The following is a 144,179-nucleotide window of genomic DNA, read 5'->3' on the forward strand; positions in this document are numbered from 1 at the left end:
GGGACTTTACAGCATCCAGAAAAGTGAATTGGCAGTATAGGCATATGTCTATTGTCTCATTTGCATATGTTGTTACAATATTCCTGGTAATGGTTCATTTTGATATATATAAAGAGGAATAAAATAATGTATTAGGGTGTGGTGCCTGGCCGTGCATACAATTGAGGCTAACTGCATTTATGCAATCCTAAGGTACTATGCTTTCTGCTGTCATTTAAAAAAAAATCTAAATGACAACAAATGTGTAATGGTAGATTTTGATGAAGACATCTTTAAGATATAAATGTTGACTATTTCACACTCACATAATGGTTGTTTTTGCTCTCTAAAGTAATAATGAAAAATACAACAAAAGTATAATTTTTGTGTTCAGCCAAGCCTTTCCATTCAAAATGGCTTATTTTAAAATGGTTTATTTCTCCAACATGCCCATATTTAGAAGTCCGCTTTTTGGGTGTACACTTGCCCCAAGGGGTACTATAGACACACACATCAAAAGTTTCATTTCTATTTGGTTTGTCTGTGAGACATTAAAGTTGTGATTTTGCGTGCAGGTCCATTACGCTGGAATCACCCAGTAGTGATCTGCTTCTGTAAGCAAGGTTGTTTGATGCATCAAAATAGGCATTCATGTTTGTAGCTTAGTTTAACTTCTCTTTAGATGACAGTCTATGCTTTATTGTGCAGTTTACTGCTTGTATGAAGCATTTATGAGGATTGTAATGTGTGGGGATCATCAAACATTTACACAAAAAACACATGAGAATAAAGATGGTCATAAAAGAGAATGCAATGTGTCTATATTCAGATCTGTGGCATAGTGCATTATTAGAATTTATATGAACAGGTCATGTCTCTTTATAACCATCGGCCCACACCGGGTTGATTACCATACTTATTTATGTATGGTGAGACTTTAGTGAATCAACACTGTGCATGGCACATTGTGGTAATGGTGCATATGTACTCCGAGCACGGTCTCTTTGTTTGTTTCATTGACTTATTTATTCTGTCCATCGACTATGTTGCCTGTAGCCCAGGCTTTCTTTTTTCCTTTTAAATCACCAGCTCCTAATTATCTGTCACATTTTCTGCTATCCAATGCCAAAGACACACAATGACCAATAATTACCCCTGTAGGCAGCATCTATCAACTCCCTGACATTAAATCTCTCTCTATCTCTCTCTCTGTCTGTCTTTCTCTCTCTCTGTCATCATCTCTCCATCTATTTCTCCCTCCCTCTCTCTCTCTATATATCTGTTTTTCTGTCTCCCTTTCTCTCTACCCTATTCCCTCCATATCCCTCTCTCTCCTTCGCCTTCCGTATCCCCCTGTCTCTCTCTATCTCAATATCGTGCTGCTGGGGAGTCTTAGGCAGAAATGCATCCCTTGGAAACAGTGCTCAGGCATTTCACTCATTCGTTCTTCCATCTTCCCTTTGTCTTAAACTATTACACACAGAACCGCACTCAGGAGGAGATATTTGATGTGTGTCACGTTGAAAAGCCAAGCGGCCTTGACGTGGGAGAGAACGAGGACCTGTCAGAGAGACTGGTACATGGGGAAAATGGAATGCCAAACTAGAACAAGTGAATATCATATTGCAGCCATTTTATTTGTTTGTTACTAAAATGGCTGCTGAGGATCTGGAAGAGTCACATTCTGTATGGCAACACTGGGAAATCGTGTTTTTCATATAATTGGATGATATTTGGATGAAACCAGTTTAAAGTAGGTTGGCCCAAGAATGAAAAAATACTGTAGCTGGTACATTGATAAAGTTGAATCATAAAGTTACTTGTACCCCTCCCCTGTGCCGAACACTTGGATTCAGGGGGCAGGCATTACCAAGGACTTACTTCCGGCTTTATGCAATATCACATAAAACCAGAAATGTAACACACCAATGGTAGCGTCTTATCATCTTAACTCATTTAAATATGTTCCGCCATAAAACCTTCATCAAGTGTGCCTCAACTTTGCTTTGTCTTTGTTTACAAACCATAAGCTAGCTACATGTAGCTAGCTCAAGCAAAACGAACGACCAAAGATACTGGTAACCTTTCATCTGTGGCGTGACTCTTAGTAAGCAAGCTACTTACCAGCATGCAGGCAAAAGCACACTGTGTTATGACTGGATGCCATAGTGTAAAATTAATCTTACTCTATTTTTAGAAGAATGAAAAAAATCTGACAGCAATGGCTACTTTTCATTTCAGGTGGACAGGCTGCACCAAAAAGTATGATAATGTCACGCGTGTGCAGTGCACATTTCGAGTGAAGTTGCTTTATCAAATGGGGAGAATATTTGATGGGTCTTGCCAGGAAGCTAATGCTGAATACGGACGCTGTACCTTCATTGACAGGGGATCTTGCAAGCGCTGACCATAATGTAAGTATCAGAGTTTGATGAGTCTGACACAGTAGCCAACATCGGGGGCTCACGCAGTAGCGGTGAGTAGGTCAAATCACCGGGGAAGCCAAGCCGTGGAAAAAATGTCATATTACAAAAAGTGTTGTGATCATACCTTTGTTTGCTCTATATTCTGTAATGCCTTGAAACCGTGATATATAGGCCTAAGGCCGAGATCATGAGAAGACAGCGGCGGAATGCGTTCAACCACACCTTTGTTTCATCACAAAACCGGAGAGCAACAGCTGTCAGGTGAAGTCCACAAAGCATATTGCATGTAACAAACAGTGACATAACCTACAGCATGGTCAATTAAGTGAATGTTTCCATCATTTTGGACTACTAAACACCTGTTGATTTAGAGCACCGGAGAGTTACCACAAGACTCAAAGAAAACAGGAGCTGCCTCCACTATTCCAGCACCATTTCAACTTCAATCACCTATGCTTAGTCTAATACAGTGACAACTAAAATATTCCCAAAACAATTTAGTCCAATCAATGTAAGCTAAATATTGTGTGGCTGTCTATGGCACTAATTTCTGTGTGTGTGTGTGTGTGAGTGAGTGAGTGAGTGAGTGAGTGAGTGAGTGAGTGAGAGAGAGAGAGAGAGAGAGAGAGAGAGAGAGAGAGAGAGAGAGAGAGAGAGAGAGAGAGGAGAGAGAGAGAGAGGAGAGAGAGAGAGAGAGAGAGAGAGAGAGAGAGAGAGAGAGAGAGAGAGAGAGAGAGAGAGAGAGAGAGAGAGAGAGAGAGAGAGAGAGAGACTAGTGGTTAGAGCGTTGGACTAGTTACAGTTTGTTGCAAGTTCAAATCCCCAAGCTGACAAGGTACAAATCTGTTGTTCTGCCCCTGAACAGGCAGTTAACCCACTGTTCCTAGGCCATCATTGAAAATAAGGAAACCACCTCAGCAGGAATGCTGTGATACAAAATCAGCTTTCCCAAAGGAAAAGAAGGGGGGATATGCTGTGATACCTGGAAAGACAGACCCTACATACTGTAGTTATTAATTTCAAATCTGCATCAATTGTGCATTTCAGGGCAAACAAAAATTCAAAATACAAACATTGAAAAGTTTCACTAAAATGTGCATGACCAAATTTTGCATATTTCAAATTGAGTACTTCAAAAACACCAGAAAACACATTGTAGAATGAGTAGATCACTACATCAATGAATTTACATCATCATAATTCAGAACAGTAAATTAAAGGAAATTAAATTCACTACCCATTTAACAAACATTTCCCTTTTGAAAAACATTAGTTCCTGAAGCTCCTCTTCAACGAGGTCACCCTTGATCCAGTGCTGTATTATGTGGAAGCTGTGTGAGCTGTCCATCCCAGGACCCCTCTGCCCAGTGTGAGAGGCCTGACAAGGAGGAGGTCATAGCTGCATTTGTCTCCCGCTTCAATCTTGGGGGTGACTGAAGCCAAGTGGGTGACTGAAGCCTGCTTGATTGAAGCGAGATACATGGGTCCCCCTCCTCACCCCCCGTCCCCCTCCTCTCCCCTCCTCATCAATCTCTGTAGTTGGTTGAATTTCCTAAAGCCTAAGTAATTCACTTTTATGTGATATGATATCACATATTTTTTTACTTTGTATTGTTTTTTTCAAGCATTGGGACGGGAGATGAGTGTTACAAATTATACGAATCAATGGGTCCTGACATTGTTGGGTGCTCTGGTGCCTATATTAGGCTTATGTCTCTAATACATTTGTTTTTGTCAAATGATGTCTATGCTGGCCTATTATAAACTCTAAAAATACATGTCTGATTAATAATTACAATTCTGAACATATTGTTATTTATAATGCTAGTGCAGAAACACCAATAAATTGTACAGTACCCTTATTGTATGCTGTTTTCATGTCCATTCCCTTATGTCTAAGCTTCTAAGGTGACTCAGGCTTCACTAATTCTTGTGAAGAAGTGTTTCAATGGACTGTAATTCTTTAATTAGTTACAAAACTAATTGCTGCTGTCTGATATCCAACAGTTCATGATCAGCTCTGTTGACCATGAGAGTATTTTGCAGAGAAAATGGGTTGAGGCATACGGAATGACATGTGGCCCATTGTTTACCTTGTCATCAATGACATGTGGCCCATTGTTTACCTTGTTACCTGGCAACGACCACAACGGCGTTTTAAAGAGCTGTCAGTCAAGGCGATCTCATGTATATTTCTGGCTTGCTGATAGTGAGAGATGAGAGAAAAAGTATCATTTTAATGCGTACAAATATTATGGGTGATGTTTTTGTCATTCAAAGGCTATTTTTACTTGGGAAATAGATTGCAGAATTCAGATATGATGTCATTGTTTGGGTGGCAGGTAGCCTAGTGGTTAGAGTGTTGGACTTGTAAACCGGAAGGTTGCAAGATTGAATCCCTGAGCTGACAAGGTAAAAAAAAAAAAAAAGCTGTCTTTCTGCCCCTGAACAGGCAGTTAACCCACTGTTCCTAGGCTGTCATTGAAAATAAGAATTTGTTCTTAACGGACTTGCCTAGTTAAATAAAGGAAAAATAAAGATGTTTTAGCACCATCCACTGAGTTCCTAAACTACAGCATGCAACGTTCAATGTGCTAATAACTCAACACAGTCTACCTTTTCAGTTTTCAAATGGCTGGAATTTGAAGCTTAAATTGGGATCATGTATACTGTGCTAATGACCATACAAAAAAAACAGCAACGGAGAGCAATGTACAATAGAGCGAACTTAGCAAAACGAGGAATTTGTGGTAAGTGCATGTGGGCTGCCATCTTTATGCACCTCCACTATTAGTTTAAAACTCAGATTTTGTAGTTTAGACCCTAATTTCCATAATCGGAGGTGTTTCGGATGAGACGCAGAATGCTACAGAATGCTACAGGTTGAATGTAATTTCAATCATAGAAACAGAATTTATAGAATGGACCTACTATATACCTTCAGACCACTGCAATTTAGCTGGTATGACATTGAAATTGAATTAACATTTTTACTTCACATTACTACCACAAATATGGCCACCGGTTCACCCACCGTCGAATGTCAACTGAAATGGGACAATCTATTCTATTATCTATATTTATATGATGTCAATAGGTTTCTAATGGAAGATTGACAGTATAATTTTAAACAACTGACATACCCATTCATGTCAACATTCTCTGATGTGTGGATCTCCATCCAACTTTGTGGTACCATTTTGAGTTTAAATTTAAATGTGATTCCCATTTTAGAATATTTATCAGCCAAAACATGACACCCATCCTCTATTCAAGAGCATGCGCTCTCTCAACTGATGGCAGGCACAACACAAAAACATCGTGATCACAACATAACAAGTAGTACATAAAAATAAAACTAGTAAAACAGGTGAAGTGAAACATGTTGAGGTTTCTAAATACTCATGAACGCTACAGTCTGTGTCATTTTAGCCACAAATGGTGGGCAAAATGTTGGTGCTGAAAAAGCTACAACATATGTACCCCCCAAAACATGTTGACGTGATTTTAGATAATTTACTTTAAATGTAAAAAGAAATGACAGTTATGTTTTGTATTTTTTATTATTAGAATAGTTTGACAACCCTATTTTGTAAGCTTTTAAATTATTTCAAACTCAACCATTAATATTTTCCAGTGATGAAGACTTGGATGTCTCATGGTATGGTCAGATATGCAAAATTGGTCAACTTTGAGTACCTCTATCTCCTGAATGTTTTTGCGTTCAGGTCCAAAAAGTATTTTTCTGACAACTTTTACCATGGGCAAGTTTGGAAAGTTTCTTTAAAATCAAAAGGGGTGAGGTCAAAAAGTGATTGAATTCAAATGGAATGACCAAATGGTAATTTCAAAGATTTAATTTCCCACCAACAAATGAATTCAACATACAGGATATATACAGTATTTTGAATGACATAAGGACACCTCTAGTAAATATTTTGTCCTTTTCTGTTGTCCAATCATAATAACCTTATTCGGAAAACTATCTTTACATTTGACTATAAACAGAATAATCATGTTTTTCTCGCCTTGAAATTTTTTGCATTTTTTTGGGGGTGTCTTCCTCCAATAGAGATGGACAAACAACTGCTCCCCACTCTCAGAATAGACTTCAATAGAGTCAGAGTGGATGACAGGGTCCCAGAAGGGACCTATATATCTGACACTAATTTATTTGGAGTGCTAGCTGCCAGAGGGGTAGAGAGCGAGAGACATTCTTACACATCTGCCTCACGGACTCCTCTTCCCCCCTCCCAAAAAAGTGTCACCTCACAGAGCCACATAGCCTGGTGCTCATGGGTCATTAAGGCCAGCTGTCATAGTTACTGTCACACGGCTAGCCTGCCAACGCCATTTCATTCACACACCTCGATGAGGAACACTATGTTCTTGGTCCAAACATAGCACCCCACTCACTATGTTTGATGTGGCAACTATGGAATTCCAAAGAGGACATGTGAATAAACAAGAATATTCCCCAATTTTTTCAAATTCACAAGAAAAAAACATTGTGATCACAACATAACAAGTAGTACATAAAAATAAAACTAATAAAACAGGTGAAGTGAAACATGTTGAGGTTTCTAAATACTCATGAACGCTACAGTCTGTGTCATTTTAGCCACAAATGGTTGGCAAAATGTTGGTGCTGAAAAAGTTGGTGCTGAAGGACAGCTCCACCATTCATCCAGTTATAAAAATTACCTCACTGAAAAGACACATAATGTAACAAGTGCAGTTTGTTTGAATGTGTAATTCATCAGTTTTCCATTGTTTGCCTTTTATTGCTGGAGCTTTGATAAAAAGGCCCATGCCTATACACTAGCACATGCACTCAAACAATTAAGGGTTCAACAAGGGTTCTTCTAAGATCCTCAAAGTACTTGATACTGAAAATTACCCCCAAAAGGTTATTCCAAGATGTGAGGTTCATTGAGGAACCTCCTTAGTTGGTGGGCATAGCAGGTGCAGGCACTTAACTGAAACATGTCAAGATCTCCTCAATTTAAGGTAAGGTTTGTCCCTTGTATGATCTAAAAGTGTATTGTTTTACAATGATACCATCTATCTTTTCAAATTTGTGCAAATCTTTCTAAAACAGAAAATGGACACACTTCAATGGATATCAATCAACAAAGAGCTAAGAATATGTAGGCTATGAGAACATGTTGAAGGTTAGCTGTATTGGGTGCAGATGAATGAACTGCTCACTTTTGTGTCTGTGTCTGCAGGTATACAGATGAGGAGGCATACAAAGGTATGTCTATTGGTTTTGGTATGTTATGCAGATCACATTTACCATCCTCCTCCCTTACCTCTTCAATGAATATCCCATAGGCCTCTACATTATGGACAATGAAAACCAAAACAGTTTTTTTCATTCACATTTACCACAAAAACCAAGGTATGAATACTGTTGTGTGCATATTTTGTTAATCATCTGTATAATTTATGTTTTTTGGATTCATAGACTTCACTCCCCCTACACCTCTGATGAATATAGCAGGAAACCTGTTCGATCACCATGCACTGCAAAATCATTCTGGCTATGGATACGGAGAACATCAACACGCCAGAAGATATACCCATTATACTTGGGGCTCTGCTGGGAGTTTACCTCATATTTAGATATTTTTATGCTGCTTTGCCGCGAGAATCATAATAAGCACTGACTACTAAAATATTGTGTTATTGTTGTTATCGTTATGTGTATTATTATATTATTTGGATTTATTTTTAGAGTGTGGCTACTTACAGTACAACAGATGTGCAGTAATCAAAGGTTTTAGATCTTTGTAGAGTCTTACTGCCTCTGGTGCACTATGACACTGCTGTCAATCTATCATCAATACGTTCACTCTTATTTATAGAGTTTATCTTGTGATCTCGACAAAACAACTTTTGTATTCTCATGATTACGAGATAAATAAGTTGTGATCTCGACATAACGTGGGAAAATCATGTTTTATTCATATGTCCCCTCTGACTTCCGTAGGCAACAGCTCAGTGGAAGGGGAAAGTGCATGGGACCTACCTACCATGGGACCTAGAGAGTGGCCATTAAAAGTCACAGAGCTGTATTCAATTAAACACAGTTATCAGGTTTATCAAGGCATATTGATGTTGTTCTGTGATAAAGAGAACATTTTCATTCATATTAATTTTGAATCTCGTATTGGTTGACACAGCAAACAAGTTTTAGAAGAATGTAAACTCGCAGCACAAGTAAAATGTGTTAATCATAACCTGTAAACCCATAGAGTGATAGGTTATAAATTAAAGATGCGATAAACTAAGAACACTATCTGGGCTGTGACAAGTCGTGTGTGTGTGTGTGTGTGGGGGGGGGGGGTGGTAGTGTGTGTCTGGGTGAGTCTGGGTGTCCATGTATTTCTATTTGCCTTAATGTGTATGTGTGTGTGTGTGTGTGTGCGTGCGGTTGCCCATGCACTGTGTGTGCGGTTGCGTGTGTGTGTGTGTGTGTGTGTGCATGTGTGTGCGTGCGGTTGCCCATGCGCTGTGTGTGCGGTTGCGTCTGTGTGAGTACACGTGTGTGTGCGTGCGGTTGCCCACTGTGTGAGCTGTGGGCAACCGCTGTGTGAGCGGTTGCGTACATGTGTGTGTGTGGTCATTCTTCTGGACCAACCGCACCACCTAGATCCCTTGGGGCCACCCTGTGACTGTGTAATTACGTTGCTTGCCACCCTGGTCCAGATTTGTCCAGATTGTTCACCCCCCCCCCCCCTCCCCTCCCTTCCCCCCTCCCTCAGTAATGTCAGCTGATTGATGGAGTTGGTATATCTTTAATTACACTGCAGGTGAGTTGCCAAGCCTGTGCACTCCACTGAAGCAGAAATCTCAACTTGGTTAGAGATTAATACCAATGGACAGGGAGGAGGTTTTCTGGACAATGTGAGTGTCTTTTTCTAGTTCCACTCCACACATTTTGACAGTAGCTACGACTCAATGGCCAAAATGGGAATAATTATACATTTTATAAATGTTTTAACAATCCACATAATTGCAGTGAATGCTAAACGTACAAAGTCTACACCTTGTCAATAGCTTGAGTCTACAGTAACAAAGGAGAGAAAGGGAGCGAAAAGAGGAATTGTGCTAGACTGGTGTGAAGGGAATATATAGTAGAGAGTAGAGCAACATCTGAATTTGACAGAAATACTCTCCTCTCCCCATGTGCCCCTTATCTCCTCTTCATCCTCTCTCTCTCTCTCTGTCTCATTTACAGTACCTATGTGTCTCCATCCATTTAACCAGCCACCAATTAACTGGGAAAATTTTAATCTCTCTGTCTATAATGTATTGCTACACAGCATTGTACCCAGCCAGCAACAGGTGTGAACTTGCCTTCTGACTATTAGCAGCGTGCTGTTACTGTACATGGTTTTCAAGGTCAGATAAAACCTTAAAAACAACACCAGTGATATATCCTATTCCAATAGGTCACGCTAATCAACATTACCCTAGTCTTCTGTCAAGATCATTCATTGGTTTTGCGTTAGACATGTTCATTGGATTTTATTATAGAGAGATTCCGGTCACTTTCCTGTGAGATGGCGATGGTAAGTTTGTGTGTAGGAGATGTCTATGCCTCTGGTTCAACACAGAGCTTCTCTTCCTGTTGTCGTGTTGCTGTGTCGAGGCAAGAGCCGGCAGCAGTGTGATGCGCTCAGCAGAGAAAAGAGGCAGTTTTCCCCCAGCATGCGGGATTACGGAGACGCTGGGGCGTCGTTGGGTATGGCAGTCTCCTTACCCTAGCTCAAGACCAAAAATTAAAAAGTAGGCTACAAAAAAGTACACTAAAATCATTCCAATCCTGATTAAAAAGCAACAGCTGTTTAGCGTAATGGATAGCTGGTTTTACGACAATTGCCGGCCTTTCTCTCACTTTAAGAAGGCAGAGATTGCCCAGCCAGCACCAGACAGTTTGCTTTGCCAGTCATCCATTTAGGCAGTCCACTGATTGCTTTGAATTTGATGTTGTAATTTGAATTTGGCCTTGTAAGCCTCATGGCGAGCGGTTTAATGCACTGGTTACTTTCACATTGATGTTGGCATAGACGGTGCATCTAACAGGTTAGGGGAAGATAAGCTTCCCTAAAGTAAATTGAATTACATTTACCAAAATTAGCTAAATAATTCAATGTTAAGGTATATAAATAAATTAAATAATCCTAAATAGTACACCAGAGAGCATGATTTGGCCACAGACGATCATTATCTTCTTTTAAAAATGACCTGTGGATTGTTTTAGTGCACAATTTGGGAAGCTCACGTGACAAATAGCCTACCAAATAGCTGATTGTTGCATTGCACTGGTCAGCGAAAAGCAGTTAAGTAGGCCTAGGCCTATTGCAATATTTTAAAATAAAATATTTGGAGAGAAAAATAATTTGAAAGCAAATGGTTATTGCTGAAAAGAGTAGACAAAGAAAATACTCTAATCTCTCTTGTTATCAAACTTCTCAACTCCCAATTGAGCGAACAGTAGCTTATTGGCACAAGCCAAGTATCTGTGAGTGCATACATTATTCACTGTTTTTATCATTGGATCAGACCTGCAATGTTTTTTTGGGGACAATAACATCATAACATCATATTGAACAATGTCTGTCTCCCCTTTTCGTAGGCCTAGATTAGATGGTTGCATTAGATGGTTGGGTTTTAACAGATGTTGTCAAATCAAATCAAATGAACTCAAATTGTATTAGTCACATGCGCCGAATACAACTGGTGTAGACCTTACAGTGAAATGCTTACTTACGAGCCCCTATGCAGTTTAAAAAAACATGTATAAGAAATAAAAGTAACAAGTAATTAAAGAACAGCAGTAAAATAACAATAGCGAGACTATTTACAGGGGGTACCGGTACAGAGTCAATGTGTGGGGGTTGAGGTAATATGTTAATATGTAATATGTACATGTAGGTAGTGTTATTAAAGTGACTATGCATAGATGATAACAACAGAGATTAGTAGCGGTGTAAAATAGGGGGGGTGCAATGCAATAGTCTGTGTAGCCATTTGATTAGATGTTCAGGAGTCTTACGGCTTGGGGGTAGAAGCTGTTTAGAAGCCTCTTCGACCTAGACTTGGCTCTCCGGCACCGCTTGCCGTGCGGCAGCAGCGAGAACAGTCTATGACTAGGGTGGCTAGAGTTTTTGACAATTTTTAGGACCTTCCTCTGACACTGCCTGGTATAGAGGTCCTAGATGGCAGGAAGCTTGGCCCCAATGATGTACTGGGCCGTTCACACAACCCTCTGTAGTGCCTTGCGGTCGGAGGCCGAGCAGTTGCCATGCAAGAATGTGATGCAACCAGTCAGGATGCAGCTGTGGAAACTTTTGAGGTTCAGAGGCCCCATACCAAATATTTTCAGTCTCCTAAGGGGAAATAGGTTTTGTTGTGCCCTCTTCACGACTGTCTTGGTGTGCTTGGACCATGTTAGTTTGTTAGTGATGTGGACACCAAGGAACTTGAAGCTCTCAACCTGTTCCACTGCAGCTCCGCTGATAAGAATGGGGGCGTGCTCTGTCCTCTTTTTCCTGTACTCCACAATCATCTCCTTTGTCTTGATCATGTTGAGGGAGAGGTTGTTGTCCTGGCACCACACGGCCAGGTCTCTTACCTCCTCTCTATAGGCTGTCCCATTGTTGTCGGTGATCAGGCCTACCACTGTTGTGTCATCTGCAAACTTAATGATGGTGTTGGAGACGTTCCTGACCGTGCAGTCATGAGTGAACAGGGAGTACAGGAGGGGACTGAACACGCACCTCTGAGGGGCCCCTGTGTTGACGATCAGTGTGGCGGATGTGTTGTTACCTACCCTTACCACCTGGGCGCAGCCTGTCAGGAAGTACAGGATTCAGTTGCAGAGGGAGGTGTTTAGTCCCAGGGTCCTTAGCTCATTGATGAGCTTTGAGGGCACTATGGTGTTGAACGCTGAGCTATAGACAAAGAATAGCATTCTCACATAGGTGTTCCTTTTGTCCATGTGGGCAAGGTCAGTGTGGAGTGCAATAGAGATTGCATGATCTGTGGATCTATTGGGGAGGTATGCAATTTGGAGTGGGTCTAGAGTTTCTGGGATAATGGTGTTGATGTTAGCCATTACCAGCCTTTCAAAGCGCTTCATGGCTACAGACGTGAGTGCTACGGGTCCGGTTGTCATTTAGGAAGGTTACCTTAGTGTTCTTGGGCACGGGCACTATGGTGGTTTGCTTAAAACATGTTGGTATTACAGACTCTGACAGGGAGAGGTTGAAAATGTCAGTGAAGACACTTGCCAGTTGGTCAGCGCATGCTTGCAGTACACGTCCTGGTAATCCGTCTGGCCCAGCAGCCTTGTGAATGTTTACCTGTTTAAACGTCTTACTCACATCGGCGGTGGAGAGTGTGATCACACAGTCTTCCGGAACAGCTGGTGCTCTCATGCATGTTTCAGTGTTGTTTGCCTCGAAGCGAGCATAGAAGTAGTTTAGCTAGTCTGGTAGGCTTGTGTCACTGGGCAGCTTTCGGCTGTGCTTCCCTTTGTAGTCTGTAATGGTTTGCAAGCCCTGCAAGCTCTGGGTCACCAGAGGAGGCTACTACTTTCTGTTCAATTAAAAAAGAGGCTGCTTACGGCTCCAGTCTTTTAAAGTGTAGTAGAATTCAATTCAATGTGTTAATAAAAGGGAAAAATGTTCCCATGCAAAGAAAGGTGAAGAAATGTTTGATTCTGCCTACTATATGTCACTAAATCAAATAAAATTTATTTATATAGCCCTTCGTACATCAGCTGATATCTCAAAGTGCTGTACAGAAACCCAGCCTAAAACCCCAAACAGCAAGCAATGCAGGTGTAGAAGCAAGGTGGATTGGAAAAACTCCCTAGAAAGGCCAAAACCTAGGAAGAAACCTAGAGAGGAACCAGGCTATGTGGGGTGGCCAATCTTCTTCTGGCTGTGCCGGGTGGAGATTATAACAGAACATGGCCAAGATGTTCAAATGTTCATAAATTACCAGCATGGTCCAATAATAATAAGGCAGAACAGTTGAAACTGGAGCAGCAGCACGGCCAGGTGGACTGGGGACAGCAAGGAGTCATCATGTCAGGTAGTCCTGAGGCATGGTCCTCGGGCTCAGGTCCTCCGAGAGAGAGAAAGAAAGAGAGAAAGAGAGAATTAGAGAGAGCACACTTAAATTCACACAGGACACCGAATAGGACAGGAGAAGTACTCCAGATATAACAAACTGACCCTAGCCCCCCGACACAAACTACTGCAGCATAAATACTGGAGGCTGAGACAGGAGGGGTCATGTGACACTGTGGCCCCATCCCAGGACACCCCCGGACAGGGCCAAACAGGAAGGATATAACCCCACCCACTTTGCCAAAGCACAGCCCCCACACCACTAGAGGGATATCTTCAACCACCAACTTACCATCCTGAGACAAGGCTGAGTATAGCCCACAAAGATCTCCTCCACGGCACAACCCAAGGGGGGGGCGCCAACCCAGACAGGATGATCACATCAGTGACCCAACCCACTCAGGTGACGCACCCCTCCCAGGGATGGTATGAGAGAGCCCCAGTAAGCCAGTGGAAAGAGAATCCCAGTAGAAAGAGGGGAACCGGCCAGGCAGAGACAGCAGGGGCGGTTCGTTGCTCCAGAGCCTTTCCGTTCACCTTCCCACTCCTGGGCCAGACTACACTCAATCATATGACCCACTGAAGAGATGAGTCTTCAGTAAAGACTTAAAGGTTGAGACCGAGTTTGCGTCTCTGACATGGGTAGGCAGACCGTTCCATAAAAATGGAGCTCTATAGGAGAAAGCCCTGCCTCCAGCAGGGCTCCAATTAGGAGGCCTGCGTCTTGTGACCGTAGTGTACGTGTAGGTATGTACGGCAGGACCAAATCAGAGAGATAGGTAGGAGCAAGCCCATGTAATGCTTTGTAGGTTAGCAGTAAAACCTTGAAATCAGCCCTTGCTTTGACAGGAAGCCAGTGTCGGGAGGCTAGCACTGGAGTAATATGATCAAATTTTTTGGTTCTAGTCAAGATTCTAGCAGCCATATTTAGCACTAACTGAAGTTTATTTAGTGCTTTATCCGGGTAGTCAGAAAGTAGAGCATTGCAGTAGTCTAACCTAGAAGTGACAAAGGCATAGATACATTTTTCTGCATCATTTTTGGACAGAAAGTTTCTGATTTTTGCAATGTTACGTAGATGGAAAAAACTGTCCTTGAAATGGTCTTGATATGTTCTTCAAAAGAGAGATCAGGGTCCAGAGTAACGCCAAGGTCCTTCACAGTTTTATTTGAGACGACTGTACAACCATTAATTGTCAGATTCAACAGAAGATCTCTTTGTTTCTTGGGACCTAGAACAAGCATCTCTCTTTTGTCTGAATTTAAAAGTAGAAAGTTTGCAGCCATCCACTTCCTTATGTCTGAAACACATGCTTCTAGCGAGGGCAATTTTGGGGCTTCACCATGTTTCATTGAAATGTACAGCTGTGTGTCATCCGCATAGCAGTGAAAGTTAACATTATGTTTTCGAATGACAACCCCAAGAGGTAAAATATAGAGTGAAAACAATAGTGGTCCTAAAACGGAACCTTGAGGAACACCGACATTTACAGTTGATTTGTCAGAGGACAAACCATTCACAGAGACAAACTGATATCTTTCCGACAGATAAGATCTAAACCAGGCCAGAACTTGTCCGTGTAGACCAATTTGGGTTTCCAATCTCTCCAAAAGAATGTGGTGATCGATGGTATCAAAAGCAGCACTAAGGTCTAGGAGCACGAGGACAGATGCAGAGCCTCGGTCTGATGCCATTAAAAGGTAATTTACCACCTTCACAAGTGCAGTCTCAGTGCTATGATGGGGTCTAAAATCAGACTGAAGCATTTCATATACATTGTTTGTCTTCAGGAAGGCAGTGAGTTGCTGCGCAACAGCCTTTTCTAAAATGTTTGAGAGGAATGGAAGATTCGATATAGGCCGATATCTTTTTATATTTTCTGGGTCAAGGTTTGGCTTTTTCAAGAGAGGCTTTATTACTGCCACTTTTAGTGAGTTTGGTACACATCCGGTGGATAGAGAGCCGTTTATTATGTTCAACATAGGAGGGCCAAGCACAGGAAGCAGCTCTTTCAGTAGTTTAGTTGGAATAGGGTCCAGTATGCAGCTTGAAGGTTTAGAGGTCATGATTATTTTCATCATTGTGTCAAGAGATATAATACTAAAACACTTGAGCGTCTCCCTTGATCCTAGGTCCTGGCAGAGTTGTGCAGACTCAGGACAACTGAGCTTTGAAGGAATACGCAGATTTAAAGAGGAGTACGTAATTTTCTTTCTAATAATCATGATCTTTTCCTCAAAGAAGTTCATGAATTTATCACTGCTAAAGTGAAAGTCATCCTCTATTGGGGAATGCTGCTTTTTAGTTAGCTTTGCGACAGTATCAAAAAGGAATTTCGGATTGTTCTTATTTTCCTCAATTAAGTTTGAAAAATAGGATGATCGAGCAGCAGTAAGGGCTCTTCGATACTGCACGGTACTGTCTTTCCAAGCTAGTCGGAAGACTTCCAGTTTGGTGTGGCGCCATTTCCATTCCAATTTTATGGAAGCTTGCTTCAGAGCGCGGGTATTTTCTGTGTACCAGGGAGCTAGTTTCTTATGAGAAATGTTTTTAGTTTTTAGGGGTGCAACAGCATCTAGGGTATTGCGCAAGGCTCGTGATACTAGCCATCCCGGATCCGGGATCGTGAATACAGCCTCAAGCTCATTACCATAACGCAACATTAACGCAACGTTAACTATTCATGAAAATCGCAAATGAAATGAAATAAATATGCTAGCTCTCAAGCTTAGCCTTTTGTTAACAACACTGTCATCTCAGATTTTCAAAATATGCTTTTCAACCATAGCAAAACAAGCATTTGTGTAACAGTATTGATAGCTAGCGTAGCATTTAGCATAGCATTTAGCGGGTAACATTTTCACAAAAACAAGAAAAGCATTCAAATAAAATCATTTACCTTTGAAGAACTTCGGATGTTTTCAATGAGGAGACTCTCAGTTAGATAGCAAATGTTCAGTTTTTCCAAAAAGAATCTTTGTGTATGAGAAATCGCTCCGTTTTGTACATCACGTTTGGCTACCAAAAAAACCTGAAAATTCAGTCATCAAAACGCCAAACTTTTTTCAAAATTAACTCCATAATATCGACTGAAACATGGCAAACGTTGTTTAGAATCAATCCTCAAGGTGTTTTTCACATATCTTTTCGATGATATATCGTTCGTGGAAGTCTGCTTTCTCCTCTGAATCCCATGGAAGAATGCTTGCAGCTGAAGATTATGCACCAATTTTGACAAAGGACACCGGGCAGACACCTGGTAAATGTAGTCTCTTATGGCCTATCTTCCAATGATGTGCCTACAAATACGTCACAATGCTGCAGACACCTTGGGGAAACGGCAGAAAGTGTAGGCTTGTTCCTGGCACATTCACAGCCATATAAGGAGACAATGGAAAACAGCGCCTCAAAAATGTTGCTCACTTCCTGTTTGAAGTTTCATCTTGGTTTCGCCTGTAGCATCAGTTCTGGGGCACTCACAGACAATATCTTTGCAGATTTGGAAACATCAGAGTGTTTTCTTTCCAAAGCTGTCAATTATGTGCATAGTCGAGCATCTTTTTGTGACAAAATATTGCGCTTAAAACGGGCACGTTTTCTTTATCCAATAATGAAATAGCGCCCCCATAGTTTCAAGAGGTTAAATTGAGTTCCTCAGTTCGGTGGTTAACTGATTTTTGTCCTCTGGCGTCCTTGGGTAGACAGAGGGAATCTGGAAGGACATCAAGGAATCTTTGTGTTGTCTGCGAATTTATAGCATGACTTTTGATGTTCCTTGGTTGGGGTCTGAGCAGATTATTTGTTGCAATTGCAAACGTAATAAAATGGTGGTCCGATAGTCCAGGATTATGAGGAAAAACATTAAGATCCACAACATTTATTCCATGGGACAAAACTAGGTCCAGAGTATGACTGTGATAGTGAGTGGGTCCAGAGACATGTTGGACAAAACCCACTGAGTCGATGATGGCTCCGAAAGCCTTTTGGAGTGGGTCTGTGGACTTTTCCATGTGAATATTAAAGTCACCAAAGATTAGAATATTATCTGCTATGACTACAAGGTCTGATAGGAATTCAGGGAACTCAATGAGGAATGCTGTATATGGCCCAGGAGGCCTGTAAACAGTAGCTATAAAAAGTGATTGAGTAGGCTGCATAGATTTCATGACTAGAAGCTCAAATTTCTTTTTTGTAAATTGAAATTTTCTATCGTAGATGTTAGCAACACCTCCGCCTTTGCGGGATGCACGGGGGATATGGTCACTAGTATAGCCAGGAGGTGAGGCCTCATTTAACACAGTAAATTCATCAGGCTTAAGCCATGTTTCAGTCAGGCAAATCACATCTAGATTATGATCAGTGATAAGTTAATTGACTATAATTGCCTTTGAAGTAAGGGATCTAACATTAAGTAGCCCTATTTTGAGATGTGAGGTATCATGATCTCTTTCAATAATGACAGGAATGGAGGAGGTCTTTATCCTAGTGAGATTGCTAAGGCGAACACCGCCATGTTTAATTTTGCCCAACCTAGGTCGAGGCACAGACACGGTCTCAATGGTGATAGCTGAGCTGACTACACTGACTGTGCTAGTGGCAGACTCCACTATGCTGGCAGGCTGGCTAACAGCCTGCTGCTTGGCCTGCACCCTATTTCATTGTGGAGCTAGAGGAGTTAGAGCCCTGTCTATGTTGGTAGATAAGATGAGAGCACCCCTCCAGCTAGGATGGAGTCCATCACTCCTCAGCAGGTCAGGCTTGGTCCTGTTTGTGGATGAGTCCCAGAAAGAGGGCCAATTATCTACAAATTCTATCTTTTGGGAGGGGCAGAAAACAGTTTTCAACCAGCGATTGAGTTGTGAGACTGCTGTAGAGCTCATCACTCCCCCTAACTGGGAGGGGGCCAGAGACAATTACTCGATGCTGACACAACTTTCTAGCTGATTTACACGCAGAAGCTATGTGATGATCTCTGACTTTTTCATCCTAACATCGTTGGTGCCGAGATAACAATATCTCTATACTCTCTACACTCGCCAGTTTTAGCTTTAGCCAGCATCATCTTCAGATTAGCCTTTTGGGATACTATATGCTCAGGTATATATTGTTCTGTACTTGTCTGTTTTCCTAACAGTGTTTGAGTTATATTTTAAGCCTAAATGATGACTATACAATATACTCATCACATTAGGAATAGTAGCTTATCTTACATTAGTCTGCAAGTGCGATGCTAGATGCATGCAATCCTTTATTATAAAGGTTCAATTTGAAGGTGAATAAATACACTTGAAACTGACGCCCCGCCTATGGATATCGGCATTTGAAGTCGGCATTGTTGTGACTTGATAGCGTGTATTATGCATCTACTTCATGTTGCACTGTATGCTCCGTTCCACAAGTAAATTTGTCCATTTATGATGAGGTTGAAAAGTGTTTCAGATTGTTTGTGCCGATCCACAGACGTTTAAACCTAATATTGCGTTGATAATTAATGGATGGGGTCCTTTTTTTCGTTTTTGATGTTCTCCACATAGCATTTTAGAGTTTGTAAGTTGTGTAGAAATGCAATAAATGAGCTTCAATATCCCAAAAATTCCTTGGAGGTAGGGAGGGAATACCCCCCTATTCCACACACCCCCCACTTTGCCATACCCTAGATTTAGCTGAACTGACACCACTGCGAAGATGTGCCGTTAAATGGCACAGATCAGGAGCCAGCTCTTCCACTATATCCCCCACTTCCCACTTCCCCTCTCATTAACTTCTCCTCCTCTCTTTTCCCTGACAACCCAATCCCCCAGTTGTGCCTATTTTCAATTCCATCTCTCTCTTTTTTCCTCTACCAATCTTTCCAGCGGCTACATCTCCCTGGGTCAGAGGCAGGGGACAGCAATGGGGAATATTTGGCTTGGCCGTAGTATCCACGCTTCAGTGCTCATTCAGGCAAGCCTGAGGTGGTTCATTATAACTTGGCCATGGTATTACAACCCTTGCCCCCCTGATTCAATCTCCCTCTAAACTGGAAGGGGCCACTGACACATCCCCCTGTCTCTTACTACCACAGTCCCCCTCTGTGCATTCACATGAGACCCCTGCCTCCGACGGTAGCTCCACCATCAGGCTGTGAGAAAGTCAAGATAGGTTTCATCAACCTTTAACATGTCTTTCGGAGCTGGTCTCTGTTGCCTGTAGAATATGATTTGGAGTCCAAATAAGTCATGACAGTTTTTTCAATCTCTTTGGTGCTATGTTCACAAGTATCTGGCATCCGTTCCTAACGGGCCCGAGAACTGAAGCGTGGAGATGAGGGGTGTGCAAACCAGGCTGACAGGACCTCAGGCTATCATCTTTTTGAGACGTGTGGCACCATGGCTACGGGGGCAACAGGTGGCCAACACGCTTCAGGGTAAAAGACTCAGCCGGTGGGCACAGGCTCACAAACTTCGCCAAGACAAATCAAGTGTTTGATCTCCACAGGGTGGCTGGGGAGAGTGCTGCGGCTCAGATCAAACACAAAATAGTCCCATCCAAGTTCACCCTCAGAACGTTGAAATGCAAACCCACTATCCTGTCCTGTTCTCCAAGAGCCTTACTAGCCAAAAAGCATCCTGAGTGATCATGAAATTGACTGTAGAAGGGCTCAATTCAATTTAAACCTGCCTTGCTATATTTACGAAGGAGCATGCAAACACAGTTTTTCTGCTTTCTGTCATAGAAAATGACTAAGTGGTTATGAGAACTGTTAAGTTACTAAGTGGACGTCGATTAGATGCTTTCAGTTCTCTGAATAAGAGAAGTGTATTCATGGATATTTACTTTTTAAATATTGGAAGGCAGCTTTGATTGAATCCGCCACTTAATAAGATAAAAATGAATGATACATTTCATGACAAGGAGATGAAAAGTATTTCGTAAGCCAGAATTTGATTACATTTGATATCTGTTTATGTTTCAGTTAACAATTGTGGGTGGCCATGCAGATTTGTATTTGTATCTGCACAAGGGGGGTACAGCTTTAATTCCAATGGTGCTAAGTAATTTTCATTAAATGTCAATTAGTTATTAATTCAGAGCAAAGCTGAAATAAAATTGAGCTTCATTAATCACTCTGCTGTCCAGTGGGCTGCTAATTAAAACATTGTGGGGCTAGCTCGTTAGTCACTGGCAGACCTGATTGTTAATGTCGACTTATTGTCCCATTTCACTACGCCGTCATTTATTTTCTTTGGTGTTCTTGTAAACTCTTGTTAATTATTAAATGGCTTTTTTTGTCCCCAGTGACACTTTTCAGATAACCATCAAAGTGGCTGCCGATGAGAGGAAGCTGTGGATGCTGTGTTCTTTGTCGGGGCGATGAATACGAAACCAAATATCGATAACGACTTCTCAACCAGTGATATTCGTTCTACGTCTTTTGTTCTTTCGTGTTCATGTGTTCGATCATCACAATATGTCTTGGAGAGACCGGCACAATTATTTTTATTATTTCAAAGCCTGAAGAATCAGAGGTTCATGATCATCATCAGAGATTCAAATGGAACATTTAGTAAGCATATATAGAGGGTTTTAGGGGTATCAGGGATTTCTGCAGGACTGTCTAACTTTTAACTTTAAGCCTGTGTGAGCGTTCCATAGCATCTACACTTTCATTTTAATTATGCAATGAACTGTAATGGAAATTCAGTATCCCTTATTGAAATGTATTTGTGTCTAAATGTGTAAAAGACATAAGGCCGGCATTCCTCTATTTGTCCATGAATAATGTCCTTCAGCTTCTGAGGGACAGGTTGTGAGCACAACACTTTATTTGAGTGTCTTTATAACCTGGGAATGGTAGTGGCAGAGGAAGTAATCCCTCTCCTAAGGTGCCATTAACATTCATAATCGGCCATATCAAATAACATACTTTTATGACACAGTGGACTTCATCAAGGCAGTGAGTGTGCAAAGGATTTAATCAAGGCAGTGTTTTATAGTCTACCATAGTCAGCCTGTATACACACTGAAGACCAGAGAGAAGGGGCCTTCTTGAGTTCCTCTCTCTGTCAAAGTGGGCAACCTTGACCTAGAATACCCTTTACCCCACACGCACGCAGCTTAATTTATATATTCATTCCCTCACTTTTATCAAATAGAATCCTAACATGGGAGGATATGGAGGATGGTGATTGAAGGGATATTCCTTTCATCACTTTTTGTAAGTAATCAAGGTGAATCCACCAAGGATTGTTTCAGCTTGAATAGCGATGATGATATCTTGAACGCTAGGGTAATAATTAACGGTCGGGTTCCAACAGAGGTCTCTTATCCCTCAACAATAGAGGTGAGAGAGAGAGAGGTTACCACCACGGCCCTGCTAATGAAATAACCAGTTTCCTAGCCCCTCAATTATGCACGTTATCCACCGCCAGTCATACGTCTCTGTCAATGCCATTTCTCAGAGATCTCGGGGTGTGTGTGTGAGCGGGATTTGTGTGTGTTAAATAATGCAAAGCCGAAAGGTCACGGGGAGACACAGGGAGGGGTCGATGCTCACATTGTGCAGGGCTCACCGGGGACGCCGGCAACCGTTAATTTTCAGGTCAATTCCAATAATGAAATGCATACGGTAAATGTCAAACACAGGCAGTCGAGGAGTAATCCGCCTCTGCTGGGAAATAATGGATGTCTTTCCTTAAGAACCCGACTAACTCCATCTTTCGAGAGAAAACGGACTACCAACAGCAATGAAATGCAGTGCATGGGTGTCCAACATACACTTTATATGCAGCCCTATCTCATTTGAATAAATCATCACTGAACATTTCATATTTATCCAGTACACCGGACAAGGCCCAAATCCCCTTCATTTGTATGAAGAGGAGACAGATACAGTTGAAGTTGGAAGTTTACATACACCTTAGCCAAATACATTTAAACTCAGTATTTCACAATTCCTGACATTTAATCCTACTAAGAATTTCCTCTTAGATCAGTTATGATTACCACTTTATTTTAAGAATGTGAAATGTCAGAATAATAGTAGAGAGAATGATTTATTTCAGCTTTTATTTCTTTCATCACATTCCCAGTGGGTCAGAAGTTTACATACACTCAATTAGTATTTGGTAGCATTGCCTTTAAGCATTGCCTTTAAGCTTTGCCCACAAGCTTCCCACAAAAAGTTGGGTGAATTTTGTCCATTCCTATATTATTGAGGTCAGAGCTGTGTGATGGCCACTCCAATACCTTGACTTTGTTGTCCTTAGCCATTTTGCCACAACTTTGGATGTGTGCTTGGGGTCATTGTCCATTTGGAAGATCCATTTGCGACCAAGCTTACCTGCCTGACTGATGTCTTGAGATGTTGCTTCAATATATCCACATAATTTTCCTGCCTCATAATGTCATCTATTTTGTGAAGTGCACCAGTCCCTCCTGCAGCAAAGCACCCCACAACATGATGCTGCCACCCCGTGCTTCACGGTTGGGATGGAGTTCTTCAGCTTGGAAGCCTCACCCTTTTTCCTCCAAACACAACAATGGTCATTATGGCCAAACAGTTCTATTTTTCTTTCATCAGACCAGAAGAAAGTACGATCTTTGTCCCCATGTGCAGTTGCAAACCATAGTCTGTTTTTTTCAAGGTGGTTTTGGCGCAGTGGCTTCTTCCTTGCTGAACGGCCTTTCAGGTTATGTCGATATAGGACTCGTTTTACTGTGGATATAGATACTTTTGTACCTGTTTCCTCCAGCATCTTCACAAGGTCCTTTGCTGTTGTTCTGGGATTGATTTGCACTTTCGCACCAAAGTACGTTCATCTCTAGGAGACCGAACGTGTCTCCTTCCTGAGCGGTATGATGGCTGCGTGGTCCCATGGTGTTTATACTTGCGTACTATTGTTTGTACAGATAAACGTGGTACCTTCAGGCCATTTGGAAATTGCTCCCAAGAATGAACCAGACTTGTGGAGGTCAACCATTTTCTTCTGAGGTCTTGGCTGATTTCTTTTGAATTTCCCACAATGTCAAGCAAAGAGGTACTGAGTTTGAAGGAAGTCTTTGAAATACATCCACAGGTACACCTCCAATTGACTCAAATTATGTCAATTGGCCTATCAGAAGCTTCTATAGCCATTACATAATTTCCAGGAATTTTCCAAGCTGTTTAAAGGCACAGTCAACTTAGTGTAGGTCGTAGGTTGGGATTCCTAGTTAGAATCCGACGGCGAGTGCAAAAATGCGCCTCTACCATCAGTCCTATTAGCCAACGTGCAATCTTTGGATAATAATCTTGATGAGCTCGGATCAAGACTATCCTACCAATGGGACATTAAAAACTGTAATATCTTATGTTTCACTGGGTCGTGGCTGAACTATGACATGGATAACATACAACTGGCTAGGTTTTCTGTGCATTGGCAAGATAGAACAGCTGCCTCTGGTAAGACTAGGGTTGGCGGTCTGTGTCTATTTGTCAATAACAGCTGGTGCATAAAATGTAACATTAATGAAGTCTCGAGGTTTTTCTCACCTGGGGTAGAGTATCTCATTATAAGCTGTAGACCACACTATATACCAAGATAATTTTCATCTTTATTTTTTGTAGCTGTATATTTAACACCACAAACCGATGCTGGCACTAAGACCGCACTCAATGAGCTGTATACCGCCATAAGCAAACAAGAAAATGCTCATCCAGAGGTGCTGCTTCAAGTGGCCAGGGACTTTAATGCAGGGAAACTTAAATCGTTTTACCTCATTTTTACCAGCATGTTACATGTGTAATCAGAGGGAAAAAACTCTTGACCACCTTTACTCCTCACACAGTCCAAAGCTCTCCTTCGCCCTCCAATTGGCAAATCTGATCATAACTCTATCCTCATGATTCTTGCTTACAAGCAAAAACTAAAGCAGGAAGTACCAGTGACTCACTGAATACAGAAGTGGTCAGATGACGCAGATGCTGAGCTACAGGACTGTTTTGCTAGCACAGACTGGAATATGTTCTGGGATTCTTCCGATGGCATTGAGGAGTACACCACATCAGTCCCTGGCTTCATCAATAAGTGTGTTGATGACGTAGTTCCACAGTGAACGTCCGTACATACTCCAATTAGAGGCCACATCCGCACTGAGCTAAAGGGTAGAGCAAGCTCTTTCAAGGAGTGGGACTCTAACCCGGATGCTTATAAGAAATCCTTATTTGTAGAACAGCATTTGATTTGATTTGATTAGCATCCAAACCCTCAAGTACTAGACCAGCTCTTAACCCTCTAGAGTTGATGTCCATGCTTATTAAAACAATTCCCATTCAAATCTGTCAGTTTAAGCTAGAGACATGTTATTTTATTTGCATTGGATGCTTCAACATTCACCACATCCGCCGATGTCGCACCTCTTCTCACAAAATCATCTGTAGCACCTGAATGGTTGACCCCTCTATGGTAAAATGAGACTTTCACTGACGAGATGGTGTTCTCCGTTTTGCTCACAAGCGTCTTGGGACTCGTCTGAAGTCAGTACAGAGGATCTGCCAACTTATGTCTGTAGCGTCTGACCAGTTTGGTCTACACACCATGACCCCTCTGTTGTTTTGCTCTAGGATGCCCACAGGCCTCACAAGACTCATCTGAAGGTCCCCCTGTACCAGTTGATAACATTTATGGAATTATATATGGAGACTGTTTAGTGCCAAAAATAAGGGGTTAAATATATGATTTTTATTATATCTATAAGATATAGGACATACACTTCAGAACACACTTCCTTTGGATTTTTTAGGGGGGACTATATATTATTCTACGTAGTGAATATGTTATTCAATGTGTTTGAATACACTTCCGGCGCCGACAGAGATGGCCGCCTCGCTTCGCGTTCCTAGGAAACTATGCAGTTTTTTTTTTTTTTTTACGTGTTATTTCTTACATTAGTACCCCAGGTCATCTTAGGTTTCATTACATACAGTCGAGAAGAACTATTGAATATAAGATCAGCGTCAACTCACCATCAGTACGACCAAGAATATGTTTTTCGCGATGCACAAGCATTTCGCTACACTCACATTAACATCTGCTAACCATGTGTATGTGACAAATAAAATTCGATTTGATTTGATTTGATTTGTATGGGCAAATAGCAGTAAGGCCAAATGAAATGTTTAATAAAATATTTTTTTATTATTATTTTTTAAATACTTCAATGGGTCTTAAAATTCTAAATCAAATAGCTAAATGATCTTTGGTATGACCTTCTTAAAACAATTCCATAAAGCTTAGTAGACACCCCCCTCCCCCCTGGCTTAGACAGGGCTTAGACTGTAATGGGCTATAAAACATAAAAAGCATGGCACACCTCTCTGTTTCATTGCCATAAATGATTGAAGTGATTGTCAGGATGATAACAACAACAGCAGGACTCCTCTTAGTGGAGGAGAACACACATAATGACAGGTGAGGGGGACTCAAGGTGAGGTGAGTCACAGACTACATTATCTGCAGTGGTTCGGCACCAAACGTCAGCGCCAAAGACAGATCATCCTTTAATCTCCGGCCTTCTTCATCACAGCACCCAAGGTGTGTGTGTGTCTGTGTATGTGGGAGCGTCTTGAGGAGTGCTGGTTGGTTGGGGGGGCGTTAAGGAGGAAAGATGTGTGTAAATGACTAACAGCCTTTTGTGTAATTAATTAGGACAGTGTTGATTTCCACAGATAATTTAGCATGGTTGCGAGCACTTGACTTCTGATCTCAATTTACCCGCTCTCTGTCTCTATTTAGATCTTGGATATGTGGGAGGGGTGTTTTAACCTTGGAGAACAAACACACATCACAGACAGATACAGAGAAACACACAAAGCCTTACCCCCCCTACCCTCCTAAATCACCCACACATACACATAAACACTTATTCCCCCACCACTCTCTCTCTCTCTTTCACAAACAAACACACACACACACAAACACCTAAGACACTGGAATAAATGCATCTTTAATGATAGCAGATAAGGACTCCCAACTACCCCTGCAGTCATAGCTCAGTGATTTGGCTAGCAGGAAAGGGGATTGCAGGAATGGAAAACAAGTGACTGGAAACTTACAAAGCTCTAGGAGTCACCCTGAGAAAACACATTCAGTCAGTGGTGGAAAAGCAACAACTACCTCACAAACCTTTTGATGCAAAAAATCTTCACTGTCTGAGTTAGTCTGTTCTTAGAGAGTTCTAAGTTTCTCTCGGAAATGAAAGTGAGATATCACTTGAGGAATCTACTGTTCAGACAAAGTAACGGGAAGTATCCGAAATGGCACCCAATTCCCTATATACTGCGCTACATTAAAGTGCACTATATACAGTTGAAGTCGGAAGTTTACATACACGTAGGTTGGAGTCATTAAAACTCATTTTTCAACCACTCCGCAAATTTCTTGCTAACAAACTATAGTTTTGGCAAGTCGGTTACGACATCTACTTTGTGCATGACATAAGTAATTTTTCTAACAAATTTTTACAGACAGATTATTTCACTAATAATTCACTGTATCACAATTCCAGTGGGTCAGAAGTTTACATAGATTAAGTTGACTGTGCCTTTAAACAGCTTGGAAAATTCCAGAAAATTATGTCATGGCTTAAGAAGGGCTAATTTCGAGGCGTTCCTTCAAACTCAGTGCCTCTTTACTTGACATCATGGGCCTCCACAAGACTGGTTCATCCTTGGGAGCAACATCCCAATGCTTGAAGGTACCACGTTCATCTGTACAAACAATAGTATGCAAATATAAACACCATGCAGCCTCATACCGCTCAGGAAGGAGACACGTTCTGTCTCCTAGAGATGAATGTTCTTTGGTGCGAAAGTGCAAATCAATCCCAGAACAACAGCAAAGGACCTTGTGAAGATGCTGAAGGAAACAGAAAAGTATCTATATCCACAGTAAAATTAGTACTATATCGACATAACATGAAAGGCCGCTCAGCAAGGAAGAAGCCACTGCTCCAAAACCGCCATGAAAAAGCCAGACTATGGTTTGCAACTGCACATGGGGACAAAGATTGTACTTTTTTGAGAAATGTCCTCTGGTTTGATGAAACAAAAATAGAACAAATGGTCATAATGACCATCGTTATATTTGGAGGACAAAGGGCTTGCAAGCCGAAGAACACCATCCCAACCATGAAGCATGGAGGTGGCAGCATAATGTTGTGGGGGTGCTTTGCTGCAGGAGGGACTGGTGCACTTCACCAAATAGATGGCATCATGAAGGAACATCTCAAGACATCAGTCACGAAGTTAAAGCTTGCTCACAAATGGGTCTTCCAAATGGACAATGACCCCAAGCATACTTCCAAAATTGCTTTAGGACAACAAAGTCAAGGTATTGGAGTGGCCATCACAAAGCCCTGACCTTAATCCTATAGAAAATTGGTGGGCTGAACTGAAAAAGTGTGTGTGAGCAAGGAGTCCTACAAACCTGACTCAGTTACGCGAGCTCTGTCACGAGGAATGGACAAAATTCACCCAACTTATTGTGGAAAGCTTGTGGAAGGCTACCCGAAACATTTGACCCAAGTTAAACAATTTAAAGGCAATGCTACCAAATACTAATTGAGTGTATGTAAACTTCTGACCCACTGGGAATGTGAAAAAAAGCTGAAATATTCTCTCTACTATTATTCTGACATTTCACATTCTTAAAATAAAGTGGTGATCCTAACTGACCTTAGATAGGGATTTTTTACTAGGATTAAATGTCAGGAATTGTGAAAAACTGAGTTTAAATGTATTTGGCTAAGGTGTATGTAAATGTCTGACTTCAACTATCAGTAATAGTGTGTCATTTGGGACAAAGTCACAGTCAGAGCTAATTCTAAAGCAGCCTAAAGCCCAACAAGACTGGACATAGAAAATATGTGATGATAAGGAATGATGTTAGGGGTTAAATGTTGCAGTACATTGTAATTACAGAGAGGTGTAACATATTATGGTGCATTGTTGTTGAACCTACAGTACTCTATAGTGTTTAGGTGTTGAAGAAGCCCTGATTGACACGCAAGCGCTACACTTCCTCTTTTCATTTACTGCTATTCAAACATCAATGACACAGGGACGTATTGCTAGTAAGAGCTAAACAAATGGCATAGCGGTCCCAAAGGCCTGTCTGCTGACATTTCCTATGTCCATTATGCATGTGGATGTGCATTAGGGAAGGCAGGTGTCTCTACATGATAGGATTATACTCTACGATGCCCTACTTGTGAATTATATTTGTGTGTCTAATAAAAACATGAATGCTCAGATGGCTGTCTGGAATAGCCAGTGTGTTATTCAGTTTTCATAAAAGTAAAACAAAGGAATGTACAGTGCCATTGGAAGGTATTCAGAACACTTTCTTGACATTTTGTTACGTTACAGCCTTATTCTAAAATTGATTCAATAGATGTTTGTCCTCTTAAATCTACACACAATAACCCATAATGACAAAGCAAAATCAGGTTTTTATTCATTTTTGTAAATGTATTTACAAAAACCTTTAATATCACATTTACATAAGTATTCAGACCCTCTACTCAGTACTTTGTTGAAGCACCTTTGGCAGCGATTACAGCATTGAGTCTTCTAGGCTATGACGCTACAAGCTTGGCACACCTGTATTTGGGTAGTTTTTCTCATTGTTCTCTTCAGATCCTCTCAAGCTCTGTCAGGTTGGATGGGGAGCGATGCTACATTTTCAGGTCTCTCCAGAGATGTTAGATCAGGATCAAGTCCGGACTCTTGCTGAGCCACTTAAGGACATTTAGAGACTTGCCCCGAAGCCACTCCTGTGTCGTCTTGGCTGTGTGCTTAAGGTCATTGCCCTGTTGGAAGGTGAATCTTCGCAACAGTCTGAGGACCTGAGTGCTCTGTTGCAGGTTTTCATCAAGGATCTCTCTGTACTTATTTTGGCCTCGATCGTGACAAGTCTCTTCTTCCCTGCGGCTGAAAAACATCCCCACAGCATGATGCTTCCACCACCATACTTCACCGTAGGCATGGTGCCAGGTTTCCTCCAGATGTGACGCTTGGCATTCAGGCCAAAAAGTTAAATCTTAGTTTATCATACCAGAGAATCTTGTCTCTCATGTTCTGAGAGTCTTAAGGTGCCTTTTGGCAAACTCCAAGCGGACTGTCATGTACCTTTTACTGAGGAGTGGCTTCGGTTTGGCCAATCTACCAGAAACAGCCTTATGGGTGGAGGGCTGCAGAGATGGTTGTCCTTCTGGAACTTTCTCCCATCTCCACAGAGGAACTCTAGAGCTCTGTCAGAGTGACCATCAGGTTATTGGCCACCTCTCTGACCATGGCCCATCTCCCCCGATTGCTCAGTTTGGCCGGGCGGCCAGCTCTAGGAAGAGTTGGTGGTTCGAAACTTCTTCCAATTAAGAATTATGGAGTCCACTGTGTTCTTGGGGACTTAAATGCTGCAGAAATGTTTTGGTACCCTTCCCCAGATCTGTGTCTCGACACAATCCTGTCTCGGAGCTCTACGGACAATTCCTTCGACCTAATTGCTTTGTTTTTACTCTAACATGCACTCTCAACTGTGGGACCTTACATAGACAGGTGTGTGCCTTTCCAAATCATGTCCAATCAATTAAATTTAATCAAGTTGTAGAATCATCTCAAGGATGATTAATGGAAACAGGATGAACCTGAGCTCAATTTTCGAGTCTCATAGCGAAGGGTCTGAACACTTATTTAAATAAGGTATTTCTGTTTTGTTATGGGGTATTGTGTGTAGATTGATGAGAATTGTTCTTTATTTAATTAATTTTAGAGTACGGCTGTAATGTAACAAAATGTGGAAAAAGTCAAGGGGTCTGAATACTTTCCGAAGGCACTGTATATATCAATGCTGTTCAATGTCAGTCCTGGAGGGCCGAAACACTTCTGTTTTTCAAAATCTCATTTTCAACAGGGACACCAGGGGAGTGCAATTAACTACCAGGTAGAAACAGTAACAAGAAGTGTTTCGGCCCTCCAGGACCAGATTTGAACAGCCCTGATTTATATTATATACATCATACACAGGCATAGAGTAGGTGGGTTCAACAGGTTAACAGACAAACAGCTGAGTGTATTTGAATGTATTTGAATACTCATTAACAAATGAGTACACTGGGTATTGGAGTTGGAGTTGGGCAATTATCTAGTGATAGTACCCCTGAAATGCAAATGTATCATTCCCTTTCTTTGAAACTTTTACTGCAGGGGGCTAAGTGTTTCTTGGTAGTCTTAAACAAATCTACTTTGAAACAAAAGTATACACCTCACATAGATGGTTATGATTTTTCAAAAAAGAAGACACCTGTACCATGTCAGATATAGAGTAAAAAAGTATAACAGAAGACTGAAATATAACAAAACCATTTGACATAGAAACACTGGATTTTCAGCAGCTTTTAGAAACATAACAATAAGTTGATTAATTATTAAATTATGAAAAATATAAATAACATTCCATCCATGAGGCCACTAGGTACATGTAATTTGACTGCAGGAAAGGGCTACATGGCTCACTCATTTATCAAGGACCATGCACAGTTAGGTGTTGCACCATAGTTGGCTCCATATCTCATTTCCATCAGCTGTCTGTCCAAGTGTATTTAAAAACAGGTCTGCATTTAGAGCAGCTCTAGCCACTAAGCCCACCTGTCTTTGTGGCCATGTCTTAGAGTGACTCGTTCCTGGTAATTAAACAGAACACACTCACAGTACGGCACGAGACCACCCACCGTCATGAATAATGCATGAGAGTAGGTATGTTTTAGGTCTTTTCGTAATGAGCTCAAAGCTAGCTGCAGGGAGCTAAACAAACTGTCCGGCTTGCCTCCTAAGTGGGCATCAACCTTGGCACGGGGGTCAGAGGATTCAAAAGATTTTTGCTCTGTCGAGTGTGTATGCCATGCACAGCCCGCCACACTCTGCCATTCCACACGCCGTTACGGATGATAAACTCGTACGTAAAATAGAGTTTGAGAGGGGAAGCACAAATGGTCCTAGTTGGATTTTTTTAACTAGAATGATTCCAAAACACTGCATGAAACTTGTTAATCAGTAAGCAGCTAATGTTCCCTTTGGTGACTACTGGAATGCATCTCAAATCCTAGCCAAAGGGTAAGATATGCCTTTAATGATTTAAATGTTTCTCCCCATGAATGTAAGATTTGATGATGTTTGCAAGTCCTTAAAATTTCCAAAGCACGTACACATGCACGTATGTACACATGCTTGCATATGTACGCACACAGGCGCACACACACGCACACCCAAACACTCACTATCAGCAATCAACTGCAAATGACTAGAAAACAGCCAGGATATGTCCAAGAAGACATTTCAAGAAAATAAAAGAAACAACCTTTGCTAGGAATAAAAAAGTTTCCTACAAAAGGCACAAAAACAAACAACGCAGAAGACAAACCAGAGACCATTCACATCATCACTTTCTGAACACCCACTCTTTATCAAACCCTGCAATTATAAATCATGCTATCAAATCATATACCATTTTAAGGGGAAGGAAAAAAAGATGGATCATCACAAGAAAACAAAAACAAATCTGTCAAGGCTATTATAGAAGCGTCTCAAAAGGAAGCCTATAGATCAAAGCAGTGGGCAGCCATTTGTTCCAGCAGAATAATAGCTGTGATATGCGTCAGCCCTGCTGACCTGCTTGAACAATAAAGCAGCTTTGTAGCTGCCTAAGAGCAATGACCTTGTGCTGCTGAAACCTGCCCAAAAAGAGAAAAGAGATGGATGAAGAGAGACACATGGGCAGGGAGAAACAATTACAAGCTATATAAAGTCTGATCCTGTCCACCACCACTCACTTGGGAGGGAGAAGATTGTTGTCTGGTACCTTTAGAAAAAAAAATAAGAAAAAGGAAAACCTTTTTGGGGGGGATGAAGAGTGCAGAAGTGCCAATGTCACTGCCATTGTGAAGTGCTACTCTTGTTGGTGCTGCAACTACTACCATCACTACACAGCACATTGGCCAGTGTTACCTAGTGTTGATTTTTCAGTGTAACATTTATAGTGTTGTTTCAGGTGTTAATCGAACTCTGTAAGTGTTAAATTAACACTCATTGGTGTAAGATAACCCGAGTATTGGTGTTAATAATAACCAGTGTTAAACCAAAACCACACCCATCACTATCATGTTTCCCAGCATGCTCTATTGCAGGTAGATTTTTAGAATTGTTTGTTTCAATATCTATGTTTTTGTATGTACATTGATTGATTAATTAAATAGAAATAACATACATTTTTCTAAACTAATCAAATCTGTTACATGGACTTACTACACCGTTGCTGAAATGGTTGCTCCAGTTTAGATGCTTTAGGTAGTCTCATATCCTAGTCTTCCCAAACCTGACAGTCATTCTGAATGCAGGTTGTTGGTGAATAAAAATTCCAAATGTTGAATATCCCCACTCTTGCTGAATTCCAATAGGAATTACACATCACTTTGCAAGCTGGCATAATGTGATGTACACGTCTGATGTTTCCTATAAACCATGAGTTTCAGGCCACCGTATTAGGGTTAACCTAGGCCCTCAAAATAATATCAAATATTAACATTTTAATGATACAATATTCACTTAGGCTTTTACTTGGTGAAGGGCACAGGACAGCAAATGGATGAAAGCAGCAACCATGTCTCTGTCACTAACAAATACAGTTATGGGTGGTAACTCTGGAATATGCAAATATTTCTTTACACTAAGCAGTGTGTTAAAACTTCTTATGGCTTGAATCCCGCTAACGGGATCGATATGACAACAGCCAGTGAAAGTGCAGGGCGCCAAATTCAAAACAACAGAAATCTCATAATAAAAATTCCTCAAACATACAGGTATTTTATACCATTTTAAAGATAAACTTGTTAATCCCACCACAGTGTCCGATTTCAAAACGGCTTTAACGATTATGTTAGGTCTGCACCTAGTCACAGAAAAACACTGACATTTTTCCAGCCAAAGAGAGTCACAAAAAGCAGGAATACTCATAGGACTTCATGTTACAAAATACATGTCTGTTTTGTTCGATAAAGTTCATATTTATATACAAAAATCTGAGTTTACATTGGCGCGTTATGTTTAGTAGTTCCAAAACATCCAGTGATTTTGCAGAGAGCCACATCAATTAACAGAAATACTCATAATAAACATAGATAAAAGATACAACTATTATGCATGGAATTATAGATACACTTCTCATTAACCTCTCTAGGGTAGGGGGCAGCATTCTGAATTTTGGATGAAAAGCATGCCCAAATTAAACGGCCTGCTACTCGGGCCCAGAAGATCTGATATGCATATACAGTGGGGCAAAAAAGTATTTAGTCAGCCACCAATTGTGCAAGTTCTCCCACTTAAAAGGATGAGAGAGGCCTGTAATTTTCATCATTGGTACACTTCAACTATGACAGACAAAATGAGAAAAATAATTCCAGAAAATCACATTGTAGGATTTTTTATGAATTTATTAGCAAATTATGCTGGAAAATAAGTATTTGGTCAATAACAAAAGTTTATCTCAATACTTTGTTATATACCCTTTGTTGGCAATGACAGAGGTCAAACGTTTTCTGTAAGTCTTCACAAGGTTTTCACACACTGTTGATGGTATTTTGGCCCATTCCTCCATGCAGATCTCCTGTAGAGCAGTGATGTTTTGGGGCTGTTGCTGGGCTGAGATCTGGAGACTGGCTAGGCCACTCCAGGACCTTGAAATGCTTCTTACGAAGCCACTCCTTCGTTGCCCGGGCGGTGTGTTTGGGATCATTGTCATGCTGAAAGACCCAGCCACGTTTCATCTTCAATGCCCTTGCTGATGGAAGGAGGTTTTCACTCAAAATCTCACGATACATGGCCCCATTCATTCTTTCCTTTACACGGATCAGTCGTCCTGGTCCCTTTGCAGAAAAACAGCCCCAAAGCATGATGTTTCCACCCCCATGCTTCATAGTAGGTATGTTGTTCTTTGGGTGCAACTCAGCATTCTTTGTCCTCCAAACACAACGAGTTGAGTTTTTACCAAAAAGTTCTATTTTGGTTTCATCTGACCTTATGACATTCCCCCAATCTTCTTCTGGATCATTCTAATGCTCTCTAGCAAACTTCAGATGGGCCTGGACATGTACTGGCTTAAGCAAGGGGACACGTCTGGCACTGCAGGATTTGAGTCCCTGGCAGCGTAGTGGGTTACTGATGGTAGGCTTTGTTACTTTGGTCCCAGCTCTCTGCAGGTCATTCACTATGTCCCCCCGTGTGGTTCTGGGATTTTTGCTCACCGTTCTTGTGATCATTTTGACCCCACGGGTGAGATCTTGCATGGAGCCCCAGATCGAGGGAGATTATCAGTGGTCTTGTATGTCTTCCATTTCCTAATAATTGCTCCCACATTTGATTTCTTCAAACCAAGCTGCTTACCTATTGCAGATTCAGTCTTCCCAGCCTGGTGCAGGTCTACAATTTTGTTTCTGGTGTCCTTTGACAGCTCTTTGGTCTTGGCCATAGTGGAGTTTGGAGTGTGACTGTTTGAGGTTGTGGACAGGTGTCTTTTATACTGATAACAAGTTCAAACAGGTGCCATTAATACAGGTAACGAGTGGAGGACAGAGGAGCCTCTTAAAGAAGAAGTTACAGGTCTGTGAGAGCCAGAAATCTTGCTTGTTTGTAGGTGACCAAATACTTATTTTCCACCATAATTTGCAAATAAATTCATAAAAAATCCTACAATGTGATTTTTTTATGTGGGAGAACTTGCACAATTGGTGGCTGACAAAATCCTTTTTTGCCCCACTGTAACTGGTAGATTTGGATAGAAAACACTCTAAAGTTTACAAAACTGTTAAAATGGTGTCTGAATATAACAGAACTGATTTAGCAGGCGAAACCCTGGGAAAAAATCCATTCAAGGAAGTATTTTTTTTGTTGGTTATGTAGTTTTCAATTCAATGCCATTACAGTATCCATTGACTTAGGATTCCATTTGCAGTTCCTATGCCTTCCACTAGATGGCAACAGTCTTTAGAAATCGTTTCAGGCTTGTATTCTTATAAATGAGGGAGTAAGACCAGTCTGACCAGTCTGAACGAGTTTTTTCAGGCGCATTTGCATTTCTTGTTTACGTTTTATATTGACAATGTTATTGTCCGGTTTAAATATTATAGATCATTTAGGCAAAAAAACTACCTGAGGATTGAATATAAACATCATTTGACATATTTCTATGAACTTTGCGGATACCATTTTTTTTGTCTGATTGTTTTGACTGAGTTTGAGCCTGTGGATTACTGAAGAAGAAGAACGCGCTAACAAAACAGAGGTTTTTGGATATAAAGAGACTTCATCGAACAAAAGGAACATTTATTGAGTAAATGAATGTCTTCTGATTGCCACCATATGAAGATCATCAAATGTAAGGGATGAATTTTATCTCTATTTCTGAGTTTTGTAACGCTTCTGCTTGGCTGGTTACTGTTTGTAATAATTTGTCAACTGGGCTATGTTCTGGGCTAGGTATGCTTTCACCGAAAAGCATTTTATAAATATGACACTGTGGTTGGTTTAACAAGAAGTCAATCTTTAAACCTATGTAAAATATGTTTTGTTTTCAGAATTTTTATAATGAGCATTTCTGTAATTGAATTTGGCGCTCTGCAACCTCACTGGATGTTGGCCAGATGGGACGCTAGCACCCCACATACCCTAGAGAGCTTGATGCAACCGCTGTGTCAGATTTCAAAAAAGCTTTACAGAAAAAGCACACCATGCAATAATCTGAGTACAGCGCTCAGAAAACAAATCAAGCCATACAGATATCTGCCATGTTGTGGAGTCAACAGAAGTCAGAAATAACATCATAAATATTCACTTACCTTTGATGATGTTCATCAGAATGCACTCCCAGGAATCCCAGTTCCACAATAAATGTTTGATTTGTTCGATAAAGTCCATCATTTATGTCCAAAGACTTCCTTTTTGTTTGCGCGTTTAGCCCAATAATCCAAATTCATGACGCGCGAGCAGACGGAATGTCAAAAAGTTCCGTTACAGTCTATAGAAACATGTCAAACGAAGTATAGCATCAATGTTTAGGATGTTTTCATCATAAATCTTCAACAGTGTTCCAACCGGAGAATTCCTTTGTCTTCAGAAATGCAATGGAACTCAAGCTAACTCTCACGTGAACGCGCGTGGTCAGCTCATGCCACTCTGCCAGACCACTGACTCATTCAGCTCCCATTCCCCCCTCCTTCACAGTAGAAGCATCAAACAAGGTTCTAAAGACTGTTGACATCTAGTGGAAGCCTTAAGAAGTGCAACTTGACCCCATAGACACTCTATAGTCGATAGGCAAATAGTTGAAAAACTACAAACCTCAGATTTCCCACTTCCTGTCTGGATTTTTTTCTCACGTTTTTGCCTGCCATATTAGTTATGTTATACTCACAGACATCATTCAAACAGCTTTAGAAACTTCAGAGTGTTTTCTATACAAATCTAATAATATGCATATATTAGCAACTGGACCTGAGTAGCAGGCAGTTTACTCTGGGCACCTTATTCATCCAAGCTACTCAATACTGCCCCCAGCCATAAGAAGTTATTAATTTAACACTAAAAAGTGTGGACTCGTATAGACGCTGGACCAGTGTTAAATTTAACACTGTGACTGCTGTTTTTACTACTACTACTACTTCTTCTAATACTACTAGTAGTGGTAGTAGTAGTAGAAGTAGTTCCAATATCACTACAAATAGTGGTAGTGACAATCATCATCATCCTTTTCAATCTACATACAATAATGACACAATTCTGAAAAGAGAACGTATTGTTTTGATCGTGCATTACTGTATGGGTTATACAGATGGACATGTCAGTTGCAAGCAGTCTTGATGGATATCTGTCCTGACTTATTATTTGATATCAACACCATTGACATTGATAAAGACAGAGCACAAGATGTAGCCTATTCCCATCTAAGTGTCCAAGTGCTGCTCGCCTGGCCAATGCCAACGGCACCTTTTTCTTTCTGAGCTGAAAAGCTATCTGGTGTGAAAGAAAAATGGCGAGGAACAATCAGAGAGCCATTCAGCTGCCTCGGAGAGAGGTAACAAAAGGCGCCCACGAGCCGTGTACTTTTGTGCAACCCAGATAAAGGTCTCGGGGAAACAGGAGAGCGGCCTGGAATTCATGGTGTGACATGGAGGGAGAGAGAGAAAGGAAATATGTGAAAGGAGCCATTCGAGGTTGAATGGGTGAGAAGGGGATCTGCGGAGAAAATGAAAGAAAGATCAGCTCCAACAAGCCATTGGCCACAATAGGATGGAGTGGTGAAATAGTAAGCCTATGCAGGCGAGGTGATCTTTACTTGTGCCACCGCTGCTGATTGTATAGAATGCATTAGTATGGAGTGAGAAGCTAAATGTCTGCATACTGTGTTTTGTCTTTTTTTATATATTGCAGAATCCAATGAGCACAAGAGGTAATGGTGTTTGCTCTCCACATGGAGCTGCAAAAGAAGGAAAGGCTCAAATTAAGTTGAAATTCTAGTATACAGTACAGTATGTATTATAATTTTTCTAAATCTGCTGTCTGTCTGTCTATAGTCGTTGATAAGGCTGGGAAAGTGGCTTGAAATATACTGTGTACCCCAACAGGCTAAGTGGAACATGGCACTGGCTCCAGTTGGGACATAAAATCAATGATGGCTCTACTGCCAACATCAAATGAGATGAAAGTTACATCAAAGTTACTTATGAAAAATACAATCAGACTGCATTTCATGGCTTTGGTCCCTAACATTTACTGCCAGTATCAAGCAATATCAAGTCAATATCAATGGAAACCAGGTTTTAAGTTCACACAAAATATGATACTGGCACAGAATTCTAGAATACATTCAGTCCCAATGACATCGGCTTAGCTTCTTAAATGATTAAATGAGCACAGGAATAGGGCTAAAAAGAAAGGAAACTCAAAGAGAAGAGTGGTTGCAGAGGTACGAGGTATAGTCTGAGATTCAATCAAAAGCCTTGAGCATATTCTCAAGTTTGCAGACGACACAACAGTGGTAGGCTTGATTACCAACAACGACGAGATGGCCTACAGGGAGGAGGTGAGGCCCCTGGGAGTGTGGTGTCAGGAAAATAACTTCACACTCAACGTCAACAAAACTAAGGAGATGATTGTGGACTTCAGGAAACAGCAGAGGGAACACCCCCCTATCCACATCGATGGAACAGTACTGGAGAGGGTAGCAAGTTTTAAGTATCATCGCCTGGTACGGCAACTGCTCCGCCCACAACCGTAAGGCTCTCCAGAGGGTAGTGAGGTCTGCACAACGCATCACCGGGGGCAAACTACCTGCCCTCCAGGACACCTACACCACCCGATGTTACAGGAAGGCCATAAAGATCATCAAGGACAACAACCACCCGAGCCACTGCCTGTTCACCCCGCTATCATCCAGAAGGCGAGGTCAGTACAGGTGCATCAAAGTTGGGACCGAGAGACTGAAAAACAGCTTCTATCTCAAGGCCATCAGACTGTTAAACAGCCACCACTAACATTGAGTGGCTGCTGCCAACACACTGACTCAACTCCAGCCACTTTAATAATGGGAATTGATGGGAAATTATGTAAAATATATCACTAGCCACTTTAAACAATGCTACCTAATTTAATGTTTACATACCCTACATTATTCATCTCATATGTATACGTATATACTGTACTCTATGTCATCTACTGCATCTTTATGTAATACATGTATCACTAGCCACTTTAACTATGCCACTTTGTTTACATACTCATCTCATATGTATATACTGTACTCGATACCATCTACTGTATCTTGCCTATGCCGCTCTGTACCATCACTCATTCATATATCTTTATGTACATATTCTTTATCCCCTTACACTTGTGTGTATAAGACAGTAGTTTTGGAATTGTTAGTTAGATTACTTGTTGGTTATTACTGCATTGTCGGAACTAGAAGCACAAGCATTTCGCTACACTCGCATTAACATCTGCTAACCATGTGTATGTGACAAATAAAATTTGATTTGATTTGATTTGATTTTGGTCTACCACCACAACCATCGTCGTCTATTAGTGCTGAGTTCTTATTACAGAAGTTATGGTTTGTTTATTTTTGCCCCCCCCCACCCCTACCTGTGACGGAATTCATGGTGTCATTTCAAACAGCCCTTAGGCCTTGAAAGTGTTCTCTGATCTCTCTGAAGGCTGTTTATCAAACATCCCCTTTCATTAGACAAGCAACAGGGTTGTCACCACACCAACTGCAGACGTTATCAGCCTTATCGTCATGGCAACTGGAGTTTGTCACATCAGTGGGGGTGGCGGGAGACAGGGGACGTCCATGTTGCTCGAAATGCGTGTTGATGAGTGATGTTGTCTGACGGCTGATGTTGGGTGATGTTGTGCGAAGCATGCGGAAATGGGCATGACAGAGGTCGGTGAAACCATTAGCGAATGGAAGGGGGAGGGATGTGGGACAGTGTCCTTGTGATGGGGAGGGTGGGGCGGCTGTCTTCTTGTGGTGACGGAACGTTATCATGTTAGCTTTGCATTCATTACATGAGGTGTTCGTCTGGGACAGCCTCCATATATACATGTCACAGGTGTCATGGTAGGAAAATATGTGACTTATTGTCATGAAGGCGGAAGTGAAGGGTATCTTGCTGTTTTGTCCCAAGATTCTCTCTGGCTCTTTCGTTGTCCTCAGCCTACTCTGACATCTTTGACCAGCCCATCTGTGGCTCCTAGATTACTTCAGGAACAGAGGAGACGTCTCTACAGATTGAGTCCTTCAGTTTAAGGAGAAGACACACCAACATACGAGCACACACACACAAACGCATGCATGCACGCACACACGCACACACGAACACACAAGTCTTACTGAGTTAAATAATTGTTGAATTTGGAAAATGAGCACAAGGCCTATGCAATGTAACATTTGCCATAATTTATCTGCCATTGTACTTGACATACAGTAATTATGACGTATGACATGTCTATGGTATCACAACAGCTATTATAGACATAGCATGACAACTGTCGCATGAATGCCTGAATTGATCAAAGCCAGTTGTTGAACTGAGCCAGGTTGTGTTGTTACATACAATTGCAATGTAATGTCATGTTGCAGTTGATTAATGAAGGTTGAATGAGAGATTGAAATAAATGTTTTAGGCCCTAATCTATGGTTTTCAAATGACTGGGAATGCAGTTATGCATCTGTTGGTCACAGATACCTTTTCTTTTAAAGGTAGGGGCGTGGATCAGAAAACCAGTCAGTAGCTGGTGTGACCACCATTTACTTCATGCAACGCGACACATCTCCTTCTTGAACAGGCTGTTGATTGTGGCCTGTGGAACGTTGTTCCGCTCCTCTACAATGGCTGTGCGAGGTTGCTGGATATTGGCGGGAAGTGGAACATGCTGTTGTACAGTTCGATCCAGAGGATCCCAAACATGCTCAATTCCACTAATTCTCTAAAACAATGTTGGAGGTGGCTTATGGTATGGAAATTAACTTTAAATTATCTGGTAACAGCTCTGGTGGACATTCCTGCAGTCAGTATGCCAATTGCATGCTCCCTCAAAACTTGAGACATCTGTGGCATTGTGTTGTGACAAAACTGCACATTTTAGAATGGCCTTTTATTGTTCTCAGCACAAGTTGCACCTGTGTAATGATCATGCTGTTTAATCAGCTTCTTGATAGGCCACACCTATCAGGTGGATGGATTATCTTGGCAAAGGGGAAATGCTCACTTACAGGGATGTAAACACAATTTGAGAGAAATAAGCTTTTTGTGCATATGGAACACTTCTGGGATCTTTTATTTCAGCTCATGAAACATGGGACCAACACTTTACATGTTGCGTATATTTGTTCAGTATATTTCAGAACAGTTTAATGCTGCTTTGAGACAAGCGTGGGGACTGGTCTTGATAAATCAATTAATGTCAGATTTTTTTCCCACTGAATCTCCTTTGGATATTGGTTTGGTCAGAATTAGGCTGTAGAAATGTTAGCTAAATTGAGGTGAGTGCTGCTCATGATCATCTTGTCTAATTGGCTCATTTATTATCACTGATCAGAATATTTTGAAAGCATGTTATGTAGTTTAAGTGGATTATTTTGCACTTCACTCGCAATCGTTTAGTAGCCAAGGCCTACTCTCAACCAAAAGCCTGTGACTTATCTTAATCAATTAATGTGATTTTGTTTCACTGAATCAAGTATATTTGGTTAATGCTCTGGCTGGGCAAATACATGGACTTGGTATAACTCATATATTTGTTTGCTAATCTATCACTATCAGAAACACTTAGAATGCAATAATGTAGCCTAAATACAGTTTAGGCCTATTACTTTTGCTTGATCGTGTATAGGTAACTCCAAAAGCGGGCTCCACAAGGGCTCCCTAGTGGTATAGTGATCTAAGACATTGCATTTCAGTGCGAAGAGTTATCACTGCAGTACCTGGTTCAAATACAGGCTGTATCACATCCGCTGCACAGTTTGCACATTGTCATATTGGTTTGGCTGGTGTAGACTGTCAGCATAAATAATATCTTGTATTTAACTGACTTGTCTAGTTAAATAAAGGTTAAATAAAAAAATTACACATTTAAAAAAAAGTTGAGGTTGTGAAAGACTCACATGCTTTTGACCTTAGTTTGCTACCTGTCAACTTTACTGTTTTTAATTTTTAATTACCGTTTACCGTTTCACTCCGGGCGCTTTATCTGGACATGGTTCGTCAGGACCTCCAACAGCCGAAGATAAGTAGTAACATTAACATGATGCCTTCTAATTGCAGTCGCTGTACTCATAATATACAGGAGAACAATCGCCTTATGGCGAGGATAGCTGTGCTGCAAGCCCAGCTTCAGACACAATCGTTAGGCAAGGGTAATTTCAGTGTAGGAAAGGATGAAACAGCGTCTGTGCCACCAGTAAGTACAGATAGTAACTTTAGTATAAATCCCCTCGCACGGTCCTCGCAGCCGGACAACTTTCTCATGGCTTCTGGAGGGAAATGCTGTAGGAATGCTCAACCGGTGTCGCTCATTCAGCCGACAGAAACTTTCAACCGGGTTTTCCCCATTAAGCAGCGAGTTGGAGTCTGTGGCCGAGCCTTCTCTTGTCTCTACTCCTCCCGTTATGTGGTCTGAGACACCGAAGCTTCCCACCATTAGCTCTGACAAATTGAAAACCCTAGTCATTGGCGACTCCATTACCCACAGTATTAGACTTAAAATGAATCATCCAGCGATCATACACTGTTAACCAGGGGGCAGATCATGATCATTAGAAAGCAAATTACGGACTCCTCTTTAAATCTGCGTATTCCTCCAAAGCTCAGTTGTCCTGAGTCTGCACAACTCTGCCAGGACTTAGGATCAACAGAGACACTCAAGTGTTTTAGTACTATATCTCTTGACACAATGATGAAAATAATCATGGCCTCTAAACATTCAAGCTGCATACTGGACCCTATTCCAACTAAACTACTGAAGGAGCTGCTTCCTGTGCTTGGCCCTCCTATTTTGAACATAATAAACGGCTCTCTATCCACCGGATGTGTACCAAACTCACTAAAAGTGGCAGTAATAAAGCCCCTCTTGAAAAAGCCAAACCTTGACCCAGAAAAGATTTAAAAAACTATCGGCCTATATCGAATCTTCCATTCCTCTCAATTTTTGGGGGAAATAGCTGTTGCACAGCAACTCACTGCCTTCCTGAAGACAAACAATGTATACAAAATGCTTCAGTCTGGTTTTAGACCCCATCATAGCACTGAGACTGCACTTGTGAAGGTGGTAAATGACATTTCAATGGCGTCAGACCGAGGCTCTGCATCTGTCCTTGTGCTCCTAGACCTTAGTGCTACTTTTGATACCATCAATCACCACATTCTTTTGGAGAGATTGGAAACCCAAATTGGTCTACACGGACAAGTTCTGGCCTGGTTTAGATCTTATCTGTCGGAAAGATATCAGTTTGTCTCTGTGAATGGTTTGTCCTCTGACAAATCAACTGTACATTTCGGTGTTCCTCAAGGTTCCGTTTTAGGACCACTATTTTCACTATATATTTTACCTCTTGGGGATGTCTTTCGAAAACATAATGTTAACTTTCACTGCTATGCGGATGACACACAGCTGTACATTTCAATGAAACACGGTGAAGCCCCAAAATTGCCCTCGCTAGAAGCATGTGTTTCAGACATAAGGAAGTGGATGGCTGCAAACGTTCTACTTTTATACTCGGACAAAACAGAGATGCTTGTTCTAGGTCCCAAGAAACAAAGAGATCTTCTGTTGAATCTGACAATTAAAGTTGATGGTTGAACAGTTGTCTCAAATAAAACTGTGAAGGACCTCGGCGTTTCTCTGGACCCTGATCTCTCTTTTGACGAACATATCAAGACTGTTTCAAGGACAGCTTTTTTTACGTAACATTGCAAAAATCAGATACTTTCTGTCCAAAAATGATGCAGAAAAATTAACCGATGCTTTTGTTATTTCTGTAATGCTCTACTTTCTGGCTACCCGGATAAAGCACTAAATAAAATTCAGTTAGTGGTAAATACGGCTGCTAGAATCCTGATTTGAACCAAAAAATGTGATCATATTACTCAAGTGCTAGCCTCCCTACACTGGCTTCCTGTTAAGGCAAGGGCTGATTTCAAGGTTTTACTGCTAACCTACAAAGCATTACATGGGCTTGCTCCTACCGATCTTTCCGATTTGGTCCTGCAGTACATACCTACACGTACACTACGGTCACAAGACGCAGGCCTCCTAATTGTCCCTACAATTTCTAAGCAAACAGCTGGAGGCAGGGCTTTCTCCTATAGAGCTCCATTTTTATGGAATGGTCTTCCTACCCATGTGAGAGACGCAGACTCGGTCTCAACCGTTAAGTCTTTACTGAAGACTCATCTCTTCAGTGGGTCATATGATTGAGTGTAGTCAAATCAAATCAAATGTATTTATATAGCCCTTCGTACATCAGGAGTGTGAAGTGTGGTCCAGGAGTGTGAAGGTGAACGGAAAGGCTCTGGAGCAACGAACTGCCCTTGCTGTCTCTGCCTGGCCGGTTCCCCTCTCACCACTGGGATTCTCTGCCTCTAACCCTATTTCAGGTGCTGAGTCACTGGCTTTCTAGTGCTCTTCCATGCCGTCCCTAGGAGGGGTGCGTCACTTGAGTGGGTTGAGTCACTGACGTGATCTTGGCGCCCCCCCCCCCCTTGGGTTGTGCCGTTGAAAAAGATCTTTGTGGGCTATACTCGGCCTTGTCTCAGGATGGTGGTTGAAGATATCCCTCTAGTGGTGTGGGGGCTGTGCTCTGGCAAATTGTTTGGGGTTATAGCCTTCCTGTTTGGCCCTGTCCAGGGGTATCATTGGATGGGGCCACAGTGTCTCCTGACCCCTCCTGTCTCAGCCTCCAGTATTTATGATGCAGTGGTTTATGTGTCGGGGGGCTCGGGTCATTTGTTATATCTGGAGTACTTCTCCTGTCTTATCCGGTGTCCTGTGTGAATTTAAGTATGCTCTCTCTAATTCTCCCTTTCTCTTTCTTTCTCTCTCTCGGAGGACCTGAGCCCTAGGACCATGCCTCAGGACTACCTGGCATGATGACTCCTTTCTGTCCCCAGTCCACCTGGCCGTGCTGCTGCTCCAGTTTCAACTGTTCTACCTGCGGCTATGGAACCCTGACCTGTTCACCGGACGTGCTACCTGTCCCAGACCTGCTGTTTTCAACTCTCTGCACCCTCTACAACTACTGTGATTATTAATATTTGACCATGCTGGTTATGAACATTTTAACATATTGGCCATGTTCTGTTATAATCTCCACCCATTACAGCCAGAAGAGGACTGGTCACCCCTCATAGCCTGGTTCCTCTCTAGGTTTCTTCCTAGGTTTTGGCCTTTCTAGGGAATTTTTCCTAGCCACCCTGCTTCTACACCTGCATTGCTTGCTGTTTGGGGTTTTAGGCTGGGTTTCTGTACAGCACTTTGAGATACCAGCTGATCTAAGAAGGGCTATATAAATACATTTGATTTTGAAAATATCGTTTGCTATTATTTCCTATCGGTATCATGATGAAAATACTCAATGTAAGACCTTACGCCTGCTCTCTAACAAAGCGGGGTGAGGGTAGAAAAGAGATGAAACGTGAATCAAAAAACCATTGGCTTGCCTTGGACTCTGATTTAAAATATCACCATTTTTTATTTATCCCTTTTTCTACCCAATTTCCTGATCTCCAATTGCGATCCAATTACTATCTTGTCTCATTGCTACAATTTCCAAACTGGCTCGGGAGAGGCGAAGATCGAGTCATGCATCGTCCGAAACATGACCTGCCAAACTACGCTTCTAAGTAACTGCCCGCTTAACACTGAAGCCAGCTGCACCAATGTGTCGGAGGAAACACCATTCAACTGGCGACCGAAGTCAGCCTGCATGCGCCCGGCCTGCCAAAAGGAGTCACTAGAGCATGATGAGCCAAGTAAAAAAAAAAAAAATTGCCAAACCCGGACGACGTTGGGTCAATTCAAATCAAATCAAATTGTATTTGTCACATACACATGGTTAGCAGATGTTAATGCGAGTGTAGCGAAATGCTTGTGCATCTAGTTCCGACCATGCAGTAATATCTAACAAGTAATCTAACAGTTTCACAACAACTACCTTATACTAGCTTATACACACAAGTATAAAGGAATGGATAAAGGAATGAATATATTCATATATCTAGAGATGAGTCAGTATGTTGGCAGCAGCCACTCAATGTTAGTGATGGCTGTTTAACAGTCTGATGGCCTTGAGATAGAAGCTGTTTGTCAGTCTCTCGGTCCCCGCTTTGATGCATGGCCGGTTGTTACACAGAAATGGATCGAAGCCAGGTCTGTAGTGAAGCCTGAAGCACTGTGATGCAGTGCCTTAGACCGCTTGCGACAGACACCCTCCAAAATAGACCATCAAGCACAAGTCTGGTAAAGATTCTCTCCAGTTTAGTCCTGAAGTATGGCTGCCAGCTGAAATTGACATAGGTCCTGTACCACAGTGCACAGCAGACGCATGAGCAAGAAACGGTTGAGATGAAGGGACAGTTGGAGAGAACAAGGAAACTAATGACAAAAGCAGAAAAGGAAAAGATACTGCTAGCCTAGGAACTTTGTTTGAGACAGGAACAATTAAAAGAAATGGCAAAAACTTAAGACGAACGAGCACAATCTCTTGAACAAAATTGTCTTCTACAGAAACAAAATCGCCTTCTACAGGAACAACTCGATTTAGCCAACAAAAAAAAATACAACGAAGTCCACGCCAAACTCGATAAATCTTACACGTTACCTACAAACAGGGGTGCGCAACTTGATAACATGGATGCAATTTTGATGAACAACACTCAAAGTAATAATGTTCTAGTCCAAATGCTGCAGACCAAAGACGATAAGTTAATGAACACAATGGCCAAGATGGATGACAAAACAGCAGAACTCATTGAAGTTGCTGACCAAATGAATGATGAGAGAAGCCAAGTGAAGAAGATGTAAAAATATCTCTAAGCATGTGGAGGAAATCTCATCACTGAATCTCTCGCTATGCACTCAAGACCTCTACCTGCAAACCATGACAGATAAGTACGAGGCCGGACGGAGGAAGTGCGACACTCACGTATCTAAAATAAGTCTCTAACCGCCCAAATGGAATCTGCTATGCAACAGAATACCACCCTTAGGTACCACCTGGAGGAACTCCAGAACAGTCAAGCACTACAGTGTGACTACCCAACAAAGCAACCAAGCTCGCAACCGGAGCTCGGTACACAAAGGAGTGAATACAGCGGAAGGTTTCAGTCTACAGTCACTCAGTCTTTTCCTCTTGGCCGTTCGGCACAGAGTAATATGGCGCCTCCTCGCCAACAAAGCTTGGCTTCTCCTCTTGGCCTTCTGGCCTTTCGGCCCACAATTCAACACAGGATGAAGCAAACCCTCTCTGCACTCTTAGCGCGGAACGCCTTTACAATACCCTTTGACCCCGTTCCAGTGAAGTCAAACAAAACTGAGATGTTCTTAGCAGACATAGAGGACTCTTTGGATGGCTTCCCGAATGTAAGGAATGCTATGGGTACTGACAGGCTTTACCGGTTGAAGAGAATGTCGTATACACACGTGACGAGGTTCATCCGTCCTCAACAGCAACATGTGCCAAACGACTATGCGAAACTTGCCACGGCTTTGAAAATAGAATTCAATGGTTCTGCGACTCACAAACACGATAGCTCGCTGGCTTACACTGTCACAAAAGCTCGGAATGAACACCCACAAGCAGTAGCGGATTTAGGTATAGGCAACATAGGCAGCCGCCCAGGGCAGCATCGTGCCGTGGGCGGCACAGGGCAACTGCACACAAAAATTTGGAATGGTGACATTTGCGTGATCGGTTTTCCATCGCTCATTTTCACGTCACGTCAATGATATCATGTCCCCGTGTGGGACTGTTGGTGAATTAAACTTGACAGAGTGGGCGCCCTGATTCTAGTATGTGAGCTAGGCATGCTACTGCCCGAGAAGGTCTCCACTCAGAAGTACGAGATGGGGAGAGGGGCAGGGGTAGGTTGACCTCAGGTCTTCCGACTGGAAGCCCGATGTAGGTGGCGTGGGGGAATCTATCAAATAGCGCACCTCTAACTTTGTACTGTACTAAAATAATTTGTAAATTCAGTCACAGAATGCAATTCATATGGCTTCCAAAGGGTGTCAGCACTATGTTCAAGGTTTCAGGCTTGTAACCTCAAAAACAAATAAGAAATATCAGTTTTAGCATAAGGACACATTCTTGAAAATTCGGTATCACCTATTGCTGCTCATTGGACCCTATGATCACTCGGCTACACATGCCTCTCTCTAATGTCAACATGCCTTAAGAAATATCAGTTTTAGCATAAGGACACATTCTTGAAAATTCGTTATCACCTATTGCTGCTCATTGGACCCTATGATCACTCGGCTACACATGCCTCTCTCTAATGTCAACATGCCTTGTCTCCTGATGTTTCGGTTAGTTATTGTTTTATTTCACTATAGAGACCCTAGCCCAGCTCCACATGCTTTAGATAGCTCTTTTGTCACACATCCCACACATGGGGAGACCTCACCTGGCTTAGCTGGTGTCTCCAAAGATGCAAGTTTTCTCATCGTCACTCAATGACTAGGTTTACCCCCACTGTACTCACATCCTACAATACCCTTACTTGTACATTATGCCCTGAAACTATTCAACCACGCCCAGAAATCTGCCCATTTTATTCTGTGTTCCCAACGCACTAGACGACCAGTTCTTAACCTGTAGTGACACCCCATCCCGTGAACGGGACCGTTTTCATCATCTGACACTAATTAGCATAACGCAACAGACATAAATCTTCCTAGAAAATATTCATGAAAATCACAAGTGAAATATATTGGAACACAGCTTAGCCTTTTGTTAATCACCCTGTCATCTCAGATTTTCAAAATATGCTTTACTGCCAACGCTAGACACACATTTGTGTAAGTTTATCATAGCCTAGCATGGCATTATGCCTTTCTAGCAGCAGGCAACCTTGTCACGGAAATCAGAAAAGCAATCAAATTAAATTGTTTACCTTTGATGAATTTTGGATGTTTTCACTCACGAGACTCCCAGGTAGACAGCCAAAGTAAAAAAAAATCCAAAAGATTATTTTTGTAGGCGAAATAGCTCCATTTGTTCTTCACGTTTGGCTGAGAAATCGCCCGGAAATTGTGGTCACCACAACGCCAAAAAATATTCCAAATTAGCTCCATAATATCGGCAGAAACATGGCAAACGTTGTTTAGAATCCATCCTCAAGGTGTTTTTCTAATATCTATTCGATAATATATCCGTCGGGACAATTAGTTTTTCACTAGGACCGATTGGAATAATGGCTACCTCTGTATTTTACGCGAGAATCTCTCTCGGTGCCACCATGTGACCACTTACGCAATGTGGCCTCCTACGGCTATTCTTCAACAGAAATGCATAACACCACGTCACAATGCTGTAGGCACCTTTAGGAATACGTAGAAAGTGTAAGCTCGTTGATGGTACATTCACAGCTGAATAGGGAGTCATTGAAACGCAGCGCTTTCAAAACCTGGGGCACTTCCGGATTGTATTTTTCTCAGGCTTTCGCCTGCAACATCAGTTCTGTTATACTCACAGACAATATCTTTACAGTTTTGGAAACGTTAGAGTGTTTTCTATCCAAAGCTGGCAATTATTTGCATATTCTAGCATCTTTTCCTGACAAAATATCCTGTTTAAAACGGGAACGTTTTTTTTTCTAAAAATGAAAATACTGCCCCCTAACACCAATTAAAGCCTTTAGCTGTACCCTTATCCTAATCCTCTTCTGTTCCTCTGGCGATGTAGAGGTTAACCCAGGCCCTGTAGACCCCAGTTCCACTGCTAGTCCCCAGGCGATCTCATTTGTTGACTTCTGTAACCGTAAAAGCCTTGATCGTACTGTTAGGTGACCTAAACTGGCATATGTTTGGCACCCCGGCCATCCTACAATCTAAGCTAGATGCCCTCAATCTCACACAAATGATCAAGGAACCTACCAGGTGCAACCATAAATTTGTAAACATGGGCACCCTCATAGATATAATCCTGACCAACTCTCCCTCTAAATACACCTCTGCTGTCTTCAACCAGGATCTCAGCGATCACTGCCTCATTGCCTGCGTCAGGGGCCCGCGGTCAAACGACCACTGTCAAACGCTTCCTAAAACACTTCAGCGAGCAGGCCTTTCTAATCGACCTGGCCCGGGTATCCTGGAAGGATATTGACCTCATTCCGTCAGTAAAGGATGCCTGGTTGTTCTTAAAAGTGCCTTCCTCACCATCTTAAATAAGCATGCCCCATTCAAAAAATGTAGAACTGAGAAAAGACATAGCCCTTGATTCACTCCAGACTTGACTGCCCTTGACCAGCACAAAAACATCTTGTGGCATACTGCATTAGCATCGAAAAGCCCCCGCGATATGCAACTTTTCAGGGAAGTCAGGAACCAATATACACAGTCAATTAGGAAAGCTAAGGATAGCTTATTCAAACAGAAATTTCCATCCTGTAGCACTAATTCCAAAAAGTTTTGGGACACTTTAAAGTCCATGGAGAATAAGAGCACCTCCTCCCAGCTGCCCACTGCACTGAGGCTAGGAAATACTGTCACCACCGATAAATCTACGATAATCGAGAATTTCAATAAGCAATTTTCTACTGCCGGCCATGCTTTCCACCTGGCTACCCCTTCATATCGTCTGAGATCCCTAAAAATTGGAAAGCTGCCGCGGTCATCCCCCTCTTCAAAAGGGGGAGACACTCTAGACCCTAACTGTTACAGATCTATATCCATCCTGTCCTGCCTTTCTAAAGTCTTCGAAAGCCAAGTTAACAAACAGATCACCGACCATTTAGAATCCTACCGTACCTTCTCCACTATGCAATCTGGGTTCCGAGCTCGTCATGGGTGCACCTCAGCCATGCTCAAGGTCCTAAACGATATCAGAACCGCCATAGATAAAAGACAGTACTGTGCAGCCATTTTCATCGACCTGGCCAAGGCTTTCAACTCTGGCAATCACCGCATTCTTATCGGCAGACTCATCCTGTTATGGCTACATCCCTTTGTTCTCAATTTCCGCCTGAAGACATACCCAAATCTAACTGCCTGTAGCTCAGCCCCAGAGGCAAGGATATGCATATTCTTGGTATCATTTGAATGGAAACATTCTGAAGTTTGTGGAAATGTTAATTGAATGTAGGAGAATATAACACAGTAGATCTGGTGGAAGAAAAGAGAAAGAGCATATGTTTTCTGTTTTTTATTGTTGTCTTCTTTCACATGTACTAGAATAGCTACACAGTCAGATAGGATGCTGGAGATAATTTTGATGGATAACACAAGAGGGCAACTGTAGGTGTGCAAAGTTTCGGATATATATACACACACACCCAAACAAACCAACACACACACACACACAAAAACAAACTACACATTTCAGTGCAAAAAAAAATATATATATATATTTTTATATATAATATATATATATATTTTTATATTTCATAAAACGGCATTAGCACTTAACCGTCCAGAAGTACGTCCTGTCCTTGCAGAAACAGCTCCTCAGTTCGTTTGAATCATAACACTCCAAGATTCCTCAAACAAAAAATCTGTCTCACTTTCACTTTTACTTTAGAGTTTGACTTCGCTTTACATAATGTATTCGCCAGGATATCTTCAATGAAATCGTTGAAACTACAACTTTCCGAAATACAGCTGCGCGTAAAAAGCCTTACAGCAACTGCTCTGATCCTCAAAGCGAAAATGGAGTCCCCTGCACGTGCGATTACAACCCCAAACCATTACATACTGGCGTTTACCTCAGCTCATTGGCTATCTACCCAGCTAGATTTCAAGAAGATCAGTGGTCATTGGGCAGAAATATAGTCAATCAATGAAGCTTCGCTAAAATTATTGGTGCGTCAGGTAGTCATTTATCGTTGTCTTCAAATCAGCTCACTTCGGTCAATTCTCCCCGCAAAAAAACCAATGAAGTTTGACTGTGTTGCAAACATCCAGTGGAATGCACTGAAACCCACCATGACTATGTAAACGATTGTTTACAGGGGCGAATCACGCCGAATGCTCAGTAAAAAATTGATAGAGATGGAATTCACGGCACAAATAGTTTACAAAATGTTTAGATTTAGGCTATAAAAATGGATTTTATCAAAGAAAACGGCACTTCATTTGATCAATGGGATACTCAGGAAGAGAAATAAGAGCAAGATATCAGAATGTAAGTCATAATTTTACCTTCAGATGTGAATGTGTAAAAACTGTCATGGCAGAAAATGTTTCTGTTCTTGATTGCTCTTCTCAAACAAAAGCATGGGATTTGTTCTCTGTAATAGCTATTTTAAATTGGAAAACGTAGTTTGATTACCAAGATTCTAATCTTTTGAAGGGTGTAAGACACTTGCATTTTCAAGAATGTTTAATGTTACGAAATTGTATTTTTAGTTGTCACTCTGAAATTTGCCCTTATGTTGGTCCCTGTACGGGGATCGCAGCCAAAACAGGTCAATAACCTTAGTTTCTCAAATGACTGCCTCGCCTGGTTCACCAACTACTTCTCAGATCAGTGTGTCAAATCGGAGGGCCTGTTGTCCGGACCTCTGACAGTCTCTATGGGGGTGCCACAGGGTTAAATTCTCGGGCCAAGTCTTTTCTCTGTATATATCAATGATGTCGCTCTTACTGCTGGTGATTCTCTGATCCACCTTTATGCAGACGACACCATTCTGTATACATCTGGCCCTTCCTTGGGCACTGCATTAAAACCTCTTTGAGATAGGGGGCATCATTTTCACTTTTGGATAAATAGCGTGCCCAATTTCAACTTCCTGCTACTCATGCCAAGAATATAAGATATGCATATTATTAGTAGATTTGGATAGAAAACAAAGTTTCTAAAACTGTTTGAATCATGTCTGTGAGTATAACAGAACTTATATAGCAGGCAAAACCCAGAGGATTAACCATTCAGATTATTTTTTTTTTTAGGTCAATGAGTTTTCATTGGGAAACGAGGAGTCTATTGCACTTGTTTGCAGTTCCTACCGCTTCCACTGGATGTCACCAGTCTTTGGAAATTGGTTGAGGTTATTCCTTTGTGTAATGAAGAAGTACGGCCATCTTGGATCAGGGTAACGTTATGTGTACTGTTTGAGAATTGCGCAAGACTAGAAAACTAGCTTTAGTTTGTGATCCTCCTGTATTGTAAACAGATAGACCCGTCTTCAATTTGATCGATTATTAACGTTAAAAAATACCTAAAGTTGTATTACAAAAGTAGTTACAGGTAACTTTTAAGATATTTGGTAGTGACGTTGCGCAAATAGGAAGCTTTTTTCAGGATCAAATGCGCCAAATAAATGGACATTTTGGATATATATCGACAGAATTAATCGAAACAAAAGGACCATTTGTGATGTTTCTGGGACATATTGGAGTGCCAACAAAAGAAGCTCGTCATGATTTATATTTTATTTCTGCGTTTTATGTGGTGCCTGCAGGGTTGAAATATGCTATTCTCTCTTTGTTTACTGTTGTGCTATCATCAGATAATAGCTTCTTATGCTTTAGCCGAAAAGCCTTTTTGAAATCTGACATGTTGGCTGGATTCACAACGAGTGTAGCTTTAATTTGGTATCTTACATGTGTGATTTAATGAAAGTTAGATTTTTATAGTATTTTACTTGAATTTGGCGCTCTGCATTTTCCCTGGCAATTGGCCAGGTGGGATATTTGCGTCCCGCCTATCCCAGAGATGTTTTAACAAACCTCCAAACGAGCTTCAATGCCATACAACACTCCTTCTGTGGCCTCCAACTGCTCTTAAATGCTAGTAAAACTAAATGCTTGCTCTTCAACCAATTGCTGCCCACACCTGCCCGCCCACCTAATATCACTACTCTGGATGGTTCTGACTTAGAATATGTGGACAACTACAAATAACTAGGTGTCTGGTTAGACTGTAAACTCTCCTTCCAGACTCACGTTAAGCATCTCCAATCCAAAATTAAATCTAGAATAGGATTCATATTTCGCTACAAAGCCTCCTTCACTCACGCTGCCAAACATACCCTTGTAAAACTGACCATCCTACCGATCATTGACTTCGGGCGATGTCATTTACAAAATAGCCTCCAACACCAGCAAATTGGATGCAGTCTATCACAGTGCCATCCGTTTTGTCACCAAACCCCATATACTACCCACCACTGCGACCTGTATGCTCTCGTTGGCTGGCTGTCGCTTCATATTCGTCGCCAAATCCACTGGCTTCAGGTCATCTATAAGTCTTTGTTAGGTAAAGCCCCACCTTATCTCAGCTCACTGGTCTCCATATCAACACCCACCTGTAGCACGCGCTCCTGCAGGTATATTTTACTGGTCATCCCCAAAGCCAACACATACTTTGGCTGCCTTCCTTCCTTCTAGTTCTATGCTGAAAATGACTGGAACGAACTGCAAATATCACTGAAGCTGGAGACATATCTCCCTCACTAAATTTAAGCATCAGCTGTCACAGCAGCTTACCGATCACTGTGCCGGTACACAGCCCACCTGTAAATAGCCCACCCAACTACCTCATCCCCATATTGTTATTTTTGTTGTTGTTGCTCTTTTGCAACCCAATATCTCTACTTGCACATCATCATCTGCACATCCATCACTCGTGTTAATGCTAAATTGTAATTATTTCGACACTACAGCTTATTTATTTCCTTACCTCCCTAACCTTTCTACATTTGCACGCACTGTACTGTCCCATGTGTAACTCTGTGTTGTTGTTTTTGTCACACTGCTTTGCTTTGTCTTGGCCAGGTTGCAGTTGTAAATGAGAACTTGTTCTCAATTGGCCTACCTGGTTAAATAAAAGTGAAAAAAAAAAAAAAAAAAAATACCTCGACAAACCCCACACATTGGCTCTGTACCAGTACCCCCTGTATATAGCCTTGCTATTGTTATTTTACTGCTGCTGTTGAATATTTGTTTCTCTTATTTATTTATTCATTTATTTTTACTTACTTATCTATGTTTTACTTAACACGTTTTTCTCCTTAACTTCTTAAAGCATTGTTGGTTAAGGGCTTGTAAGTAAGCATTACACTTTAAGGTCTACTCTTGTTGTATTTTGCGCATGTGACAAATACAATTTGATTTGATGTGATTTGAGAAACTATAAGAGATTATAGTTTTACGTAACTTTTTCACCCCAGAGTGAGGTTAGAGAGCCTTTCAGCCTGACGTAACCACCCATCTCTAACAAACTGTATTAAATGATGGGTTAAGAATGAAAACATCAGACTAGAGAGATGTAGCACTGCAGCTCATAACTAAAGTGGTTAAACCTCTGAATCTCAACATGAGGTAGAGACGATAAACTCACCTTCCGACTAATCCCTGGTACAGCTGATTAGCTGTCCTAAGTAAAATATCTAGAAAAGCTCATTTAAGTGGGACCATTTTGAACAATCAGAGCCTTTACAACCCCCGGTTCTGAGAGAGACACGGCGAACCGAGGAATTTCACTGAGGAATTTCAGGTAAATACATTCCTGATTTCTTACTCCAAGTGGGCGGCAGTTCGTGGGAAAAGTATAGGAGTACTATCAGTGAGAGTAGTTTTTAAATGTACCAATGTTAAGTGTTTCTGTCCCTCTCTCTCTCTCTCTTGCCATCTCCTTGTCTTTTGTAACAAGTAGCCATATTGTTGTCCGTCCGCTAGGGACCTGTTTTGAATGTATTAAGTGTGTATGTTTATCCTGTGTTACCATTTAGTTAGCTAGTAAATAAATAATTAAACCAATTTGTGTAGTACTGAATCATAAGTAAGGCTCTGGTTTTTGCAGATGCAAGGAGGTTACGACTGTTCAGAATGATGATGTGATACGAGGTTCTGATTAATAAGTTCCCTGTTTATAGATGTGATTGGTAAAAAACCCTTGGAGTTTAATTCGGGAGATGGTAACTCTTTAAAGAACCACTGTGGTGTCCCAGATCATAATGAGTTAATTGTTAAATTATTAATTTAATTGGGTAACAATTAAACATATTTAGGTAATTAGATAAATGACAGTCTTCAGATTGATGTTAAAGTCAAGTCACGACAACTGTCAACTGTGGGACCTTATATAGACATGTGTGTGCCTTTCCAAATCATGTAAAAAAATTAATTCAATTGAATTTACCACAGGTGGACTCGAGTCTCATTGCAAAGGGTCTGAATACTTATTTAAATAAGGTATTTCTGTCTATTTTTTTTATGGGGTATTTTGTGTAGATTGATGAGAATTGTTCTTTTCATTGAAGAATAAGGCTGTAAAGTAACAAAATGTGGAAAAAGTCCAGTGGTCTGAATACTTTCCGAATGCACTGTATACAGCTTGCAATGAGGTTCGGAGAATTTGGGATTTTAAAGCTAATTTCCTGCTATTCCACACATTTTGCCTTGATGCTGCGAGAAAAATGTGTAGTGCATTTGAGGTTTCAAAAGTATTCTGAAGTTTGTAATTTACTGAAGTTTGACATTTCAGACTTGATTTCCCTTCATGAAAATGTATCAAACCCTACAAAAATGTGAATGAATTATAATCCATATAATTCACATTTCCTGTTGCTGCAAGATTATTTTCATGCTGTATCAAACTGTCTCAGATTAAGATCCTACATCCGTAGGCAGTTCATTGAAGGTGTTTTTGCTCAGTCTAACAAATCAAGTTATGTGCAGCAGTGAGAGACTCCTAAACCTCTGATACAAATCTGTGTGTGGCCCACAATGAAGAAGAAGTAAAGAAAAACTTTGAACCTGTTCTTCTCTCCTTAATCAATATTACTTTCCTTCCGGCCGAGCTTAAGAAAAAGGTTCGTGAAAGTCTTACAAATTCAATTTTAAATTGAATTGTTGTTCTCCCAGGCAGGTGCTTTTTGTCATATGTTAACATTTTATCACTGATGCCATCTTGACAGTTTCCTTTGGCATTTCTCCGATTGCGGTTATTAACACCCACAAGGAAGAAAATCCATATTCCACGACTTGTTGTTTGTCAGTTGTCAGCATTAATAACATCGTCAGCCTGCAGGATACGTGGCAATTACTCCCAGACTCAATTAATGAGCTTTCTGAAAATGGTATTATTACTGTTACAGAGCTTTAGCAAACATTGCCAGACTTCACCTCTCTTTCTGCTTTTCAAACAGACACCAGTAGACTAGTTCGGGCCAAGGATGCAATAGCTATAGCTTTGAAAGCAAAGAAAATTATTTAAGCATTAAAATGGTCTTCTTTGAGTTGGAAACCAATTTGTAACGTATTAATTACAATCATCCTACCAAAGCGGTGTCAAGGAAACAGAATGCCGTCTAAGGACAATATGCTGAAGAGATGAAAATGTGGTTGAAAAGAGCACATTGTGAGGAATAAAGCAGGGTCCTTATAAATGTGTGGTTGTGGTAGGCCACAATTGCTTTCCGACGAGTCCCGTGACACTTGTGGGAGTCGTAGTGACACTCCCAACCCCCAGACCAAACCCCAGATGGAAATGGTCTAAGAGTGTAAAAGAATCATGTTGATAGAATTCAGTACACGGTTAAAAGGTTTAATTTGTCAAGAGGATTCCTCGCCTCAGGCTCTCTCTCTCTCTTCTGCCTCCCTTCCTCCCTCACTTGCTCTCTCTGTCTCTCTCTCGCTCATTTATTTATCAATTCATTATGATTCCCCTTCCCTCCCATCTCAACTTCTCTGAGGGTCCCCCCCCACCACCACTACTCAACGTTGGAGGAAGAGATACCCCAAATACCCTTTAACTCTCAAGAAGTCTCTTTTATTAAAACTTCTTAGGAACATTTAACATAATTATTCCAAAGGCAACTCCGGCCATTATACATTCAGAAAATGCAACCTCAATCCCATTTTTGTCTTCTCAGTCAAGTATAATGAAAACAAGTTTGATGATATTTCGAATGTAATATTAAGAAAGAAGACAATGGATACAGCATATTCATGGTCCTGGCACAATGGCCACTCCATGGTAAGAGACGTCATGGTTTCGGGAACAAAAACCCTGTGCTACCCCTGGGCTCAAGTACAGGATAGTACTAGGCTTCTCCCAATAGTTCTATGTCAGCACACAAAGTTTGATGCTGTTGTAGTCCATGTAGGATTTAATTACATTAGGAACGGTAGCTCGGAATGGCTGAAACAGGATTTTGAAAAATTGATTGGGTCTCTGCTGGACACCAAAAAACGTCCTATCATTTCTGGCCCTGTGCCCTCACTTGGTTGAGGTAGTGAACGTTTTAGCAGGCTACTAGCACTTCACAACCGGCTATGTGACTACCGCAGCTCCTTGGGTGTAACTTTTGAAGACAACTTTGACACCTTTGGGAGCAGAGGATTTGAGACCACCCAAATCATTTCAGTGCCTGGATCCTGTCCAAACACTACAAGGCAGCGCTGAGGCATTGACTGATCAAATCAAGCTCCTCAAAGGTATTTGCTCCCATTAAATCGCAGCAATATTATTCCGCCACAGCTTCCCATGTTGATTTGGGTATTGTAAATAGTAATTCCGTACCTGTTCATTTAATTTCCTTTCATAACTCTGTTAGCTCACATAAGGAACCCACTGTTGTTAGCTCCACCTATGCCATTAACAGTTTTATATCAAGCTATCGTTTTTCTACATGTGCTCATAAGCAAAGGGGTATTGTCAATAGTAATCTTGTGCACATTTACCTGAATTCTACTATTAGCTCTCAAACTTTGAATCCAATCCAATCTCATCCAGTTCTATTGACTCTTGTGTCACCATGGATACTGCTGCTTTCAAATCTCGCAGAGGGCTTTGACTGTTACATATACATGTTTGAAGCTTGATGTCTAAACATTTTCTGGATGTCTAGGTGCATGACTCTAGAGACCTGACTGAATAATTTGATTATGGATAAGGAAGTTGCCATTGCGTACTACAACAATTTCAGATGTGATAGACAAACACAGGGGGGAGGGCTGGCTATTTATGTAAGATCTTCTCTTATGGCATCATGCTCTCTTAGCAACTCTGTCCCCAAAATGTGTGAGTTGGTTAAAAAAGTGTCCATAAGCAAAAATATGCATTTAGTTTTTGCTGTTGTCTACCACCCCGAGCCGCTTCTGCAGAGGCTGTTTGGTATTATTTCTGATTATTTAAAACTGTTTCTGTTATCTGAACTGGTTGTGTTAGGAGATCTAAATCTTGATTGGCTTACACATGCCTCAGATCAGTTTAAGAATATCTGTCTTTAGTTCAACTTGACTCAGCTGATAGCAAAACCCACTCGGATGAATGTAAATAACCTAGCAAACTCCTCATTGATCCTGGCTAACCATCCTCATAAGTATTTGGCTAGTGGTGTTTTTGCAAATATATATCAGGGACCACTGCCCTATAGTTTGCATTAGAGATACCAAATTGAAAACTCTCGTATAATTGTGAAGAGAAATTGTAAAAATTATAGCCCGAGGTGTTCATTTTTTCTACTAGCTGCATACCAGACCCAGTTTTGGCACTTTCATTTTTCTCTTCCATTTTACCTCTCTGGCTGATAAACACACCCCTTTCAAGAGTCAAAAACCGAACTAACCCATGGTACTCTCCGGTACTCTCAGACCTCCTCTTGATAAGAAATCCAGCCTGGGCCAAGGGCTCATTAGCTGATTGGCAGCTATTTCGGCAATTTAGAAATAGATGCAGTGCCTCGGTTAAACAGGCAAAATCAAACTACTTCCTTAGCGCTATGGATTCTGTTACTGATCCCACTATTCTGGAGGAAAAAACATATTCACCGAAGCTGGCTAATTCCTCTACTTCCCTGCCTTATTAAGTCAGACTCCTGCATCATTACTGAAAAGAGATTTGTGATGCTTTTAATCAGCCTTTTACCTCAGCTGGTTTCCTATTTGAAAAAAAGGTGGTCATACTGGTCTTAGCCAGTCAGTTGACTGTTCTTCCCAGATACAGCCTCCAGTTGCCTCAATGGATGATCAGTCAACCACATTTGACTTGGGTAGTCATGGTAGTCAGGGTTTTTCTTTTTGGCAACTCACAGAAACAGACAGACATTCTTGCTGCCTTATTAGCTATTGACACCAAGAAGTCATTTGAGGCTGACAATTTGGACCCGTCTTTGCTTAAGTATTATTAAGTATGCAGTGCCCCTCATTGTGCTACCACTCCATAAGGGCAGAGATGGTGATCGCGACAATTATCGACTCATTTCCAGGATCCCTTGTCTTGTGAAAATACTAGAAACATTGGTAAACAAACAGCTATGTTATTTTTCTATCATAAATGGTATTCTTAATGTTAATCAATACAGATTCAGACCTAAACATAGCACCACTACGGCTGCTATGCTTGTTGTATGATATTGCAAATGCATTAGATTAGAAAGGATTGTGCTGCCATGTTTGTAGACTTTTCAAAGGTTTTTGATACTATAGACCATATTATTCTGTTGAATAAGTTGTCCTCTATAGTGTTGGAAACTGATGCTTGTCGATGGTTTTATAATTATCTCAGTGACTGAACTCAGGCAATCAAGTTAGATGGGGTCAAATCTGAGTTCCTTGAGTTACATAAAGGGGTGACCCAAGGTTCGATACTCAAACCACCACTGTTTACAATCTATATAAATAACATTGATAATGCTGTAAAAATAATAATAATAATTTGTATGCAGATGATACAGTGTTGTATTCCATTGCTCCATTGGTTGGCCAATCCTTTTCACATGTGAAGTCTAATTTTCAAGCATTTCCTATAAATATTTTGGCATCTGACTTGATGTCAAACTGTCATTTGAAAAACATGTCACTGAGCTGGTGAAGAAGTTGAAGTTCAAGCTTGGTTTCTTTTACAAAAACAAAGCATGTCTGACTTTTGTGTACAGGAAGGAAATTGTCCAAGACCACTTTTAGGTCTCTTTTAGAGGATGGGGATATTATCTATATGCATGCAGCAGCATCAAGACTTAAACCACTAGATGTTGTGATGTTAATAGAACTCATCATTGTGTTTTGTACAAAAAAAAGTGGGTTGGGCCATTTTGTGACAGTTTTTCTTAATACGTTTTGTAATTTTGTATGTGTTTGATGTATTTATGCAGGGCATATCTGTAAAATAGACCCTAGTCTCAATGACTTCCCTGTCAAAACAAAGGTTCAATAAAAAATAAAATAATAATTTTAATAAAATATTGATGTCACGTTCATAACTGCCTGTGCAAAATCATATAATTTTTCTATAGTGATTAATATGCAGGATTACTTTACACCAATGCTACAGTTTGTCCAAGCCAATTTGGCACATTTTCCTGCAGTAGCCCTACACACCCATGAAAAACTCCTAGAACAGTTAAATGGGCCAGTGTCCTTAGGGTTTTCAACAATCAAATGAAGTGAATGACACACTGAAAGTACAAATAAATGCTGAAAAAACCATTTTTACCTAAATTAGCAGGATTTTGTTGCCCAACGATGCACACCTAATTGCAACTAAATTTACTGGAACTTAATTTGTTCTGGTAGAAAATGTAATTTAATGTATTACAGATAATATCCCTGTAAGCCTTCGAATTGAAGCTTAATTAACTTAACTGATTGATGCACCGGTTGCTTTCAGCTGAATTGATAACGAGAGGAACGTGATCGTGTGAAATAAACTGAAATTACATGTGAAAACATGTCAGTTAGGACCTTTTGGAAAGCCATGTTGATTTGTGAAGGGATGACCGCAGTAATGAACAGAAACGTTCTTGGTTGAAAGCAGATTCACCCTATGTCAATGGTTTCCAACAGGTCAATTGCAAGCTCCCAGTACCTCACAGCCCACCTATGAGTCAAACAATTCTGAAAGTACATGCAAGTGTTACATCGTAAAATGTCATAAACAAATATTACAAGTATCAGACACCACAAGCTCCCATCTACTATCGAATCACAATTGACATTATACCACCCCTGGTTAGCCACTATTGGTACTAGAGTTGATGTCCGCAGCCCTAAGGGAATCTAATTAGCATAAAACAACAATTCCATCAAAATCTGTCAGTTTAAGAGATATTCGTTTTTTTGCATGGGCAGTGTCTCAATCCACTGCATCCGCCGATGTTGCCCTTTCATATCTGCAGTGAAAGGTGGCAGAGCTAGAGCAGTGTTTGTCAGACCATGAGACATCCCGAAAATCAGTCTTCTCACAAATACGTCTGTAGCATCCGAATGGTTTGGCCTTCAAACTTTTACGACTCTCATGAACATGATGGTGTTCTCTGTTTTGCAAGCATCACGAGACTCATCTGAAGTTAACACATCCGATCAGCCAACTTCTGTTTGTAGCTTCTGAACAGTTTTGGGCTACACACCTCTACGGAATGGTGAGTCTCTCACGAACATGTACAGGTTGGCTATTTTGCACAAGCCTAGTCTGAATGTAGCCAGGTACCAGTTAAAATGTTTTATGGAAGTATAGTTCCTAAAATAAGGGATTAAATACATCAATAATAGATCAATAATAGTTTCCTGAAGGCCAAGTTCAACGATTCATTTCCCCAAAAATGTTACACCTTAAGGGGTCCTAAAACTCAACATCAAATAGCTAAATGATCCGTGGTATGACCATCATAAAACAATTCCATATGTAAACTTAGTAGAATCCTCCCCCCGGCTTAGATTCTAGAGGGTTGGCTTAAAAAGCCACACCTAACACAATATCTGCCGATTAATTTCCAGCAATATTGCCCCTGTGTAACGGTTTTCTTCCGTTGAAGGAGAGGAGGATCAAAATGCAGCGTGGTTAGTGTTCAACATCTAAACGAGAACGACGATAAACGAGAACACTACAAAATACAAAACAATAAATGTGAAAACCGAAACAGTCCTATCTGGTACAAAGACAGAAGACAACCACCCACAGAATATAGCTGCCTAAATATGGTTCCCAATCAGAGACAACGATAGACAGCTGCCTCTAATTGAGAACCAATCTAGGCAACCATAGACCTACAAACTACCTAGAAAGGAAACAGCCCCATAAACATACAAAAACCCCTAGACAAAACACTTAAACCCCATGTCACACCCTGACCTAAACAAAATAGTAAAGAAAACAAAGATAACTAAGGCCAGGGCGTGACACCCTGTCTGTCTGTGTGGTTTGCATATTTGTCTATCACTCCATGTGTAGCCAGTTGATGTTGGGTTGACAGAAATACTTTCCCCAAAACCTTCTCAATTCAATGTTAAGTAACATAAAACATGTACAATAGGCCAATATCTAAAGATACATACAGCCAAATTATTTAATATATATATATATATATATATATATATATATATATATATATATATATACACACACACACACACACACACACACACACACACACACACACACACACACACACACACACACACACACACACACACACACACACACACACACACATATATATATACAGACACACACATATACATATAAATATATTAGTTATGACAAGTCAAACGTTTGGACGCACCTACTCATTCAAGGGTTTTTCTTTATCGTGTATCGCTGCAGAATGCTGTGGTTGACATGCTGGTTACGTGTGTCTTGAATTATAAATAAATCAGTGTCACCAGCAAAGCACCCCCACATCATCACAGCTCCTCCTCCACGCTTCATGGTGGGAACCACACATGCAGAGTTGGGAGCCACACATCCACACATACAAAAACACGGCGGTTGGAACCAAAAAATCTCAAATTTGGACACATCAGACCAAAGGACAGATTTCCACCTGTCTAATGTCCATTGCTCGTGTTTCTTGGCCCAAGCAAGTCTCTTATTATTATTGGTGTCCTTTAGTAGTGGTTTCTTTGCAGCAATTCGACCATGAAGGCAGAATTCACACAGTCTCCTCTGAACAGTTGATGTTGAGATGTTATTTGAACTCTGTGAAGCATTTATTTGGGCAGCAATTTCTGAGGCCGGTAACTCTAATGAACTTATCCTCTGCAGCAGAGGTATACCTGGGTCTTCCTTTCCTCTGACGGTACTCATGAGAGCCAGTTTCATCATAGCGCTACATGGTTTTTGCGACTGCACAAAGTTCTTGAAATTTTCCGGATTGACTGGCCTTCATGTTTTAAAGTAATGATGGACTGTTGTATTTGCTCATTTGAACTGTTCTTGCCATAATATGGATTTGGTATTTTAACAAATAGGGTAATCGTCTGTATAGCACCCCTACCTTGTCACAACACAACTTATTGGCTCAAATGCAATAAGAAAGAAAGAAATTCCATAAATAAACTTTTATCACGGCACACTTGTTAATTGAAATGCATTCCAGGTGACTACCTCCTTTTGAAACTTAATTTCACCTTTATAATTTCACCTTTTCACCTTCACCAGGTAGGCCAGATGAGAACAACTTCTCATTTACAACTGCGACCTGACCAAGATAAAGCAAAGCGGTGCGACCAAAACAATAACACAGAGTTACACATGGGATAAACAAACGTACAGTCCATAACACAATAGAAAAATCTATATAGAGTGTGTGCAAATGTAGTAAGATTAGGGAGGTAAAGGCAATAAATAGGCCACAGTAGCAAAATAATTACAATTTAGCATTAACTCTGGAGAAATAGATGTGCAGATGATGATGTGCAAGTAGAGATACTGGGGTGCAAAAGAGCGAAAAAAAAGTATGGGATGGCCACGGCAGCATTCCAAACTTTAGGGATCTCAGATCTCAGATACGAAAGAGAAGTTGAACAGGCTAGTAATAGGGGTTGCAACTATTGCGGCGGATCATTTTAGAATCAGAGGGTTGAGATTGTCAATCCAAGCTGATTCGTAAGGGTCCAGATTTTGAAGCTCTTTCAGAACATCAGCTATCTGGATTTTGGTGAAGGAGAAGTGCTTATTGAACTTCTCGATTATCGTAGATTTATCGGTGGTGACTGTGTTTCCTAGCCTCAGTGCAGTGGACAGCTGGGAGGAGGTGCTCTTATTCTCCTTGGATGTTATAGTGTCCCAAAGCTTTTTGGAATTAGTGCTACAGGAGGCAAATTTCCTTTAGGAAAGCAAAAGCTACCTTTTTCAAACGGACTGTATAATGGTTCCTGACTTCCCTGAAAAGTTGCATATCGCGGGGGCTATTCGATGCTAATGCAGAATGCCACAGGATGTTTTTGTGCTGGTCAAAGGCAGTCAAGTCAGGAGTGAACCAGGGGCTGTATCTGTTCTTAGTTCTACATTTTTTGAATGGGGCATGCTTATTTAAGATGGTGAGGAAAGCACTTTTAAAGAACAACCAGGCATCCTCTACTGATGGGATTAGGTCAAAATCCTTCCAGGATATCCTGGCCATGTCAATTACAAAGTCTTGCTCGCTGAAGTGTTTTAGGGAGAGTTTGCCAGTGATGAGGGGTGGTCGTTTGACCGTGAACCCATTACAGACGCAGGCAATGAGGCAGTGATCGCTGAAATCCTGGTTGAAGACAGCAGAGGTGTATTTGGAGGGCAAGTTGGTCAGGATTATATCTATGAGGGTGCCCATGTTTACGGATTTGGGGTTGTACCTGGTAGGTTCCTTGATCATTTGTGTGAGATTGAGGGCATCTAGCTTACATTGTAGGACGGCCGGGGTGTTGAGCATATCACAGTTGAGGTCACCTAACAGTACGAACTCTGAAGATAAATAGGGGGCAATCAATTCACATATGGTGTCCAGGGCACAGCTGGGGGCTGAGGGGGGTCTATAACAAGTGTCAACAGTGAGAGACTTATTTCTGGAAAGGTGGGTTTTTAAAAGCAAAAACTCAAACTGTTTGGGTACAGACCTGGATAGTAAGACCGAACTCTGCAGGCTATCTATGCAGTAGATTGCAACTCCGCCCCTTTGGTAGTTCTATCTTAATGGAAAATGTTGTAGTTGGGGATGGAAATTTCCGGATGTTAACGTGCATGAAACCAAGGCTTTTACGGTTACAGAAGACATCAAATGAGAGCGCCTGGGGAATAGGTGTAGTACTGGGGGTTACAGGGCGTGGGTTAACCTCTACATCACCAGAGGAACAGAGGAGGAGTAGGATAAGGGTACGGCTAAAGGCTATAAAAACTGGTCATCTAGTGCATTGGGAACAGAGAATAAAAGGAGCAGATTTCTGGGAGCGGACGAATAGATTCATGGTTGTAATGTACAGACAAGGGCATGGTAGGATGTGAGTACAGTAGAGGTAAACCTAGTTATTGAGTGACGATGAGAGAGGTTTCATCTCTGGAGGCACCAGTTAAGTCAGGTGAGGTCTCCGCATGTGTGGGGGATGGGACAAAAGAGTTATCTAAGGCATGTTGAGTGGGACTGGGGGCTATACAGTGAAAAAAAACAATAAGAACTCACCGAAACAGCAGTAGACATGGCATATTGACATTAGAGAGAGGCATAAAGCAATCACCGGTGTTGGTCGGGAGAGCTAAGACTACAATGGGTAAATGCCAATGAATGGGCAGAGAGGGTCAGTTAGGTACACATTGGACCTGAGTTTGAGGCTGGGACCAACAGATAAACAAAATGAGGTACAGTATTATTAGTGAACACTCCAACAGGTGAGTTACGGAGACGTTCGGTAGTCGCTACTACGCTAGGCGAGCGAGAGACATGACGTTTGATAACTGGGCTCAGGGACGGTCCTCTGATTTAGTTCAAATCAAAAGGGAATTGTATTTTTCTCCATTAAACAGTCCACAATCATATTACACCATTATACAAATGGTATCATCCTCACTCATTCATCTTATACAACAATTAGATGTAAACCTCATATCTGAGGCTATTATATAAACAGCGTTATGGTAATGTGGCCACACCGTCTCTCTTGAGCTTCCCAAGTTGTGACAAACGCACCAGTTCGTAGCTGGATTCTTCACCGATCTTTTACACTTTCTCTGGAACATGAAATTTGTTCGTACCTCAAGTTCTGTGAGGTGGAAGGATTTCCTTTGTCCTCTGTGAAAGTTTACCCTTTCTCTAATACCCTTTCTCTAATACTGCTATACAGAAACACAGCCTAAAAACCCAAACAGCAACATTAACAGGCTATCATAGTAGCCAGGGACGTCCGCTATCTTATTGTGCTCTGATTACACACAAGTGTTTAGGTCAGCAGTTTACACATGATGAATAAAATGAATAAAAACTTTATTTGGCAAAATATAGCTAGCTTTCCTGGCTTGTTGGTTAGCTACCTAGCCAACGTTAGCTCTCATCTGACTTCAATAATGTTACGACTTGCTAGCTACCTAGCTAATCAAAACAAAATCACAGTAATTGGCTAGCTACCTTTTTTTGCATGTTTGTCAGCTAGCTAGATTTCATCTGACTGGTGTTAGCAAGCTACAGAGGCTAGCTGCTGGACTTGAACATCCCAGCTAGCAATGAGGAATCGGCCCAGAAGTGGGTGTTGGACTCAGCCCGCAATCAAAATGAATGACTGCCCAGATTCCGCCCAAGTACATCGGGCTGTTTCCGTCTACCGGAATTCAGTCGACTTTGCCTGCTTCTTACCAGAATCCCCCCAAAGCGGCCCAATGCAAATTTAAATAAATGTATACAAAATTACCCGATATAGTAATTTTAAATATTACTATTTCATACATACAAATTATACCCATCCACAACAAAAAAACATTTTGTGTTGGAGGAAGCACCGTACACCTGGTGACCGTGTCAGCGTGCATGTATCTGGCCCGCCACAGGAGTTGCTACAGGGCGATGGGACAACAACAACATTTTCTGATCACAGAAACAATGAAAAAATATGGAAAAATAAATAATGAACTGTTAATTATATAAAGTGTAATCATTTGCCAGAGAGTAGCCTCAATCGGCCCGTGCCCCAAGTAAAACATTTTGGCCAGATAACTCACACAGGAATTGGCCCGAGCTCAATCCCCGCATCCTAGCCATAAGTAATACTGCCGACGGCGGCCCAGACTCGGGCCACATGACGTCAGCAAGTATGACTCTCAGGCAGAATCGGCCCAGATCCACTGTGCTAGCTGGGAAGCAACATAACTTTAGCTAGCTACCTAGCTAATCAAAGTATCATATAGCTAGCTATACACAGTAGCCTAGGTTTGTTCCTATGACAGGCAGCATGGTGCAAGCAGCTGTGTTGTTCCCGAGCAACTAACCTGGTGTTAGAACTCTGATCTTCAGATAAAAATAATGTTTGCATTGTCAGAAATGCTACAAAAAGGTAGCACATCGTTGGTTCTTAATGGACAGAAGTTAGAATGTGAGAGCGATAAATTATATATTTAATCAAAACTGTTGCCCCTACAAATGTTTTCAGTCTGAAAGGTGACAAGTCTAATTGTCACTTTATGGATGCTGTAATCTCTTTTTATCCGACGCCTAGACAATGAGCTAGTTCTGGGCCCAAAAAATTCTGACGACTAATGCTAACGACCCTATTAAATATTTGCTTGTGGTTCTTGATAACGGATAGAGGGCTCATGACAAGAGGCGTATAGTGTGTTGTGTACCTTCAATTAAGATGATTTGCAAATTTTCAAGATTGGTGTCATATTAGCTTAGATATGAAGGTAAGTTGATTTGAATTTAACATTGAGCCTCAATCAATGCCTATACATAAAACATTATTTGAAACAATCATTGCATTTTTTATTTATAGCAGAGAAAGAACATAACTTTATCTTGTCCTAAAAAAAATATCTGAATTTGTTTTTTGATAGAATAGGGCTCCAGGACACTGTCAAACAACATTATTAAAATAAACCACATAAATTATTAACATACGGATGATTCACAAATCGTATTTAATAAAGGAGCAGTGCAGTTCAAACTTGATTTTACTTTTTTTTATCGCTTTTGCAGTCAAATTAACAATGAAATTGTGAAAATGGTGATGCCCTTTTTGTGTAAGAGCTGTTTGAAAAAAATGCCTGGAATTTCAGCCTGTTCAGGAGGGATGGAACTTTTGGCCCACATCATGATGTCACAATGTGATCGGATTATGATAAACCAATGACTGTTCATCCTGGTAAGGGGGTGGGCTCAATAACATCCTATTAGCCAATCAGGGCTATGTATGTAAATATCATCACATTTGTTTCCTAACGCCCAAACGATGAGACTGAGCATATCAAGGGCCATAGGAGGCTCAGGGAAATAAATGATAAAAACTATATATTTTTTATTATTTTCATTAAATAAACACAGTGATTTATTACACATACAGTGATGAGTGGAAAATGCAATGGTATAGCAGAGTTAACATGCAGCTAGATCAACTAGGGCCCTGACCCTATACACTTCCCAACCTCAAGGTCTCGACTGTACTCAACCATACTGAGACTTTGTGACCTCACAATCATATAATGGAGCAACCACATTACACTATCTGTTATTTCCTGCAACCACATTATACTATCTGTTATTTCCTGGGTGTTGACAAGCGTTTTCATCTCTGTGGCCTCTTATTGATGAGTTAATGTGTTCTTTTAGCTTTTCATCTGAGCTCATTCACTGGCAAGGTGAACCTCCCCCGGGCCATAATTGGCGTACAGAGCCCGACGGTGTAGAAGGGAGAGTGTAAATCCTCCTCCTCAACACTGCTAGATAAATCAGAGGAGAGGTGAAGGGAGAGGTGAAGTAGGTAGCTGGGATATGCAGAGGAGAGGAGGTGACTGAGTAGCAGTTGGAATAGAGAGTGTTTAGGAGGTTTAGGAGTCCTTGGTTTCTCTATTTGCTCTTCTGTCAATGAATTTCCTGGAAAATTCAACAATGTAAAAGTTCATAAGCAATACAAACATATTTATGAATTCTGATGTTAGCCATTTAATGATGATTTAGAGTTAATTTTTTCTTCACTTGGCACTTATTTTTTAAAGGCACCGTGCTTATTATGGTGTTGTTATTATGGCCTTATAAAAGTACAGTGTTGGGTTCATCTCTGGATGGACCAAATATTTATTTAACAAACCAGAAATCAGCTTGACTCTCTATTTCAACATAAGAGATTGTTATCAGACTCAGAGAAGAGGACAGACAGCAGTACAATGAGTGAGCGGAGAGCAGAAACGTGAACTGAGAGCTATTTTATCAGGTTGACAAATAGGCCTTGACATCCTCATTTCCCTCTCCAATGACATCAAGACCCCATCATATCTTTGACAAAATAATGAATCTACCTTCTCCAAACTGTCAGTCAACAATGAGATCTAAACAATGCCGCGTTTTAGAAAGTGTCATTTTCAGTGGAATAATTTGACTGACGTATAAATTAAATAAGAACATCTAGATAGACGATAGATGATTCCTTCCATTGAATTGTGTTTTTTAATGTGTCTGCAATCATCTTTTTATGTATTCGAACAGGCGGCACATTGATGCACTGAAATTTCACTTTTGCTAACAGAAAATTCTCCAGTCCAACTAAATGGTGATATAACTTAAGAAAATAACTCGCACATCTTTTGCTTGTTGCAGATGACTTACAGAATTGTGATGATATGTTAGAGGAAAATAAAAACCTGCACACTGTTCTTGCCAGTATCACTTTAGTTTATTAAGCTTACATACAGTATCAGAAAATGTGACATAACCGACTGTAAATTAACAAAAGCACTTCTTTATTAAGGGTGAAATGTAACTGTATAGATTTCAATCTATTGCAATGTGTTTTGTTCCAGACAATATTACTGTAGGTTTCTTTACATTTCCTAATTTTCTTGAAAACAATGGATTTAGAAAATCTAAGGCCTCAGTGTTATCTCAAGCTGCACTAATAACAACTCCAAGCCTTTGTAACACAATTAAATGAAGACAAAAGTCAAACCGTTTTGAAAGAAATGTAATTATTTTGAAACAGTGTCTACAACACTGCTGTCACCATTGTCATTTACATCCCAGTTTAGTGAGGGCGATGACATACAGGTTCATCAGCATGCTATTAGGATGATAGGGCAGAACACATTAAACATTAAAGGAAATGTCATTATTTGATATCACGTTTTTGATTCCCTGCATACAAAATATGTGTTTTCTAACAGATGAAAGGGAAATGAAACGAGAGTGCACACACGCCGAGAGAAGCCTTTCACTGTCAATGTGTCTGTGCCGGGCTGTTAGTGGGAGCTGATCTCCCTCAAGAGATCAAACGTTATATCGGACGGGGGAGCATTTGATTTGTTCGACGAGCCGTTCAATATGTCGATCCCTCGCCATGGGAGAGCCATGGGAGAGCTAAATCATAAAGTACTCTGATGACAAGCCTGACATTCACACAATTACGAAGGAAATGAGTGGGAATGAGGAGAAGTAGAATAGAGGAGAAATCACCTCCACTTTAATCAGGGTTTTCAGTAACAATACAATCAAAATAATAGAAATGGTAATATGGGAGGTGTTTTGTAATACTGTAATTTATTTTCTTTTGTACAAGGTTTATGTTGAAATAGGAGGTGCAAGATTGGTTACATAAGGTCATCAAAACACTGAGAAAGGGACACAATAATTGCTTGGTGTACTCATATCTTGAGACTGCTTCCACCCTGAAATGGTGTTCCTTCTTAGTCCATGTGTGCTTGGGTAACTGCACAGGATTGGCTTATGGAGACAATTCTTCCCAGTATGAACTCATTCATTTCTCAGTGAAGGGTCCCCATCCAATGTCCCCCCTTTTGTTGTGCTGTGACTTGTGTCATCTTGCAATGTATCGCACTGTGAGCGGGCAGTTCTTATCATTAAAGGTTTACTCTCTCTCCTTTCTGTCTCTCTCATTTATTTGTCTCTCTTGGTCTTCTCTTTATTCACCCTCTCTCTATTTCTCTATCTCCATTCTGCTCTGTTTGCTGCCTCTGTGAAGTCTTTTTTAGAGATCTCAGCATTGACACAATGTGGTCACAACACACAAGATTGATTATCTTCCCTTATTTGATGATCTACTGGGGCCCGTCTCCCAAAACATTTAAGTTCTCCAAAGATATTGCTTACATCTGTGTGTGTGTGTAACGGTTTTCCTCCTGGGAAGGAGAAGCGGACCAAAACGCAGCGTGGTTAGGGTTAAACATCTTTAATCAAGACGAATACCGGGAAAAACACTACAAATATACAAAACAAAACATGTGAAAACCGAAACAGTCCTGTCTGGTGAAACAAACACAGACACGGAAACAACCACCCACAAAGCCCAACACAAAACAGGCTACCTAAACACGGTTCCCAATCAGAGACAATGACTAACACCTGCCTCTGATTGAGAACCATATCAGGCCAAACATAGAAATAGACAAACTAGACAAACTAGAATGCTCACCCAGCTCACTGACCAACACTAAAACAAGGAAAACACACAAGAACTATGGTCAGAACGTGACAGTGTGTGTGTTTTCTTTTTACAGTGTGAACTAATAAAAGTCTCAGGTTTTTAATAAAAGTTATATCTATAATGGTGCAAGACAAAGTGACCTCTCCAAGACAGAATTACTTTCTCAGGTGTGATGTTCTGTAGAGCTTCTTAGTCATCTTTAATATAAGCATTCTCTTGATGAAAATAACCTGAACTGACAAATTCGCTCTCACAAGTTTGCATTGACAGAGGATGTCATGATGACAAGACAGTGTCAACCAACTAGATTGTCAATAATAAAAACAGACATCCAAGGCAAACACAAAATGGCTCAGATACAAACAAATAGATTACAGAGTGTAGATCGCTACTACAAAGAAGCAGCAACAATGTGTTGATTAGTGGAAAAATCACTTTACTTTGAAGTTGATATTGGGACTTAATTTTCCCCAAATCCCCCAAAAATATGCAACCCCCCCCTAAAGAAGACAATGACTACCATGTTAAGACCATTCGTAATTTGTGAATATTCATGGTCGCCCTCGTAATGGCCTGTTATGTAATCAACAGAGACGCAGTTTGGGGATAATTGTTGAGAGATTTAATTGTATTCTTCTCCACTACAATGGTCTCAACGAATTAGCGAGAGAGTGGGAGAGGAGGGAAATGGGGGGGAAAGAGGAGGAGGAGACTGAGGAGGTGAGGTATCGACGGAGCCTATGCTGTCTGATTTGGAACTGGCGAGGGAGAAAGTCCTCATGTTAATCGTTGGTCCATACAAAACTTGAGTAGAGTGGATTGATTGGAAGCCAAGCTGACTTGGGTCTGGTGCGTGGCCTGGTGGATGTCTGGGGAGATGCCTGCTGAAGTGGAGATAGTGGAGAACAAGATCTTAATCCCCCCCGTGTGCCTGGCACTCTTAACCCCGCCATTGTTTATGAGGCTTCAGTTTCCTTTTTCCTCGGCAGCGCAACACAGACCGGAGCTGGCATGCCAAGTCGATTTTGAGCTGCTCTGTTGGTGTTAGGTTCTATGTTTTTATGCCCAACATTTTTAAGCTTATTTTTCCTTACTTATGCACTTGAGAGTCAACTACTGTATCATGGGCTTGATTCAGGTGTGGCTCTTTGACCAACACTGTCAAACATTGATGAAGTAGGTCTGTGTGTGATGGAAATGTACCCTTGGGATGGGGAGGGGAAGGTAGGGATTGGCTAATCCAACTGGGGGATCAGCTGGTGAAGAGGATAAGGAAAGGAAGAATCGGGACCTGGAGTCGATTCACCAAATTATTGCATTCATGACAGAGGTGGCCTTCCCTTTTCTTTTTTCCCTTACCCAATCCCTTGCACTTCAATAAATCAGTGACTCCCCTCGTCGTCGTTGTCTGTTGCCACTAACCAAAAGAATGGTCTGTCATTTCTATGGTTAAATTAAATCCCTTCCACTTGAACATGCATCAACAGGGACCCATCAGGATGGGAGCATCATTCATCACGTTTGAGCTGGCGTTGGCGTGCGCACAGCGGCCTAGATTTGTCTTTGAGTCGTGGGGGAAAGATGATGGGAGCCGCGACGTGATCGGCAAAGCAAACGAGCATTTAAGCCCACATCAGACAGCGTGATATATATTTTTCTCTCTATGAGGGCAGAGGAGGAGAGAATACAAGCTCTGGCTATCTAGTCTTCACCCCCCCCCCCCCCCCCCGTCCTGTTCACCCCACTGAGCATCAATATTGGCAATTTTAGATTCACAATGGAGCCCAGTGGTAGGTAAAATGGATGGGGGGGGGGGTCAAGCCATACACCTATAAATCCCTCCTGTATGTTCTCATTTTTCTCTAATCATTTAAGACAGCCAACAAGGCCCAGGATGTAAAGGGGAGCATCACACGGTCTATTTTGTGCAATGTTATTTTCTTTCTATCCCCTCTCCTTTTCTTTTTTGCTTTGTCGGTGTGAAATGTGGGAGCGGGGATAGAAAGAGGGACTTCTACTGGTGTATCTTGTTCCAGAGTAGTATATTAAACTATGCTATACTATACTTAAGTAATAAGGCCTGAGGAGGTGTGGTATTTGGCAAACATACCCAGGCTAAGGGCTGTTCTTATGAATGACACAACGCAGAGTGCCTAGATACAGCCATTAGCTGTGGTATATTGGCTATACTGTATACACAAACCCCTGAGGTGCCTTATTGCTATTATAAAGTGGTTAACAACGCAATTAGAAAAAAATTGGTTTTTGTCATACCCATGGTATAAGGTCTGATATACCACGGCTTTCAGCCAATCAGCATTTAGGGCTCGAACCACCCAGTTTATAACATACTTTATACAACGGGTGGGTCTACTCCTGGATGCTGATTGGTTAAAACCGCATTCCAGCCGATGTCTATTCCACAAGTTACCACTGGCTAAATCTTTACTCTGTTCCATCTGACAGTGCAATCCACTGTCTCATCAGCTCAGCCAGGCAATTTATATACTAGATCCACACTTTGAAAAGCATCTAGAAATTATCTCCCATGTCTTTTAGACTAGCATTTGGTTTTCAACAGCAGAGATTTGTAATAACCTCTCTCCGACATTTGCAACATTGTTTCAATATTGAAATTCGATCTCCAGCTGTCCTATGGTAATGAACGTGTTGGAAGTCAGGACTAGACAGGCTGGCAGCTTTTTTCAGCCAGTCGAAATCATGAATCAGCATCTTTATGGATATACAAAGAAATGTCTATAGAAAAACACAAAATGCAGCTAGTTTGCTGTCTTTCCAGCTTCTGTTTAAAGTGATTGTGTTAGCTGTGGAGTTGGCTATCTCTTCTGAACTGTGGCCTTGCAAAAGAGCAAATGTTCTATGCCAGGCAAAATCGCACATCATTAGCTTATTGTTATGGATGTACCCCAAAAAATATCCCTAGAATACAGCTTCAACAAACACAAGTGCAGCTACTTGGGTTTTATTATGGCTGCACTGTTTGATGTGACTGTGTTAGCCAAAGGTGGCTAGCTAGCAAGCAAGGGATTAGAACATTGCAAGCAATCATGGTAACGGAACATTTAGAATGATGTAAAGTGTAAAGCTAGCCGCCATTGACCTCTGAAGCAGCGGAAACGCGTTCACTGGAAAATATGTATAACGCTTCACCATCTGGCAGTCCGACAGACAATTCTGGGTTTGGCGGATGCCAGTTAATCGCTGCCTGTCCGAATGCATAGTGCCTACTCTAAAGTTTGTTGAAGGAGGAATAATGTCTGGTTCTGTTTTTCATGGTTCGGGCTAGGCCTCTAAGTTCCAGTGAAGGGAATCTTAATGCTACAGCATACAATTACATTCTAGATGATTCTACGCTTCCATCTTTGGGGCAACAGTTTGGGCAAGGCCTTTTCCTGTTTCAGCATGACAATGCCCACATGCACAAAGCGAGGTACATACAGAAATAGTTTGTCGGTGTGGAAGAACTTAACAGGCCTGAACAGAGCCCTGACCTTAAACCCTTCTAACACCTTTGGGATGAATTGACTTGCCTACTGCGAGCCAGGCCTAATCGTCCAACATCAGTGCCTAACCTCACTAAAGCTCTTGTTGAGCTGAATGGAAGTCCCCCCTTAAATTTTCCGACATCTAGTGGAAAGCATTTCCAGAAGAGTTGGGGCTGTTTTATATTTGAGATTCTTCAAAGTAGCCACCCTTTGCCTTGATGACAGCTTTGCACACTCTTGGCATTCTCTCAACCAGCTTCATGAGTTAGTCACCTGGAATGCATTTCAATTTACTAGTGTGCCTTGATAAAAGTTAATTTGTGGAATTTCTATCCTTCTTAATGTGTTTAAGAAAATCAGTTGTGTTGTGATATAAGGTAGGGGTGGTATACAGAAGATAGTCCTATTTGGTAAAAAACGAAGTCCATATTATGGCAAGAACAGCTCAATCAAGCAAAGACAAATGACAGTCGATCATTACTTTAAGACATAGTCAGTCAATACGGAACATTTCAAGAATTTTGAAAGTTTTTTCAAGTGCAGTCACAAAAACTATCAAGCGCTATGATCAAACTGGTTCTCCTGAAGACCGCCAGAGGAAAGGAAGACCCAGGTATACCTCTGCTGCAGAGGATAAGTTCGTTAGAGTTACCGGCCTCAGAAATTGCAGCCCAAATAAATGCTTCACAGAGTTCAAGTAACAGACACATCTCAACATCAACTGTTCAGAGGAGACTGTGTGAATCCGGCCTTCATGGTTGAATTGCTGCAAAGAAACCACAACTAAAGGACATCAATAAGAAGAAGAGACTTGCTTGGGCCAAGGAACATGAGCAATAGACATTAGATGGGTGGAAATCTGTCATTTGGTCTGATGATTTTTGGTTCCGAGAGCAGTGTCTTTGTGAGATACAGAGTAGGTGAACTGATGATCTCCGCATGTGTGGTTCCCACCATGATGCATGGAGGAGGAGGTGTGATCTTGTGGGGGTGCTTTGCTGGTGACAGTGTCAGTGATTAATTTATAATTCAAGGCACACTTAACCAGCTTGGCTACCACAGCATTCTGCAGCTATACGCCATCGAATCTGGTTTCCGCTTAATCACAATATAATTTATTTTTCAGCAGGACAATGACCTAACACACCTCCAGGGTGTGTAAGGGCTATTTGACCAAGAAGGAGAGTGATGGAGGGCTGCATCAGATGACCTGGCCTCCACAATCACCCGACCTCAACCCAATTGAGATGGTTTGGGATGAGTTGGACCGCAGAGTGAAGGAAAAACAGCCAACAAGTGCTCAGCATATGTGGGAACTCTTTCAAGACTCTTGGAAAAGCATTCCAGGTGAAGCTGTTTGAGTGAATGCCAAGAGTGTGCTGTCATCAAGGCAAAGGGTGGCTACTTTGAAGAATCTCAAATCTAAAATATATTTTGATTTGTTTTACACATTTTTTGTTCACGACATGATTCCATATGTTTTATTTCATAGTTTTGATGTCTTCACTATTGTTCTACAATGTAGAAAATAGTAAAAATAAAGAAAAACCCTTGAATGAGTAATGTAGGTCTGTCTAAAATTGTGCGTGGTACTATATACACTACCGTTCAAAGTTTGGGGTCACTTCGAAATGTCCATGTTTTTGAAAGAAAATCACAATTTTGGTCCATTAAAATAACATCAAATTGATCCGAAATACAGTGCAGACATTGTTAATGTTGTACATCACTATTGCAGCTGGAAACGGCAGATTTTTATATATCTACCTATCTACATAGGCGTACAGAGGCCCATTATCAGCAACCATCACTCCTGTGTTCTAATGGCACGTTGTGTTAGCTAATCCAAGTTTAGCATCTTAAGAGGCTAAGTGATCATTAGAAAACACATCTACAATTGTGTTAGCATAGCTGAAAACTGTTGTGAAGTTTAAAGAAGAAATAGAACTGGCCTTCTTTAGACTAGTTGTGTATCTGGAGCATCAGCATTTGTGGGTTTCGATTACAGGCTCATAATCGGCAGAAACTCGTCAGTCTATTCTTGTTCTGAGAAATGAAGGCTATTCCATGTGAGAAATTGCCAAGGAACTGAAGATCTCATACAGCGCTGTGTACTACTCCCTTCACAGAACAACGCAAACTGGCCCTAACCAGAATAGAAAGAGGAGTGGGAGCCCCCGGTGCACAACTGAGCAAGAGGACAAGACTCCTGAACAGGTATTCAAATGACTACCTGGACTATTTGCATTGGGTGCCACCCCCAACCCCTCTTTTATGCTGCTGCTACTCTCCGTTTATCATATATACATAGTCACTTTAACTATACATTCATGTACACATTACCTCAATTAGCCCAACCAACTAGTTCCCCCGCACATTAGATACCCAGGAAATCTGCATTGTGTCCCGCCACCCACAACCCGCAAACCCCTCTTTTACGCTACTGGTTCTCTCTATCATACAGTTGAAGTCTGAAGTTAACATACACCTTAGCCAAATAGATTTAAACTCAGTTTTTCACTATTAATAACATTTAATCCTAGTAAAAATTCCCTTTTTTTTAGGTCAGTTAGGACCACCACTTTATTTTAAGAATGTGAAATGTCAGAATAATAGTAGAGAGAATGATTATTTCAGCTTTAATTTCTTTCATCACATTCTCAGTGGGTCACAAGTTTACATAAACTCAATTAGTATTTGGTAGCATTGCCTTTAAATGTTTAACGTGGGTCAAACGTTTCGGGTAGCTTTCCACAAACTTCACACAATAAGTTGGGTGAATTTTGGCCCATTTTCACCTGACAGAGCTGCTGTAACTGAGTCAAGTTTGAAGGCCTCCAGGCTCGCACATGCTTTTTCAATTCTGCCCACATATCTTCTATGGAATTGAGGTCAGGGCTTTGAGATGGCCACTCCAATACCTTGACTTTGTTGTCCTTAAGCCATTTTACCACAACTTTGGAAGTATGCTTGTTTTGCTCTCAGAGTGCACACTGGATGTTTGGGCCAAGGAGTAGGATTGATTTGAGTGATCTGGCTTTACAACGGCAGTCCAGCACCCAAGCTAATGTTGGCTAGCTTGCTAGCTACTTCCAGACATAAATGAGACCACTCTGACCATTTTAATGTTAACCAGAGTGTTGGTGACTGTAACTGTGCTGCTGGAAACAATTTAATTATGTTTTTTTGCCGATGTTTACTGACACCGGCTATATTCAACGGGTGGTGAGCACTCATAAATGTATTATTCTGCGCTCTGGTACACTCAGACGAGAGTGCTCTGAAATCGGTGTAGATAGCCAGAGCAAATTTACGAAAGCACCCGAATGTCCATTGAGAACGCACTATGACTATACCATTTAGCTAAGCTAAGAATGACGGGAATAATCAAGCCAATAAACGATGGGTAGTTAGATAGCCTATAGTCCATATACTGGCAAGTTTGATGTATAACTACTAACTTTAGGTAGCTAGCTAACATAGCATATACAGGAGTATGTGCCGGTATGTGGTTCGTAAGGACAGCGTAGCTAACAAATTGTCAGCGAACATAACGTGTAAGGTAACTTATTTGAAAGGTCACTACTTTATTGCGTTGAGCAGCAAGCTACCCCTTGGTCGTTAGGGAAAATCTGGTGTGTGATAGGAGGGGGGGGGGGGGGGTTCACACCTAGCTCGGCTATTAGACTATTCTTTAGTAAAGGTTGAATAGTCTATTATTCAACTATTAGCCCCCCTCCCCAACTTGCAACAAATTGTTGCTGTTCCCATCTCGTTCTTTTCCCTCTTCCATGCATCATTATTCTGCGCCTGAGTGGCTCACTTGTGGGCGTGCTGGCAGGATATGGCAGCATCTTCAGTTGTAACAGTAGCATGTTTGTATTAAGGTGTAGTTATTCACGGGCAAATTGTTATATGCTGTGGAGGTACATGTGTCTTTTTGTCGAGAGCAAAACTTTTTTTATTTTCAATCAAACGAAATTGTTCTGAAAGCAACTTTTTTCCGACACAAAGGAAGTCTACGAAAAAGGACTGTGTGATGATGGCATCTCAGGTAAGCAGCACTGGGCGTTCTTCCGTCCAACTTTTGAATAGCTCCTACAATTCAGTGTCGGTTCATAATATACGTACCGTAGAATGATAAATCCTGCAATTATTATTCTCAAGCTAACCAAAAACATTTAGCACGAATGCCTGTTCTCGCCATTTTCAGTTGAATTAGTCAAACTTTCCTTCATGGCAACTCATAAGCAGGCCATGTCATATTTGTTTCATAGTCGATATATTTCATGACAATGGTTAGCTTTTTTTACAGAAGAATGAAAGAACACAATATGTCTGTCAGGGAAAGCTATTCTGATATGTCAGATGAAGAGTTAGACCAGAAAGTCAGCGTCATTAAGGCAAGGATGGCCCATGCGGGCTTCAGAATGGTCAAAGGAAGTCTCAGAGGAATGGGCCATCGTGTACAATGGCGAAGAGTTAGGGAGTCTTTGCAGCGTGTAGATGGCAAATATGCAAAGATACCTGCACCATCACCTAATGAACAACCACAATACCAGTCTGGTGTTAAGCTTTCTGTGCTGTATTGATATATCCTGAAAATGACATCTGCTGCTTTAGATTGAATGGACATATCTCAATTATTGTTTCTATATCTACAAAAAATAAGCTATTTTCTTTACTTTCAGAGAGCGAGCTGATCAAGGGTTCGAAAATGTAGATATTGCCAGATGTTCACTGTCCGAGGAACAGGTCTTGGAAGCTTTATTGCTGACAAAAGTGTCCATAACCAGAGGTAATTAAACTGTTCTGTGTTCTTTTTCTTTCTTCCTCTCTGCCTGTCTTGTTGTACATGGAACCTGTCTCACATGCATAAATAAATAAAAATTAAGATGTCAGCTGCTAATATTCAGATTTACACCACATAAACACAGCCATTTAAACTGGACTATCTGTTGCTGCCAAGTCATGATTTCCCTGGGGGTTAGCCTTGCAATAACCAAGTGGTGAGACACGTAGCCCTCCACATTTAAATGTTTCAGGTACACTCCGATAGGTGTCTGTGTCAGCTACAGTATCTTCTATTGACATTGACATCTATAGTTTGTCCTCGTGTCTGTTTTTCAGCATAAAGTTCTCTGTAGCCACTTAATGTGGACACCAGGTGAGACCACACACACACAATAATAGTCTATATCCTTCACTACATCCCTCTCCCCTTCTCCCTAAATCCTCTTGGTTATATCAGCTGTGTTGGTGAACACCTCCCGCATCTGAATTGGCTGACACAGAGGGCACAGCATAACCATAGGTGAGCGGTCACTTGGTCGGGTCAACAGGAAGTATTATTGAAGAGATGCTTTACATTGAGATGTAGTAGTCCCAGAGTTAATGATCCAAGATCAGTTTTGCATTTCACCTCCTGATGATTATGATGTCTGACCGTGTTAGAATAAAAAAACAAGGCTTAATCATAATCTCTCTATCCATCTGTCTCTCGTCTGCAGGTATGTTTCGATATGAGAGAGAAAGCCAGTCCCGTCATCGCCACCTCACCCGCTCTTAAGATAACCTTCGGGCCAAGTGGGGGCCCAAGGCTGGTTAGGAGACACCGCTAGAGTCACTGTAATTGTGATGAACTGAGAGAATATTAGGGTAGCACTGTAATTCATTAATCATATGCCTCTGTTCTTACCTCTTTCCCTTTCTGTCTTCTACACCTCTCACCCCACCTCATCTTTCTTCCATCCTTGTTTTATAATGCACACCATATGTGCATTAAAGTATAAATTGAACTTGTATTTATAATATAATATTACAATTATCTTAATTATAATGCATGTATTAATAACACCAAGATAATTAACTACTTTCAATAAAGCGTTTTACATTCTTCACTGGAAATTAAGTATCTCGTTGAAATAATATCCTGTGTCCTCAGATCAATGCAGATGAAGGGAGTTAGATATACTGTATATATGAGTTACAAATCAGCATTTTTTTACATCAATTTCCATCCATTTCCATTATTAAAGTGAGCTGGAGTTGAGTCAGTATGTTGGCAGCAGCCACTCAATGTTAGTGGTGGCTGTTTAACAGTCTGATGGCCTTGAGATATAAGCTGTTTTTCAGTCTCTCGGTCCCTGCTTTGATGTACCAATTTGCAGTAAATGCTTTAGCTAGCTAGATTCTTTACGTCCACTGTTTCACAAGATGACAGCCTGGTTTGATGGTTCTCTCAGGAGTCCCTAAAACATTAAACAACACGAATTACAAATTCATTGTCATGTCATAACACTAGCCAACTAGCTGGCTAATGTTAGCTAGTAAGTTAACTTGCTAAATAGCGATTTTTGTCAATACATTTTGTGACAAAAAAATATGCACAAATGTTTGTCTCTACATTAACTAACATATTCCTCTCAATTGTAAATGTTTTGCTTGACTCGTTATGACATTATAACTACTTACATTTGATTCCACCGTAATGTTTTGTCAGCCATCTTCACCCAGGGACAGGGGGCTCGCGTCAAATTCGTCATTGGAACCACTCGATGTGATTGGTCATATAAAAACCAAATTAATAGAGCCAAATTTCTTAAAGTCAATCCCGTATACTATGTTATTATAAAAAAGGGTTGAAATTCTCTGCTAATGCCAATACGGAAGACTATCAAATGCTTCTCAAAGATGTCCTCTGGTGGTCAGACTAGCAATAACTTGCATTAACTGAAAAAATGCCTGACAAAATGATAACATGCCAAAGAATGCTGCAACAGCCCGCAAGGTGTGCCGCAGTATGATGCAACTTTTAAAAGGAGGAACCACTGTAGATTGATGAGGGGGAAAATGTAAACAATTTTATTTTCAATTTTAGAATAAGGCTGTAACGTAACAAAATGCAGAAAAAGTCAAGGGGTTCCTTTCTGAATGCACTGTATATGGAGGCATATTGAGCTGGCTGGATCCCAATGGCACCCTCATGTGAACCGTGTGCTACTTTTATAAGGGCCCCTAAGGGATTTGGTGAAAAGTAGTGCACTACAGTTTTTTTGTATTTATTTTTTATTTCACCTTTATTAAGGCCAGTTGAGAACAAGTTCTCATTTACTACTGCGACCTGGCCAAGATAAAGCAAAGCAGAGCAACAAAAAACAACACCGTTACACATAGGATAAACAAAAGTACAGTCAATAGCACAATAGAAAAATCTATATAGTATATAGGGAATAGGGTGTCATTTGGGATGCAGAGGCTGCTGTGCTTGTATGGTTCTGACCTAATGAGTGGCCCATGCTGGAACAGCTGACTCCAGAGCAGCTTGGCCAGTCAGGCCTACATATGTCTCCTCAGAAAAACTAGGCCAGACATGGTAACATCTGTTCTGTTCTGCTCAGGAAGGCTTGCCCAGACTGGCTCTGTGTCTGGGTCTTTCTGTCTGACCAGACCTTATACGCTGCAAGGGTGGCGGAGCGGAGGGAGGTAACTTGACACACAGGCAGTCAGGCAGGGGCGTACATACAGACATACACATACGGTACACACACACACACACACACACACAAATTCAGTGGTATTTTTCTGTTTCTTGTGAAATCATGTTCTACTGTTATCATGAACTATAAGAAAACATTTCGATGTGTGAGCAAATCAAGAATCAATGTAATGATATGGCTCATTAAGTTATGAACTTCTTCACAAATTGTTCTTCACAAATTGTTTTGCTTCTAGAAGATTTCACAAAACAGATTATGTGGTAATGCACTGGAAAAATAAACACTGAAATAAACAAATCAACTTCAGGCTCAATATCACTGTTTCCTTTTTTTGTTGGTTGTATAATGTCCGTAATGAATCAAATGTCAAATGAGTAGGGGTTAAAGGATCGCTCATTCAATGAGCCCTTTTTGTTAACTTGGCCTATTCATGTGACAATTCCCCTCAAAAGTAACAGGTGCGAAGGCTTCCATGTGCAAAAGCTATTACCATCATCATCATTTTATTTAACCTTTATTATTTTCATCAATATCATGATCATCATCAATATCATCATCCTCATAAATGTAACTATAGTCGTAATTCTCATCACACATTGATGAAACTTCTAAATGTTTTGTGTACATGTGAAACTGTGTGATGAGAATGTTCAGAAAATCATTCTGAATGCCAAAAATCCAAAATAAAATTCCTGGTTAAATTTAAATGTCATATCCTTCAGTATTCAATCCCCACTTAACATCTCTATTTTTATTTCAAGACGGGAACTGGGTTCTACTTCATACTATGAAAAACGCATTTACTTGGTAGGCTATTTGTTAAAAGCGAAGAGCCTTAGTGTCACGCCCTGAACTGAGGTATCTCTGTTTTCTTTATATTTTGGTTAGGTCAGGGTGTGACTAGGGTGGATACGCTAGTTTTTGTATTGTCTAGGTTTTTTTTGTATGTCTAGGGTTTTTGTAGGTCTAGGTGATTTGTATGTCTATGGTGGCCTGATATGGTTCCCAATCAGAGGCAGCGGTTTATCGTTGTCTCTGATTGGAGATCATATTTAGGTAGCCATTTCCCTTTGGTGTTTGTGGGATCTTGTCTATGTGTAGTTGCCTGTCAGCACTTGTTTGTATAGCTTCACGTTTCGTTTTGTTATTTTGTTCAGTATCTCATTCTTTAAATAAATAAGAATTTATGTATACCACGCTGCGCTTTGGTCCGATCCTTATAATGAACGTGACACTTAGACATTAGATATGGATAAAATACATGAAATGTTCACATCTGTTGACTAATGAAAAGGACTCTCTAATAGCTAAAACGTTGGTATATCTTTTTACATTTTTGAAATCCTAAACGCTATTTGTGCAAAAGCTTATTTATATTCCACCTGAAAGGGAGACAGTCACAGATTGTGTAATTCAAATAAAAATGTTTTGTATTTTGTAACATTTCTTGTAATTTGGAGATAGGCGCTAAATGGCACCCTATTCGCTATAAAGTGCACTATTTTTTTTACCCGATCCCTATGTCCTGGTCAAAAGTAGTGCACTAAATAACAAATAGGGTGCCATTTGAAATAGAGACAAAGAAGCTAAGAAGGCCAATGTGAGAGAAGATACAGTATGACCCTCAAATCAGTTGAATTAAAGCTAAAGCATCCTCTTAATGCTGCCCTTCATTCATGTGTAGATCTCATGTGATCAGCACCTGTATAGCATTTTAGAGTATCTGGAAAACCTGATAATCACATGCTGTGTGACATGAACTACTCATAACATCTCAAGGTTAAGGACAATCATAACACTGATATGAATTACAGAATAACATTCTCAGTATTGTTGATGAATAGATATATGAGAAACGAGACCAAGTTGCGATTCTGGACAATGCGGATACGGTATAGTATAGGCCGTTTATTCAATAATGATATCTGGCAATTCGTGCGGCACGGCACCGTTTCGTCAAGTTCTTATGTGAACTATTGGAAAAAAGAGACCGGACACATGTCGGACAGTTCATTTTATACATTGAAATGACGTAGGTAGATTCTGGTAGTCCTGGCTTCTGGTAGGTTGCTTGTAGATGATAGACAGTCTCCTCCAGCCTGGTGTCAGTATCCCATTGGTTCTCGACAGAGTTCTTTGTCTTTGGAGCCCATCCAGAAGGGGAGGGGCTGCGTGTGTGTATGTGTGTGCGTTCCTGTCTTGGCAAGTCTGTGTGTCCTTGCAGTGAGTGTGTGTGTGAGAGATATCCTGTATGAGCCCTACCATGTTTTACTGTGAAAATACGTTGCTATGTGTTGTCTCAGTTATAGCAATGCAATAGCAGTAAGCTGGTCATTTGCATAGGAAATAGCACTTCATTACAGTATCTTGCTTCATGCCATAATATTCCTAAAGACATTGTCGAAATGCCCTTACAGTCCCTCTCCGGAACAGTAACTAACAGCCTTATCTAACTCTTGGAACAAGTAGCCTAACTTCCCCCAACTCTGCCTGATTCCCTCACCCTGCAGATAGCAGAGGCGGGTGATGGGTACTCACTGTTTGTGGGAGGTAGCCTAGCGGTTAGTGTTGGGCCAGTAGCTGAAAGGTTACTGTCACTTGTGCTACCTCTCCGGTGGCTGGGTCACCAGGCTGCTCGATATGGCGCACACCTGTCACCATTGTTACGCACATCTGCGGGTCATCAGACTGACCTGGACTCCATCACTTCCCTGATTACCTTCCCTATCTATGTCACTCCCTTTGGTTTCTTCCCCAGGCGCTATTGTTTCTGTTCCAGTGTTAAGTCTGTGCGTTGCTCGTGTTTTGTTGTATGTTGCGTTTATTTAGTAAAACACTCACTCCCTGAACTTGCTTCCCGACTCTCAGCACACATTAATACAGTTACTGGTTTGAATCCCTGAGCCGACAAGGTGAAAAAATGTATAAACAATCTGTCAATATGCCCTTGAGCAAGGCATGTAACCCTAATTGCTCCAGGAGCGCTGTTCATAATGGCTGACCCTGGTTGTGACCCCACTCTCCGAGGTTTCGGACATACATTTCCAATTCACACATGCTTTACACACTTGTACATGGGTGAAATAGGACAAGTATAGGCACCCATATAAATTGTAGTTTTTTTATTACAGGCAACTCTGTTTGAACCTCTGGAACTCTCCAGTTACATTCCACTCCCAATGACCTCTGATTGTGACACTTGACCGCTCATCACCACCTTTGACCCTCCCTACCTGCATCTCCTCAGGGCATCCGTCCAATACGTAAGTGGGACCGGGGCAAATACAAGAGCACAGTCCAGTCCATCTGGGTTCAGTTCTCAGCAAGCAGTTGCAGAGTGAGGAGTGCTCATAAACCTCTGCCCTGCACACCAACAGCTGGGCCACAATCCATTGACCTTCCTCCTGCAGCCCTGAGGGGAATCCTACAAGGCAAGCTAGATCTTACTCAAGGTTTTTCTAAAGGTAAACAGCTTCAGATATCTTCACATTCCATCTCAGGCTTCATCCATACTACGATGGTGGATATTGCGAGTCCGCCTGCTGCTAACTCTAGCAGGCTTGTAATTGCGCCTATGTCACACATGGCTAGGCAAACCCCGAACTCTTCATTGAGACAATGCTGAAACATCAATCCATGGGCAAATCAGTGACACATTTTAATTTGTGACAAAATCAAGTCTGGCTTTTTTATGTCAGTTTTGGAGCAGTGGCTTCCTTTCAGGTTATGTCAGTATAGGACTAATTTTACTGTGATATCGATACTTTGTACCTGTTTCCTCCAGCATCTTCACAGGGTCCTTTGCTGTTGTTCCGGGATTGATTTGCACTTTTCGCATCGTACGTTCATCTCTAGGAGACAGAACGTGTCTCCTTCCTGAGCGGTATGAGGCTACATGGTCCCATGGTCTTTATACTTGCGTACTATTGTTTGATGGTATAGTTTGTATGTGGTACTTTCAGGCATTTGGAAATTGCTCCCAAGGATGAACCAGACTTGTGGGTGTCTGATTTATTTAGATTTTTCCATGTTGTCAAGCGAAGAGGCATTGAGTTTGAAGGTAGGCCTTGAAATACAGTGGGGAGAACAATTTTGCAGGTTTTCCTACTTACAAAGCATGTAGAGGTCTGTAATTTTTATCATAGGTACACTTCAACTGTGAGAGACAGAATCTAAAACAAAAATCCAGAAAATCACATTGTATGATTTTAAAGTAATTAATTTGCATTTTATTGCATGACATACAGTGCCTTGCGAAAGTATTCGGCCCCCTTGAACTTTGCGACCTTTTTCCACATTTCAGGCTTCAAACATAAAGATATAAAACTGTATTTTTTTGTGAAGAATCAACAACAAGTGGGACACAATCATGAAGTGGAACGACATTTATTGGATATTTCAAACTTTTTAACAAATCAAAAACTGAAAAATTGGGCGTGCAAAATTATTCAGCCCCCTTAAGTTAATACTTTGTTGCAGCACCTTTTGCTGCGATTACAGCTGTAAGTCGCTTGGGGTATGTCTCTATCAGTTTTGCACATCGAGAGACATAATTTTTTTCCCATTCCTCGAGCTCGAGCTTAGTGAGGTTGGATGGAGAGCATTTGTGAACAGCTGTTTTCAGTTCTTTCCACAGATTCTCGATTGGATTCAGGTCTGGACATTGACTTGGCCATTCTAACACCTGGATATGTTTATTTTTGAACCATTCCATTGTAGATTTTGCTTTATGTTTTGGATCATTGTCTTGTTGGAAGACAAATCTCCGTCCCAGTCTCAGGTCTTTTGCAGACTCCATCAGGTTTTCTTCCAGAATGGTCCTGTAATTGGCTCCATCCATCTTCCCATCAATTCTAACCATCTTCCCTGTCCCTGCTGAAGAAAAGCAGGCCCAAACCATGATGCTGCCACCACCATGTTTGACAGTGGGGATGGTGTGTTCAGGGTGATGAGCTGTGTTGCTTTTACGCCAAACATAACGTTTTGCATTGTTGCCAAAAAGTTCAATTTTGGTTTCATCTGACCAGAGCACCTTCTTCCACATGTTTGGTGTGTCTCCCAGGTGGCTTGTGGCAAACTTTAAATGACACTTTTTATGGATATCTTTAAGAAATGGCTTTCTTCTTGCCACTCTTCCATAAAGGCCAGATTTGTGCAATATACGACTGATTGTTGTCCTATGGACAGAGTCTCCCACCTCAGCTGTAGATCTCTGCAGTTCATCCAGAGTGATCATGGGCCTCTTGGCTGCATCTCTGATCAGTCTTCTCCTTGTATGAGCTGAAAGTTTAGAGGGACGGCCAGGTCTTGGTAGATTTGCAGTGGTCTGATACTCCTTCCATTTCAATATTATCGCTTGCACAGTGCTCCTTGGGATGTTTAAAGCTTGGGAAATCTTTTTGTATCCAAATCCGGCTTTAAACTTCTTCACAACAGTATCTCGGACCTGCCTGGTGTGTTCCTTGTTCTTCATGATGCTCTCTGCGCTTTTAACGGACCTCTGAGACTATCACAGTGCAGGTGCATTTATACGGAGACTTGATTACACACAGGTGGATTGTATTTATCATCATTAGTCATTTAGGTCAACATTGGATCATTCAGAGATCCTCACTGAACTTCTGGAGAGAGTTTGCTGCACTGAAAGTAAAGGGGCTGAATAATTTTGCACACCCAATTTTTCAGTTTTTGATTTGTTAAAAATGTTTGAAATATCCAATAAATGTCGTTCCACTTCATGATTGTGTCCCACTTGTTGTTGATTCTTCACAAAAAAATACAGTTTTATATCTTTATGTTTGAAGCCTGAAATGTGGAAAAAGGTCGCAAAGTTCAAGGGGGCCGAATACTTTCGCAAGGCACTGTAAGTATTTGATCACCTACCAACCAGTAACAATTCCGGCTCTCACAGAGCTGTTCGTTTTTCTTTAAGAAGCCCTCCTGTTCTCCACTCATTACCTATATTAACTGCAACTGTTTGAACTCGTTACCTGTATAAAAGACACCTGTCCACACACTCAATCAAACAGACTCCAACCGCTCCACAATGGCCAAGACCAAAGAGCTGTGTAAGGACATCAGGGATAAAATTGTAGACCTGCACAAGACTGGGATGGGCTACAGGACAATAGGCAAGCAGCTTGGTGAGAAGGCAACAACTGTTGGTGGAATTATTAGAAAATGGAAGAAGTTCAAGATGACGGTCAATCACCCTCGGTCTGGGGCTCCATGCAAGATCTCACCTCGTGGGGCATCAATAATCATGAGGAAGGTGAGGGATCAGGCCAAAACTACACGGCAGGACCTGGTCAATGACCTGAAGAGAGCTGGGACCACAGTCTCAAATAAAACCATTAGTAACACACTACACCGTCATGGATTAAAATCCTGCAGCGCACGTAAGGTCCCCCTGCTCAAGCCAGCACATGTCCAGGCCCATCTGAAGTTTGCCAATGACCATCTGGATGATCCAGAGGAGGAATGGCAGAAGGTCATATGGTCTGATGAGACAAAAATATAGCTTTTTGGTCTAAACTCCACTCACCATGTTTGGAGGAAGAAGAAGGATGAGTACAACCCCAAGAGCACCATCCCAACCGTGAAGCATGGAGGTGGAAACATCATTCTTTGGGGATGCTTTTCTGCAAAGGGGACAGGAAGACTGCACCGTATTGAGGGGAGGATGGATGGAGCCATGTATCGTGAGATCTTGGCCAACAACCTTCTTCTCTCAGTAAGAGCATTGAAGATGGGCTGTGGCTGGGTCTTCCAGCATGACAATGACCCGAAACACACAGCCAGGGCAACTAAGGAGTGGCTCCGTAAGAAGCATCTCAAGGTCCTGGAGTGGCCTAGCCAGTTTCCAGACCTGAACCCAATAGAAAATCTTTGGAGGGAGCTGAAAGTCTGTATTGCCCAGCGACAGCACCGAAACCTGAAGAATCTGGAGAAGGTCTGTATGGAGGAGTGGGCCAAAATCCCTGCTGCAGTGTGTGCAAACCTGGTCAAGAACTACAGGAAACGTATGATCTCTGTAATTGCAAACAAAGGTTTCTGTACCAAATATTAAGTTCTGCATTTCTGATGCATCAAATATTTATGTCATGCAATAAAATATGGCTGCAGGGGCAGTATTGAGTAGCTTGGATGAAAAGGTGCCCATTGTAAACGGCCAGCTCCTCAGTCTCAGTTGCTAATATATGCATATTATTATTAGTATTGGATAGGAAACACTCTAAAGTTTCCAAAACTGTCAAAATATTGTCTGTGAGTATAACAGAACTGATATTGCAGGCGAAACCCTGAGGAAAATCAAAACAGGAAGTGGCTTCTATTTTGAAAACTCCATGTTCCATAGCCTCCCTTTGCTGGATTTAAAGGGATATGAATCAGATTCCTTTTCCTATGGCTTCCTCAAGGGGTCAACTGTCTTCAGACATAGTTTCAGGCTTTTATTTTGAAAAATTAGCAAGAACGATAACATTGCGTCAAGTGGTCACATAAGTTTTGCTTGCGCAACAGAATTTGGACAGCCATTGTTTTCCCCTCTCCTACTGTGAAAGATATTTGCGGTTGATATATTATCGATTATATATTTTAAAAACAACCTGAGGATTGATTATAAAAAACGTTTGACATGTTTCTGTGGACATTATGGATATTATTTGGAATTTTCGTCTGCGTTGTCGTGACCGCTCTTTCCTGTGGATTTCTGAACATAACGCGACAAACAAACAGAGGTATTTTGGATATAAAAATAATCTTTATGGAACAAATGGAACATTTGTTGTGTAACTGGGAGTCTCGTGAGTGAAAACATTCAAAGATCATCAAAGGTAAACGATTAATTTGATTGATTTTCTGATTTTCGTGACTGAGCTACCTGATGCTAAGTGTACTTAATGTTTTATTGTGCGATCGATACACTTACACAAACGCTTGGATTGCTTTCGCTGTAAAGCATCATTTCAAAATCCCAATAGGGGGTTTGCAGCCATAACAAGTAAAAAATCATACAATGTGATTTTCTGGATTTATGTTTTAGATTTCGTCTTTCACAGTTGAAGTGTACCTATGATAAAAACAGACCTCTACATGCTCTACATTACAGACCTCTACATGCTTTGTAAGTAGGAAAACCTGCAAAATTGGCAGTGTATCAAATACTCCCCACTATACGTCCACAAGAACACCTCCCATTGACTCAAATTATGTCAATCAGCCTATCTGAAGCTTCTAAAGCCATGACAAAATTTGGGGGAATTTTACTAGCTGTTTATAAAGAAACAGTCAACTTAGTGTATGTAAACCTCTGACCCACTGGAATTGTGATACGGTGAATTATAAGTGAAATAATATGTCTGTAAACAATTGTTGAAAAATTACTTGTGTCATGCACAAAGTAGATGTCCTAACCGACTTGCCAAAACTATAGTTTTTTTAACAAGAAATTTGTGTAGTGGTTGAAAAGCGAGTTTTAATGACTCCAACCTACGTGTATGTAAACTTCTGACTTCAACTGTATATTTTTTTATTAAGTCATACGAAAGTGTTACGTTGTGTGAAGTTTAAAATGCATTCTGCCATTACTAAATGTGCAATGTGCAATTTAACATGACAATTATTTTTACAAAACAAATATTGATTAATCAAATATTGAATAAGTCATCCTCAAATTAATGAACTGTGATCCGCCAGGCTAAATTACGACAAGTGCTAACTTTCTTATGAGTTAGCTTAAAGTGGCTTAAAGTGTTCCTGAATGGACCTGTTTTTTACTCCTTGTAATAGGGATTTATGGGGACGTATGGCCTGGGTGGTTTGGCATTAATTATCAGTCAATTCCATGGGAAGCGTGATTAGGATAGATGCATGGAGGATTTCTCTGGGACTGGACTTGTGGTGGCTGGCAATGGTTCTGTTTGAAGATGTGTTGCGGGAACACCTTCATAGTGCAATAATGTGTCATGAAGAATAACATATCTGAAAAGAAGCGCCATCAACTGGTGGTGGTCTCCGGAAGAGATACCTGTTAAATATAGGGACAATCATCCCGGGGCCTCTGTTAGAAGGCGTGGTAATGATCAGTAGGAGACAGCTGTACAGAACACACTTTATTGCACACACAGCAAACAGGAAGTAGGAGGAAACTAGTGTTAGTGGTTTCTGTAATAGAAACAGTAATAACAGTGATGGCTAGTAGCTACTGTATTCAGCATTGGCTAGCATTAATAGCATAGCTATGTAGCATCAATGAACATGGCATAGCCTACAGCAGGTTACAGATGTTAACATAGGTTTAACATTGAAAACCGTATAAGGAGACTACTGTTAGTGTCACGCCTTGGCCTTAGTATTCTGTGTTTTCATTAGTATTTTGGTGAGGCCAGGGTGTGACATGGGGATTTATGTGGTTTGTTTTATCTGGGGTTGTTTGTAGTTATGGGATTGTGGTTAGAGTAGTACTCTAGGTAAGTCTATGATTGCCTAGAGTGGTTCTCAATCAGAGGCAGGTGTTTATCGTTGTCTCTGATTGGGAACCATATTTAGGCAGCCATATTCTTTAGGTCTCTTGTGGGTGATTGTTCCTGTCTTTGTGTTTGTGGCACCAGAGGACTGTTTTGGTTTTTTCACGGTTCTTGTTTTGTAGATTGTTGTACTTGCATCTTTATTAAAGATGCACAAAACTAACCACGCTGCATTTTGGTCCGCCTCTCTTTCCCCAGAAAACCATTACAGTTAGTGTGGCTAGGCTAACAGTATTGGCTATTATAGCTGACATAGCACACAGTATTGCAATATATACAATAGCAGCTATTTATTGTTAGCAATGGTCAAGTCTCACATTACCATACCTCCAAAATAAAATAGAGGGGTACCGGTACAGAGTCAATGTGCGGGGGTACCTGTTAGTCGAGGTAATTGTAGGTAGGGTAAAAGGGACTATGCATAGATAATAAACAGAGAGTAGCAGCAGCATAATAGAGGGGTCTGGGTAGCCTTTTGATTAGCTGTTCATTAGTCTTATGGCTTGGGTGTAGAAGCTGTTAACTTCTTGGATATAGGGGGCGCTCTTTTAATTTATGGATTAAAAAACATGCCCGTTTTAAGTGCAATATTTTGTCACGAAAAGATGCTCGACTATGCATATAATTGGCAGCTTTGGAAAGAAAACACTCTAAGGTTTCCAAAACTGCAAAGATACTATCTGTGAGTGCCACAGAACTCATGCTACAGGCGAGATGATGAAACTTCAACCAGGAAATGGGCAGAATTTTTGAAGCTCTGTTTTCCATTGTCTCCTTATATGGCTGTGAATGCGCCGGGAATGAGCCTGCCGTTTCTATCGTTTCTCCAAGGTGTCTGCAGCATTGTGACATATTTGTAGGCATATCATTGGAAGATTGGCCATAAGAGACTACATTTACCAGGGGTCCGCCCGGTGTCCTTTGTCTAAATTGGTGCGTAATCTACAAGCTGCACGCAGTCATCCAGTGATTGAGAGGAGAGAGGAGGCTTTCAACGAACGATATATCATGAAGAGATATGTGAAAAACACCTTGAGGATTGATTCTAAACAACGTTTACCATGTTTCAGTCGATATTATGGAGTTAATTTGGAAAAAAGTTCTGCGTTTTGAAGACTGAATTTTCAGGTTTTTTTTGGTAGCCAAACGTGACGCACCAAACGGAGCAATATCTCCTAAACAAATCATCTTTCAGGAAAAACTGAGCATTTGCTATCTAACTGAGAGTCTCCTCATTGAAAACATCTGAAGTTCTTCAAAGGCAATGATTTTATTTGAATGATTTTCTGGTTTTTGTGAAAATGTTGCCTGCTAATGCTAACGCTAAATGCTACGCTAGCTGGGCTAGCTGTTACACAAATGCTTGTTTTGCTATGGTTGAGAAGCATATTTTGAAAATCTAAGATGACAGTGTTGTTAACAAAAGGCTAAGCTTGAGAGCTAGCATATTAATTTCATTTCATTTGCGATTTTCATGAATAGTTAACGTTGTGTTATGCTAATGAGCTGCGGGGATAATTACACTCCTGGATACAGGTTTTTTTCGTAGCTAAACGTGACGCACCAAACGGAGCGATTTCTCCTAAACAAATAATCTTTCAGGAAAAACTGAGCATTTGCTATCTAACTGAGAGTCTCGTCATTGAAAACATCTGAAGTTCTTCAAAGGTAATGATATTATTTGAATGATTTTCTGTTTTTTGTGAAAATGTTGCCTGCTAATGCTAACACTAAATGCTACGCTAGCTGGGCTAGCTGTTACACAAATGCTTGTTTTGCTATGGTTGAGAAGCATATTTTGAAAATCTGAGATGACAGTGTTGTTAACAAAAGGCTAAGCTTGAGAGCTAGTATATTAATTTCATTTCATTTGCGATTTTCATGAATAGTTAACGTTGCGTTATGGTAATGAGCTTGAGGCTCGACGGAAGAAGTTAACCTCTCTGCGCACGGAACCTGGTAGCGGGCTGAAATTCCACAACATACGGTGATCGCTACATAAATAGTCATATTAAACATTCATGAAAATACAAGTGTCTCACATGTATCGAAAGCCTAGAATCTTGCTAATCCAACTGCGTTGTCAGATTTAAAAAATGATTTACTGCGAAAGACTACGATGCGAGTATCTGATAGAGCCCCATTAAAAAAAACTGCATTAAAATGAATTGTTTACCTTTGACGATCTTCGTCTGTTTGCAATCCCAAAGCTCATTGTTACACAATGAATTATCTTTTGTTTGATCAAATCCTTTTTTATAGCCTAACACGAAACATTTTGTGAACCGCTTGTGTCGTCAATTCCGTCTCATTCCATTTTCGACGACACATTCGAGGGTAAATACCCACACAAAATGTGACTTTTCCAGTCATGTTTGGTTTCATTGCAATCAACTGGTTTGTTTGTAACACAACCATACACAACCATTGTTTGTAACACAACCAAACCTGATGGGCCATTTCGCAGGACGTATTGACTGAAAGAAACCGATTTGAAGACAACAAGTAATGACATCACTGTGCACCAATGATATGACCACTGTTTCGTTGATTGACTGTATTTTAACCCAATGACCACTGATCGTCTTGAAATCTAGCTGGGTAGATAGCCAATGAGCTGAGGTAAACGGCAATATGCAATGGTTATGTGTTGGAAGACCAACCCATGTAGTAAACTCCAGCGTAAAGAGAGTCATTCGCAATTTAAGTTTTATACCGGAAGGAGCTACGCATATTACGCACAGCATTGTTTGGTAAACGCGCAGATTCAGCTCTTTATATATCAAATCAGTATGGCGACTAAGTCAGGGATAGCTAAATCTAAGTCTAGATATACAGGTGTACACACAATTTTTGAAGAAATTGATTGGAAAAGTGAGACAGAGATTGTTGTATGACGATTAATTTTGAGATTCCCAAGTGGAGGAATATTTTTTGAACGGAGAGGACATGTTTTGGACTGGTAAATTATTCTCATGCTTATGCCCTTGTTTGAAATTAATAATCTAAAATATTATTTGTCATTTTTTATTTATTTTGGAAGCAATATATAAAAATGTAATGTAGATTAAATGTGAGATGCGTGTGTCTGCCGCCCCACCCCAACCCACATGAAATAGCCTATTTGAGGCTGTTGAGGGGAGAGCAGGCCCACAACAATGGCCAAAGTGAATTGGAGACAGTAGATACAGCTGGTCTGTTGTAATATAATAAAGACAGTAGATCTAGCTGGTCTGTCATAATATAATAGAGACAGTAGATCTAGCTGAAATGTCATAATATAAAAGAGACAGTAGATCTAGCAGGTCTATAATAATATATTCAACCTTATGTTCCCTGTACTCTCTCTCTGTGTATATATATATATATATATATATATATATATGTTTATTATACCTGTTGATACTCACTTTACAGCAGAAAGAGACTGCTATGGCACCTGGCATCAGCAGCACAATTTTGTGTGGAGCTTTGGCAAAGTGAGTGGGGTTATATCCTTCCTGTTTGGCCCTGTCCGGGGGTCTCATCGGATGGGGCCACAGTGTCTCCTGACCCCTCCTGTCTCAGCCTCCAGTATTTATGCTGCAGTAGTTTGTGTCGGGCGGCTAGGGTCAGTTTGTTATATCTGGAGTACTTCTTCTGTCTTATCCAGTGTCCTGTGTGAATTTAAGTATGCTCTCTCCAATTCTCTCTTTCTCTCTCTTTCAATTCTCTCTTTCTCTCTCTGAGCCCTAGGACCATGCGTCAGGACTACCTGGCATAATGACTCCTTGCTGTTCCCAGTCCACCTGGCCTTGCTGCTGTTCCAGTTTCAACTTTTCTGCCTGCGGCTATGGAACCCTAAACTGTTCATATTTACTCTAGAGGTGCTGTCCTGTTGCATCCTCTACAACTACTGTGATTATTATTATTTGACCCTGCTGGTCATCTATGAACGTTTGAAAATCTCGGCCATGTTCTGTTATAATCTCCACCCGGCACAGCCAGAAGAGGACTGGCCACCCCTCATAGCCTGGTTCCTCTCTAGGTTTCTTCCTAGGTTTTGGCCTTTCTAGGGAGTTTTTCCTAGCCACCGTGCTTCTACACCTGCATTGCTGGCTGTTTGGGGTTTTAGGCTGGGTTTCTGTACAGCACTTTGAGATATTAGCTGATGTACGAAGGGCTATATAAATACATTTGATTTGATAGAGGACTGAGGGTGTCCCAAATATTGAAAGTGTGTAAATAGTTACCCATGTAACTATTTTGTAAATGTATATATTTTTTTCTTCATATTTTGTTTTCCATATTTTTTTCTCTATTTTTTGGTGGTGTGAGTTAGAATACCATTTTGGCATTTTGTATATACAGTGGGGCAAAAAAGTAGTTAGTCAGCCACCAATTGTGCAAGTTCTCCCACTTAAAAATATGAGAGAGGCCTGTCATTTTCATCAAGGGTACACTTCCACTATGACAGACAAATGAGAAAGAAAATCCTGAAAATCACATTGTAGGATTTTTTATGAATTTATTTGCAAATGATGGTGGATAATAAGTATTTGGTCAATAACAAAAGTTTCTCTCAATACTTTGTTATATACCATTTGTTGGCAATGACAGAGGTCAAACGTTTTCTGTAAGGTTTCACAAGGTTTTCACACACTGATGCTGGTATTTTCGCCCATTCCTCAATGCAGATCTCCTCTGGAGCAGTGATGTTTTGGGGCTGTTGCTGGGCAACACGGACTTTCAACTCCCTCCAAAGATTTTCTATGGGGTTGAGATCTGGAGACTGGCTAGGACACTCCAGGACCTTGAAATGCTTCTTACGAAGCCACTCCTTCATTGCCCGGGCAGAGTGTTTGGGATCATTGTCATGCTGAAAGACCCAGCCACGTTTCATCTTCAATGCCCTTGCTGATGGAAGGAGGTTTTCACTCAAAATCTCACGATAAATGGCCCCATTCATTCTTTCCTTTACACGGATCAGTCGTCCTGGTCCCTTTGCAGAAAAACAGCCCCAAAGCATGATGTTTCCACCCCCATGCTTCACAGTAGGTATGGTGTTCTTTGGATGCAACTCAGCATTCTTTGTCCTCCAAACATGACGAATTGAGTTTTTACCAAAAAGTTCTATTTGGGTTTCATCTGACCATATGACATTCTCCCAATCTTCTTCTGGATCGTCCTAATGCTCTCTAGCAAACTTCAGACGGGCCTGGACATGTACTGGCTTAAGCAGGAACATCTGGAACTGCAGGATTTGAGTCCCTGGCGGAGTAGTGTGTTACTGATGGTAGGCTTTGTTACTTTGGTCCCAGCTCTCTGCAGGCCATTCACTAGGTCCCCCGTGTGGTTCTGGGATTTTTGCTCACCGTTCTTGTGATAACTTTGACCCCACGGGGTGAGATCTTACGTGGAGCCCCTGATCGAGGGAGATTATCAGTGGTCTTGAATGTCTTCCATTTCCTAATATTTGCTCCCACAGTTGATTTCTTCAAACCAAGCTGCTTACCTATTGCAGATTCAGTCTTCCCAGCCTGGTGCAGGTCAACAATTTTGTTTCTGGTGTCCTTTGACAGCTCTTTGGTCTTGGCCATAGTGGAGTTTGGAGTGTGACTGTTTAAGGTTGTGGACAGGTGTCTTTTATACTGATAACAAGTTCAAACAGGTGCCATTAATACAGGTAACGAGTGAAGGACAGAGGAGCCTCTTAAAGAAGAAGTTACAGGTCTGTGAGAGCCCGAAATCTTGCTTGTTTGTAGGTGACCAAATACTTATTTTCCACCATAATATGCAAATAAATTCATTAAAAATCCTACAATATAATTTTCTGGATTTTTTTTTCTCATTTTGTCTGTCATAGTTGAAGTGTACCTATGATGAAAATTACAAGCCTCTCTCATCTTTTTAAGTGGGAGAACTTGCACAATTGGTGGCTGAGTAAATACTTTTTTGCCCCACTGTAGTTATTTGTTTCAAAATGTATACCTTCACCAATTTGGCCACTTGGGTACATTTGGGCTACTTGTGTGGGACACCTGGGTGACTTCATGATAAATGTCGTGTAGCACACTCATTTTGGAAGTTGTCATTCTGAAACTTTACACAAGTACTGTTGCCCTCATATTTGTCACTGAAATTGTCCCCATCATCCTATCTGAATGTTTGTTTTATCTTGTTCATTTTAAAGATGATGATACAACAATAAAATAAAAAAACATATGTTTTTTTCATTGTATTATCTAAACCAGATCTATTGTGTTATATTCTCCTACATTCAATTCACATTTACAAAAACTTCAGAGTGTTTTCTTTCAAATGGTAACAAGAATATGCATATCCTTGCTTCTGGGCCAGAGCTACAGGCAGTTAGATTTGGGTATGTCTTCAGGCCGAAATTGAAAAAAGTAGGGGGATAGCTCTAAGAGGTTTTAAGAGGCCTCTTGGACCTAGACTTGGCACTCCGGTACCGCTTGCCGTGCGGTAGCAGAGAGAACAGTCTATGTGGCTCGAGTCTTTGACAATTTTTAGGGCCTTCCTCTGACATCACCTGGTATAGATGTCCTGGATGGCAAGAAGCTTGACCCCAGTGATGTACTAGGCCGTACGTATTACGCTCTGTAGTGCCTTGCAGTTGGAGGCCGAGCAGTTGCCATACCATGGAGTGATGAAACCAGTCAGGACGCTATTGATGGTGCAGCTATAGAACCTTTTGAGGATCTGAGGACCCATGACAAATCAGTCTTCTGAGGGGGAATAGGCTTTGTTGTGCCCTTTTCACAAGTGTCTTAGTGTGTTTGGACCATGATAGATTGTTGGTGATGAGAACACTAAGGAATTTGAAGCTCTCAACCTTGTCCACTACAGCCCCGTCGATGAGAATGGGGTCATGCTCAGACCTCCTTTTCCTGTAGTCCACAATCATCTCCTTTGTCTTGATCACGTTGAGGAAGAGGTTGTTGTCCTGGCAGCACACGGCCAGGTCTCTGACCTCCTCCCTATATACTGTCTCATCATTGTCGGTGATCAGGTCTACTACCACTGTTGTGTCATCGGCAAACTTGATGATGGTGTTGGAGTCGTGACTGGCCAAGCAGTCATGATGTACAGGAGGGAACTGAGTACAGGAGGTGGTCTGCTTGAAACCTGTTGGTATTACAGACTTGAAAATGTAATTGAAGACACTTGCCTGTTGGTCAGCGCATGCTCAGAGTACACGTAATCCATCTGGCCCTGCGGCCTTGTGAATGTTGACCTGTTTAACTGCCAACATGTGGACTCCCTTTCTTGTCACCATCTAAGAGCCAGGTTGTGACAATTAACTCTTTAGTCATATCCCAGTTTACCTATTTGCTTCTGGCCTTGCATACACCTAGCGACCTGTTTAAATTTGATTTGGAACGGCATGCCAGCCAAAATTAAACGGGACAATTTATATAATGAATTGGGAGGGTAGAAATGATTAAATATCAAAGCATTCAACCTTTCACTAAAGGCTTCAGTCATAAAGTTATACTTAAATCCAAAGTTTTTTTCCCAGTTAGTATATTTGATTTTAACTCCTTGTTTTTTTTATCTGTTCTGTCTTTTCTGTTGGATTAAACTGAAAGTGCAACCAATTTATCTTTTTTTTTGTAAATAGTGATATCTTTTTTAATATTATCAAACACCTACCTGAAAGTGAGGCTGTAATCTGAAATAAAGGGGAAAAAATCTATTCTTGAACATCTGATGAGATATTTTAACTAATCTGCTAGAGAACCAGAATATAGGTTTGTGACACAGCACAGTTGGCATATATAATTCAAACTGGATGGTCTTCAGAGAGGGGTTGAGGATATCTGAAGGATAGGATTAAAACATAACTATTGTAAAATGTTTTGACATCTACTCATTCCAGGGTTTTTCGTTATTTTTACTATTTTCAACATTGCAGAATAATAGTGAGATAAACTATGTTCTATTACATATACAATCATGTAGTAACCAAAATATATTTTATATTTGTAATTCTTCAAAGTAGCCTTGACATCGTTTTACACTCTTGACATTCTATCATCTGGCTTCATTAGGAAGTCACCTGGAATGCATTTCAATTAACAGGTGTGCCTTAAGGTAATTTGTGGAATTTCTTTAATGCATTTGAGCCAGAAGATAACAGAAGATAGCCCTATTTGGTAAAAGACCAAGTCGATATTATGGCAAGAACTGTTCAAATAAGCAAAGAGAAACAACAGTCCATTACTTTATGGCATGGTTAGTCAATACGGAACATTTCAAGAACTTTGAAAGTTACTTCAAGTACAGTCCCAAAACCATGAAGCGCTATCATAAAACCAAACTCTCATTAGGACCGCCACAGGACAGGAAGACCCAGAGTTACCTCTGCTGCAGAGGATAAGTTTATTAGAATTACCAGCATCAGAAATTGCAGCCCAAATAAATGCTTCAGAGTTCAAGTAACAGACACATCTCAACATCAACTGGTCAGAGGAGACTGCGTGAATCCGGCCTTGATGGTCAAATTGCTGCAAAGAAATCACTACTAAATTACACCAATAAGAAGTGACTTGCTTGGGCCAAGAAACACGAGCAATGGACATTAGACCGGTGGAAATCTGTCCTTTGGTCTGATGAGTCCAAATATTAGATTTTTGGTTCCAACTGCTGTGTCTTTGTGAGATACAGAGTAGGTGAATGGATGATCTCCACGTGTGGTTCCAACCGTGAAGCAGGAAGCAGGAAGGAGGAGGTGTGATGCCGTGGGGGTGCTTTGCTGGTGACAGTGTCAATGATTTATATATTTATTTAAATTCAAGGTACACTGAACCAGCATGACTACCCCATAATTCTGCAGCAATACGCCATCCCATCTGGTTTGCGCTGAGTGGGACTATCATTTGTTTTTCAACAGGACTATGACCCAACACACCTCCAGGCTGTGTAAGGGCTATTTGACCAAGAAGGATAGTGTTGGAGTGCTGCATCAGATGACTTGGCCTCCACAATCACCTGACCTCAACCCATTTGAGATGGTTTGGGCTGAGTTGGACTGCAGAGTGAAGGAAGAGCAGCCAACAAGTGCTCAGCATATTTGGGAACTCCTTCAAAACTGTTGGAAAAGCATTCCTGGTGAAGCTGTTTGAGAGAATGACGTTGATTAATGTGCACTGTCCCTGTAAAAATTAAATAAACTCAGAATGTCAAGAGTGTGGAAAGCTGTCAAGGCGAAGGATGGCTACTTTGAAGAATCTCAAATATAAAATATATTTTGACTTGTTTATTAAAACTTGTTAAGGATAGGGGGCGGTATTTCCCATTTGGATGAATTGCGTGCCCATTGTGAATTGCATAATAATCTGTCCTAAATTGCTAATATATGCATATTAATATTATTATTGGATAGAAAACACCCCGAAGCCTTTAAAACCGTTTGAATTATGTCTGTGAGTATAACAGAACTCACAGGGCAGGCAATCTTCCAAACTAGTTTTGGAATCCTGAAAGTTGGGGCAACTTTGACGTCATCACCCCCTCCCTTCCCAACAAGTTATGGATCTGGAAACACTTCCTATGTCTTCCACTAGATGTCCTCATTCAGTAGAACGTTGAAGTAGTAGTTGTCGCAAAGATTATCATGTGCGTGAAGGCGCGCTTGGGAAAGAGAGCTTCCTTTGTTCCAATCAGCCTCAGACGAACATGGATGTCCCAGTTGGAATGCCATTCGTTTTGTACGTTTATAACATCCTGAAGATTGATTCTGCACTTAGTTTGACCAGTTTCGTCGACCTGTAATATGTAATTTGGAAGTTTTGATGCGCAATTATTCTGGACCAGAAGTCATTTTTTGGGCATTTGAGCTGAAAGCGTTAGCAGATGCTACTACATGGACACTAGAATTGAACATTATGAAACAAAACGATGTATTGTGTAAGTATGACTCCTTCCACTACATTCAGATCAAAGACCATCAAAGGTAAGGGAATATTTATGTTGTAGAAATATTGTTACGTCTGAGCGCCGTCCCAGATTATTGCATAGTAAACTAATTCCGTAACGTTAAAAAAAAATGTGACACAGTGGTTGCATTAAGAACCAGTGTATCTTTCTAACTATATGTAGAACATGTATCTTTAGTCAAAGTTTATGATGAGTATTTCTGTTATCTGGCCTAGCTTTCTATAATTTCTCCAGACATTTTGGAGGATTTTCTGAACATGGCGTCAATGTAAACCGAGATTTATGGATATAAAATGCATATTATCGAACAAAACATGAATGTACTGTGTAACATGTCATATTACTGTCATCTGATGAAGATTTTCAAAAGGTTAGTGAATGATTTTTCTTTTAATGAGACGGCGCTCATAGATTAGCAATATGGCTCCGCTATTTCGGAGACCACAGAAACACATAATAACCACAGAAATATTCCCTTACCTTTGCCGTTGTTCGATCAGAAGTCGTGGAAGAAGTCATACTTACCAAAACCAGCGTTTGCCTTTCAAATGTGTGTCTTTGGGTTATCAAACGCGACTAATTTCGGCTGAAATGCAGCCAAAATTCTATGGGTTGCGCATCAAAACTTCAAAATTACATATTATATGTCGACTAAACTGGTCAAACTAAGTTCAGAATCGAGCTAAAACATGTTATAAACATACATAAAAATCCTTAGCCCGAAAGGACAAGCCTATATCGTTTGGTGGATCTTGGAACGGAGAGAGAAAAACAAGGAGGCGCGCACGTATTATTGCGTGACCCGAGGGTTTCCTCCCGCCAAAGGGTGAGGGAGCGCGCGATCTTCACAATGAAGCGCCCATTGAAAGAGGACATCGCGCTGAAGAGATAGGAACTGTTCCCAGATCCGTAGCTGGTTGGGAAGGGTGGGGGCGATGACGTCAAAGTTGGGCCAACTTTTCTGCTGACAGAAAGAGTTTGGAAGAATGGCTGCCCTGTGAGTTCAGCTTTACATAGAGACATAATTTGAACGGTTTTAGAAGCTTTAGAGTGTTTTCTATTCAATAATATTTATTATATGCATATATTAGCAATTTTTGACAGATTTTTTGTCAGTTTACTATGGGCACGCATTCCTCCAAAGGGGGCAGTATTCTGCCATAGCCTTAACAGGTTTGTGTGGAGGTTAAATATTTCTAAGAATATTTTTGCATTCCCTGCGCCACCGTTTGAACTGAACGGGGGGGTGTAGTTCCGGCTTGGGAACCTATAGGCACAACAGTGTTATTAACACTTTTTTGTTTACTACATGATTCCATATGTGTTATTTAATCATTTGGAAGTCTTCACTATTATTCTACAATGTAGAAAATAGCAAAAATTAAGAAAACCCTTGAATTAGTAGGCGTGTCCAAACGTTTGACTGGTACTGTTATTTATTTACGAAAATATATGTTGGGGATTGGAAATGATGCAGACAATTACATTGATGGAATCTACAATCTATCTACAATATTAAAGTTGATCTACCCCTTGAAAATTGTTTTAAAAAATGATGACCTACTTAAAAGGAAAATAAGGTTTTAATATCTGACACTGTCGTCATGCATCATGGGCTTCATCAATTACAATGCTTCATTGTTAAGGAAAAAACTATGTACAGTGCATTCTGATTGTATTCAGACCCCTTTTTCCACATTTTGTTATATTACAGCGTTATTCTTAAATTGATCAAATTAGTTTTTTCCCTCATCAATCTACTCACAATACCCTGTAATGGCAAAGCAAAAACTGTTTTTTTTAAATGTCTTTGTTTGAAGCCATGTTGGATAAGGCCTTAGACTACAAACAGACAGAAGGTGCCCTATCCCAGTACAGTGCACTTAAGTAGGTCAGTGACACACTAACACTAGTATGTGTTTGGACAGTCCAGAGGGGTATCCTACGAAGCAGGTTTGAGGAGGTAGCGAGGTAACTTTGGTCAACTCTGAGTACCTTTTAGCCAGGTACATTTCTATGGCAATGAGTCCTTCCAAACTAACCTGTAGGCTCACTGCTAACTACACTTACCCTAAATTAAATTACTGAGCTACGAGTTGAGGGCCAATTAAAATCAGATTCCAACCCTTGCAACGATTGCTTCATCATCCCCTTAACCTCCAGCATGGAGGTTAAGGGGATGCCTGGGGTGGTGGGGGAAGGCATGTTATTAATTGGGAGTTGCTCAGTCCCCCACCCTACCAACACCACCCCACCAACACCAACACCCCTCTTCACCCTCCCCCACCATTCTCTTGACGACCCCACCTTTACCTACCCCGCTCCACCCCAACTCGCTCTGTTCCATCCCGCTCCTCCTACACTCCCTGCCCTGCATGGTCTCTGTCAAGCCTGTTTGCTGCGGCCTCCTGATGACTCAGCCGATATGCTATAGTGGGCCTTAATAATAGGGCTGTGGAGGAACAGAGGAGATCTACAGTATTTAGCACTTGAGCTGGCACCCAGCTCACCAACAAGAGAGAGTCAGTGTGTGAGAGCAAGAGGGGTGGAGGGAGGGGGGGGGGTGGAGAGGAGAGGGGAAGGGAGTCTGACATGGTGATGTCATATGCTGCTTGGAGTGATGTATAACCTTACATGCAGAGACGGTCACCCACACACGGACCACAATAACACAAACACACATACAGCTATCCACCCACACTCAAGCTCAGAGTTCTCATCTGGCATTAAAGAACTTCTTTGGCTCTGATGTCTTGTCACTTATCTTAGTCACTGGAAAGATGTGGGCTGGGGATGGAGGGATGAGGAGGAGGATGGGATGAGGGGGCTGGATGACAGAGATCCAAGCTCCATTTTGCTGACTGCTCAACTTTAGGCATCGGTGAGGGTAGATTAACAATGACGGCATGTGCTAACATCAATTCCATGTGAGGAATGAATTATTTTCACCACGTTATGAGTATATTTATAATCATCTAAAGTTAGGAGTATCTCAAAAACGAACACAGTAAATGAGCCCTTATAACCCCAGAGTATTTAGGTGATTAGTCTTAATCTTATTTTATTGGCTGTCTGCATCCTTTAAAAAAATATTAGTATACTAAGCTGGTTCCAAGACACACTTGAAAATGGAACAGCTTGTTTCGGATACTATTTCAAAATCTCTGTTCCAAGAACAAAACATTCCTTCACTCCAACATCCCAGCTGTCTTGTACCATTGTCTTATACCATTGTCATTCACACTGAGTTCTATTGCGGCATCCATATTAGGAAGTGTCTCAGTTGTCAGATGAAACTCGCTCAGTTGTCAGTTGACAACTTCTGTCTTACAGCTAAGGGACTTCCTACAATGGATGCCATATTCCAGGCTTCCTGTCGGCTCCTTGTCCTTGTTCATTTCCTCTGAACTACCTCATTCCCAGGCCTTAAAATATTTACTCCCACCCACATCTCAATTTCAAATCACTCTTGTTGTTTTTTTCCTTTGAACCCGGTTCAGTGTGAGATGTTTTCTTCACCCTTTTATTTCTTTCTTTCCCTCTCTGTCTGTTCTCACCATTGTCTATGTTTTCCTAGAGGGAAAAGAGGTCTATTTTAATAAGCAATGCTCTGCCATGCATCATCCACCCACACAGTGCAGGGAGAAATTGGCACATCTCATGCATTTCAGGGGGAGGGTTTCAACCCCCTCCACCCCCCTTATCTTCGTCCATCCTTACTACCACCTTCAGTAGCACAGTCCATCAAAAGCAAAGGTTCAGGTAGCCTAGCGGTTAAGAACGTTGGGCCAGTAAACAAAAGTTTGCTGATTGGAATCCATGAGCAAACTAGGTGAAAAATCTGTTGATGTGCCCTTGACAAGGCACTTAACCCTAATTGCTCCTGTAAGTCGCTCTGGATAAGAGCGTCTGCTTAATGACTCAAATTTAAAAATGTGCAGTGTCTGCAAAAGTTTATCGAATGCGCTGTATCTGAAAGCAGAATTTGTATCTCGCTGCTGGAGTCTGTAATGTTGTGAGATTGGGGTCTGGCGGCGTCTCCTTGAAAAGCCATCGAGCACAGAGACATTGAGGAAGAAATTAAGCAACTCTGATTATGCATAGCCAAATTATTCTTCATCTGTTTTCTCGACTATTAGCAAATGGTGAATATCTAGGTGCCTGAAACGTGATACGATAAGCTATAGTGCATGTGGAAAAGCTAATTATACCTTGCTGGTAGAATTCATCTCAGAAAATGTGTTGTGAAGCTAAACTTAGTCTGAAGCATTGTAGTATTGCACAGTGTGTGCTGTGCAAAGTAAAGTTATTGATTCAGCATGGATTGCACATGAAGTCAAGTAGTCTTTGAAAAACACAATACAAATATTGACGTTTTACACACAGTGGAACCAGGATTTTTATCGACATGTTTGTCAACATACAGTATCTGTGCAATATGTAGTGTTCCAGTCAAATGTTTGGACACACCTACTCATTCAAGAGTTTTTCTTTATTTTTTAAAATATTTTCCACATTATACAATAATAGTGAAGACATCCAAACTATGAAATAACACATATGGAATCATGTAGTAACCAAAAAAGTGTTTAAAAAAATCTAAATATATTTTATATTTGAGACTCTTCAAAGTAGTCATCCTTTGCCTTGATGACAGCTTTGCACACACTTGGCATTCTCTCAACCAACTTCATGAGGCAGTCACCTGGAAGGCATTTCAATTAACAGGTGTGCCTTGATAAAAGTTAATTTGTGGAATTTCTTTCTTTGTTAATGTGTTTAAGCCAATCAGTTGTATTGTGACTAGGTAGTGGTGGTATACAGGCCATAGCCCTATTTGGTAGAAAACCAAGTCCATATTATGGCAAGAACAGCTCAAATAAGCAATGACAAATGACAGTCAAATTACTTTAAGAGATGAAGGTCAGTCAATCAGGAAAATGTCAATAACTTTGAACGTTTTTTCAAGTGCAGTCTCGAAAACCAACAAGCGCTTTGAAGAAACTGGCTCTCATAAGGACCGTCAGAGGAAAGGAAGACCCAGAGTTACCTCTGCTGCAGAGGATAAGTTCATTAGAATTACCAGCCTCAGAAATGGCAGCCCAAATAAATGCTTCACAGAGTTCAAGTAACAGACATCTCAACATCAACTGTTCAGAGGAGACTGCATGAATCAGGCCTTCATGGTCAAATTGCTGCAAAGAAACCAATACTAAAGGACCAATAATAATAAGATACTTGCTTGGGCCAAGAAACATGAGCAATGGACATTAGACGGGTGGAAATCTGTCCTTTGGTCTGATGAGTGCAAATTTGAGGTTTTTGGTTTCAACCATCGTGTCTTTGGGAGATACAGAGTAGGTGAACGAATGATCTCTGCATGTATGGTTCCCACCATGAAGCATGGAGGAGGAGGTGTGATGATGTGGGATGCTTTGCTGGTGACACTGTCTGTGATTTATTTAGAATTCAAGCCACACTTAACCAGCATGGCTACCACAGCATTCTGCAGTGATACGCCATCCCATCTGGTTTGTGCTTTGTCCCACTATCCTTTATTTTTCAACAGAACAATGACCCAATACACCTCTAGGCTTTGTAAGGGCTATTTGACCAAGAATGAGATTGATGGAGTGCTGCATCAGATGACCTGGCCTCCACTCTCGCCTGACCTCAACCCAATTTAATATTTTGTATTTGTATTTTTTATGGATCCCCACTAGCTGCTGCAGCTACATTCGCATATTTCACAACACACTGTGTGCCTTCAGGCCCCTACTTCACCACTACCACATATCTACAGTACTAAATCAATGTGTATGAGTGTGTATAGTGCGTATGTTATCGTGTGTGTGTGTGTGTGTGTGTGTGTGTGTGTGTGTGTGTGTGTGTGTGTGTGTGTGTCTGTGCGCATGTGTCTGTGCCAATGTTTGTGTTGCTTCACAGTCCCCACTGTTCCATAAGGTGTATTTTCATCAGTTTTTTTATCTAATTTTTTTGCATGGATCAGTTACTTGATGTGGAATAGAGTACCATGATGTCATGGCTCTATGTGTGCCTCCCATAGCCTGTTCTGACATGTCTTGTGGCATGTCTTGTGGGGTTTGCATGGGTGTCTGAGCTGTGTACCAGTAGTTTAGACAGCTCGGTGCAATTGAGATAGGTTGGAATGAGTTGGACTGCAGAGTGAAGGAAAAGCAGCCAACAAGTGCTCAGCATATGTGGGAACTCCTTCAAGACTGTTTGTAAAGCATTCCAGGTGATGCTGGTTGAGAGAATGCCAAGAGTGTGCAAAGCTGTCATCAAGCAAAGGCATTTGTTCAACCTGTAGTGACACCCCATCCCGTGAGCGGGACCGTTGTCATCATCTGACACTAATTAGCATAACGCAACGGACATAAATCTTCCTAGAAAATCTTCCTATTCATGAAAATCACATTTTACTGTATTCTGTATTTTACGCGAGAATCTCTCTCGGAGCCACCATGTGACCACTTACGCAATGTGGCCGCCTACGGCTATTCTTCAACAGAAATGCGTAAAACTACGTCACAATGCTATAGACACATTGGGGAATACGTAGAAAGCGTAAGCTCGTTGATGATACATTCACAGCTGAATAGGGAGTCATTGGAACACAGCACTTTCAAAACCTGGGGCACCTCCGGATTGGATTTTTCTCAGGCTTTCGCCTGCAACATCAGTTCTGTTATACTCACAGACAATATCTTTACAGTTTTGGAAACGTTACAGTGTTTTCTATCCAAAGCTGTCAATTATATGCATATTCTAGCATCTTTTCCTGACAAAATATCCTGTTTAAAACGGGAAAGTTTTTTTTTCTCCAAAAATGAAAATACTGCCCCCCACCAAGAGGTTAACACTTTTTTGGTTACTACATGATTCCATATGTGTTATTTCATAGTGTTGACGTTTTCACTATTATTCTACAATGTAGAGAAACATTTAAATGAAGAAAAACCTTTAATGAGTAGGTGTGTCCTAACTATTGACTGGTACTGTACGTATATATGAGTACACCCTTGTATGTGTGAACAATGTGTGTGTGTGTGTGTGTGTGTGTGTGTGTGTGTGTGTGTGTGTGTGTGTGTGTGTGTGTGTGTGTGTGTGTGTGTGTGTGTGTGTGTGTGCGCGCGCGCGATAATGTGTATTTGGCTGTTCATCACCTTTTTTTTCTCCCCTCCTCTCAGAGAGACGAGTGTGAGATGACTCGTGGGATGAGCAGGCACTGGGCACACGCTGAGCTCAGGTAATGAGAAATGATGTTCATGTCAGTGGCAGAATTGTCTAAATCATTCCAAAGCTGAGTTACATAATGCGAATATCATTCCACCACTCTGCCTGCCCTTTATCCCTTATCTCCACCTTATCCTCTGGCTCCTTCCCTCTTTCCTCACTCCCATTTCAAATATATATTTTTTCCCATATTCTCCTCCTAGGGGGGAGTGCAGAGATTTGAACAGGGCTTAAGTAACCCATCGGAGCAGAGCATGCTGGGTAAAAAGGCCCTTCGGTAAAAAGAAGGGAAGAGAAAAATAAGGAATTCATATACGTGTCATTGTACCCAATCTGAGACCTGTTCACAATGATCATCTTCTTGAAGGTGGGTTTGATATTAAATGCTTCTGAACACAGTGATAGACAGCATAACTATATTGTTACTGACAGGATGGAGTTCATATAGGAAATCTTTGAAAAGGTCTTGTTTATTTTCACAGTGCTAAGTCTTTCACAGACAATGCATTGATGTGGTGTCTGCACGTTTGATCTAGTCTGACCTAGAGAGCTATTGGTGGTCAGCTGTTTCAAACGGAAATGGAGTTCACAATTGGTTTTTGGAATTTGAATGGAACTTTCTCGGCGGTCCGAGTCGGAATTGGAACCAGATTGAACCGAGATGCAGTTGGAATATGAACAGAGAGATGAAGTTGACCTCAACCTTTTCTTTTTTGTCCCTCCCCTTCCCACCACACCCTTCCCCTCCCCACCACCCCCTCCCAATCTAACAGCCACTTCTATGGCAGAGAAGAAAATGTACTTAACTGTGGAAAACTTTTACTCCCATCTTTCTTTTTATTCACACCCACTCATCTTTCCTGCAACTTTCTCTCTCTCTATCTCTCAATGTCCAATTCTCTGATGTCTTGGCAGGCCTTAAACTGTCTCTACTGACATTTGGAGGCTGGAGATAGAAAGGAGTGTGTGGACTGGAGATATAGAGGAGTGTGTGGACTGGAGATAGAAAGGAGTGTGTGGACTGGAGATATAGAGGAGTGTGTGGACTGGAGATATAGAGGAGTGTGTGGACTGGAGATAGAAAGGAGTGTGTGGACTGGAGATATAGAGGAGTGTGTGGACTGGAGATATAGAGGAGTGTGTGGACTGGAGATATGGAGAAGTATGTGGACTGGAGATATAGAGGAGTGTGTGAACTGGAGATATTGAGGAGTGTGTGACCGGAGATATAGAGGAGTGTGTGGACATGATATATACAGGAGTGTGTAGACTGGAAATATAGAGGAGTTTGTGGACTGGAGATACAGATGAGTATAAGGAGGGGTAGGTATGAGTGTGTGTTGAGGTGTAAAGGACCCTCTGCGCCCCTGGACAGGCCCCGTCCGTCCAACGGTAGTCCAGACGGTGTGATTCAGCTCTTCTGAAGCCCAGCCAACTCTCGCTCACTCTCTCTGCCCCTCGCACACACACTCTCCCTTTTTCTCTAGCTCTCTTTCCCCTATCACTCATTAATTCACTCACTCTGCCCTTCTATCCATCTCTCTCGCTCTCTCTCTCTCTCTCTCGTCACCCCAGTGAGACCACACAGGAGGAGGGCAGGGTGGTCTGTAGTGGTGGAGATGGTGTATGTGTGTTGGGGGGGGCTCTCTGGTGCTCAAACCCAGGGCAAGGTGACCTTAGCCTGGCATGTACCATCCAGGAGGGCCATCGGAAGGGGTGTGAAGGGTGAAGGGGTGGTGAGCGTAGAGGGTGAGGATTAAGGGTTATTCGTTCTCCTGTCAAACTTCACAGGAAAAGGGTTTGTTCCTTCAGGGTCAAGTTCTATATTGAGATACGTGTACGTAACTCCAACCTTTTTAAGCATATGCATGCATGATTTATGCAAGAGACGTGGTCATGTATAAGTACAGAATTACAACCTTGGTGTTGTATGTGATGGAGGCAAATCTGCGTATTGCAGTAATATAGCAAACAGGTATAAGTCGTAATTCCGATGTAACAATGTGTCCCAAGACTACAATTTCAGTGTGATTACATACCAATGTTATTGCTGTCTGTGGCATAACATCAATACTAAGTTGGTAACCTTCTGTGTACAGGATTCTATTTAGATTGAGCTGACATCTGCAGCATTTTACTGTGAATGTATTAGCTGCGAATGCGGTAATAGTGCCTTTAAAAGCTGCATTGCTGACAACCCGCAATAAGATTGAATCCTGGCCTAAATCTTGCAACAGGAAACATAATTGAACAATACTTTGATGAATTACTGTAAGTATTAGCTACTTTGACAACATGATGTTGATAAGTTAGATAATGCCTGTTATGCTTAATATTATAACGGGCATTGTAGCATGATTTCACCTGGAATACAAAAACAGTTAAGAAAAGTCAAACATTATGTTACGGCTTTCTTCCGTTGAAGGAGAGTCGGACCAAAATGCAGCGTGGTTAGTTCGATACATCTTTAATGAAGACAAAAACACGAACAATACAAAACAACAAACGGAAAATGTGAAAACCTATACAGCCTATCTGGTGAATACAAACACACTGAGACAGGAACAATCACTCACCAACACACAGTAAAACCCAGGCTACCTAAATATGGTTCCCAATCAGAGACAACGAGAATCACCTGACTCTGATTGAGAACCTCAGGCAGCCATAGACTATGCTAGACACCCCTACTCAGCCACAATCCCAATACCTACTAAAACCCCCAATACCACAACACAACACAAAATAACCCCATGTCACACCCTGGCCTGACCAAATAAATAACCCCCCCAAGGTGCGGACTCCCGGCCGCACACTAAAACCCATAGTGGCGGCTCCGGCTCGGGACGTGGACCCCACTCCAACCAAGTCTTAGTCCCCCTGTAACGCGTCCTTTGATTGGCGACCCTCGCCGCCGACCTAGGCCTAATAACCCTCACCAAGGACCCCACTGGATTGAGGGGCAGCTCGGGACTGAGGTAGAAGCTCGGGACTGAGGGGAAGCTCGGGTAGAAGCTCGGGACTGAGGGGAAGCTCGGGACTGAGGGGCAGCTCGGGACTGAGGGGCAGCTCGGGACTGAGGGGCAGCTCAGGACTGAGGGGCAGCTCGGGACTGAGGGGCAGCTCGGGACTGAAGGGAAGCTCAGCACTGAGGGGAAGCCCAGCACTGAGAGGAAGCTCAGCACTGAGAGGAAGCTCAGGCAGGTAGTTTTCTCCGGCAGATCCTGGCTGGCTGGCGGATCTGGAAGAGTCTGGTTGACTGGCAGATCTGGAAGAGTCTGGTTGACTGGCAGATCTGGAAGAGTCTGGTTGACTGGCAGATCTGGAAGAGTCTGGCTGACTGGCAGATCTGGCTGCTCCATACAGACTGGCAGCTCTGGCTGCTCCATGCAGACGGACATCTCTGGCTGCTCCATGCAGACGGACAGCTCTGGCTGCTCCATGCAGACTGACAGCTCTGGCTGCTCCATGCAGACTGGCAGCTCTGGCTGCTCCATGCAGACTGGCAGCTCTGGCTGCTCCATGCAGACTGGCAGCTCTGGCTGCTCCATGCAGACTGGCAGCTCTGGCTGCGTTGAACAGGCAGGAGACTCCGGCAGCGCTGGAGAGAAGGAAGGCTCTGGCAGCGCTAAACAGGCGGGAGACTCCGGCAGCGCTGTAGAGGAGGAAGGCTCTGGCTGCGCTGAACAGGCGAGGCGCACTGAAGGCCTGGTGCGTGGTGCTGGCACTGGGTAGAGGACATGCACAGGAAGCCTGGTGCGGGGAGCTGCCACCGGAGAACTGGTGTGTGAAGGTGGCACAGGATGGACCGGACCGTGAAGGTGTACTGGAGAGCCTGAGAGCAGGACTGACACAGGACGTGCAAGGCTAGGTAGGTACACAGGAGGCCTAGTGCGTGAGGCTGGCACACTCTTCACCAGCCGACTAACACGCACCTCAGGACGAGTATGGAGCGCTGACCCAGGTGCCATCAAATCCCCGACACGCTCCATCGGACGAATATCATACCTAAAGCACCAAACTAGCAACTCCCTCATAACTCTCTCTTCTCCAATTTCCCCATTAACTCCTTCACAGTCTCTGCTTCACTCACCTCCAACACCGGCTCTGGTTCTGGTCTCCTCCTTGGCTCCTCACGATAAACAGGGGGAGTTGGCTCAGGTCTGAACCCTGACTCTGCCACACTCTCCCTGAGCCCCCCCCCCCCCCAATACATTTTTGGGGCGGACTCTTGGGCTTCCATCCGCGTCGCCGTGCTGCCTCTTCATACCAACGCCTTTCCGGTTTTGCCGCCTCCAGTTCTTCTTTGGGGCGGCGATATTCTCCAGGCTGTGTCCAGGGTACTTTTCCGTCCAATATCTCCTCCCACGTCCAGAAGTCCTGTGATCGCTGCTCCTCACGATAAACAGGAGGAGTTGGCTCAGGTTTGAACCCTGACTCTGCCGCACTCTCCCTGAGCCCCCCCCCCCCAAGACATTTCTGGGGCTGACTCTCGGGCTTCCTTCTGCGCCGCCGTGCTTTTCTCTTCGACTCCATTCTCCTATAGCCCTCTTCGCACTGCTCCAGCGTATCCCAGGCGGGCTCCGGCACTCTCTCTGGGTCGACCGCCCACCTGTCTATTTCCTCCCAAGTCGTATACTCTATACTCTTGCTGTCCATAACGTCCTCCCATGTCCATTCCTCTTTTCGCTGCTGTTGCTGTCGCTGCCTGTCACCACGCTGCTTAGTCCGTGTGTGGTGGGTGATTCTGTTACGGCTTTCTTCCGTTGAAGGAGAGTCAGACCAAAATGCAGCGTGGTTAGTTCGATACATCTTTAATGAAGACAAAAACACAAACAATACAAAGCAACAAACGGAAAATGTGAAAACCTATACAGCATATCTGGTGAATACAAACACTGAGACAGGAACAATCACCCACCAACACACAGTGAAACCCAGGCTACCTAAATATGGTTCCCAATCAGAGACAACGAGAATCACCTGACTCTGATTGAGAACCTCAGGCAGCCATAGACTATGCTAGACACCCCTACTCAGCCACAATCCCAATACCTACTAAAACCCCCAATACCACAACACAACACAAAATAACCCCATGTCACACCCTGGCCTGACCAAATAAATATATAAACACAAAATACTAAGACCAGGGCGTGACACATTAAGAGGATCTACTTAGCCAACAATTCCATCATCTCAATTCATAAAGATCTGGCAGTAGGTCATATCCATCTTATGTCCTCACAAGGCATGACATCATGGTATGTGAACTACATAACCTTCTACAGTTGGCCCCATTGTGTCCAGGTAAGTTAGCGTCTCCATGATGTATCAGTTGTGACAGACACCTGGGGTGACCTCCAGACATACTCTGTGCTCATGTCCCTCTACGCTGGCGTGTCCCTCTAAGGCACCTGCATTGAGCAGACCATGTGAATCCTTACCTGTCATTTGCTCTTCAGTGGCATGTGAGGACACATGCAAACAGGTCAACTGTTCTGAACTTTAACTGTGTGTGCGTGTGTGTCAGTGAAAGCTTCTCAGAGGGGGAAGGGGAGGACCATCCTACTCAGTGAATTTCAGAAAAATACAAAATAATGAAACGTAAAAAAATTATCCCTTTTAGATAAAACTATACTAATTACAGTATATTCACATATCACCAAATGCCTGTTTAAACCCACTGTTTTGAAATGGACTACAGTAGTCTCAACAGTGGGAGAATCTCAATTGCATACTCCTCGCGTCCTCTCTCCTCGCCTCTTTCTCAGAACCAATTGGAGGAGATAGTCAGAGGGAAGGGAGGTGAGGGAGGGGACGAGAGGAGTATGGAATTTACATTCTCTTATTGACTACAATACAAAACCTAGGAGGCTTGTGCTCCTCACCCCTTCCATAGGCCTACATTATAATTATGACGACTTCCAGAGGAACCAATTAAATCTTTTGCAGTATGAACTGACGTTGTCCATCTAATCAAAGGATCAGAGAATTAACCTAGTACTACGCATGTGTGATTTAGAAGCTTGGTGAGTTGGTGACATTGTTGGATAGATTGAGATTGAGATAGTGAATAGTGATCGCATTTTAGGCATATTGTTCAATTCTTCAAACTCATTTCTTCAAAGTACAGAAGATGGAGGAGGTAGATGCTATGTTTTCTTGCTTTTAGAACTTTATGTTTGTATCGAGTTAGTGTAATTTATTTTTATTTGCCTTGCTAACTTTACAAGCAAGTAACTAACCAGAGAGCAGTTTTTCCGCCAGAATGGATAGCTAACGCTAACGACAATGTAGTGCATTTTTGCTGAAGAACCCCTTTCACTACTCATATCAGATTCAAGCTTCTGGAAAGAAGCTGCATTGATCATGTAATGGATGAAGGTCTACGTATTCAAAATGCGCAACACAAAGGTCATGAAAAACAGAGATGTTCTTAAGCAGCTTATCTACAGTGTTGCATTTTTGGGCATGTAAATTGGCTTTGTTGGCTTTTAGGAGGCACGATGAGAGGGAACGTTTCACTAACAAGGGCTTCCAGAGGAAATTACACGTTACAATGCTTTACTTTCTATGCATATGGAAGTTTCTACTGCCTTCTCTGTGATCATCATTTCAGAGTGATTTGAGGGCTTCCATCGCATCATCAATTAATATTAGATTAAAATAGACGTTGACGCAGCACATTCTTTCGCATGGCAAATGGATGAAACCACAGACATCAACTGTCGCTCACAGTTGTCAGTTAACGTCAGGTATGTGGATGATCAGGGCTTTATTCAGGAATGTTTCTTGGGCTACTTTGACGTATCAAGTGGGTGAGATGTGTAGTCTGTGTTTGACTTTGTGAATTCTGAGATGTCTGAGTTTAACTTCAGGGATATTGCCCAAACCTCTGATGGAGCTGCTGTAATAGAATGCATCTACTATTTGTACTTACATCTAAATCCCCTCCTGTGCCCTGATTAAGAGGGGATGACCGCTCCACACCACTACCAGTGTCAACTCTCAACCTGATGTGAACTGAAGCCATGTCTAATGTAACCTCTTATCCACTGGCACATTGAATATCTCCATTTCAAGCACTGTAAGTAGCCCTGTCAATGTTCTCTCATTACTGTCTGTAGAGTCAAGTACAAATCAAATAACATTTTATTTGTCACATGCGCCGAATACAATAATGCAGACGTTACTGTGAAATGCTTGCTTACGAGCCCTTTCCAATGATGCAAAACTTAAAAATATTAACACAACTAAAATAGTAACACAAGGAATCAAATAGAATATGCAATAGGGACCATTACCATTATATATAGGGAGAACCATTACCAGATGAATGTACAGAGGTAAGAGGTATTTAAGGGTAGATACTGTACGTATATGAAGGCAGGGTAAAGTGACTATATACTGTACCAGTCAAAAGCTTGGACAAACCCTTTTATTTATGTGTACTATGTTCTACATTGTAGAATAATGGTGAAGACATCAAAACTTTGAAATAACACATTTGAAATCATGTAGTAACCAAAAAAGTGTAAAACAAATAAAAATGTATTTGAGATTTGAGATTCTTCAAAGTAACTGTCCTTTGCCTTGATGACAGCTTTGCACACTCTTGGAATTCTCTCAACCAGCTTCATGAGGTAGCCACCTGCAATGCATTTCAATTAACAGGTGTGCCTTAAAGTTAAAACTTAATTTCTTAATGCGTTTTAGCCAATCAATTGTGTTGTGACAAGGTAGGGGTGGTATACAGAATATAGCCCTATTTGGTAAAAGACAAAGTCCATAGTGTGGCAAGAACAGCTCAAATAAGCAATGACAAACGACAGTCCATCAATATTTTAAAGACACGAAGGTCAGTCAATCCGGAAAATTTCAAGAAGTTTCTTCAAGTGCAATCGCAAAAACCATCAATCTCTATGATGAAACTGGCTCTCATGAGGACCGCCACAGGAAAGGAAGACCCAGAGTTACCTCTGCTGCAGAGGAAAAGTTAATAACTGCACCTCAACTTGCAGCCCAAATAAATGCTTCACAGTTCAAGTAACAGACACATCTCAACATCAACTGTTCAGAGGAGACTGTGTGAATCAGGCCTTCATGGTCGAATTGTTGCCAAGAAACCAATACTAAAGGACACCAATAATAAGAAGAGACTTGCTTGGGTCAAGAAATATGCGCAATGGACATTAGACCAATGGAAAACTGTCCTTTGGTCTGATGAGTCCAAATTTGAGATTTTGGGGAGATGCAGAGTAGGTGAACAGATTCCAGGTTCCCTCCGTGAGGCATGGAGGAGGTGGTGTGATGGTGTGGGGGTGCTTTGCTGGTGACACTCAGTGGATGTTGCTGGTGACACTCAGTTGAATTCAAGGCACACTTAACCAGCATGGCTACCACAGCATTCTTCAGAGATATGCATTCCTATGTTGTTTGCACTTAGTGGTACTATCATTTGCTTTTCAACAGGACAATGACCTAACACACCTCCAGGATGTGCAAGGGCTATTTGATTAAAAAGGAGAGTGATGGAGTGCTGCATCAGATGACCTGGCCTCCAGAATGCCCCAACCTCAACCCAATTGAGATGGTTTGGGATGAATTGGACCAAAGAGTGAAGGGAAAGCAAGCCAGCAAATGCTCAGCATATGTGGGAACTCTTTCAAGACTGTTGGAAAAGCATTCTGGGTGAAGCTGGTTGAGAGAATGCCAAGAGTGTGCAAAGCTGTCATCAAGGCAAAAGGTGTCTACTTTGAAGAATCTCAAATAGTTAATATATTTTGATTTATTTAATGCTTTTTTGGTTACTACATGATTCCATATGTGTTACTTCATAGATTTGATGTTTTTGCAATGTAGAAAATAGTCAAATAAAGATAAACCCTTGAATGAGTAGGTATGTCCAAACTTTTGACTGGTATTGTATATTGTCTAGTGAGTGTGGCTAGGGTCAGTGCAAGATATAGTCAGGGCAGATAGTTTGGATACCATTTTATTGACGATTTAGCTGTCTGGCTATTTAGCAGTCTAATGGCTTGGGGTAGAAGCTGTCTCGGAGCCTGTTGGTCCGAGAGCCGATGTTCCAGTAACTCTTTCTGGACGGAAGCAGAGTGAGCAGTCTATGGCTTGGGTGGCTGGAGTCTTTGGCAATTTATGGGGCATTTCTCTGACACCACTTGATATAGAGGTCCTGGATCGCAGGGAGCTCGGCCTCAGTAATGTACTGGGCTGTCCGCACCACCCTCTGTTGCGCTTTGAGGTCAAGGGCGGTGCATTTGACATACCAAGCGGTGATCCAGCCAGTCAAGATGCTCTCGATGATACTGTTGTATAACTTTTTGAGGAGACACAAACACAATCACATTACCTTCATTTTTCAAATTATTACACATCAATGTGATTGTAATCCTTGCTTGGACTAACTCATTCTGTCTAACTGTGTTGTGGTATTGTTTTCCCAGTCCGATCCTGTCCTGCCCTCAGTAGAAGAGTTGAGCTCTTCTCCAACACCATCCATCTATGATGAGCCTGACAGGCTGACTACATGTTTGCACCGCGGTAATGCACCTAATTTATGAAAGTTGCCAATCGCAATATAAAGTCAAGAGAAGAAAGAGCCTAGAAGGAGGAGAGATGACTAGAAACGATTCGGTTGACTGTTTTATGTGTGGATTAACTGTCGGAGTAGAGGACCTTATACATTTCAGGGAAAATAAAAACTCAATGTTTATATCCCAGGACAAATTAGCTAGCAACAACAAGCTAGCGAAATAGGACAAATTAGCTAGCAAGTGCAAGCTATCTAGCTAAATTGCCATAAATGTTTCATGTTTTTCCACCTGTCCCCAAATTAATGTAATTGGTTCAGAGTTTGTTTTGTCATTTTAAAATGTGTCGTATCGTGATCGGGATTGGTGTGGGGGGACAAAATAAATTAATACACGATGGCGCACACGCGCAGCCAGTTTGGGTTCTGTGTGACCTGCAGTGAAGCCTCTGAACACCTCAATCACTGTTTTGCACGCCTCTGAACACCTCAACTCATGCCTTACACCCTCATTCCATCACTGCTGTGATCCCTTCCCTACACTGTGTAAGTATCCCCCTCATTCCCATTACCCATAAGACTTTATTAAATGTTTTAGGTAAAAATTATTTGTCTTGATGATTTTTGAAACACGCTTTGTAGACTCCATGCCGTCCATGTCTGTACCGTGGGTCTCCCATCCTCCTAACTTCTGGTGTGTGTGTGTTTATTCCATGGCATTGTGCTTGTTTGTGCCATAGCATGAGAAACCCTGAGAGCAATGCATGCAAGCTCAGAGAGAGAGAGAGAGCACGAGAGAGAGCAAGAGAGAGAGAGTGAAAAATAAAATAAAACAAGAGCGGGACAAGACAGGAAGGAGGAGGAGCGTGACAAGCACCATAACGTCCTCTGAGATGCATTTGGACAGAGAGAGCATCTGTCAAAACACGCCAGCCTCAACGGCCGCCTCGCTAATGGCCACAGACGTGAAGGAAGGAGGAGGAGAGGAGAGGAGAGAGAGAGAGAGTAGGGCTCCACACATGCTCATACACCTGCTACTCCCTCCCTTCCTTATTTTGCTTCTGCACAACCACTCTTGAACAAATCATTCCCCTCAGAATTTCTATAAAGGTACAATGTAACGTTAATGGCTATTGAATTATTATTTTTTTCCACTTTGCTGCTTTTGTGATTGTTTGTGTCTGTGTGCGAGTGTGTGAATGTCTGTCTATTTTCCAATGTTTTCTCAGTGTCATATATCTGAGACTCTCATTGTGATGAATTGGCCCCACTGTCAATCACTCATCTGAATAGTTTTTTGAGGCAATTTGGATCAAGTCGTTTTATTTCCTCTTGGGGAGCAACAACCATCAGCAATCATCCCTAGCTTTAAATCATGTCATCGCAGGGAAGGCAGGCTCACTGATAAAAGTGCTAAGTTGAATAATTACAGAGCAAAGCGATATTTTAAAACATTGCAAGATATTTTTTGTTTAAACATTTTCCACTCATAAAACAGCACTGAACGGTGAAAAAAAATACATTCACTTTTTTTGTGGGGAGCTGGGTAGATCTGCTTAAATACTGCAGATATCAATGTAATCTCCATTTCCCCATATATTTTTTTGGTATATACAGTAAATATTGTAGATAGAATGTGGTTTCTAACAATATAATTTCCAATTCCCCATATATTATTTGGTATATACAGTACCAGTCAAAATTCTGGACACTGATTCAATTTTTAATATTCGTTTGACTTTTTCTACATTGTGGATTGATAGTGAAGACATCAAAACTATTAAATGAAACATATGGCATCATGTAGTAACTCAAATATTGTTAAACAAATACAAAATATATTTTTGATTCTTCAGAGTATCTCAATTGGGTTGAGTTTGGGTGATTGTGGAGGCCAAGTCATCTGATGCAGCACTTCATCACTGTACTTCTTGGTCAAATAGCCCTTACACAGCCTGGAGGTGTGTTTGGTCATTGTCCTGTTGAAAAACAAATGATAGTCCCACAAAGCGCAAACCAGATGGGATGGCGTATCGATGTGGTAGCCATGCTGGTTAAGTGTGCCTTGAATTCTATATAAATCACTGACAGTGTCACCAGCAAAGCACCCACAATCACATCTCCTCCTCCATGCTTCATGGTGGGAACCACACATGCGGAGATCATCCGTTCACCTACTCTGCGTCTTACAAAGACACAGTGGTTGGAACCAAAAATCTCACATTTCCACTCATTAGTCCAAAGGACAGATTTCTACCCATCTAATGTCTATTGCTTGTGTTTCTTGGCCCAAGCAAGTCTCTTCTTATTATTGGTGACTTTTAGTAGTGGTTCCTTCGACCATGAAGGCCTGATTCACGAAGTCTCCTCTGAACAGTTGACGTTGAAACATGTCTGTTACTTGAACTCTGTGAAGCTCTTTATTTTTTATTTTTTATTTAACCTTTATTTAACTGGGCAAGTCAGTTAAGAACAAATTCTTATTGAGAGCTAGTTTCATCATAGTTTCTGCGACTTCACTTGAAGAAACCTTAAAGGTTCTTGACATTTTCTGGCTAGACTAACCTTCAGGTCTTAACACTTTTTTGGATACTACATGATTCCATATATGTTATTTCATCGTTTTGATGTCATCACTACTATTCTACAAAACCGTTGAATGAGTAGGTGTGTCCAAACCTTTGACTAGTGCTGTGTGTACAGTAGTGGCCAAAAGGTTTGAGAATGACACAAATATACATTTTCACAGCTGCCTCAGTTTGTATGATGGCAATTTGCATATACTCCAGAATGTTATGAAGAATGATCAGATGAATTGCAATTAATTGCACCGTCCCTCTTTGCCATGAAAATAAACTGAATCCCAAAAAACATTTCCAAAAACATTTCAGCCCTGCCACAAAAGGACCAGCTGACATCATGTCAGTGATTCTCTCGTTAACACAGGTGTGAATGTTAACGAGGACAAGGCTGGAGATCACTCTGTCATACTGATTGAGTTCAAATAACAGACTGGAAGCTTCAAAAGGAGGGTGGTGCTTGGAATCATTGTTATTCCGCTGTCAACCATGGTTACCTGCAAGGAAACACGTGCTGTCATCATTGCTTTGCACAAAAAGGGCTTCACAGGCAAGGATATTGCTGCCAGTAAGATTGTACCTCAATCAACCATTTATCGGATCATCAAGAACTTCAAGGGGAGCGGTTCAATTGTTGTGAAGAAGGATTCAGGGCGCCAAAGAAAGTCCAGCAAGCGCCAGGACCGTCTCCTAAAGTTGATGCAGCTGTGGGATCGGGGCACCAACAGTACAGAGCTTGCCCAGGAGAGACAGCAGGCAGGTGTAAGTGCATCTGCACACACAGTGAGGCGAATACTTTTGGAGGATGGCCTGGTTTCAAGAAGGGCAGCAAAGAAGCCACTTCACTCCAGGAAAAACATCAGGGACAGACTGATGTTCTGCAAAAGGTACAGGGATTGGACTGCTGAGGACTGGGGAAAAGTCATTTTCTCTGATGAATCCCCTTTCCGATTGTTTGGGGCATCCGGAAAAAAGCTTATCCGGAGAAGACAAGGTGAGCACTACAATCAGTCCTGTGTCATGCCAACAGTAAAGCATCCTGAGACCATTCATGTGTGGGCTTTCTTCTCAGCCAAGGGAGTGGGCTCACTCACACTTTTGCCTAAGAACACAGCCATGAATAAAGAATGGTACCAACACATCCTCCAGGAGCACCTTCTCCCAACCATCCAGGAACAGTTTGGTGATGAACAATACCTTTTACAGCATGATGGATCACCTTGCCATAAGGCAAAAGTGATAATTAAGTGGCTCGGGGAAGAAAACATTGATATTTTGGGTCCATGGCCAGGAAACTCCCCAGACTTTAATCCCAATGAGAACTTGTGGTCAATCCTCAAGAGGCGGGTGGACAAACAAAAACCCACAAATCAGCCAAGACCTTAGACCTCCACAAGTCTGGTTCAATCTTGGGAGCAATTTCTAAATGTCTGAAGGTACCACGTGCATCTGTACAAACAATAGTATGCAAGTATAAACACCATGGGACCACGCAGCCATCATACCCCGTTCTGTCTCCTAGAGATGAATGTACTTTGGTGCGAAAAGTGCAAATCAAAGGTGTGTGAAGAAGAACCAGGTAAAAAGTATCTATATCCACAGTACAACGAGTCCTATATCAACATAACCTGAAAGGCCGCTCACCAAGGAAAAAGCCACTGCTCCAAAACCGCCATAAAAAAGCCAGACTACAGTGTGAAACTACACACGGGGACAAAGATCGTACTTTTTGGAGAAAGGTGCTCTGATCTGATGAAACAAAAATAGAACTGTTTGGCCATAATAACCATCGTTATGTTTGGAGGAAAATGGGGGAGACTTGCAAGCCGAAGAACACCATCCCAACCGTGAAACAAGGGGATGGCAGCATCATGTTGGATGGGTGCTTTGCTGCAGGAGGGACTGGTGCACTTCACAAAATAGATGGCATCATGAGGAAAGAAAATTATGTGGATATATTGAAGCAACATCTCAAGACATCAGTCAAGAAGTTAAAGCTTGGTCGCAAATGGGTGTTCCAACTGGACAATGTTCCCAAGCGTATTTCCAAAGCTGTGGCAAAATGGCTTAAGGACAACAAAGTCAAGGTATTGGAGTGGCCGTCACAAAGCCCTGACCTCAATCCCATAGACAATTTGTGGGTAGAACTAAAAAAGTGTGTGCGAGCATGGAGGCCTAGAGACCTGACTCATTTACACCAGCTCTGTCAGGAGGAATGGACCAAAAATTCACCCAAATTATTGTGGGAAGCTTGTGGAAGGCTACCCGAAAAGTTTGACCCAGGTTAATCAATTTAAAGGCAATGCTACCAAATACTAATTGAGTGTATGTAAACTTTTGACCTACTGGGAATGTGATGAAAGAAATAAAAGCTGAAAGAAATAATTATCTCTATTATTCTGACATTTCACATTCTTAAAATGAAGTGGTGATCCTACCTGACCTAAGAGAAGGATTTTTTTACTAGGATTAAATGTCAGTAGTTGTGAAAAACTGAGTTTAAATGTATTTGGCTAAGGTGTATGTACAGTGGGGGAAAAAAGTATTTAGTCAACCACCAATTGTGCAAGTTCTCCCACTTAAAAAGATGAGAGAGGCCTGTAATTTCCATCATAGGTACACTTCAACTATGACAGGCAAAATTAGAAAAAAAATCCAGAAAATCACATTGTAGGATTTTTAATGAATTTATTTGCAGATACATGCACATTTGTGGCCTGCTGAAGGTCATTTTGCAGGGCTCTGGCAGTGCTCCTCCTGCTCCTCCTTGCACAAAGGCGGAGGTAGCGGTCCTACTGCTGGGTTGTAGCCTTCCTACGGCCTCCTCCACGTCTCCTGATGTACTGGCCTGTCTCCTGGTAGTGCCTCCATGCTCTGGACACTACGCTGACAGACACAGCAAACCTTCTTGCCACAGCTCGCATTGATGTGCCATCCTAGATGAGCTGCAATACCTGAGCCACTTGTGTGGGTTTTAGACTCCGTCTCATGCTACCACTAGCATGAAAGCACCGCCAGCATTCAAAAGTGACCAAAACATCAGCCAGGAAGCATAGGAACTGAGAAGTGGTCTGTGGTTACCACCTGCAGAACCACCCCTTTATTGGGGGTGTCTTGCTAATTGCCTATAATTTCCACCTGTTGTCTATTCCATTTGCACAACAGCATGTGAAATTTATTGTCAATCAGTGTTGCTTCCTAAGTGGATAGTTTGATTTCACAGAAGTGTGATAGAGTTGGAGTTACATTGTGTTGTTTAAGTGTTCCCTTTATTTTTTTGAGCAGTATATATATATATACACACACACACACACATATATACACATATAGTTTTTTGTTATTAAAAAATACTTCTTAGCTCAATACTCTGCAGCTTGTTTTATGTTGTAACTTTACACTTACAATGTCTTGTGATGAGGCGATTAACAGAGTTGAGAAAAGAGAAACGCAAAAATGCTTTTCAATGTTAAACAATTGCAACATGATGCAATTGCTACCTCTAGAATTCGTAACTCACCTTGGATAATGTACTATTTCTTCTAGCCGTTAAACGTTATTTTGTGTAACACTTTTTCACTTCATCGGTTGTTATGCACAAGGAAAATGTCCCCTTTTGTCACCATCTGCTATTGCTGGTTAGAATGTAAAGTGTTTGGACAGGTGTTGGTGTAACAGATTGAGATTGGACTGGATAAACTCTCTCACAGCTTGAAATGTCGCCACTGATGCCATTGAATCGGATCCTTTTCAGTGGTGACACTGGTTGGTACATTGTAAAGCATGTGGTCATGTGTGCTTGCGATCAGAGGACCTCTGGCTTGAATCCAGTAAAGGGATAGGGACAGTAGAGAAAGTGATAATGTTAACAGCTTAGTGACACCAGTTACATTGTTCCCCTTTCCCTTTACATTGAAAAACCTGTATTCTAAACAATTCAATATAATATTTGTTTGATCATATGAGTCTAATGCATTTAATGGGAAATACATTTAAAAACAAAATAGCTTTACAATTTACAATATTCCTTCTGACCCCCCCCCCCCCCCACCCCCCCCCCCCCCCAAATAAAAATCTGTTATGTTCCTACAAAAGTTTGTCTGCTTCCAATAGCCCAAGGAAAATCCAACTGTGTTCACAGCTGGCTTACAACCAAAAGACCAAGTACCATCATACATGCAAAGTAAATTACCCTACACTGTATAAATCCTCCAAACTGTTGTTGTTTATCTTCAAACAGCTAGCTCTATCTTCTCTATATTTGTCTGTGTGTTGTAGCTTTCCTCCTGACCCTAAACTGCTCCTGTCTGAGTTCAAGGTTCTTAGAACCATGCATACGTCTCGAGAATTATGTTGGTCTTTATTGTGAATGCCATAGAGGAGAAACACAAAAGGTCTGGCATAAGGCACTCTTAAGGTTTTCATGATAATGACATACATGAAACTTGTCATAGAATGAAGTCAGCTTATGATTGAAGATATGACACTGTCGGAACACTGAAGGGTAATTGTGTCGAGAGAGAGATCAGAGCAACAAGCAAGGCTAATATATTGTATGTCTCCCAAATGGCACCCTATTTCCTTTATAAAAAACACTATACAGTGCATTTGGAAAGTATTCAGAACCCCCTTACAGCCTTATTCCAAAATGTAAAAAATATAACAAATTCCTCATCAAGCAACACACAATACCCCATATTGACAAAGCGAAAATAGGTTTTTAGACATTTTAGCAAATATATTACAAATAAAAAACATAAATATCTTACTTACATTCAGACCCTTTGCTATAAAACTCGAAATTCGAAATTGAGCTCAGGTGCATCCTGTTTCGATTTATCATCTTTGAGATGCTTCTACAACTTGATTGGAGTGGTAAATTAAACTGATTGGACATGATTTGGAAAGGCACACACCTGTCTAGACAAGGTCCCACAGTTTACAGTGCTTATCTGAGCATAAGCCAAGCCATGAGGTTGAAGGAATTGTCCATAGAGCTCTGAGACAGGATTGTGTTGAGGCACAGATCTAGGGAAGGGTAACAATTAACAAAGGGTAACAAACAACAATTATGCAGCATTGAAGGTCCCCAAGAACACAGTGGCCTCCATCATTCTTAAATGGAAGAAGTTTGGAACCACCAAGACTCTTCCTAGAGCTGGCCGCCCGGCCAAGCTGAGCAATCGGAGGAGAAGGGCCTTGGTAAAGGAGGTGACCAAGAACCCGATGGTCACTCTGACAGAGCTCCAGAGTTCCTCTGTGGAGATGGGAGAAACTTCCAGAAGGACATACATCTCTGCAGCACTCTACCAATCTGGCCTTTATGATAGAGTGGCCAGACGGAAGCCACTCCTCAGAAAAAGGCACAAGACAGCCCAGTTGGAGTTTGCCAAAAGGCACCTAATGGTCTCCCAGACCATGAGAAAGAAGATTTTCCCAGTCTGATGAAAGATTGAACTCTTTGGCCTGAATGCCAAACGTCTGGAGGAAACCTGGCACCATCCCTATGGTCAAGCATTGTGGTGGCAGCATCATGCTGTGGGGATGTTTTTCAGCAGCAGGTACTCAGAGACTAGTCAATAAAGTACTGAGTAAAGGTTCTGAAAACTTACGGAAATGAGATTTCTGTTTAAATTGTTTTATAATTTTGCAAAAAAAGTAGTGCACTATAAAGGCAATAGGGTGCCATTTGGGCCACAAACAATATATTATCTCTCTCTCTCTCATTTTTGCATGATTTTTTTCATTAAAAGTGAAGCTGTTTGCCTGTATCATGCCTGTAAGCTGAACTTGGCTGAGAGAGTCTGTATATTCCCAAATGACACCCCATACCCTATGTAGTGTACTATGTAGGGAATAGGACACCATTTGGGACACAGAGAGACTCAAAGGGAGGGACGGAGCTAACAATGGGCTGTCACACTCAATTTTGGTTCCACCGCCAAATACAAATACTCAGAACGGATTGCTTAGCGCCTCTCAAAAGCATTCTAGCAACAGGAGGCTGGCTATATGTGTGGACACACACATGCATTTGAATATTTGTAAGTACACATACACACACCTAGATAACAAAAAAGGGTGATTGGTTCAAGAATGAACCATTCAATGTAACAGAGACTGTCTATGTTCACCATTCACTGCCTGTGAAACACACACATACACACACACACACACACACACAAAATACATGCACATTGTATAAAAACACACAGTCACAAAGGTAGATATGTTGTGATGCACACACACACACACATCATGGTATGGGGTATTTTTTGTTCCGATTTTGACAAACAACAACTGTGACCTTTCAGTCCACCGAAGCAGCAGGGCTCTGATCACAGGAATGGAGACAGAGCCAAAGTGAAATGTCAACCATCCCTGTGGTTTCAGCACTGACGCAAAACTGACTGCCAGGGAGCTATGACAAGTGGAAGGGCTGTGTGTGTGTGTGTGTGTGTGTGCGCACACTTGTTTTACTATACTTGTGAGTACCAGAAGTCCTCACAAAAATAGTAAACCAACTAAAATTCAGAGAAGTGAGGATATTAGTGAAAGGAGTTAGGTTTAGGTTAAATGTCACTACAGTATGTTGACATATTCTGATGAGATCATGTCGGTCTAATAAAAAAAGGGTGTTGACTGTGTCACGTCCTAAGACACCGAAACACATTGAGACAATATTTTACTGTAATAGAGTAGAACTTAACCTTTGTAACATGATTGTGGGAAAATAATACTCAGTTTCTGTTGCGGGTGGCATTGCGGTACCACGTACCGCTAGCAGCATTTTAGCCACAGACAGTTATGTGCTAGCTATCTAGTCTGTGATTTATAAATGTGCAATGAGCATAAAAATACACATTTACAGTGCCTTCAGAAATGATTCTGACCCCTTTACTTTTTACACATTTTGTTAGGTTACAGCCTTAAAATGCATTACATTGTTTCCTCATCAATCTACTCACACTACCCCATGATGACAAAGCAAGAACAAGGTTTTAGAAATGTTTGCTAATTTATATAAAAAAAATGTAAAAAGGAAATATTAAATTTACAAAAGCATTCAGACCCTTTACTCAGTACTTTGTTGAAGCACCTTTGGCAGCGATTACAGCCTTTTTGGGTATGAAGCTACAAGCTTGGCAGACTTCTATTTGGGGAGTTTCTACCATTCTTCTCTGCAGATCCTCTCATGCTCTGTGAGGTTGGATGGGGAGCGATTTTCAGGTCTCTCCAGATATGTTAGATTGGGTTCAAGTCCGGGCATTGGCTGGGCCATTCAAGGACATTGAGACTTGTCCCGAAGCAACTCCTGCGTTGTCTTGGCAGTGTGCTGAGGGTCGTTATCCTGTTGGAAGGTGAACCTTCACCCAGTTTGAGGTCCTGAGTGCTCTGTAGCAGGTTTTCATCAAGTATCTCTCTGTACTTTGCGCCTGTCACGGTCGTCATAAGGAGGAGGCCAAGGCGCAGCTTGATAAGCGTACATTCTAATTTATTAAACAAATGCAACACTGAACAAAACTATACAAAATAACAAAACGAACCATGAAGCAATATGACTAGTGCAAACAGGCAACTAAACATAGAATAATAACCCACAAAACCAAAATGGAAAATGGCAACCTAAATAGGATCCCCAATCAGAGACAACAATAAACAGCTGCCTCTGATAGGGAACCAATTCAGGCCACCATAGCCCTATATATACCTAAACATACTAAAACCCCATAGAATTACAAAAACCCTAGACAGGACAAAAACACCTTGACAATACAAAAACTAAATCAACCATCTTTGTCACACCCTGACCTAACCAAAATAATAAAGAAAACAAAGATAACTAAGGTCAGGGCGTGACAGCGCCGTTTATCTTTACCTCGATCCAGACTAGTCCCCCAGTCCGTGCTGCTGAAAAACATACAGCATTATTCTGCCACCACCATGCTTCACCGTATGGATGGTGCCAGGTTTCCTCCAGACGTGACGCTTGGCATTGAGGCCAAAGAGTTCAATCTTGGTCTCATCAACTACCTCATCCCCATATTATTACTTAACCTCTTGCTCTTTTGCACCCTCTTTTGCACCCATCTCTACTTGCACATCATCATCTGCACATCTATCACTCCAGTATTAATGCTAAATTGTAATTATTTTCACCTCTAAGGCCTATTTATTGCCTACCTCCCTACTCTTCTACATTTGCAAACACTGTACATAGATTATTCAATTTTCTTTTCTTTTGTGTCATTGACTGTTCGTTTGTTTATGTATAACTCTGTGTTGTTGATTTTGTCGTACTGCTTTACTTTATCTTGGCCAGGTCGCAGTTGTAAATGAGAACTTGTTCTCAACTGGCCCACCTGGTTAAATAAAGGTCAAATAAAACCACGTTCACGTTCGTTTTGTAATTTGTAAACCTTGTTAATCATGGTCTGAGAGTCTTTAGGTGCCTTTTGCTAACTCCAAGCAGGCTTCCATGTGCCTTTAACTGAGGAGTGGCTTCCGTCTGGCCACTCTACCATAAAGGCCTGATTGGTGGAGTGTTGCAGAGATGGTTGTCCTTCTGGAAGGTTCTCCCATCTCCACAGATGAACTCTAGAGCTCTATCAGAGTTACTCTCGGGTCCTTGGTCACCTCCTTTACCAAGGCCCTTCACCCCCGATGGTTCAGTTTGGCCAGGCGGCCAGCTCTTGGAAGATTCTTGGTGGTTCCAAATTTTGGTACACTTCCCCAGATCTGTGCCTTGACATAATCCTGTCTCAGAGCTCTACGGACAGATCCTTCGACCTCATGGCCTGGTTTTTTCTCTGACATGCACTGTCAACTGTGGGACCTTATATAGACAGGTGTGCCTTTCCAAATCATGTCCAATCAATTGAATTTATCACAAGTGGAGTCCAATCAAGTTGTAGAACATCTCAGATGATCATTGGAACCAGGATGCACCTGAGCTAAATTTGAAGTTGCATAGCAAAGTAAATCAGGTAGTTCTGTTTTTTAGTTTTAATACATTTGCAAATATTTCTAAAAACCTATTTTCGCTTCCTCAATATGGGGTATTGTGTGTAGATTGCTGAATAACTGTTTTTATAAATTTTACAACAAGGATGTAATGTAACAAAATGTAGAAAAGTCAAGGGGTCTGAATACTTTCCGAAGGCAATAAGGAAATGGTAACTAGTTTTCATTCTGCGAAATATCCAGAATGTTCTTATCCTAGTAGGCCACTTGATTTCATCAACTAAACAAAGTGAACAGGCTATGTTGTTCAAACATTTGGAGACGGACAGGAGGGTGTTCTCATAACTGTTCTGCCTTTTTAAATTTGTATAATATTTATATAATCCATATTCAAACCTATACATACGAACAACAACTTACAGACGCACACAAACAATGACTACATCTCATCTGCCCAAATCTGCATGCTCACACCCCCATCCCTAGTGCCTGCATTATTGTTTGCTACATGGCCTTAATTCGTATCAATTTGTTTTTCTCAGTTGCCAATGCTATTTCAATATTTCAATAATAAATCATTTGATTTTTCCATTGTGTTAATGATGATTGATTTTCAAGATGAGTGATTCCAAGAGTGTGCAAAGCTGTCATCAAGGCAAAGGTGGCTACTTTGAAGAATCTCAAATATAAAATATATTTTGATTTGTTGAACACTTTTTTGGTTACTACATGATTCTATATGTGCTATTTCAGAGTTTATGTCTTCACTATTTATTATTCTACAATGTAGAAGATAGTACAAATAAAGAAAAGCCCTGGAATGAGTAGGTGTGTCCAAACTTTTGACTGGTACTGCATAAAACAATTATTTGATGAAAAAATGTTTTGGACCTTACTGCTGTAAGCCCATACAAACGCATTGAATAATAGATTCACTACACGGAACAACATATCGTCCCCCCAAAAAAAATCCAAATGTATTTTCCTCTGAATAAGTGGTTGTCCTATATTTGAGAGAAATAAAAAAGATCAATCCACATTTTTTTTTAAATGTATTTGACTCAAACAGTCTCCATTTATACACTACATGACCAAAAGTATGTGGACACATGCTCATCGAACATCTCATTCTAATATGGAGTTGGTCCCCCCTTTACTGCTATAACAGCCTCCACTCTTCTGCAAAGGCTTTCCACTAGATGTTGGAACTTTGCTGTAGGGACTTGCTTCTATTCAGTCACAAGAACATGAATGTGTTCGGACACTGATGTTGGATGATTAGGCCTGGTTATCAGATGGTGTTCCAATTCATCCCAAAGGTGTTCGATGGGGTTGAGGTCAGGGCTCCATGCGGGCCAGTCAAGTTCTTCCACACCAACCTCGACAAACCATTTCTGTATGAACCTCGGTTTGTGCACATGGACATTGTCATGCTGAAACAGGAACGGGCACAAAAGTATCTAGAATGTAATTTTATGCTGGAACTAAGGGGCCTAGCCCGAACCATGAAAAACAGCCAAAGACCATTATTCCTCCTCCACCAAACTTTACAGTTAGGACTATGCATTTGGGCAGGTAGCGTCCCCCCTGGCACCCGCCAAACCCAGATTCGTACTTTGGACTGCCAGATGGTGAAGCTTGATTCATCACTCTAGAGAACGTGTTTCCACTGCTCTAGAGTCCAATGGTGGCGAGCTTTACACCACTCCAGCCGACACTTGGCATTGCGCATTGTGATCTTAGGCTTGTTTCACAAAGCTCCAGACTAACAGTTCTTGTGCTGAAGTTGCTTCCAGAAGCAGTTTGCAACTCGGTAGTGAGTGTTACAACCGAGGACAGACGATTTTTATGCGCCACGCGCTTCAGCACTCAGAGGTCCCATTCTGTGAGCTTGTGTGGCCTACCACTTCGTGGCTGAGCCGTTGCTGCTCCTAGACATTTGCACTTCACAATAACAGCACTTACAGTTGACCGGAGGGAGCTCCAGCGTGGCAGAAATTTGACGTCAGTTCGTCAATGTTTGTCTAAGGAGATTGCATGGCTGTATGTTCGATTTTATACACCTCTCAGCAACAGGTGTAGCTGAAATAGCCGAATCCACTCATTTGATGTGGCGTCCACATACTTTTGTATACATTATGTAGCTGCCGCTGTGTGGCGTCAGTTAGCTTACCAATTCCACCTAGCTGCTACTGTGTGTTGTCAGCTTGGCTTAACAAATGATGGCCATTTTGGCGTGTTTCGCATAAATAAGCCAACGTTTCAACAAGATATCTCTCCTACTCCAGCCCTGTGGTCATAGCTAGGCTCACCTGAAATTATTTAGCAGAATCCACTAATTTGAAGGCGTGTCCACATACTAGTCCACATATTAGTGTACTTCCATTCACTTTTTCAGCTGGTACCCAGGGGACCTTCAGACGAGTGATGTCTGTGGGTGTTCTTGAGAGTCTCGATTTTCCACGGAGAGGTCATATCAGTGTGTAGCCCAAAGTGTACAAACGCTACAGACAGAAGTTGGCAGATTGGCTGTATCGACTTCAGACGCGTCCGAAGACGCTTGTGAGGGTTGTAAAGCAAAACGGAGAACACCATCGTGTTCATGTCCGTTCGGATGCTACAGACAATGAGAGAAGACCGATTTTTGGCATGTCTCATGGTCTGACAAACACCGCTCTAGCTCTGTCATCTTTCACCACAGATGTGGAAGTGCAACATAGGCGGATGCAGTAGATTGAGACGCATACAATGCAAAAATACAGAAATCTCTAGCTTCAACTGACAGATTTGTGTGGGGATGTTTTGTATTATGCTAATTCAATTTCTGCGTGGACGTCGACCTTAGGGGGTAAATTGTGCAACAAAGCTTGTTTCAGAGAAAACTTTACATCTAGATATAGATCGTGAATCACCCTTAAATAAGAAAAAATCTAGATATAATTTTTTGGCCATATTGCCCAGCCCTATGCGGAGACCATTGACGGGAATGCTGAGTAACATCATATTTTTAGCAGAAGAAATTCATTGGGTGAGTGTGTGTTGTGATCCTCTGGGGCGGCAGAGTAGCCTAGTGGTTAGAGCGTTGGACTAGTAACCGGAAGGTTGCAAGTTCAAACCCCCGGGCTGACAAGGTACAAATCTGTTGTTCTGCTCCTGAACAGGCAGTTAACCCACTGTTCCTAGGCCGTCACTGAAAATAGGAATTTGTTCTCAACTGACTTGCCTTGTTAAATAAAGGTTAAAAAAAAATAAAAGGAATGGCCTCCTCAAATTTACTCAAATCTGATACCTTCAGGAATTTTTTTTAAACAAAAGTGTCCACATAATCCCTGAATACCGAAAGGGAGAACACATGTGCCCCACACACACACATTTCTAAACATTATACCCTTCTTGCCTCCATATACCTTTCACACTTAGTATCCTCCAAAACTCATTATTTGAAGATTTAAATCATAAAAGTTCACTGAGACAGCTGAAGGAAGAGATCCTGTAATGCATTCTCATTTGGACACCAAACTCACCACTGGTGTGCGTGGCAAAGTATTCATGTCATCTGAATAATGCACTGGATCTAGTCCAAGTGCCAATGCCGTTTAGCACACTCCAGGCGTTTACAATTGTTGGCTGACATGAAAATAGAGCTCTTTGGCCACACACATCAGTGGTGGGTTTGGCATCCATGAGAATGCTTGAGTAGAAAATAACCTTATACCCACTAACATTTGGTCGTGGATCTTTGATGTTATGAGGCTATTTTGCTTCCACTGGTCCTGGGGCTTTTGTTAAGATCAACAGCATCATGAACTTTTAGCCAGTACCAGGATATTTTTACAAAAACCTGTTTGCCTCTGCCAGGAGGCTGAAACTTGGCCGCAAGTGGATCTTATGACCCCAAGCACATACCGAAATCCACAAAGAAATTGTTAATTGGCCACAAAATCAACATTTTGAAATGGCCATCTCCATCTCCAGACTTGAAACCCATTGAAAACCTATGGTTTGAAATGAAGATGGCAGTCCATAAATGCAGTCCACCCAATTCACGCCCTGACCATACTAAAACAAAGACATATCTAAAGAACTAAGGTCAGAACGTGACAGTACCCCCCGCGGTGGCAGCTCTGGCGTGGGACGTGGACCCCACTCCACCATAATCTTTGTCCGCCTCCTAACCTGCCTCCGTGGCCTCTTTAGAGCCGCGACCTTCGCCGCCGACCTCAGACAGGGAGACTCTGGCAGCTCAGGACAGACGGGAAATTCTGGCAGCGATGAGCAGGCGAGAGCACCTGTAGGGAGAAGACGGAGAGAGCCTGGTGCTGGGGGCTGCCACCGGAGGGCTGGTGCGTGGAGGAGGCACCGGATAGACCGGACCGTAGAGACGCACTGGAGGTCTCGAGCACCGAGCCTGCCCAACCCTACCTGGCTGGATGCTCCCCGTAGCCAGGCCAGTGCGGCGAGGTGGAATCGACCGCACTGGGCTGTGCTGGCGAACAGGCTGGCCCGTGCCCCTGTTTCAAAAAGCCTTATCACCGGTTTATTCTGGGTGTTCTCAAAGGGGTACAAAACCCTTAGTCCCGGGGACACCATGCGTAGGGCTGGTGCCATGTACCCCGGCCCGAGAAGACGCCCTGGAGACCAGATGTGCTGAGCCGGCTTCATGGCACCTGGCTTGATGCCCAATCTAGCCAGGCCGATACGAGGCGCTGCGTTGTAACGCACCGGGCTATGCCTGCGCACCGGGGACACCGTGCGCCTCACGGCATAACACGGTGCCTGCCCAGTCCACCTCTCTCCACGGTAAGCACGGGGAGTTGGCGCAGGTCTCCTACCTGACTAAGCCACACTCCCCATGTGCCCCCCTCCAATACATTTTTGGGGCTGCCTTTCGGGCTTCCAGCCGCGCTGCCTCCTCATACCACCGCCGCTCAGCTTTAGCTGCCTCCATCTTTACCTTGGGGCGGCGATATTCCCCTGCCTGTGCCCAGGGTCCCTTGCCGTCCAAAATCTCCTCCCATCTCCAGGAGTCTGGAGATCGCTGCTGCTGCCCGTTACCACGCTGCTTGGTCCTTGGTTGGTGGGTGATTCTGTAACGTTCGTCGTTGGAATGAGGTGAGGACCAAAGCGCAGCATGGTGAGTGTTCATCATCTATTTATTAAACTGAGAACACAAAACAAAATAAGAAAGAGGAAACTAAACAGTTCTGAAAGGTGACATACACATAACAGAAAATAATCACCCACAACTCAAAGGTGAAACCAGGCTACCTAAGTATGGTTCTCAATCAGGGACAACGATTGACAGCTGCCTCGGATTGAGAACCATACCAGGCCAAACACATATATCCCAAATCATAGAAAAAAGAACATAGACAACCCACCCAACTCACGCCCTGACCATACTAAAACAAAGACATAACAAAAGAACTAAGGTCAAAACGTGACACATACGATATACTGTAGCTCAGTATTTGAATTATTTATTTAATAAAGTCACTTTTGCTCATCTTTAACAAGGGTGTCAATAACAAGCATAAAACATTTTTTTCTCCATTATCCATGTTTTTCGAACCAACCCTCTTTTGATATTTCTAATTGTATGATCTGCGTCGCATGTTGGCAAGGGACTCGTATCCCACGCAAAAACGCTATTTCATTTGAATGCATGCTGGGAAAATCTATTTAATCTAAATTAGAAAGAATTGTCATCATCCCAGGCCTACTCATTTTATTATGTAAACTGATAATGAAATTGTGTGAAGCTTTGAAGATTAAATATATATTTATATATTTTTATGGATTTGGTTGAGATCGGAAACGGAGCACAGACATAGCTGGGGGTTTGTTTGGTAGCGAGCTTGTTAAACTTGTTGATACTCTATTTTCATGGGACTGCTGTGTTGGGTTGTGTTTGCTCGCCAAGGATGATGTTACCCTTAAAAGTGCACACACTTTCTTTTCTTTCTTAAAGAAAAGGTGTTTGGGAACTCTGGAGTTTAAAATAGGTGACATAGCTCACTTGCAGGTGCAGTTAACAACACCGGGTGTTTCAAAAAGCCTTATCACCGGTTTATTCTGGGTGTTCTCAAAGGCGTACAAAACCCTTAGTCCCAAACCCCTATTTAAAAACTCTTCCAACGCTGCTTCCAAAGATGGTATATTTAAAGCGGTCTGAAAGACATTATTTCACCAGTGTAGCATGAAGATGAGTGTTAGTGTGGGAGGGATGATGGGGTAGTGGGGTTAAAGGGGTCCAAAGATAGGTGAGCCACGATTGAAGGGGGGGGGGGGGGGGGGTCAGTGTTTCTTATGTATGAGTGTAGAGTGTGTGTACGTGCATGTGTGCGTGTGCATCTGAGCTGTATTGCTCTATTGGGATTTTGAAGCCTGATTGACAGGGGAGAAGTCTATTAGCAGAGATTGTTAACTCAGGGGCACGGGCCAGCCTGTTATCGGCTCCAGACAGGCATGAAAGGGGACGGCTGATTCACAAGGAAGCCATTGTGAATTTCAAAAGGTGTTGTCTGAGTGATTTGGGCCTAGGCCAATACCACACCGAGTGACTGGAGCGTGTGCTGGAATCCACTGTGATCAATGAGCTTTCAGGAGCTCTCTCTCCATCTCTCGCTCTCTTTTACCTCTGAAAGATTCTTTCAATCGTTCAAGCCTTCTTGTTTTCTGTTTCTAGTTTTTGTTTCTAGTTTAACCAGCTTTCTGAATCTGGTGTATCTTGTCTTCTCTTTCATCCTCTCTCCATCTGAATCTTATTTTCTTTCTTCTATTCTCTTTTTTACAGTGCTTTGTGTCTTCTTTGCTTTGAGTTTCTCTAAAGAAAGGTTAGACTGGTGCAAAGAACTGGAAAAATACTGGGCGTGTGTATCCGAATGGCATGACTGGTAAAATTGCAGGTCCTATATTGAAGAAGGACCAAGACTACCAATAAACACTCTGTGTGACCCTGATTCAGTCCACTGCAGTAAAAGGTTAATTAAGTACCTGACCCTGACTGTTTTCAATTAAAGAAAAAAAAGAAGAAAAAAAGTGCTTCTTAGCAAAGAGCAATTTCTCAAGCAAAAATGTTGCTAGGACTGTCTGGGAGTGGTTTGAATTGGCAGGGGAAAACTGAAAACCAGCTGTTATTGGCAGAGAGGTTTGGAACTCTCTTTCTTATTGGTCTATTAACAAATTTTCACCAGGCAGGCCAAACCTCCATCCCACTAAAACAGCCACAAATTTCAAGCAGTCATTTCAAGCAGCTCTTACACTAAAGGGCATTATCTTCATTTTTTTTATTTCACAGTATTATTCCAAACTCATAATGTGGAAATATATATAAAACACAGGAAAATCTAGTTTTTTACTGCACTGGGCCTGTAAGAAAAACAACTCACCTTACACTGGCTCAGTAAGATCTAATTATTTTTTACGGAGGGACAGTGTGCTCCAACCTTAAATTTAAAAAATGGACTGTGTGCGCGCGTGTGTGAGTGTACTTGGGTTTGTGTCTGTGTAATGTGTATTAATGCTGAACTCTTTCTAACCTTGGTTTAGATACAAAATGATTGCCAAGCGTGTTAAATGAATGTGTATCTGTGTGTATAAACATTTGTATGTGATTGTGCACATGTGTGTGCCTGCTTGTGTGTGTGATTGTGCATGTTTGTGTGTGCCTATGCACGTCTGTGTGTGTGTGTGCACATCTGGGATCTTGTGCATGTGTGTGTGTATTTGTGCATGTGTGTGTGCACATTCACACACAAGGTTATCCAGTGACTAAGACAAATTAGAAATAATATTCTGGCTCCACACCCTGTCTGTCCCGTCGGCTCAATGACAAAGCCCCTATGTCTTGTCTTGATGTTTGGGGAAATCGATACAGTGACATATCGGGATATTATTTTTGATGATCATATAATTTCGGTCAATATTGCAATACTTTTTTTGCACTGGTTGGCTGTAGCTGCACCAAAACTTCTTTCTTCATAGGTTTTTCTCCATCTTCTCTTTAAAAAGGCAGCCAATTTGTTTTCAGCACTTTTATTTCCATGACTGATCAAAATTTGCTTTCTTATGACTCTCCCTTGTCCCTCTGCAGCAGACACATGGTGAGCAATATGTTTGGAACATCAATAAAATCACAGTATTGAATTGCAATACTTATAGAACCATGAGAATAGCAAAACATATCGTATAGTCACCAAAGTATCATGATAATATCGGAAGGTCCCTGGCAATTCCCAGCCCTAATTCACAGCCCCCTCTGAGCCACAGGTCAGACCATAGAGGACATCTGCTCTGCTAGGCTAGCCCCTCATTGGCCACAATTCTGAAATGTGATTAAGCAGTTCAGCGAGAGGTGAATGAGATGGACCTGTTCCCTGCAGGCTAACAGGAGCATTACTCGAAAGAGCTTCTACTTCACTGGTCCACAAATTGTTTTAACAGAGGCTAGGCTTGGATGTTGTCCAATGTTTTTACATTATTGTTTGGTGGGTTTTACTGAGTGCATAGTCTAGGTGACTTAAACTATCAAATGCCGTGAGCAATGAGAGGAATTGCATTTGTAGTCAAAGGCTTTTAGTATTTTCTTTAGTATTGGTTTAGAATACTAAAGAGAAACATGGTGGGGTGGTACAAGTTATGGTTGCAATCTTACCATGAATTCCATATTTGAGCTCACATAATATGGGTAGCTACCTGAAGAAATCACAGGTAAAAATGAAGGTTAGGTACTTTTTCTAAATTAATAGTCATCAATACCAACACAAGCAAACTCCTACTGTTGGGGAGCCTTTGCCATTTCAATTTCCACTGGTATAGTCTCTTACCTGTAGTATCATGAGGATGCCAAATCAAATCAAATTATTAATTTGAAGACAAATCAAATCACCTGTTACGGAGCGCTCACAATCACTACAACAGCAATTTCTCGCCCTGTCCCAACTCACGACCAAAGAGAGCTTGTATCTACTGTTCAATTGTTCTCCCCCTACTTCATTCATTGGCTACCATCCCAGTCATGTATTTTCCTGTTTGCATAGTGTATTAGGTGTGTGCATCTGCTTCAAACTACCAGTTTGACCCTAATGGTAACATGACATGCAGGTATTTCTAACCGTATTCTCAAAAACCGCCCCTAGCATCCATCATCAATCCGACTACAAAATCTTGACTTGTGCATATCATGCACATCACTATAATGAAAATGTACAGCTGCACTAGAGGCACGACTACCCAATGCGACCCCGCTAAGCATCAGATCAAAGCCTTCAAAGAGATGCAGGGAGGAATGGCTGCTGGACATTGTATATGTTCAATTATACAGTGAGTAACAACAAAGCAATCTGTAACAACACTGTTATGTGCATGTTATAGGACATTCTGTTGACAAAGCTGGGTTGCTCAGAATCCTGATCAATGACATCATGAAAATAGGTAGTTTCCTCCAACTAAATATCCTATTTAAACACACAATGACTACTTAGGTGTACAAACACCTGTAGCAATTGGATTCTGTAACTATGACAACCGATTCCTTTCGATGGACTGCAAAACCCTACAAGGACCAACTGAGTGTGTGGATCTGGCCAAAGCAAATCAACATCTCAGAAAATGTTAATAGCAGGGCCCGGAATGACATTCACCTGATGGTAAATGTGTAAATGGGACATCTCACTGACCCACACGTGTGAAACAAACCACTGTAGGAAAGCAGTAACTGGAGTTGGAGATAAGCCAATGCCTTTGAGGACCATCCCTCACATGTGGCCGATACATTATTGACTCAAAGTGTAGGGATGTTACCCGGCTAGCAGATGCCTTTTTGGCTGCGTCCCCAATTGCACCCTATTCCATATATAGTGAGTGGGCTCTGTTCAAAAGAAGTGCATTAATAAATAGGGAATAACATGCCATTTGGGACGCAGACTTTTACTTTCCTCCTCTTCTGTCTGGTACCCCTTCCTGGACAACTCATCCTGCTCTTATCTGGACCCAAGTCCTCTTCGCCATATCTCCCTATCTCTGTCAGGCCGGGTAATCCACTCCTTCCAGTACATCTGATGCCTGCTCTACTCAGCAGCTGCCTGGATTATCCCCAACCCTGTCGCTGCTGTCTCCCACTGCTGGAGAACCATCACAAACTCCTGCCTACCAGGGCCCCTAGCACTGCTCTTTTCTGTTTAGAGCTCCCTTTCCCTTCACACACTCCCTTGAGAATGTGTGTGTGTATGTATGTATGTGTGTGTGTGTGTGTGTGTGTGTGGGTTCTTCTATCCTTCTGGGGACCTAAAATCCCCAAAAGTCCCCAGAAGGTTAGTAAAACAAGGACAATTATCCCTCGGGACATTTCTCATATCCACATGAGGACAAAGGCTATTTTAAAAGCTTAGGGTTTCAATTAGGATTAGGGTTAGAATAAGGATTATAGGGTAAGGGGTTAGGAGTTAGGTTTAGGGTTACGGGTTAAGGTTAGGGTTATGGTAATAGTTAGGTTTAGGGTTAGGTGAAAATATAATTTTGAATGGAAATTAATTTCAGGTCCCCATGAGGATAAAAGAGCATAACGTGTGTGTGTGTGTGTGTTTGTGTGTGTGTTAGATGTGTACTCTCTTTGTCACATCCTGATCTGTTTCACCTGTCTTTGTGATTATTGCCTGTGTATTTATGCTTGTGTTCTCTGTGTGTCTGTTGCCAGTTCGTTTTGTTTCGTCAAGCCTACCAGTACTTTTCCATCTGCTCCTGTTGATTGTTCCTGTTTCCTAGTTTTCCCAGTGTTGACCAGTCTGCATGCCTTGACCCTGAGCCTGCCTGCCGTCCTGTACCTTTGCCCCACCTATCTGGATTACTGACCTCTGTCTGCCCTGGACCTGCTTTTTGCCTGCCCCCGTTTGATTAATAAACTGTTGTTACTTCAACCTTGTCTGCATCTGGGTCTTACCTGAAACGTGATACTCTTAGGAGTTGTGTGTGTATGTGTGTTAATGTGTATATGGCCTCGTGCACATTCATCCTTTGTGTGTGTGCATGTGTGTCTTACTCATTCAAGAGCTGTACACATATGTACACATTTCTTTTCTCTGTTAAGCTTTCAAGCCAGAGGACAATTCACCCAGCAAATTAGATCTGTACAGTGCATTGGTTTCTAGGCGAGACTATAGATTGTTCTGTCTTTGAGGTCAGTTGAAATGGAAACAACCTGGAAAGTCATAATGTTGTCCATTGCCCTGTAGAACACAGTGATTTAGCCCCCCAGGCCTTTCCAGGTTTTGGTCATGAATCCCACATGCCCAAAGAAGACTTGTAGAACCTTGAAAGTTTGAGGTACAGCAATGGGTGTAAATACTGACACTGAATCATGCTAGTTGTCAAGTATCAAGAAGCATTTATCCCAGTTGATATGGGCTGAAGCAGCCTTCTAGTATGCAAAGAGGGAGGGGAATATGACCAACAGTATATTCTATGAGGGTTTGATTGATGAGTTGTGACAACGGCTTGAGCTCAGATCCATCACTATACTGTGAGTTCTGTAGACAACCTTTGAGTGGCGGGGCCAATTAGCTGAGCTACAGTGCCTTCAGAAAGTATTCATAACCCTTGACTTATTCCACATTTTGCCGTGTTACAGCCTGAATTCAAAATGGATTAAATACATGTTTTTTTCTCTCACATCTATACACAATACTCTATAATGACAGTGAAAAAATGTTTTTAGAAATGTCTGCAAATGTAATGCAGAAATACAGTGCCTTGCAAAAGTATTCGGCCCCCTTGAACTTTGCGACCTTTTGCCACATTTCAGGCTTCAAACATAAAGATATAAAACTGTATTTTCTTGTGAAGAATCAACAACAAGTGGGACACAATCATGAAGTGGAACAACATTTATTGGATATTTCAAACTTTTTTAACAAATCAAAAACAGAAAAATTGGGCGTGCAAAATTATTCAGCCCCCTTAAGTTAATACTTTGTAGCGTCACCTTTTGCTGCGATTACAGCTGTAAGTCGCTTGGGGTATGTCTCTATCAGTTTTGCACAAAAGGTCGCAAAGTTCAAGGGGGCCGAATACTTTCGCAAGGCACTGTATGTCATTTACATACAGTGGGAAGAAAAAGTATGTGAACCCTTTAGAATTATCTGGATTTCTGCATAAATTGGTCATAAAATGTGGTCTGATATTCTTCTAAGTCACAACAATAGACAAACACAGTCTGCTTAAACGAATAACACACAAACAATTATAGTTTTTCATGTCTTTATTGAACACACCATGTAAACGTTCACATTGCAGGGTAGAATTACAGTATGTGAACCCTTGGATTTAATAACAAGTTGACCCTCCTTTGCCAGCAATAACCAGTTTTGTAAAGACCAGTAGTCTGTTTCAGTTCCACAATATTCTTGGGATGTCTAGGGTGAACCGTTCTCTTTAGATCATGCCACAGCATCTCAATGGGGTTGAGGTCAGGACTGACTGAGCCACTCCAAAAGGAGTATTTTCTTCTGTTGAAGCCATTCTGTTGTTGATTTACTTCTGTCTTTTTTGGTCGTTGTCCTGTTGCATCACCTAACTTCTGTTGAGCTTCAAATGGCAGACAGATAGCCTTACATTCTCCTGCAAAATGTTTTCATAAACTTGGGAATTCATTTTTCCGTTGATGATGGCAAGCTGTCCAGGCCCTG

This window comes from Oncorhynchus kisutch, linkage group LG5 (assembly GCF_002021735.2).
Source record: "Oncorhynchus kisutch isolate 150728-3 linkage group LG5, Okis_V2, whole genome shotgun sequence".
Taxonomy (NCBI): Eukaryota; Metazoa; Chordata; class Actinopteri; order Salmoniformes; family Salmonidae; genus Oncorhynchus; species Oncorhynchus kisutch.